Source organism: Notamacropus eugenii, chromosome 1, assembly GCF_028372415.1.
Source record: "Notamacropus eugenii isolate mMacEug1 chromosome 1, mMacEug1.pri_v2, whole genome shotgun sequence".
NCBI classification, from domain to species: domain Eukaryota; kingdom Metazoa; phylum Chordata; class Mammalia; order Diprotodontia; family Macropodidae; genus Notamacropus; species Notamacropus eugenii.
The window spans coordinates 507955831-508100009 of NC_092872.1; the positions used below are offsets into that span (position 1 = coordinate 507955831).

At 41.9% G+C, this 144179-nt stretch overlaps 1 protein-coding gene across 2 annotated transcripts; it reads left to right on the top strand.

Moving 5' to 3' along the window:
- The first annotated feature begins 30409 nt into the window (after positions 1–30409).
- On the top strand, positions 30410–119462 carry PMEPA1 (prostate transmembrane protein, androgen induced 1). Of its 2 annotated transcripts, none has more exons than XM_072633450.1 (4): positions 30410–31096; positions 107732–107886; positions 117680–117733; positions 117849–119462. In XM_072633450.1, the coding sequence occupies exons 1-4, from the start codon at positions 30994–30996 to the stop codon at positions 118395–118397; spliced, it is 861 nt and encodes a 286-aa protein (XP_072489551.1). In that variant the 5' UTR covers positions 30410–30993; the 3' UTR covers positions 118398–119462. The 2 variants fall into 2 exon arrangements, with proteins under 2 accessions (XP_072489551.1, XP_072489550.1); XM_072633449.1 differs by having other exon boundaries at positions 30481–31096; positions 117852–119462.
- Positions 119463–144179: the final 24717 nt, after the last annotated feature.

Genomic DNA, 144179 nt, shown 5'->3' on the forward strand with positions numbered 1-144179 from the left:
AGTTGAGAAGCTATTGCATCTGGCAGTATATGGAGCATCAGTTCCTTTACGGGTGCAATGAGGAACAAGGCTAGGTGGTACAGTGCACAATGGGTCAGACGTGGAGTCAAGAAAACCTTTGAGAATTCAAATCCTACCTCAGACGTTTACTAGTGATGCGACCTTGGGCAGATCACTTGGAGGCTCTTCGTCTCAGTGTCCTCATCTGTAAAATGGGTATAACTATATTATCTTCCTCTTGGAATTGTTGTGAGGAACAAATAAGTAAAACTTTCTGCAAACTTTACAATGCTATATAAATGTTAGCTAGTATTATTATTGCTATGATTATCAAAAGGTAGGCTAGGGCCAGATGGTGGCAGGCTTTGAATTCCAGGGAAGGGAGTTTGGGCTTTGCCCTTCATCTCCCAGAGGGGTTCCTAATATTATTTACGTTTGAGTTTACTAAGTCTCTGCTATTGCCCAAGAGACTTCTGCATGGAGAAGCCAGACAGGAAACGGATACATTTATGGAGGGGCCAATAAAATCATGCCTGAATGAGGAGCCGAGGCTGATTCAAATCATTTGTGTGTGCACTCACACACACACACAAACTCACTTAACAAATGGCAAGTAATTGAAAGTTCTCAAATTAATGCTGGTTGATTATAAAAACCTATACAATAACAACGTCCCATGGGACTGATCAGGATCAGAGGTCTAGAATCAAGGTCTTATAAGAAGAATTGATTTTTTTTAAATAAGTTTTTATTAATGTCTTTTTTTAATAATATGATGATTTTGCCCAGTTTTCTTCCTTTTGCCTCTCTCAGAAAGCTATCTTATAGAATAAGTAGTAGTTTTTAAAGACAAAAAAGAAAAAGATGAGCAAGAAACCAGTATAATCAATCAATACATTGAAAAAGTTGGAAAACATATAAAACGTACAATGCCTATAAACCTGTCACCTCTAGGAAAGAGTGGGTTGGAGCAGTCCTCTCATCGTCTTCATTCCAGCTATGTTTAATCAATTTTGCTCCATTTCCTTTTGATTCGTATGTGTGACTGTTCTTTCCCTTTCCATGGCTATAGTCATCAGAGCTATTGCTTTCTTGACAGTTATACAGTATTTTAAGGTCAACAGAAGGCTTTGCATAAATGATTGTGTTTGGTCCTCAAAACAACCCTACGAGCAAGATACTAGAGGTGTTATTACCTCCATTAGATGTGTCTGTGCATTTGGGTCCTTCAAGTTTCTCCATATTGTCCAGGAAGTGTCTGGCTAAAGGATAGCTTTGGAATAGCAGGAAAGTCACAGAAAAATAGAATGCAAGGGCTAGAAGGAATCTCAGAATACAGAACACTGAAACTATAAGGGGTATTTTGCTGAGAGTCAAAACCCAACAAAGCAGCAGGTGCAAAGTGGAGCGAGTTTCCACTATGGTACCTAGCCTTGTCCCTCTTCGTACACAGAAAGGAAGACTATCTGGGGCCTATATTTTCCTAAGGAAGAAAATAAGACCCAGAGCAGAGAAGTTATTTTTTTTCTAAGGTGACTTTGACAAGTTGCAGCATAAACAAGTTTGGAACCCAAGGGAGGGACAGAGGAAGGAAGGAAGGAAGGAAGGAAGGAAGGAAGGAAGGAAGGAAGGAAGGAAGGAAGGAAGGAAGGAGGGAGGGAGGGAGGGAGGGAGGGAGGGAGGGAGGGAAGGAAGGAAGGAAGGAAGGAAGGAAGGAAGGAAGGAAGGAAGAAAAGGAGGGAGGGAGGGAGGGAGGGAGGGAAGGAAGGAAGGAAGGAAGGAAGGAAGGAAGGAAGGAAGGAAGGAAGGAAGGAAGAAAAGGAGGGAGGGAGGGAGGGAGGGAGGAAGGAAGAAAGGGAAGGACGGGAAATATTTAAATATGGACAAACTGACAAATGTTTCTTGACTCTAAGGCTAATATTTTCACTACTCCATGTTGCCTCTTAGAGTCAGTGTTGCTAATCAACCAGTTAAAAAAGGCAGATGGCAAAAGTGATGGAGATTTGGATCTGAAGCATGAAAGGGTTTCTTTTCTTCTGATAACACTTGAAACTCTGCTTCCTGAACTCCAGCACCTGGTGTTTATATTTACCACCTCTCAAATGGTTCTTCATGTTGGACACTGAGGGAGAAGAAGATGGGAAAAGAAGAATGTTTGTTTGCCTTGTTTTCCTGTTTCTTCAACTAGACTTGGAGATTCTTGAAGGCAGGAACTTCACGATACTTCTCTGTAGACCCTATATTTAGGACAAATCCTTGCCCAGACCATAATAGGTGTTCAGCATTTGCTTACCATGATAATGATCATAGAATCATAGAGGTGGAACTGGAAAGAAACTTCAGACCATCTAGACCAAGAAATTGGCACATTATGACTTAAAGGCCAAAGCTGGTCAACTGCTAGCCCACTAGCTAAGAATGGTTTTTACTGTGTTAAATAAAACAAAACTATTTTAAAATGGAAAAAAAAAATCTTATCTTGTTAGCTTCACAAAAAGTTGTGGGAGGGGGAAGGAACCTATAGATTGCTGACTCATGACTCATTCAACCCTTTTACAGCTGAGGAAACTGAGGCCCAGAGACTTGTGAAGGGCCACATAGGTAATAATAACAACAAAAACTGAACTGAGGTCCTCTGAATCCAAATCCAGTGTTCACTGAGACTTTCACCTTCTCCCTGAAAACTGATAGCTATGTGTGTCTGCTCTACCAACCCCAAGATTTTCTCTTAAACTATTTATAGCACGTCCCAAATCATATTCTGACCTCTTGAGGACCATATCTCTCTTGACAAGTGCCATGAGGCATGTTTCTGCACTAGCACTGGGATCCCAGCCAATTTTGGACTCTGTTATTTAATTGTTTTCCTAAGTTTCCTGAGTAAGATCAGTTGTATATATTATCATTCTTCATTGACTTTCCTACAAATTCTGATCACAGTTCTATTAAAAAGCTTGTGAGTTCTTTTTCAGAGGAGAGTACATTTTTATGGAAAATAGACTTGAGTGTATATGTGTGTGCATGCACACATGCATCTGAGTGACAGTGGAATGGGGATGTTTAATCTGGAGAAGAGGAGACATAGGAAGACCTGACAAGGGTCTTCAAGCCCTTAAACCATTGTCATGTAGAAGAACAATTGGGCTTATTCTGCTTGGTCCCCAAAGACCAAACCAGGAACAGTAGGCTGAAATTGTAGAGACAAATTCCAATTCAACATAAGGGAAAATCAGAGCTATCCCAGAATAGAATAGGCTGTGTTTGGGACTCCCTTGAGTCCCTTGTTTCTGGAATTCTTCAATTCAATTCAATTCTTCAAGTCTGGATGACTTTTTGATTGAAAGGTAGAAGAAGGGAATATTTGTACAGGTACAAGCTAAACCAGATACTCTCTTAAGTCCCTTTCAACTCAGATTCCGAGATATTTTTACTGTTCCAAAAGACTCAGAAGGATGGGGTAAGGAGGCATATTCCCCCCAAAAAAGAACAATCCATCAGTTCCAAATTCCCAACGCAAAGCTTCAGACCTCATTAGAAGCAGAGATAGCAGTATTCCTGTGGCTGAAAGACAGTTGTGTTCTTTTGTGGAGATCTAGCATCCTCTAATTTGTCACCAATATGAATTATGACTGTCTCCCGCAAAAGGACGGAACACCTGCGTCCCATCTCATTGGCAGTGGTTTCACCATGAGATCCTTGGCTTCTGATCAAAACCGACTGGTTAGATTTGAGGGTTTAAAACAAACTCATGGAACATAAAAGCTAGAAAAGGTCTTGGCAATCCATTAGTCTGATTCCCTCATTTTACAAAAAAAAAGGAAATTAAAGCAGGAAGGGAAGGTTTTTACCCAAGGACACACAGCTAGGTGGGTTAGAGGTAGGACTAGAACTCAAGTTTCCTGACTCCTGAGACTATTATGCAATGAACATTGATAGTTACTGAGTTCTCTTTACCTCCTCTCTGCCTATCCTTGTTTTTTCTGAGTCGCAACCTCCTACAGTCTACGTTTTTCTCTTGTCCAAGTGCAAAAAGAAAGAAAATCACATAAGCAATTTTAACACTTTTTTTAAGCTTTTACCTAAAAAAAAAAATTAAGTTGCTCCAACTTCCAATAATTGTGACTGCAGGCAGATCATTTCTTCTCTCTGGGTCTCAGTTTCCTCATCTGTAAAATGGAGATAAAGACACTCTCACTATCCAAATTAATGGAGTTCATAAGACCACAAATTTAAAGCTGAAAGAGATTTTCAAGGACATCTAGTCTGACCTCCTCATTTTATAGGTAAGGAAACTGAGGCTAAGATTAAGTTACTAGCCTAAGGTTACACATGGAGTAGAATCTGAAAGTAGCTTTTTGGACTCGAAATTCATTGTCCTTTCCACTGTACCTAAGGGTGTGCTGATAAATGTTTAACAACCAATTCTATAGGAGGAGAAATTTTAATACATTTTCACATGTAATCTGCATTATTAACATTTTCCCTATAACTTTCTTAAGTCAAGAAATCAACAAAACAATAACTCAAGCCCTGATCTTTAACATTTGCTGATTTCCCATGTGGAATATCCACAATAAAATTTTACCAATCTGCTCTCTCTGGAGCTGGTATGAGCTAGTTCCAGCATATACCTTTCTGTACCACATGAATTCTATTGTTGTGAGGTAAGCCGTATATGTGTTGTAGAAATATTAATAGTATTTTAAGAAAGGGGTTTTTTTTCCTATTGCATTTGATATTAATAGAAAGCAATCTCTATTGCTAGAAAGATATTGTGGTGGAGTACAAAGAGCGCTAGTGAGTAGAATGGGTGATCCAAGCCCAACTCTGCGACTTGTTGGCCATGGGAGTCTTTGACTTCCTTCAGGGCTCAGCTCAGATGCCCCCTTTGTAGAAAGTCTTTACTGTGCTTATCCTCCTAAAATTATCTTCCCTTTCTTGACCTCTGTGCATGTTCTTTCCAAGAAGTAGAATACAAGCTCTTTGAGGGCAGGGATTTCATTTTTGTCCTTGTAGTTCTAGTACACAGCAGAGTGCCTTGCAAAAAGTAAGTGCTTAATAATTATTTGTTGGATCAGATTACATTGAGTGTGATTTTCAGTAAAACACTTAACCTCCTCCATGCTTCTATCCACATCAGAAAGATGCCTACAATAATATCTGTCTCACCTATCACACAGGTTAGTTGTAGGTAATCCAGCAAGAAGATGCATGCTAAGCTTTTTGTAACCATAAAAGGCTACACAATTTTCAGTTATTATAATGTTAGGAAGGGAACCGTAGGGATGCAAACATAGGGCAAAGCCAAAGAGTTGACAACAGGAGAGAACGTTCTTATTCAAGCATAAATACTTTCTATAATAGCAATGAGAATGCTGGGGACAACTAGGCAGGAAATTGCTTTGCCTATAAATGTTCTCACAATATGCATGTGCTCCAGAGCCTAGGTCTCTTTTAAAGGCACTTGTGGGCCCTACTAGGGATGTAGATGATTTTACAAAACAGTTATCCTAGTGAGGGTGTTTTTCATGATCCAAAAAATAAAACAAGAATAAATATGACACAATGTCAAGCACATACACACACATACATACACATATTCATTCACATACACACACATATGGACACATGTGCGAGTGAGTGTATATAGCTAGAGTTATTACGAATCTTACTTTCTGGTTTCTTTCTTATGCCCTTGATCACTTTATCTCCTAAACCTGAAAGCTAGTTTTGGGTTAGCTTTCCCTTTTGGACCTACACAACTTGATGTCATATGTGGAGAGAGCACCCATTTCAACTTGCAGGAGGACCACAGATTCCCGCATTTGTAGAATGTGAGAATAAGAAGAGACCTTAGAAAAACAGGATGTCAGATTTGGAAGGGACCAGAGAATGTCAGAATTGGATGGAACAAAGCAGGGTGGGGCACCCTGGAGAGGATCTGGTCCAATCCCATTATTTAACATTGGATTTGATTCAATTCAACAAGCATTTTTTAAGTACCTATTATGTGCTAGGTGCTAGGCAATCAGTAATCAAGAAGCAAGCATTTATAAATGCTGACTATATCTCAGGCATTGTGATAGGCTCTGAAGATGGAAAGAAAAAAAAACCCAGTCTCTCCTGTCAAGGAGCAAGTCAAGTCAAAAAGCATTTATTAAGTGCCTCCTTTGTGCCAGGTGCTCAGGAGAGATCTGTGGATACAAAGAAAGGCAGGAGACAGACCCTACTCCTAAGGAGTTTATAGTCTAACGGGGGAAACAACACTTCAGCAACTACGTACAAACAAAATACATACAAAATAAATTGAAAATAATCAACAGAGGGAAGGCATTCACATTGAAAGGAATTAGGAAAGGCTTCTTAGAGAAGGTGGGACTTGAAGGAAGCTGGGAAAGCCGGAGAAAATGCTCAGGATCAAGAGATGGAGAGTCTTGTCCCAGGAATAGCTAGGGGACCAATGTCACTGGATCCCAGAGCATTGGTGGGGAGGGGATGGAAATGGGAAAGGTGGCTGGGGAAGGACAAGGAGGGGGTGGGGAAGGAGTAAGGTGTAAGAAGGCTGGAAAGGTAGGAGGGGGCCAGGTTAAAACAGGCTTCGAATGCCAAGCAAAGAATTTTACATTTGACCCTGAAGAGGAGATAGGGAACCACTGGAACTTATTGAATAATAAACACGATGATGTGGGGTGACATGATCAAATCTTTACTTTAGAGAGATCAATTTGCCAGTTGAATGGAGAATGGACTATAACGAAGGCAGGGAGACCAACCAGCTGGCTATTGCAATAGTTGGATCTAAAGGCATAAGGATCTTGCACTAGGACGGTGGCAGTAGCAGAGGAGGGAACAGGGAGTAAAATGTTACAAAGGCAAACTTATGACATATTAGAAATGTAACAGCAACAAACCTTGTCAACAGATTGGCTATTGGGTTTGGGAGGTGAGAGAGAGTATGAGGAGTCTAGGATGATACCTAAGTTATAAGCCTAGGTGACTGAGAAGATGCTGGTGCCCTCAGGAATATGAAAGATAGAATGAGGGGAGGGCTCGTAGGGAAAGATAATGAACTCCATTTTAGATCATAGAATGAAATGAAGGTCAGAGAAGGAAATAGGTTTATCCACTTTCACAGCACAACATATATAGGCTTCTGTATCTCAGTATCAACAAGATGCCTAACATGGTATAGGGGAAAAACCGACGATGTTAAAAGTCAGGAGATGTGAATTCAGCCGATTCTCCTCTGAACTTCATCTTCCTCATTTGTAAAATGGGGCTAATACTTGCCCTAGTTATCTTGAAGAACCATTGTAAGAAAAGTGCTTTGTAAGCTTGCAAGGGCAACAGACATAGGAGCTAGAATATTTTCATTGTAAGCAGACTTAAGTGTCAGGCTCAGGAATTGTAACTTTCTCCAAATAAGGATAAAAGTCAGTAACTGGGAGTCATTGAAAGGATTTGAGATAAAAGAGTCTGATATTAAAAGCAGTGATTAGGTTAATACACAAAATGGACTAGAAGAGAGAGAGCCTGGAAACCAAGAGACAGGTTAAGAAGCAATTCCAAAAGTCCAGGCAAGAGGTGCAAAGCATGTTATTAAGCAGTAAGCCTGTTTTGAAGATACCCCTTTTCCTGAATCCCAGAAACTTAGCCTGGCTACCCTGCCTGGTTTTTTTCCTTTTTTTTTTTTTCACACCTAGCACTGAGTTTTGAGCTCATTACCAGCAGATGGCTAGAAGTCCTCAGGGACCCACCCATGGATGTAATTGATTTGTCATGTCCTCTGTGAACTGAATGACGCGTTTCTTACAGAGCTTTTAGAAATGCATTTTTATTATTGAGGAATGATGTGCTGGGGGATGGTGCCTGTTCCCCAAAGTATACAAAGCAGTACATGCCATATACACCCTGGGTGGGTATCCCAATCACAATTTAATTAAATGTTTAAAATGATACAAAGACCTTTAAAAAAAGTGAAGGGGCCCAAATTAGATTTCTAATTGTTTTAACATTAAGATGTGGTACAGCCTGCACCAGGCATGTTGGTTACCTAGGAAACATTGGCCATGTATTAGCGCCACAAAATCTAAAATAAAAGATTTGCAAAAGTGAAGCTGCAGGACTTAGCTGATGCTATAACTTGTCATTATGAAAATGAGAGGCTCTGGGGAGCAGAGAGCTTTCTCTTCTCCTTTTCCCTGTCTTACATTCTTTTTGCTAGCTTGCCAAATCTGATCATTTTACAAGTGGCCAATATCATGTCACTTAAAAGGAATTAAAAGAGGACAGAGAGAATAAGCAGAGTCCTGGAGAGACCCTGGTGAGCCTTGATATATTTGTACCCAAGTCTGCAACCTCAGTCACCCTCTCTCTCATCTCCTATAGCCAATTAGCTGCCAAGTCTTTTCTATTCTACCTCCACATCTCTCACTTCCATCCCCACCTCTCCACTCCCAAAGTGATCACCTTAATTCAGGCCTTCAGAATTTCTCACCTGGACCATGGCCACAGTTTCCTAATTGGTCTTCCCACCTCCAGTTTCTTTCCTCTCCCATCTACTCTCTGCATAGCTGCCAAATGGACATTCCTAAAGCATAGATCTGACGGCATCACTCCTTAGCTCAAGGAAGAAAATGACAGTGGCTCCCTACGGTGTCCAGGAGAAAATACAAAATCTTCTGTTTATCAGTAAAAGCCCTTCACAACCTGGCTCCAGTCTACCTTTGGAAGCTTAGTTACCTTATTCCCCTCCATTGCTGTCCTCATCACCACCAAACTGGCCTATTGACTATGTTCACTGTAGATTACATCTTTGCATAGACTGGCCTCCTTTCCCAGAATTCCCTCCCTCCTCACCTCTACCTCTTAGAATACCTAGCTTCCTGTACACTCAGCTCTAGCTGCGTGATTATCCTTATCCTGTTAGGGCCTTCCCTCTTCACCTGCACTAAATATCATTCTGTCTATAACTGTATTTACTTGGGTCTTTTTAGTTTAAAAAAAAAATAAAACTGGCTCTTCCTAATCTGAAAGAAGATAGGAGCTCAATCTCAATACTGATTGGCATGGGTATTTTGACCCGCTCTATATCCAACCTGTGCTGGTTTGCCCCTGTGTAGGCAACCTGGTACCCACTGCAGCTCAAAATTCCTGAACTCATGTGATCTACCAACTCAGCCTCCCCAAGATGACCCACATGCACCACCATACCCAACTTCTGTATTTATTGCTGTTCAACCATTTCTGTTGTGTCTGACTCTTTGTGAGCCCATTTGGGGTTTTCTTGGCAAAGATACTGGAATGGTTTGCCAATTTCTTCTCCAGCTCATTTTATAGATGAGGAAACTAAGGAAAATAGGGTTGAGTGACTTGCCCAGGGTCACACAACTGGTAAGTGTCTGAGGCTGGATTTGAATGCAGAAAGATGAGTCTTCCTTTCTTCAGGCTCAGCACTATATCTACTGAGCCACTTATTTACTTTGTAGGAATGCTGCACATACTTATCTGAGGATACTGCCCCTGTTATCAAATGGAAACTCCTTGAGTGGCTTTTTTTCCTTGGTATCCTAAGCACAGGGCATGGCACGTAGTAGGTACTTAATAAATACTTGCTGAATAAATGAATTCAGGCACCCAGTTCTCCAAAACAAGAAACATTTATTGGGGGATTTAAGACATGACAGAGAGGCATTGGGGTAAAATGTAAAGCTTACTGGACTTGGAGTCAGACTTTGGATACTCTCTCTGCCATTTATTAACTCTGTTATGTCTTTAAAATCACTTTCCCTCTCAGAGCCTCAGTTTCCTCAGGGGTGAAATGGGCAGGTTGATTTAGGTGATCTCTCTGCTCCTTTCCAGTTTTGACATTCTGTCATTATGTTAGCATTCAATGAGCAATATATTACAGTGAAAATGTACTGTTTTATCTAATTTCGTATCTCCTCCAACTTCCTATCTCCTCCAGAGCCCTATAATAATAATAATTCACATTTAGCTAGCATTTTAACGTCTACAAAGGACATTCCTCAGTGAGTACTTAGTAAATATCTATTTAATTAATTGACAGATGGGAGTTGAGGCCTCAAGTCTAATTCTGGTGATGTCACTAACTAGATATGTAACTTTGGGCAAGTTTGTTAGTTGGTGTAGGACTCAGTTTCCTCATCTGTCAGTTAAGAACACTAATAATTCCTTATATTTAGATAGCTTTTACAGTTTGAAAAATAACTTTAGGTATATTATTTACCATCCTGTGATCTAGGTGGGACAAAATCGGTGTCCCATCTTGATGATGAGGGAACTGAATCTCAGAGAGAGAAAATGACTTATCAACGGACACACTGAGCTAGAACACATTTCTTCTAACCCCTTCCCCACTGAGCTTCCTGGCCAACCAACAACCCCTTAGGATATGCAGGTTTTACCATCTTCAAAGCACTTTAGCAGACATTTCATTCAATCTCCACAAAACCCTGTTTAATATTAAATGATACCAGATAGTATAAGGCACCTGGGATGATAAATAATAAATGTCAATAATTAATATCAATATTATCTGTCCTGCCAACTTCACAGAGTTGTTGGGAAAATGAAATGATGTAATACATGTGACAGCACTTTGAAAAGCATGAAATGTTATCAAGTTAGGTGGGATTTGAGATGGCTGGACTTGGACTGAGGAAGACATGAGTTCAAATCCCCTTTGAGGTCCTTTCCAGTTGTGTGACTCTGAGCAAGTAACTTCCCCTCTCTGGTCCTCTGCTTCCTCATCCATAAAATAAGGGAATTGAATTGAATGGACCCTAAGGTCCCTTCTCCCTCTAAGTCTATGATCCTATGAAAAAAAACAGACTAGCACCACACACTCAATTTCACCCCATCAAGGTATTTTCATCTCCCAAGCTTCCTAGTATTTAGAGTTGAAACTTCCCATCAAGTCCAACACCCTTCCTTTGTAGATTAAGAAGCTGGGGTCCAGAGAAAGTTAATGAGTTGCCCAGGGTCACACAAATAGAAAGTACCAGAGCCAGACATTAAACCCATGTTTTCTGACTTCAAATCCAATGATCTTTCATCTAGCACAAGGATATGGAGATTATAAGATAGGGAAATGTAATGAAAATCTTCTAATGTGATGTCATTCTAAGATAGGGTTGTTTATTTGAATGAAGACTGAGAAGTCACTGGAGGAGAAAGGCCAGGCAAGGCAGGGGAGGAGCCCTACAGATGTGGTACGGCCATGAAGGAGGCAAAATTAATACAGTCAGAGTCTGAACCAGTGACCTTGACCTTCCTCAATGTACCATAACTACTCCCCCTCCCCTTCAACACTTCTAGAAAAGGGCACATTTCTTCTATGTCTAAACAAATTTCAAAGAACACCAAAAGCTACACAAGATAATATGTATAACCCAGGATGTAAGTCATGCTCCTTCAGAAGTCAAGGCTGTTCTCAGAGGACTAGCCTGACAAAGAGGCTGACTTTCTCGACCTCTCTGCCAAGGGAAGCAGCTTCAGCAAAAGCTGATGGATCCTGGCAGCTCCTGCCTGCTTTAAACCTGGAGAAGATGTCACCAAATGGGCAAGAGGGGAATGACTCTACAAACACAGAGTGTCACACCACAGGCCCAGATCTCATAATGCATTCCAGACAGGGTACTTGGGGAGGAAGCAGGGACACATGGCAATTAAAACCATTTCCCATATCCCAGATCTCCTTTGAAATGTAAAGAGATGAAGTAGCGGATTAGTGAAGGATGTGCTATCTTAGCTCCTGTTCACAGAATTCTCACTGTCCTTTTTCCAGTTGTCTGGATAGAGTAACAATAACTCAAATATACATGCATGTATATACATATATACAAACATATGTTTGTATACATATTTATATGTATGTATGTACTTATGTAGGTATATACACAGCTTAGAAGGTCAGCAGTAGAGGTCTATGACATTGGGGTGGGGGCCAGCCTGGAGGGTCAATACTAGCAGCAAGCCTTAGAGGAAGCTACAGCAGTAACAGCAGTAGCTTTAGGAGCTCTCAGCCCAGAGATAGTAAAGAGGCTGGGCAACTGGTCAGAAAGAGATTATGGGGGACCCTTTGATGGCACTGGGTGCAGGACCTTCTTGCATTGTCCATACTCAGCTCCAGGTCACAGTGTCAGGGCAAAGAGGAGCACTAGCTCTTGCAGTTACTGGGGAACAAGATTTCTGCTTGAGTAAAGACCTGACCACAGGATAAGAGAGCAGTGACCACACCTCTGCTTGAACCATACCACTTTGGAAGTACCAAAAACTTGCAAACCTCCAAGACTAGCTCTGAAAACAGCAGCACAAAAAAGCCTGAAGCTTGGGACAATGTCCCCTCCACCTCAAGAGGAGGTTCCAACTTTAACATTAAGTTAAAAGTAAAGAAATAGACTGGGAAAATGAGTAAACAACAACAAAAAAAAGAACTTGATCATAAAAATCTGCTTTGGTGACAAGGAAGATCAAGACACAAACTCAGAAGACATTGCTGTCAATTTCAAATACAAGTAAAGCCTCAGGCGAAAAATATGAATTAGTCATAAGTCCAACAAGAATCTCTAGAAGAGTTCAAAAAAAGATTTTAAAAATCAAATGGAGATAGGAGGAAGAAATGGAGAGAGCGAGAGCGAGAGAGAGAGAGAGAGAGAGAGAGAGAGAAACAGAGGGAGAGAGAGGGAGAGAGAGAGAATTGGGAAATGAAATGGGAATGATGCAATAATATTATGTAAAGAGAATTAACAGATTAACAGTTTGGTAAAAGAGCCACACATAAAAAAAAAAATACTGAAGAAAATAACACCTTAATAAACCAGAATTAGCTAAGTGGTAAAAGAAATACAAAAATTCACTGAAGAGAAGAACTCCTTAAAAAGAAGAACTGACCAAATTTTTAAAAAGAGATATAAAAGCTCACTAAAGAAAACAATTCCTTAAAAATTAGAATCAGTCAAGTGGAAGCTAATGATTCCGTAAGACACCAAGACACAATAAAACAAAGTCAAAAGAATTTTTAAAAAAAGAAAATTTGTAATATAGCTTCAGAAAAACTGCTGACCTGGAAAATAAATTAAGTAGAGATAATTTAAGAATTATTAGACTACCTTAAAGCCATGATTTAAAAAGGAGACTAGACAACATATTTTAAGAAAATATGAAAGAAAATTACCCTTATATCCTAGAACCAGAGGGTAAAATAGAATTTTAAAGAATCTGCCAAGGGGGCATAGCCAAGATGGCAGAGTAGAAAGATGTACATACTCTAGCTCTTCCCCCACAGCCCATAAAATACCTGTAAAGAATGACTACAAATTCTAGAGCAACAGAAGCCACAAAACGATGGAATGAAAGAGATTTCCAGCCCAAGATAGCCCAGAAGGTGGACAGAAATGGCATCGGACATGGAGCACAGAGTAGCCCAGCCTTGGCTGCACAGGCACCAGGAGGAGCAGGACTGGAGCAGGCCTTGGGGGTGGAATCCCTGGCAGCAGCAGCGGTTCTCAGATCACTCAACCTACAGGCACCAAAGGCAACTTCAAAGGTCAGTGAGAGGGCTTTTTCACCTTGGTGACAGGGGAGCTGGATCCTCCCCTAGCCCGGCCCTAGGCAACTGCGGTGGCAGTGGCTGAGGCAGGCAGCAGCCAGCTTCCATTGTTGGAGCCCTCAGCTTAAAGCCCCTGGAGGAATTGAGCAGCTGATCTGAATTTCAGCCCTGAGCAAGGTCCTGGAGTAAGGATGAGTGCTGGCGCAGCAGAGCTGGAGATCATTGAGGAGTAGACTCCTCCCCCTGATTGTGTCACCAGGAACAGAGATCTTACAGGTCCCCAGAGTAAACCATACTCTTGAAAAAGGACCCAAAAGTCAAGTAACTGGTTGTGAAAATGCCCAAAAAAGGGAAAAAAACAATAAGACTATAGAAGGTTACTTTCTTGGTGAACAAGTATTTTCTCCCATCTTTTTGGATGAGGAAGAACAATGTTTACCATCAGGGAAAGACATAAAAATCAAGGCTTCTGCATCTAAAACCTCCAAAATAAATACGCAATGGTCTCAGGCCATGGAAGAGTTCAAAAAGGATTTTGAAAATCAAGTAAGAGAGGTAGAGGAAAAATTGGGAAGAGAAATGATAGTGATGCAAGAAAATCATGAAAAGCGAGTCAACAGCTTGCTAAAGGAGACCCCAAAAAATGCTGAAGAAAATAACACCTTTAAAAATAGGCTAACTCAACTGGCAAAAGAGGTCCAAAAAACCAATAAGGAGAAGAATGCTTTAAAAAGCAGAATTAGCCAAATGGAAAAGGAGGTTCAAAAGCTCACTGAAGAAAATAGTTCTTTAAAAATTAGAATGCAACAGATGGAAGAATCTGCCAATAACTTCCTTAAAGAGATCCCAAAATAAAAACTCCCAGGAATATGACAGTGAAATTCCAAAGCTTCCAGTTCAAGGAGAAAATATCATGGAACCACATCATGAACCACAGTCAGAATCACACAAGAATTAACAGCTTCCATATTAAAGGAACTGAGGACTAAGAATATGATATTCCAGAAGGCAAAGAGCAAGGAATACAACCAAAAATAACATACCTAGAAAACCTGAGTATAATCCTATGGGGGAAAATAGATATTTAATGAAACTGAGGACTTTAAAGCATTCTTGATGAAAAGACCAGAGTTAAATAGAAAATTTGACATCCAAACCCAAGACTCAAGAAAAGTATAAAAAAGAAAAATAATAAGGGATTTAATATAGCTAAAATATCTACATTTCTATATAGGAAAATGATACTTGTAACTCCTAAGAATTTTATCATTATTAGGGCAGTTAGAAGGAGTATAAATAGACAGAGGGCATGAGGGAGTTATGAGATGATGTTTAAAAAATGAGTGAGAAAGAGGGATGCACTGGAAGAAGGGAGAAGGAAGAGAAAGAATGGGGGAAATTATCTCACATAGAAGAGACATGTAAGGAAGAGCTTTTACAGTGGAGGGGAAAATGGGAAGAGTGGCAGGCAATGCTTAAACTTTACTCTCATTGGAATTCATTCAAAGTGGTAATGACATACATTGTCAGTGGGTATAGAAATCTATCTTACCCAACTGGGAAGTAGGAGGGGAAGAGGATAAGAGGGATGATAGAAGGGAGGGTAGATTAAGGAAGGCAGTGCTCAGAATCAAAACACACTTTTGAGAAGGGATGAGATAGGAAGAAGAAGAAGAAGAAGAAGAAGAAGAAGAAGAAGAAGAAGAAGAAGAAGAAGAAGAAGGAGGAGGAGGAGGAGGAGGAGGAGGAGGAGGAGGAGAAATAGACAAGAAAAAGAAATTGAAAGAAGCAGAATAGGCAATGAGAAAACAAAACTATCACTCCTTGCAAATTATATGATGGTATACTTAGATAATCCTAGAGAATAAACTAACAATTAAAATTTATTAACAACTCTAGTAAAGTTATTTTTGTAAAATAAAGTCACATAAATCATCAGCATTTTTGTATATTACCAAGTCCAAGAGGAAGAGATAGAAAGAGAAATTCCATTTAAAATAACTGACTACAATACAAAACACATGGGGAATCTACCTGTCAAGACAAAGTCAGGAATGATATGAACACAACTGCAAAATTTTCACACAAATAAAGATAATTCTAAACGATTTCAGAAATATTAATTGCTTTATGGGTAGACTGAGCCAATATAATAAAAATGACAACTCTACCTAAATTCATTTAAATATTTGGTGCCATACCAATCAAACTACCAAAAATTATTTTATAAGGTCAGGAAAAAAATAATAACAAAATTCATCTGAAAAAAACAAAAAGTCAAGAATATCTAGGGAACCAACGAAGAAAAATGTAAAGGAAGGTAGCCTAACAGTACCAGATTTCAAACTGTATTACTAAGCCATAATCATCAAAACAACCTGGTACTGGCTAAGAAATACAGTGGTGGATCAGTGGAATAGATTAGGTACACAATATATGTACTAAAGGACCATAGTATTCTAGTGTTTGATAAACTCAAAGCTCCAAGCTTTCCTCAAGTTCCAAGTCATTCCCCAACTGAAAAATGGTTAAAGGATATAAACAGGCAGTTTTCAGAAGAAATCAAAGCTATCAATAAATCAAAAAAAGGTCTAAATTACCATTGATTAGAGAAATACAACTTAAAATAACTCCGAAGTTACACCTTATACCCCCCTAAATTAGTTAACATGACAGAAAAGGGAAATGACAAAAGTTGGGGGGGTAGAAAAAGTGGGGGACTAATGCACTGATTTTAGAATTATGAACTGATCCAAACATTCTGAAGAGTGATTTGCAACTATGCCTAAAGGGCTATAAAACTGTGCATACCCTTTGACCTAGCAATACCGCTGCTAGGTCTATATCCCAAAGAGATCAGAGAAAAAGGGAAAAGGACTTATTTGTACAAAATTATTTATAACAGCTCTTTTTGTGATGACAAAGATTTGGAAACTGAGGAGATGTGCATCAATTGAAGAACAGTTGAACAAGCTGTGGCATATGAGTGTGTGATAAAATACTGTTGTGATGTAAGAAATGATAAGTAGAATTATTTCAGAGAAGACTTATATGAACTGATGCAAAGTGAAATAAACAGAATCAGGAGAGTATTTTACACAGTAATAGCAACATTATACAATGATCAACTGTGAATGACTTAGCTCTTCTGGTCAATACAGTGATCCTAGACAATTCTGATGGACTTATGTTGAAAAATGTTATCCACCTCCCGAGAAAGAACTAATGGACAGAATGCAAAATGAAGCATTATTTTTTCACTTTATTTTTTGTTTTTAATTTTTTTTCACAAAATGGTTAAGATGAAAATATATTTTGCATGTTTCTCATCTTCTCCCTGGGTGGGGGAGGGCCCTGCAGGAGGGAGGGAGAAAATTCAGAACTCAAAAAAAATTTAAAAATATGTTTAAAATAAACAAATAATCTGAGGCAGGGGAAGAATATGATTGTCTCTGTGGGGCTAAATTTCTTCATATGTAAAACTAAGAGGCTGCTGGAGGAAGATGATCTCTGTAGCCTCATCCCTAAATCTTATGATCCTAAGTACAAGATGGCTTCTACTAAGCATCCACTTAGTTGAATGAAATGTAGAGGAAGAAGTGTAGTTTTTAATGAGGTAAAGAGGGTGTATTAATCCAACTCTTACCTATAAAGATTCTGATCTCCCCAAACTGTCCAGATGGCTCTGTGGATTTTTGAGACTGAATTTCAATGGACCCTGGCTTTCTCTTTGCAGCATGAAGAGTGGTCTTCTTTTGCCTAGATCAGCAGATTGGTGTCTTCCAACTTCTAGAATAGGTTTGGGGGTGGGGGAAGGAATTGTTTAGATTGTCAGATTTGTTTATTAGCCAGTTTCCTCACTATTGACATACTGTGGAAAAGACCTAACGTTTTAACTAGCTACGGGTTCAATAGATGCCCACAGTGAACTATGGCTCTTTAAGGGGAAAAAAAAGAGCTAAATGTAGTACATCTAACATCCCTTTCAGCTGTTTCAAAAACTCACATTCAACAGTGAAAAGTTGGGTCCCCAGAGGGTAGCTGTTCCATCCAGGTTATAAGGTACCCTGGGAATCTACACTCCTAACACTATAATTTATAAGCCTCCACAAGTGTGCTCCTCCTTTTTGGTTGACTTTACTGTTTTATTCAGAAGATGCAATTAGTTCAAAGCAAAAGTATTTATGAAATAACATATCAAGAAAAGTAGCTATAGAATTTCCTCCCATAAGTCATGCACACACTCTCCTACAAATACACATAATATCAGCATAGACACATATCAGGATCACATGTTAGTGATGACACATAAAAGAAATGCGTGCAGCCAGGACACACACATGGACGTATAGCCCACGCCTCCAATGGTGCCAGCCTGCTCATGTCTTCTGGTAATGTCATTGTGCTATTCTCACTAGGCCTGTGTCACCAGTAGGTACCACAGCACATTTCTGCTGCTACCCAGGACTTTCTCTTGCTCGCTCTGTTGCCTTCTTCTCACTGTTGCCACCTATTGATCCTCAGTTGTAGTCTTCAGCTAAGGAGCTATCTCTTTGTAAAGGGTGATTTGGCTCTTCCATCTCTGTTGTAATTTTATAGATCAGAAGCTAAGCTTTAATTCTTTATTGAGAAAGTCAGGCTTCCACACACAGTCACTGAACCAGGATAAAACTTAAGCTGTGAGAGGTCTGTCAGAAACTAAGCCATTTTGCAACACAGAGAGGTCAGCCGGTTAATTCAAGTGTGCCTTTTGAACTAAATCTTGCTAGCCTGATCCCAAGACCTTGTCTCAAGGCTCTATTTGACTCAGAATTAGAAAGTCCTCTTTTAACTTTAGGCAGTTCTGATTATCAATTTGTATTCTCTTTCTCATTTCTCAGGGGACTTTATTCCAAAACTCTTTAAATGGCTGGTTATATGGATCCAAGGGACTATAACCTCCTTCTACCCTTGAAATGTTCCAGAACAATTAGAACTAAAATGAGAACATAGGTATTCTGGTTTCAACTTCCTGAATTTCTCCATAATAGCTTTGGCCCTAATCAGGATTTCAAATCACTTCAGCCCTTGGCATAATACCTTACACTCAGCATGTTATCAATACATGATTGGGTATACACTGCTCAAAAATCTATGATTGATCCCCAATGTCTACCTAGCACTGAAGATCCCCCACGATAAAACTCCAAACTGGAAGTGATATGTTGTAATGAAAAAAGCATTGTATTTGCTGTCAGAAGACTTGGATTCGAATGCTGGCTCTGTTTCCTATTAGTCATGTCACATTGGGTAGTCATTGCCTTTTTTTTTTAAGATTTAAATTTATTTATTTAGTTTTAGTTTTCAACATTCATTTCCAAAAGATTTTGAATTTCAAATTTTCTCCCCTTCTTTCCCCTTCCCCCCACCCCAGATGGTATGCATTCTGAGTATCCCTTCCCCCACTCTGCCCTCCCTTTTATCATCCCCCCCCTTATCTCCTTCCCCTTTACTTTCTTGAAAGGCAAGATAAATTTCTATACCCTATTGCCTGTACATCTTATTTCCCAGTTGCATGTAAAAACAATTTTTTAACATTTGTTTTTAAAACTTTGAGTTCCAAATTCTCTCCCTTCTTCCCTCCCCACCCACTCCCATTGAGAAGGCAAGCAATTTAATATAGATTATACATGCATAGTTATGCAAAACACTTTCATAATAGTCATGTTGTGAAAGACTAACTATATTTCCTTCCATCCTATCCTGCCACCCAATTATTCTATTTTCTCCTTTGACCCTACCCTCTCCCCCAATCTGCCCTCCCTTCTATCATCCCTGTTCTCCTCTTATCCCTTTCCCCCTACTTTCCTATAGGGTAAGATACCCAGTTGAGTGAATCATTGCCTTTTGATGGTCAGCAGTTTCCTCCAAATACATAATGAGGGTATTGGACTAAAGGATCTCTAAGTTTTATGATTCTTGTAGCACATTACTCTTCTCTACTTATGCTGTGCTCCAACCAAATTAGACAGCTGATAAACCCTAGAAGATATGCTACATTTTATGCCATTTTGTGTGCTCTTACTCGTACTGTTCCCTAAATTTTCAATGGCATCTCTTTTCTAATCTCTGCCTGCTGACACCTTACCATTCTTTAAAGGCACAGTTCACAGTATCACATATTCTAAGAGTTGAATGGGACCTCAGAGGTTATCTCATCTAATCTGACACGGTGTAGGAATTCCCTCTACAGAATCTTTGATAAGGAGGGGGCTTTAAGACCTCTAAGAGGAACATGTCACCTGATAAGACAGTCCATTCCATTTTCAGGCAACTTCGTTTGTGAAAAAGTTTTTCCTTACATCAAGCTTCAATCGGCTTCTCCGTATAGCAGCCCTTTCAGTGTTACCCCAACCCACTTACACTTTCTGTTTGGGTCTCCAGATTCAAGGTACTCAGTAATTTCCCATTCCTAAAACAAAAGTTCATGAGTCCCTAGCAGTCAGACAGGAAACATTTATTAAGCACCTACTCTGTGTCGGGCACTGGGCTAAGCCCTGGGGACACAAAAAGAGGCAAAAACAGTCCTTGTCCTCAGGGAGCTCACAATCTAATGGGAGGAAGAGCAAACAAACCAATGTGTGCAAACAAGATATATACAGAATAAATAGGAAATTATTAAAAGAGGGAAGGCACTGGAGTTTAGAGGGAGTTGGGAAAGGTGTCCTGTAGATGAGATTTTAGTTGAGACTTGAGAAAGCTGGGAGAGAGAGATGAGGAAAGAGAATATTCCAGGCATAGGGGGGATAGGCAGAGAAAATGCCCTGAACAGACAGATGTGATATACATATTGGTAATGGAAGGCAGGAGGTCAGTGTTAAAGGACTGATGAGTATGTGTTGGGGAGTAAGGTGTGGTGTTAAATGGACTGGAAAAGTAGGAAGGGAGTAGGTTATGAAGGGCTTTGAATGCCAAACAGAGAATTTTGTATTTGAGCCTGGAGGTGATAGGAAGTCATTGGCATTTGCTCAGTAGAGGGATGACATATGGTCAGACTTTCCCTTTAGGAAAATTATTTTGGTAGGAGAATGGAGGATGGATTGGAGTGAGACACAACAGGCTTCTTCAGTAGTGTAGGTACAACCTGATGAGGGCCTGCACCAGAGTGGTAGCTGTATCAGAGGAGAAAAGAGGGTATATTTGAGAGATGTTGCAAAGCTGAAATCAACAAGCCTTGGTCATAGACTGGATATGAAGGTGGGGGGGTGGGGGTGGGGTGAGAGATAGTAAGAACTTGAGGATTAGAGCCTAAGGGACTGGGAGGATGTCATTGCCCTCTACAGTAATAGAAAAGTTAGGAGTAGGGGAGGGCTTAGGGAGAAAGGTGATGAGATCAGTTTTGGACATGCTTGTCTTCTTTTAATAGTTATGATTAACACAAAGTAAAGGGATTACTAAGATGGCATCTCAAGAGAAATCGTGACAAAACATTCCCCTCCCTCTATAAAAACATTCTTTCTACCTACTCACATGAGGGAGAAGGTAGGCTCACTGAATAAACCAATAGAACATAGGTGAACAGCAAGTCGTTCTTCCAGCATTACAGGGCTTCAATATCCCTTCCCTTCTCACATTATCCTCATGTTCTCCAGCATCTCTGCTGGGCAGATTACTCAGCTGGGCTCCCTGGGTCTGTTCCTCTCTGCAGCTCAATCCTGAGAGCCAGGTCTGTCTCTTCTGGACAGCTGGAGATCACACTCCTCAGAGCTGTTTCCTGACTCAACTCTCTGGGCCTGTTCCCTACTAAGGTTGTTGTCCTACTGAAGGAGTAGCTCCACCAAAAAAACACCTTGGGCAAGAGGGGTGGGAGGAGTGAAGAAATAACCCTTCCCCAGGCCACCCTCCCACCCCACAGCAGTGTGAAAATCTACTCTCTCTCTCTCAAGAGTTTGGTTCTTCCATATCTCCTCTCACCCGATGAAGACCAAGCTCTTTAAAAGTTTTCTCCTGCCTTGGCACATCTTATTTTTTAAAAGGACATTAAGGGCATGGCTGACTCTTAACCATCCAATGACTAGCTGCTTTCTGATTCTACCACAGAACTTTTTTCCACAACTAATCACCACCCTTTCATTGCCTCAGTTGCCTGCTCCTTATCTTCTGGGATTAAATCAACCTGATTAAAGAAGATGGGGTCAACTGATTGTGGGTGTCCAATCGATTTCTGGGTGTCCCGATCAACCTCCTACCTTCTAATTCCCTCCCAGCATTCCTATTCTATTCTCTAGAGCCAAGCAGAAGAAATTTAATCCCTTTCCACAGGACAACTACTTGAAAATAGTATCATGCTCTTTCACCCACAGGTTAAAAGTTTAGAAGAAAAGGAGACTTTAGAGAGTAATAATAGCTTACATTTACATAGCTTTAAGGTTTACAAACCACCTTACTGTACATGATCCTTTGATGTGATCCTAACAACCTTATGAGGTTTTTAGTAGTGTTATTATCTATCCCATTTACAGATGAGGAAACTGAGGCTCCCAGAGGTTAAGTGACTTGCCCATGGTCAGAGGCAAGATTTAAACCCAGGTCTCTCCGGTCTTTAGGGTCAGTTCTTTCTACAAAACTACAATGCCATTAGAGGTGGTTAGTTTAACCCCCTCATTCTACTAGGGGGGAAACTGAGGTCCAGGAAGTTGGAGTGACTTGTCCAAAGTCAAGCACAGGTCTTTTCACTCTTACATCCAGTGGCCTTTACACCTCATTAGACTACTTATTTTTACTTATCACATTGTAATTTTTTGCTATTTGTGTGCCTGTAATCTCCTCATCTAAACCGCAAGCTTCTTGAATGGGGATTGTATGTTATTTGGCTCCGTGCACAGTAGGTATTTTAATGAGTGTGTAGAAGGTTTGAGTGAATGAATAGCGGGAGTAAGGAGGGATGCGATCTCGAATGTGAACGGTTTCTTAGGAACAGCCTCGGAAGCAGACATGGGAGCCGGAGAGCTCTGCTGGGGCAGCATCTGGACGTAGCAGGCCAGGCGGGCGCTGGGACTCCCGGGTGGCGCTACTGGAGCGTCCCCAAGCCGGACTGCACGGTCCCTCGACATCCAAGCTGAACTTGTCCCCAGGAGGCTCGCTTCTCACCATCTGCGGGCCCGGAGCTCGAACTGACAGTGCCGCCGGCTCGCCCCCGCCGAGCATCCGAGGATGCTGCGCCCGACTCGCGCGCTCTCGCTGAGACGCTGGCCCCGCCGCTCTGGATACCGCGGCCCCCGGCCCAGCTCCCCCTGCCATCTGTCTCAGCCCAGCTGGAGACGGCAACAAGGAGGTCTCTGTGCCTTTAACGCGTCTGGCGGCAGGCGCAGGAGACGCTGTTTGTGCCTGGGTGATAGCCCCGGGTCAGGCCGAGGTGAACCCCCTTCCTCCGCGACCCTAATTGCCCGGGTAATGAATTGTCTGAGGCTCCAGACAACAACGCCCGCCAGCTCCGCCCCCCCCGCCACCACGTGGATTTAAAACCCACATGGAGCTCAGAGCTCCGTCCCCCTCTGCTGCCATTGGCTTCCCCGTCGGCCACTGAGGACCAATCGAACTTGCTTCTTCAGGAATCTTAACTTAGGATTGGTCGTTCTGACTTGTCACTTAAAGTGGTAGTCGCGGGGGAGAGGGGTGATGCCTATGACATAACAAGTGTCTGGCACGCCCCCCTTCCCGTAGGGGTTGGAGGCGGGGGTTAGTCTAGACACATTTAAAGGGGCCGGTTTGATTTATTGCCGAAGCTTAGCAATGATGAAGCAGCAGCTTCAAGGACGTGTTTTAAAATTCATTTCCTTAGACCTTTAGCTAGATGTGGCTTAATGCCGTCATCCAGCAGTCGCTACTGCTTAGGGAGGAAAGAAATGTCAGATTATGGCATATTCAAGTCTCAGGCACGCGGGTGCAAGATAAAGAATCTATACTGTCCTGGTCTTGAAGAGACAGGGTTTGCTGGGCCATTTCGGCGGGTGTAGGAAAGGGGGGGATTTACTGAGAGCCAGAGACTCCTAAGATGCTCTGCAATTCCACTTTTGTACAGTGAGGCGTCGTGACCGAAACAGACCGTAGCTGTGTGGCCATAGGTACGTCACTTCAACGCTGGACCTCGGTTCTCTCATTTCTAAGTTGGGGTCAGTAACACCTGCACAGGAAGCAACTGGACTTAGACAGCTAGCCAGCCTCCCAAACCGGAAGACCTGAGATCAAACCTGCCTTCAGTATATACTGGCTGTGTAACTCTAGGCGAGACCCTTAAAGCCTCTGTACCCCGGGCCATTCAGTTAGATGAATAGTAGGTGTGGACCTGCCCGAGCACTGGGAGCAGCTTCACTCCGAGTGCCCTAGCATCCATGAAATCCCTGATTTGATGTCTTCCTCTGTAACTCGCCCCCATCTCTCCAAAATATATAGATACAGACATATAATTTAGGAACTCCTTTTGAAAAATGCGTTTTGGAAGCCTTAAAAAATGTGAGCTATTTTTGAAATTATTAGTCCTTCCACCATCCCATTCCAATTTATAAAGACTTAATATGCATGTGGCATAGTGAATAGATTATAAGAAATACTAAGAAGTGACAGATCTCTGATAAACACCTTTATTTGGATGGTAGTTTCATCTAGTGCTACCAGTAGCTTACTGTGTGACACTATGAAAGTCACTTCCCTAATCAGGGTCTAGGTCTCCAATGTGTGAAATGGTGGGGTCCACCTGAATGATCTCTTGAGTTCCCTTGCAGCTCTAACATTCTCCATTCTGCATCCTCAGGTCCCTTTTCAGTCTAGCATTTTGTGATTTCTCACTCCAAGCAGGGATCCTTTCATTCTTTTGCACTTACATCCCCAATGCTTGGCACAGTGCCCGGCACTTGTTGTCCAGTAGTGTCTGATTCTTTGTGACCCCATGGATTGTCTGTGGGCTTTCCTTGGCAAGAATGCTGGAGTGGCTTGCCATTTCCTTCTCCAGTGTGCCCTCATTTTATAGATAAGGAACTGAGGGAAATAGGAGTTAAATGACCACCCAAAGTCACACAGCTAACAAGTGTCTGAGGCCAGATTTGAATTCCCCTTTTCTTGATCTATCTACTGCACCACCCATCTACTTGGTAGGTACTTATTCAATAATCTTTGATTGACTGATTTATCCTAATCAATTAGATAAAAAGACAAACAAGATAAAATTATATTAAGCTATATCCTCCTAGAGAAATAAATTCTGAAATCTACATGAAATAGCAGATATTTATAGTAAAAACCTTGAAGATTAGAAAGACTGTTGATACTGTCTAAACCAAAAGCCTCTGATTCTATGGATGAGAAAACTAAGGCCTCCAAAGAGGAAACAAATTTGATAGGGCACACAGTGAGTTATTGGCAGTTGGCTCTAAATTAGAATTTGTATGTCCTGACTCATTGCTCAGGGCTTTTGGGGTCACAACTAATTTTTGTTGTTGTTACTTATTTAACTAGAATCAGTATTTTCAAACATCATTATTTTCCCACAAGGGAGTAGATAAAAATGTGCAAACTTATAAGAGCTGGCTTCTGAAAATACAACTTTTTTTTCCTTCCACAAGGCTTTACAGTACTTTTTTTGGGAGGGAGAAAATAATGCCAGGTTATGTTGACTGCCATTAAAAAAAAAAAAAGTAGGTCTTCCCCTAGTATTTCAGACTACCACCATTCATCAAAGAATTCCATCCATATAGAGCCAGTCTTTCCCACAAGGCTCAGCACCCACTGGAAGGAATGATGATGCAGCCACTCAGCTGTAGCCAAAAGCCCCGTTGGCTTCCATCGTGTTCAAAACTGGCTGTCAAAACCATGCTTGGCAACACTGATCCAAATCAGTTGTGCAGTTGGTAGCACAGTTTCCCTGTCAGCTTGAACAGGGCCTTTTCTCTTTAAAATCACTTTGCTATAGATGATACCCACTGACAACACATACACAATTCGTGTTGAAGCTCAGTTTTCCACCGTCAGGTTCTGAGAACCACTTGCTAACCAAGTTGTTGAGCTGGGATAGAAATGAGTTTCACAATTGTGTCTGGCTGAAATCCTTTTGGGAAGCTATTCTCAAGTTCCATATCAAGACCTCAGTGAAAAAAAATCTATAGAATTTATCTTTGATCTGTGAATTATTCATCTACACTTTAGAACAGTATTTCTTAGGATTTGAAAATGGTAAGGAATCATTCCTAATTTAAAGATAAAGGAAAGAACATTTGAACTCTAATTCTGCAGGATCAGTGCTGGTAGAAATGTTTAAATAAAAGTCTTGAAACAAAGAGCATTTTAACTATTTCTTCTTGCTTTTCTAGTAACCCAAATCCTTTTGGGATGATACAAGTTATACAATTGTAAGATCACTTTATATTAAGTGCCTATTCTTTCTGAAGTTTTCCCATCCGTAAAATGATGACATCAAATCAGATGGCCTCTATGGTCCCTTCCATCTTTAATAATCTATTATTCTGCATTCCAAGATACCCTCCCTTGTGGCATTTTATGCTTTGTGTCCTAAGGCTCCTTCTTGCTCTTTCATCCTATGTTCTAGCTTCTAAGGAACCTTTCAGCTTTGGCACCCCATGCTCTAAGGTTTCTTCTAATTCCAAAATTCTGTGATTCTATACATTTGCTTTTCCCCAATACTTATATTAACAAGAAAATGATCAACTGTGAAGCTGAAAGTCTTCTTCAGTGTTTAAGGATAATGAAGTTTTCATGTAAGCTTTAGAATGCTGCAAAAACAAAAATGATATTTTTCCTCCTAAGTCAATTAGTTGTTTTGGCATCATGTAGACTAGGCCACAGTCCCCATCTCATTTTAGTCTGTTCCCCAAATAGCTCACTGTGGATCCCAAAGGAACTGGAATTACCACTGATAAAGTACTAGCATTCCTAGCTTACTCTGTGCTGGTTATATGGAAGTTAGAACTTGCTGGCCAAGCAAGCGGTTTCCATATTAGGCAGAGGAGGTCTCAACTTTGGTAGCAGCTCTGTATTCATGGTTGCATCTCCAAGAAACAAAGCCCTAATACAGACCTTTAATTCTTAGCAAAAAGAGGAGACAGCGATACCTTTTTAGGAGACAGGAAGAAGCAAAAGAAGGAAAAGAGAAAAAGAAAGAAGAGAGGGGAGGAAAGAAGGAAGGAAAGGAAGAAATTTTTCTTGTTTGGAACACTGAATTAAAAAAAATTAAAAAGTTTTGTCAGTTTATGGATTGTTGGCTTTTCAAAAAAGTGGCAATACTTCAAGGAGCAATTATTTCCTTAGTAAAGTTGCTCCCTCCACCAATGCAGAAGCCCACTCCTCTGTGTTCAACCTGGTATAATGGAAAGAGCTCCAGATTTAGCTCCAGAAAACTTGGGTTTGAATCCTGGTTTTGACACTAAGCACCTGTGTGACCTGGATAAGTCACTTTATCCCTGAGCCTCAGTTTCCTCATCTGTAAAATCTGCTGCTAACCTCTCAAGTTGCAAGAAAGCATACAAGCTGTAATTGTAGAAATGTAACATGTAGAAATGGTAACAGACCTTTTGGCAAATCCGTTGTATTGAATTTTTCTAAGTTTAACTTTGTTGGTCTTCAGTGAAAAAGACATATAAATAGAAGGGTATGCCAATAAATGTTTAACAACCAGCTCTCTAGGGAAAAAACAAACAAACATGTATGCAAGGCACCCTTTTCAGTGTAATTTTTATTAGGAATATTTTCTCCCATTACTTTCTTAAGTCTAATAAAATAATAAATCAAGCCTTGATTTGTAGTGATTGCCAGCTTCTGAGGTGCAAATCTTATACAATTAAACAATCAGTTCTGTAGGAGCAGGCTTCAGCAGGCCCCTGCATACAATCCATTTCTGAGTATTCCAAACCTTTCCCACTTGATATCACTTGTCAGAAATTGTTCTTTTCTAGTGCTGCTTATGTCACCTCTATGCCAAAAGGAGATTTCAAAGTAGGAATTTGGTGTATGTGTATTGAGATGTGTGTGTGGTATATAGATATGTGTGTTTAACAGGATTAGGAATGACAGTCTCCTAAATGTAAGAGGGTTACATAGAAAAGGGAAAGAGAATAATCACTTACATTGTGCCAGCTTTGTGCCAGGCACTGTGCTAAGTGTTTTTACAAATATTACCTTATTTGATCCTTACAATAATCCCAGGAACTAGGGTGTTATTGATATCTCCATTTTACAGTTGAGGAAACAAGGCAAAGGCTAATTGATTTGTCCCCAGGGTCACACAGCTAAGAAGTGTCTGAGACCGAATTTGAACTCAAGTCTTGACTGGAGGCCCAGAACTCTATTCACTGGGCCACCAGCTGCCTCCAACCTCATTTGTTTGTCATCCCACAATCTGCTACTTGTCTTATTTTCATAATTAATCTTAACATCTCAAGCTCTCGAATAATACAAGAGCATGTTTATATATTTACTGTTAATTAATAAAACTTTTACATATTTCTAAATTAATCAACTAAGCTCAGAGCCTCTACTGCAGTTCATCAAGTTAAAATTAATTTAATAAACTGGAAAAAAATCTTTCCCAAGAGTGGTTACTCAAACCCTATATTTATTAAAACCTAATCTCTTCAGACTAGATATTAAAGTTGCTGCATATTTAAGTTTAACAATAAAATCAATAATAAAATAGATACAGATAGTTCTTTACAGTATTTTAGCTGGGAGAAAGATCACAGCCAGTTATCACTTCAAACCCTCACTGTAACTGCAGAGGACTTCTCAACATTTGAGAACACACAGTTCTACACCATTTAGTTCGCTTAAGATAACAAATAAGGTCTCATTGTTTCTCCTTTCTGTCTTCTCCAACTTATCTCCAGCCATGACAGAAAAATAATCACATCTTCTCTCAAGTCCTCATTCTTAATAGTATCCCTCCAGAGTTACTCTTAATAAAATTTTCTTTATACTGTTTCTTCATAAAATAATAGTTGACAGTTCTAACAAGAAAGACGTGTCTCCTCACCTTCTTTCTGTTTTCCCCATAGTTTATCTCAGATCAAAGTTAAACTATCTCTCTCACACACACTCTCCCAGACTCCATAGGGAGAAGTATCTCATAGAATGACAGTTACAATTGTCATCCTCTTGGCTTCTCTCTGTCTTAAAGAGACAGTAGTAGTTTCTATACATAAACACAAGCAATTTGAATGTGCATAGTGTGCTGGCTATCTTTGAAATGATTTACTTCAAACTTCATATTTTTGGGGGTTCACTCATTTCATATCATGAGTCAATTTTAACCAGCTGCCAAATTTAAATCCTTCTTAAAACAATGACTTGGGGGAGGGGGGAGTTTATCTTTACTAAAATTAGGAGTGGTGTTATAATAAATTCAGAGTAATATACATTTACTTGATAAAAAAAGATCACCAAATTCACAGCCTTCTGATCTTTGCAGCATAAATTCCCACTTTTCTTCTTCTACATGTCTATTTCCTATCTCTTCACTATTCCTCTCCCAAATAATCAACTCTTTCTGTCCCCCAACACATCAGCCTACAGCCTTCATATCTATAGGGAGCCAACAAAACAATCTACTTCTGGAATCCATATTAGTTTCTGATTTTGCCTTGTCTCAGAATATTTTATCCTCTCTCTCTCTCTCTCTCTCTCTCTCTCTCGCTCTCTCTCTCTTCTCTCTCTCTCTCTCTCTCTCTCTCTCTCTCTCTCTCTCTCTCTCTCTCTCTCTCTCTCTCTCTCTCTCTCTCCCCCCCTCTCTCTCTCAACACAAGACTAAAGCTTTTGAATAAAACTTAAGTAGAAAGACCAAGGGGAGGTCCCGGTCATAGTCTCCAAAACATATTTACACGCCAATAGACTTCTACAGGGTTTCTGCACCTCATAAAATTGCTTAAACCCATAAATAAAAATGCCTTCCAAAATGTGGCTTCCTTGGGTTTCATTCCTTTTGTCCCTATAAAGAATAAGTGAAGGACAAAGTCCTTCTTTTACCTCACACTGACCTGGGGTCAGTCAGCCGGTGCCATAAGCCATCAGCTAAAATTTATTTGAGTCTCACTGTCTGTCGTTACATTTGAGGGAATGGCTAAAAAGCACCGGTTGACGGAGACAGGAGGTGCTTTCTCCGTTCCAAATTGGTGCTTGGAATGCTGTGTGGGTGGGTGGGCGGTATTCTGAGCTTTTCACCGTCTTTCCCTCCCTGAAGTCCTACCTAGGATCCGAGACATCTGCCCGCAGGGTAAGTGAGGAGCATTCCTTGTCCACTCCCCTTGCGCCCTCTAAGCTAGTCCGGTATTACGCAGGTTTCCCCCGCCACACACGTACAGACACACAGACACACTACCACCACCACCACTACCACCCTAGCTCGGATTCAAATATGATAAGCCTGTTTCCAAATATGATAAGCCTGAGGGTAATGAACCAGGAATTTCTGAGCTTCCCATTGACAAAACCAACTCTCCTTTCCCCATTCTCCACCATCTTCGCCACCCCTTTCAAAAAGACAGGGACAGGGACGCTTGGGAATTCCATAACTCAGAATGGCATTCATTAAGCAACTACTCCATAAGTTAATGAAGTCGCTGCCACCGCCACTGGATGTATTTTCCTCGTTCCGAGTCTGTGTGCACGTCTGTGTCTCTCGGTGTGTCTCAAGTCTGCGGGTGGCGTGTGGTGGTGGCGGCTTTGGTGCATTAGGGAATGCACTCGGTCCCTTTAAGAGTCAGTTTCACTCCCCCCCCATTCACTTCGCCCCCCCCCCCCCCTCCTCGCGCTGGGAGGGAGAGGGGAGGGAGTGCGGGGGAACCTCGGTAGGGATTGGTGCAGCCGCCAAGGCTAGAGGGGGGCTCCTCTCCTCCTTCCTAGACTCCCCTCCCCCGCCCCCCTCCGCCAGTGCGGTGGAAAAGGGCAGTTCCGTCTAGCGCTGACGTCAGGCCGTCTGCCTGCCTCAGTCCCGTATCTCCATATGAAACCCAATCTCCTTGGACTTGAAGGAGGAGGCGGAGGAGGCGGAGTGGCTGGGGAAGCCGCCGCCGGGAGTCCGTCGCTCGGTCCGGCCAGCGCAGAAACAGAGTAGTAGCGAGGCGCTCTCCGCCGGCGCTGGGGCAAGGGAAACTTACCGAGAGGCTGGAGAGAAGGGGAGCCGGGGGGGAGGGAAGAAAGAGCAGCGAGGTCCTCCCCCCTGTTTGACTGGGTTTTTTTTCCCCACTGTCTTTTGGGTTTTGTTTTATAACTTAATTTTTCCAGAATTGTTTTTTATTTTTTTAAGAGAGAAAAGCGCATTGCCTTCTCTTCCCTCCCCGGGCTGGAACAGCGGCAGCCGCAGGATCCTCCTTTATGTGGTGCCTCCCGGAGCCCCCCTCGCTCTTCTCCAAGTCCCCCGTTCTCCTCTCCCTCCTTTTTAAATGTATAACTTAATGGGTCTCAACAGCACCGCGGCCGCCGGGCAGCCCAATGTGTCCTGCACATGCAACTGCAAAAGGTCTTTGTTCCAGAGCATGGAGATCAGTGAGTATCCTATCTCCCTTGGCTTCTCGCTCGGGTTCCCCTCGGTCCTGGCCCCCCAGCAGCCTCCCCGGCCCCTTTGCTGGGGACCCCTTGTCTCGGAGCCTTTCTTCTGCTGCGCTCTCTCCGGTGTTCTCTCTTTTCCTCGTCTCTCCAATTTCCTCTCTCCTCTGTTTCTTTGCTCTCCTTTCTCCCCTCATCTCACTTTTCTCCTTGGCTCACTCACTTCTCACCTTTGCTCTCTCATCCTAACCTATCCTCTTCTCCCCTCCCGTTTCTTTTCCTCACCTCTCCTCTTCTCCCCCGAGCTCCCACACGACAGTCCTCTTTCCTCTCGCTTCAGATTCCCCTTTCCCGCTGGAGGTGCGGGATCTGTCTGCCTGCCTATCGGTCTGTCCGACTCGTACGTCTGTGTCTGGGATGTTTTCTGAGCCTGAAAGTGCTTTCCGTTCCGGCTTCCTCGCCTGGCAGCTCCGGGTAGGGGCTCAGGAGGCTGGGACTTTTGGGGAGGCGGAGGAACAGGGGCCCCGGGGCAGGTGGTGAAGGGCTACCTGCGGTCGAGTTGCTCTCCCCGGTGCTTCCTGTTTCCAGATCCACTTCGGAACTGGGGGCCCTGGACAGGGCTCATCCGCTGCCCCTTGAAGTCGCTCCCCATTCCTCCCAGTTCTTTCAGCCCCGGGGGCAGCGTCTACCGGGTCGGATCCAGCCGCTTCTCTCCCCCCAGCGCTCCCTAGATTGTCACTTGCAGCCGGGCCCGGGACTTGGGACTGCTAGGGGCTGGGGTGCCCAGGCTGTGAAGGCTCTGGCCCCCGGGGGCCGCCGTGGGGAGGTAGGGAGGCTCGGCGGGAAGGCGCGCGCCGCCGCCGCCGCAGGTCTCCAGCTGGCGCGATTCCCGGCTTTGTCCCCACGGTCCCTGGGCGAACTCAGCGGGGTGTGAGGAGAGGAGGGAGTGGGGCGGCGATGGCCAGGCCCTGGAGCCAGTTAAAGCCCCAGCCCCTAACGTGAGCAGTCGCCACGACCCCCTTCCCTAGCCCAAGAGCTCCCCGCTACAGGTATCGGACCCTGAGCCTAGGAGACTTTATGGATCAGCCTGGACGAGGGTTTGTTTCACTGGGGAAAGTGCCCCCTCTTTCCCAGCCCCCTGGGACTGTCTGGTTCGCTGCAGCTCCCCCCTGTCATCGCCCTCCGCCCCCTTACCCTGCCGCCTGGGCGAGGGGGTGCCTTCTTCTGCAGCTGTGAGTGCCCTGGGGAGCGCTGTGTGTGTCGGGGAGATGGGGGGAATCAATGAAGTTTCCATTTTACTTCCCTAAGGGGCAATAATGATGGAGCAATTAAACGGCCTCCTTATCAACTTAGCTGGTAAAAATGTCCTTCCAGACAGACGTTTGAGAGACTGTGTGAGTGTGAGTGTGTGTGTGTGTGTGTGTGTGTGTGTGAGAGAGAGAGAGAGAGAGAGAGAATGTGTGTGTGTGTGTGTGTGTGTGTGTGTGTGTGTGTGTGTGCCCTGCCGGTGCGCTTCTATAAATAGCCCAGGTCTGGGCAGATTGGCAATGTCTAGCCAGGACAATGGCTACATGAGCACAAGTTTAGGGCACCTTTTGTTGATGCTGGTAGTGCCCTTTGGGGGAGGGACAGCAGCCAAAGCTATTATGGCTGCTTCATCTTGCAATTGAAATGTCAGAAAAGGACTAAAGACAATTGGAAAAATCCATCATCCAGGGACTGAGACCCTTTCCCCTTTCATAGGAGCCCCTAGACATCCCAGCTGGTACTCTCTTTCCCCTTCTCAGGTACTTGTATTTTTATGGGTCTCCAAGTATTTGGGGTCTTTTATTTGTGCAAAATTCCTTCCTGAAACACTGAAAAACATATATCTATGTTTTCAGAGATATGTGCACACACATTTTTTCCCCTCATTTCCTGAATATTAGTCAGGGATGATTGCTTCACATAAACATTTTCATATTTGATTCTCACAACAATCGTAACTATCATTCTTATAACACTTTAAGGTCATAGATTTAGAGCTGGGAGGGACCTTAGTGATCATGTAATCTAACACCTTCATTTTACAGGTGAGGAAACTGAGGCATAGAGCATTTAAAAGGACTTGCTAAAGGTCACACAAGATAGTAAAGCTAAGATTTGAACCCAGATTTTCTGACGACACTTGTACCTCTTTTTGCCTCAGAACAACATTGTGAAGTAGATAGGGTTAGTGTTACTCCATTTTAAAAGGAGGTTGGGAGAGATTGTGACTCCCTGAGCCACACATTCCCAACAGACCTCCTGACTTCAGGTCCAATCCTTTCTTGCAATCACTCAGTCAGAATATCTTTCCAGTTCCCTCATTTGCCTATCATTGTACACTAATAGCAGGTGAAATTTTTGTTCTGGATGATGTGTTTTGGGTAAAGTTGGGGGAAAGAAGGTGGAAGTTTTATTTAGACTACGTGTCCCCACTTACTCAGGTCAGGGACCTGCTTTGGTATACAGATCCAAGCGGTTCTTGCCGGGTCATGGGAGTACCACATTCATTAGCCAGGGCAACATGGTGTTGCTACATATGAGACAGAATGCTTGGCCAAGATTGCAACCTCACTGTACAGTACTATGCAAAAGGTAAAAATAACAAGGGGCCCTGCCTTCCCAGACAGAAGAGAAAGTGGAGCTGCTGTCAAGAGATGTTGGTTTGCTTTGGTTACGAGAGTCCAGACATCCCACTCCATTCTCTCCAAATAATTAAAGTCCTTACTAAGGGCTCTGGGCAGAGTCCTTCCCTCCCTTGGCCTTTAGTATTTTTTCAATGTCAGGGCAGTTGAAGTGGCAAAATAGCCCACTTAGTTCTCCAAAGGGCCTTTGTAAACTCCTGAGACATAATTAAATGCCTGTGAATATTATTAAAATATGTTCACATGTGTTTGGAAACAAAATCTCACCAATTTTAAAGGGCTAGCTGCATTTGATTTCATTTTGCTGTAAAGCACTGTGCTGGAGGGCCACCAGGTTGCTGTTAGCATTAAATGATATGATTCTGTGCTGCAGAGCTGTATCATCTTCCTTTCCCTCTAATTCCTTTCAGGGTCTCACATCTTACTTTTTTTTTTTAATTCATCATTTTTATTTCTGTCCCTTCCTCTCAACTAATCAGCCATAATGATGTTTTGGCTGACACGGAGACAGTCTTGTTAATTTAGTTGTCTGCCCTAACTGTCTGCTCTTCCAAATAGACTTCACTTCTCACTTCTGATGAAGTGAGGCTCTGGGGAGGCTGACCTACAAGGTTAGCATGGCTCACACTTTTGCCTGCCTTTTAGGTGTTCTAATTAGTTTCTACATTCAATATATTTTTTAAATGCAGCCCTTAATTATTTGAGGAGAGAAAGCTGGAAAGGAGAGGACACATCTCGAAAATGTTTATCTGTTACAAATATGAATCAGATTTCCCTAAAAGGTTGTGTTGGCATGAGTGAAGTCCCACTGCCCTCTCTTCAGATCTGTCTTAATGCTAGGAGGAAGAAAATTTGGAGAGTCCTAACCAAAATCTATTTTATAGAAAAACTCATCTCGGATGTGTTTTCAAATAATAGTTTACAGCTGGATTTAAGAACAGGGCACTTGAAAATGGGTCAGGCTTGTAATTTTCATTTTTAGTTAACATTTACAAGTTGACAGAGGTACTGGACAAGCCATTTTATTTAGACTGTGTGGCTAGGTTCTGGTGCTTCCCCTGTCTGTGTTTAAATTTCCTCATCCATAAAATAAAGGAGTTGGGTCTGATGAACTCTTCAAATCAATCAACAATAATTTATTAAGCATCAACCAAATTTCCAGCGTGGTGCTTAAACCCTAGGTATACAAATGAAGAATAGTCCCTGTCCTCAAGGAACTTAAATTCTGTCCCTTAATAGCTTGTCTTTTAAAATCTCCTGCAGACTTGTCATTCTGTGCTTTCAGGTTCCTTCTCTCCTAGTGCTTTTATAGTTTACGTTGGAGGCTGCCCTCTTGGAATTAACACCATTAGCAGGAACTGACTCATTACACAGTAGGGTCAGACCTTACTCCTACTTTGGGGGTGAGCTCCTGGCTGCATGCTGTCCTAGGCTACTATTGGCATGCTTCCATTAGGATCATAGAATTACAGAATGTTAGAACTGGAAAGGACCTTAGAGATAATCGAATGCGGAAACTGAGTCCCAGAGAAATAAAATCACTTCCCCCAAAACAGAGAACCAAATCCACAAGCCCAATTCCCTAAGATTCATTCTGTAGTTCTTTGTACTGTGTTACCCTTCTATGACTTTAGAAAAATCGGGTTGACTCTTTATGGGGAATGCTAAAAAGCATATCACCCTAGATTTGAATATGTCCTTTGCAATCTGTGTAGATTTAGTCTGGCTACCATTCAGACAAAAACTAGACTGGAGTGGTCAGTTCATGTAACTCCAGGTGGCTTGGGTAAGCCATCAGACTTCTTTAACGTTTACTCACCAATAGGGGATGGTTTGAGAGTCAGAAAATGAAGAATTTCATTTAAATAGTTTGCTACCCTGAAAACAGATTGCAGTGGAACACATCTCTTTTTTAGGAAATGGGGGGTGGTCACCGGGATTGAGAGCTGCCAAGTACTAACAGACTTCAGATCAAAGGACAAATGTTTAAACTGCCTACTTTTGAGGAAAGAACTGTTATCCTGGCAAGTTTTTGTTTTGTTTTCTTTTGGATTTTGGGGGGGTGGGGGCAGGGGCTCTCTGATTGACTTCTCACTGCCTTTTAGAAAAAGAACCCATTGGCTTTCTATTAAAGTTTCTGATCAGACAGATGCCAAGAAAAATCTCGGGGCTGTAGATCCCAGGGACTATTTTGACTCATATATTCAGTTGTTATTCTACAAGTATTTCTGGAGCACCTACTATGTGAATTGGTCACCTAGTTAGTGTAGAACTCCTGTAAGCTGAGCTCTTACTTGAGTGTGGACTGGCTTTACAGCAGGGCAGCTGGGAGGCAGCTGGAGTGGAGTAGAGGAATCTCTAAATTTGTAATCAGAAGATGGGGAATATGAATCTGGGCTCTGTTACCTACTCAGCTATGTGACCTTATGCAGGTCACTTTACTTTGCATTTGAATTGCTATATAAATATCAGGTATATAAATCGGGTTCTTCAAAAAAAAAAAAATCCTCTGCTGGCCAGAATCCTGCCGTTTTGAATTCTCTTTCCAAAGCAGCACACAATGACTTTATTGTCAGTGATTCAACTGGATCATAGTTCCATAGAATTCTAGATTTGGAACTGGAAGGGACCTTAGAGGTCATCCCGTCCAAAACCAGAACCTTACAAGTGCAGAAATTGAGTCCTAGAAAGAGGTTGAATGACTTGTCCAAGGCTATATAGTTAATTAGTTAACAGAACCAGGATTCAAACTCATAACTTCTGACTACAAATTCAGTGACAAAGCTGGGATTTGAACCCAGTCCCCTGTCACCAATACCGATATTTCTACTGTACCCTACTTTTAACACTCTACTCCAAGGGTTGGCAAACTATGGCCTGTGGACCAAGTCCTTGTAGACAATTGTAATTTATTGAGCCCCACAAATGAAACATTTGTCTTCTTCTATTTTGCCATTAAAAATGTCTGGTTAGACTGTTTTTATGAAACCTTCGGATTAAGCCACATCCTCCTACCCCAGTGGATGCATTGCCAAGTATTTTTGGGGGGGGGGGTTCCTCTTGATTGGATAGGGGAGAGAGAGACCTATTAAATGATTTGTGTTTATATCTTTAAAAAAAAAAAGCTGGTAATTCAGGATTTGAAATTTTATTTGTTCAGTAATGGTGTTCATTAAAAGAGTACGTAGTATAATATCGTATTCACTACTGCAGGGCTGACCACAAGGGCTTTCTGCTGCTTCAAATTCACACACAAAAATCGACCCAGGCTTTGAAGGGTTTGCCATCTGCCTCGGTTGAGGAAACTCTGGCATTGATGGGAAAGGATCTGTGATTTTAAGTATTAAAGTCAAAAGAAAATAATGCCAGTGAATCTCTCCCCCAACACACATGCTGATGTATTCTAGTGGGGAGGTGGGGTTGGCCCAGATATTTTGAGGTCATCTTGATTTCAAATGGCTTTTCAGTTCTGGGGAAATAAGGCAACTGGTTTCTGTGAAGGAATTAGGCTTAAGGATACAAAAGCAAATGCTGAATTATTCCAGGCTCAAGTTTGGCTTTCCTCAATGACTCAAGAGATGAATCTTCCTGTAGCCATACCAGTCTCTCCAGCCCCCATTTTCCCCCACCCCCACTGTCCTGGTTAAGCCAGTTAAAGGGTTCAGGGTAACAGGTCAGGGGTGAGCTCAATGTTTGCTGAGTCTCTAAATAACTAATTATTCCTCTCAACAAACACAGTCATGCTACACCCTTCTCACTTTGGTGGCCGGCTTCCCAGTTCTCTGGAAATGGTTAAAACCTCTTTTTGATGAAGGGAAGAGAAGAAAAAAACCCCACAACAAATGGCTCCTGGGTGAGTTGTGTAAATTTATGCAATAGCCTTTCCAAAGGAAAAAGAGTCTTGCTAAGTTGTTCCTGGAGTAAGGCTTCTCTTGTGCCAAAGCTGCTTTTGTAGGGGGTAGGGGAGGAGGGGAAGGGGGAACTGCTCTCCTCTCCAAGGCTCTGATTGTGGAAACCACTAGAACCCAGATTCAGGGACAAGTCACCAAAGGAATACACAGTATTGGGTCTTTTTTTTCAGAACAGCACCTGAAACATTTAGAATGATCTATTATCCTGAATTCTTTAACTGATGGAAAACAAGATATCCTGTGTCCTTTTTGCAGCTGACGGAGGCTTTGGTTGTTGTTTTGTGTTGTTTTTGTAAAGGTTACTGATTTTTAAGCCCCAGAGAGCTAGCCCCTACTTGGGTGGTTTTTGACTAGAGAGGTTTTTCATTTCTGCCCATTTGCAGGTATAGCAGTATTTAATCTTTAAAAAAAAAAAAAAGAGGCTTACAGATGGCTCTGAGTCTAGGGTCATGCCAAAGAAAGAGAAGACATTCTTACAAATGGATTTCTCAATTCTAGGCCCTTGCTAGCTTTTGGCTTTCCCTGTGCTACACTCATGGGATGAATGAGCCTGAATTGACAAGCCATTTTTAGAGTTGTTGTCAAGTCAGTTGCTGTGCTCACAGGTATGAATGATGATGACACCTTCCACTGTCATCCATTAGGGTTGTTGGGGGCTTCCCCAGTAGTTGAGATGGGCAACAGTGACCAATCTATTCTCTCACCTATTCTCCCTTGGGACAAGCACATATGTGAGTCTAGTGCCCTACACATATCAGGTACTCAGTCACTGCAGCTGTTGGTGATGAGTGATTAGAAGTACAATCTTTGGCCAGAGAAGGAGGCATAGCTATCTTTTTCCTATGGGGGGGAGGGGGAGTTTGATCTTGGCTTTCTTAGCACCATGCTGTAACTATTCAGTTAACTGGCACAAATCAAAGTATCCACACTTGAGAATTTGCTTGGCAAATGTTTGACTAAGTCCTTCAAGAGGATGTCAATGTTGTTGTTTCTAGGATTTGTCACTTAATTTGACTGTAACATTGTTGGAAACAAAGGTAGAATCACACAGGGCTTAAGGATAGCCCCTGATCTTTGGTTCATTCCAAAGTGTCAGGGCCTCTCCTCCCATAGGGTCCCTCCCATAGATGACTGGAGATAATGATAGAAAAATGAGCAGGCATCCCATCTGACAGTCATCTATGGCTTAAAAAAAAGGAACACTTTCAAACCTCAAAGCTCAGGATTATAGGGAGCTGATAGTATAGTGACTGGTACTTTCTTTGACAGACACGTGGCATAGGAGAAAGACCTAAATTTAAATACTACCTCTGGTACTTTTACTAGATGCATGACTTTGTGCCAGGTCACTTAACCCTGGTTTTATATCAGTTTCCTGATCAGTAAAAGGTAGCTAATAATGTATTATTAGTAGCATCTCAAGTCTTGTAAGATTCCAGTGTAACAATGGACAAAGTGGTTTGTAAATCTTAATTTTCTATGTAGATGTTAACTATTCTTAGTAAGCTGCCCCCCTATATACATTGCTACTGTGTACTTACTGTATTATTTCTGAATCTTGAGGCATGGGCTAAAACATTCCCTTGACGTGTCAATGCCTGAAATGATTTTCAGTGCAAACCACTTGACGGCTTACAGCTAACTTTTCCCTTCAGTGAGGAGTTAAGGTGACATTAATAAGCAGATTTTTTGACACCTCATTTCTTGTCAGCCTGTAGCACAGAGGTGTTTGTTACCAACCAGAATATGTCATTTTGGAAAAGTTACCATGGGTTATTGTAAAGCCGCTGGAATTAGCTTGCCAACATGGGGTGATGCCTTGAAAGTTAACCCCCCCTGTACATTTAAATGAAAGGTTTTGAGGTGTCTCTAGACTCAGGTGGCTGTGTATACCCAGCTTTCCAGTCTCTCTGAAGGTATCCCTGGATGCTTCCTCATTTTCTGATCTTTTATCTTTTCTTTGCAAGAATCCTTAGAAAGTAATTTAAGTTCTACCCTAAAAGCCACTTGCCAGTTAGATCAAAGACTGCAGATTTAAAGCCTTCAGGGAACAAATAACAGAGATGATCTAGCCCAGGGGTGGCCCAAGGCTTCATTTTTATAGATGGGGAAACTGAGGCCCAGAAAGAGGTAGTATGTGGTGAAGCCATGACTAGGCCTAAGGCCTCTGACTCCAAATCCAGCATTTGGCTCATTCCAGTGCATGGTTTGGGAGGGAAGAGGAGAAAAAGTTCAACACTCAGTTACTTGTCCTAGACATTAAAAAAAAAATCATTTGAAGGATTTTCCACCCGTTGGCACTTGCCTGTTTATGTGTATGGGTCTTGTTTCCACAGCCAGGTTAAAATTTTCTTTGAGAAACTAGGGATTGATTTTGTAGGATTGATAGTAAATTCCTTGGGGAATTTGGGGACTTCTATACAGAAGGTGCTCACTGGATGCTTGACTGTTGACAGTCATATTTGAATTCGCCTTTCATCTTGTTTGTAGATTTAGGGCTACAAAGCATTTTAGAGATCCACTAGTTCAGAGGTGGGGAACTTGCCGCCTCAAGGCCCTGAAAGGGCCCCAAGTTCCTAAAGGAAGTTGTCCTGTGAAGTTTGAATTCAAAGGGCTGAACTTGAGAATCTAGAAGCCAGAGGTTCCCCACCTCTTCAGACTAGTCCAAACTCCCTCCTTTTAAAGATTAGGAAACTTGAACCCAGAGAAGTGAAATGACTTTGGCCAAGGTCACCCAGGTAACAAATAGGAGAAGCGCTATTGGAACTCAGGTCCTCTGACTCCTTCTCTTATACTCCTTCCACTGAGCCACATTGATTGTTCTGGTTCAGCCTGGATCTGAATCTGTAGGTTCCTATATTTCTGACTGTGTTGAGAGAGATGTAAAAATAAAACTAATAAAATTTTTCCTAAATTGAAGCCCATTAGACCCTGGTGCTTTGAGTGAGGTATGGGGGTGATGGAGATAATGGGGGACAGTGTCTGTGTAGGGGACTGGAATTTACATGGTCCTGGTCCCAGTTAAAATTTCCTTATGGAATTAAGCACATCTCCTTTCCCCAGGGGGTGTTATACTTTGCCAAAATAGGTAGGTTTAGGTATTTGGGAAAAGGTAGCATTTATTTATGGCAATCTGGGTAACAGAAATCAATAGAAAGTGGTCTTTCAGCAGGAAAACTGTTTCTTTTGACACTACTAGAGGCTTCAGGTCTCTACATGTGCAACCACCCACCAAACCATTACAGCTAATTTCTTGGCACTGGACTTGCAAACGATATTTATGGTGACAAGAAAACCTACCTCCCTGCAGGAAGCAACAGGATGTAGATTATATGACTCTAGGCTTTGACTTCACCGAATGAAAATTCTCCCGTGTGTGTACAGTGGTTCCTTTTAGAAATGACTTGGATACATTCCTATTAATCTTATCTCTTCTCTATCTAGGGTGTAACACATAGACTTGAAAAGGACACTTCAGCCTGTAGTACCCTGAGGCTTTCAAGGAGTTAACGTGTGACACACATATTTGAATGAATTTTAGCTTGTTTTCACAGTTACCAGACTAAAACCGACACATTTGAAGGGCCTGCGGACTTAAGAATATATCAGTCTGTTCCTCTTTTCAAAGAATTGCAGCTTTTTGTTGTTTTCAGGAGGGGGCAGGGAATGGTAAAGGCTGGGGGTGGAATGGGGGAGAAATAAATTGCCTTAGAATCCCACAAAGCGTCGAGTATTGGGTAATTCAAAGAGGAAGACTTTCTTTCCAGACATACTTCAGCAGCAACCATTTAATCATTCTTATATATCAGTGAGCTTGGGGAGCTACTTTTTACTAAGAAAAAAGGCTTTAATTATTGGTAACAAGCATAATTCCCAGACAACTTTGTGATCCGATTTTTTTTTTTTTGCATTTTCTCTGTAGCAGATTTTCGTGGTATTTTTTGTTCTTTTTTTAAAAATCCCCTCAAGCCAGCATTGTACCAATTCTCTTCTCCTTAAAGAACCTTTAGCCTTATCTAGATGAAACTCAGAAAAGTCTTTCCTTTGACCTACTACACTGGATCTACTTTGGATAAATTGTCAGGCGCCACAAAATCCAGAATGGCCACCTTGGACATAGTAATCAGAAGGTTGAACATTTTGTCCAAACAGGTTCCATTTCTACCAGCTTCAATTTCCTTTAGGTCTTTGACTAATTGTATTATGCAGTGTCTCTGCCTCACATCCTTCCTGGTTTCTCCTGCAGCCCCTTCTGGCTGGGATTGAAATTAGTCTCTCTACTTTATTGGCATATTCCTACAGTAGCAAAAGGTGATCTTAATGACAATCTCCTAAGATTGGGGGTGAAAATTTTTCTTCCCTCCCTTAATAATTTCCATAGCTTTTGTAAAAATGCCACTTGCCAGCATCTGAAGAGTTCTCTCAGACAATCATTTTTAGATCCCGTTTTTACCCATGACGTTTTTTTCCATGCCCTGACTATATCAGGGAAAAGATAAAAGGTTATCTTATAAACTAAATAATATAAGATCCATTCAAACCAGTTTTTTTGTTCCCTGATAGGGGTAACCAAGCCCCTGCAGAATTTTGCTTCATCTCTGAAGAGTAGAAGGAAAAAGATAACATATGTATATAAATGAAATGTATTTTTCATTAAAAAAAAAAAGCACCATGACCCTACAAGAGTTTTTTTTGGTTGTTGTTGCTAAAGTTAATCATCAAGGACATTCTTAGAAAGTTTTTATGTCTTTTGATTGATGAGATTTCTTTGCCCCTTGGCACAGAATTTTCAAGTAGATGTGTGTACAAGGAAAGAATAAATCTTTTACCAGCATAATCTCAACCCTTCCAAATGGATCTTCAAAACTTAAAGCCAATATAACCAGTGTCTGTGCAAAGCCACAAAACCACTACGAAAAGTGACAACTTCAGGCAAAGGGCTGGGTGTAGCCAGGGCCCTCCCTGCGTGTGCACACACTGCCTACTCTGACTGAAGCTTTCCAAAAGTTCAAACTAGTTCATGGAGGGACCTTTCTCACTCCTTGCTTGGAAGCTCCTTTGAGAAAAGACTGTCTATATCAATAAGTCGTGACGTGGCAGTTCAGACAGGTGTGCCTGCTTAGGAGTCAGGCTAAACCCATGAACCTTTTCCCGCCTTGGGATGCAACAGACTTCTTGAATTGGCTCTTCAAGGGGGAGTCTTTGCAGGGAAGGACAATTATGGTAGTGTTTTGTTTGGACTTTTTTTTCTTTATAGCTTATTTTGTCAAAGCAATCTGCCCTTTAGGCAGAAGGATTTTCAGCCCAAATGATCTAGAAGACTGCCTGCCCATGTTGATTAAATTCCCAGGTGTGTTGCATAATCCTCCCTCCCCATCACCTGGCCTGTGGAAACACAGCCCAAATCTTCGAGGTGAACCCTGGCTTTACACCCCACCTCCACTCCCAAGTGCTTTTAATGCAATAAGGGTTCAGCTGACAGACAACTGAAGTACAGGATCACGTACAACAGAAACTTTTCCTGACTTCAACTTTTTGAGGGCCATATGCCCTCCAAGGGCCCCACTTGAGCCAGGTGGCATGCATTCAAAATGGATTTACCTAGGCTGGAAGGGGGAACAAACCAGACTTACAGGCCAAATTTGGAGGCTACGTTTTTCTTTGGATTCTGTGCAGTCAGAGTTCATACCACTTTTGAGTTTGCATAAATTTTTATAGAATATAAAGCATTTGATCTCAAATATATCCACTAGAAGGAAGTTAAAAGGCTGTGTGAAACTTTTTGTTTGATATGCATCATAATCCCCTGAACAGAAGGAAGTCTTTCTTTGTTACTGTTCTGCCACAGAGCTGGTTATTTCTTTCTTGGTTTCAAGTTGTTGGTTTGGGAGTGTGGGGGGGTGGGCAGGAAATGTGTTGGGTGATTCAAAAAGAATTTGTTGCTGCTTAGACATTGGCTAAGACTGGGGGAATATTTATTCTCCGTTTTCAGAGAACACAGAAGTACACACCTCATTAACAATGTCTATCCTGTGTATTCGAGGCCTTGGAAAATAAAGCCTCAAAAACTGTATTTTCCAAAGATGGAGAAAATGAAATGATCCATCACTGGGAGGAATCTTGTACCTCTTTTTTTTGCTCTCATTTTCTTCTTGCCGGCTGATCTGTTGTAGCAGGTTCGTTACTCTATCGCCTAAAACAATTTAGTCAGTAATAATTCTGTAAACCGATGAATCAACTTTGCGCAAACACCCTGAGTAATTTCTTTGTTCTTTGCTTTTTTCACTTTGTAATTGGTGTCTGTAGAAGCCCGGAAGGTTTGGTCTTGTGGAAAGCATGATTCATTTATTGGTGTCTGTGCTGCCTAGTTATCATTCAGGAGTTCCAGAGTGCCTCGGCAAGCCAAGGGTGATTCATACATGGCTAAGCATATGAGCAAATGGGGTCACGGCCATCTGCAGAAACTTTTCTAATCTATTTATGGTATGGGAGAAAGAAGTGGGTGTATTAAGGATGATGGAATAGGTGTCAATTACATTGGTGCATAGAACCGATTAAGTAACCCTAACCATCACTTAAAAACCGCTTTCTGTCCACTGCTGGCGATTGTTCCAGTAGATCACAGCTAAATGCGCTCATATCTGTTTAGTGTATCAGCCCTGTGTGTTTGTGGATGGCGGTTTCATCAGCGGACAGACTGGGGAACTTGTTGTCCCCACAAGACCCAGAGGTGAGCATGAAGTTGCCTTTGCCAGTCAGACCTGCAGACTGATGAAAGCAAGAGCTTCAATTTGTTGGTATTGTTGTTTTGCTTTCTTAACATATCAAATATATCTCTGGAGAATACTTGAGGAAAACAATTGCAATAAGGTTTGCAAGACTTTCAGGCCCAGGCATTTGTCTCCAAGAAAGACTCCTCATTTTCCACCCATTTCACTAACAATGGCAGTTATTAGCTATTTGCATAATACTGCAAAGCAGTATAAACTCACATACTGGTGCTGATTTAATTTAGTTATAATAGGCAGATTCTGCTCTGGATGGAATGCCTGCTGACTTCCTTGGCTTTGGAGGGAGAAAAGTTGATTTCCTCTTTACCCGGAGATGGTGATGGATTCAAACCTTGGATGATAGATGATGAGGGATGGATGAACAAGATGATGAAGACTGATGATAATGATAGCTCACATTTCTCTGACACTTTAAAGTTTACAGAGCACTTTCCTAAAAACTATTCTGTAGAGTGGAAATTGCAAGCGTCCTTATGCTCATTGATCAGAAATGGACATTGAGAAGAAGTGGGATGATTTGTTCAGGATCACATACGCTAAGCGCATAAAGCGCTGGATCTGGAGTCAGGGAGGCTCATCTTCCTGAATTCAACTCTGGCCTCAGACTCTTATTAGCTGTATGGCCCTGGGCAAGTAAGTTACTTAGCCCTGTTTGCCTCAGTTTCCTCATCTGTAAAATGAGCTGGAAAAGGAAATGGCAAACTACTCTAGTATCATTGCCAAGAGAACCCCAAATGGTGTCTTGCAGAGTTGGACGTGACTGACAAAAAACTGAACAGCAGTAATATAAATACTTATAAAAGCAGAGTTTTTTTAACCCAAGTCTGCTCCAAGTCAGTTCTTTATGCTACCTACAAAATGCAATCAACTTTCAGATGACCACTTTAACATAGCACTTGGTACTGTTCTGGGTACATCGTAGGTACTTAATAAACACTTATTGACTTACTGATGGAGGTCATTTCTCTTTCATTACAGTGTAAGTTCTTCAAGGGTAGGGACTGTTTAATTTCTGATTGTATACCAGTGCCTGTCATAGAGTGGGGCATATAGTAAGTGCATAGTAATTGTTTTTTGAAATAGATTGAACCAAATTAGGAATACCATATATTGAATGATATTTTTGCTACACAGAGTTGCCTTACCTGTAGTTTCTCTTAATCTAATATTAAAATCCATTCCATTCTCTTAAGTACAGGGTGGGTGGGTGGTAGTGGAGAAGCTTATTGGGGATGGGTAATTTGAAGGATTCAGTGGTTTCTTACTCATTTCCCTATGTCATACAATAAAATTTCATAGAGAATAAGTAGCAGAGTCAAGGTTTGAATCCAGTCCTCCAATTCCAGATCTAATATTCTGTCCTCAATACTATATGACCCTTTGGTGCTTTGGGAGTTCAGTGTTTTACTGGTGAAACTGAAAGAGACAGACAGCTACCATCCATGCAGGTTCATTTTGTTAGTTTCCACAGAAAGGGTACACATGGCTGCAGCCTGTCATCCCATTATTTCTCCCCCCTACCCTTAGTGTAGACAGTGTGGATGGATCAGTATTAGGCCAACACACTATTAGAGTGCCTTCCCTGGAGGAGGCCAACTAGATTACCCCTTCAGGCACAAAGGACAACAGTTCCTTGCCTAAAATATGCCCCCATGAATGTTAGAAATTAAGAATATAGACTATAGACCTGGACGGGACTTCGCTCTGGTTCAGGGATTCTTAACCTGGGGTCTGTGAACTTACAAAACAATTAGTTTGATGTCTATATTTCAGTATAATTGATCTCCTTTCTAATCATATGTATTTTATTTTATTCATTTCAAAACATTATTCTGAAAAGAGATCCGTAGGCTTCACCATCCTGCCAAAAGGGGTCCGTGACACGAAATAAGGTTCTTTAGACTCCCTGATCTGGTTCACTTCCTTTGTTTTACAGATGGGGAAACCGAAGTCTAGAGAGATGAAGTGATTTGCCCAAGATCATACCACTAAAAAGTAGCAGGGGACATGGGATGTGAACCTGTGTTTTCTGTCTCCAGATTCCAGTGGTCTTTCCATTGCCCTACACTGTGGGGAGGACCCCTGTTGACAGGCTGGCAGGTTGTTGCCCCTGGCCTTCTCTCTGCTAAATCATCATCAATCCTACTTTATGTCAGATTTAGCAGAACCAAACTAGGTTCGGTTTAGAACCTGACAAGCTCTAATTCAATCTAGGAATTTTTAGTGTGAAAAGCATTACCTAGAACATTTGATAAAGCAAGACCCTCTGAAATAATCACATAGTAGTGCTGGCTTTCTTCCAGAGATTTCGAAAGCTCCTTGATAGAGTCCATCCTTTTTCTTATAGCATAGCAACTCTTTATTTTGCCTAGTTCTTTTATTCTATAATTTTCAGCCTTTTACAATGGAAAGGGAACTCCATCTGGAATGAGAGGACCTGAATTAAAATCTCCCTTCCTCTTATTACCCACCTGTGGGACCTTGGGCAAGTCATTTACCCTTCTAGGTCTCAGTTTACTCATCTGTAAAATGGGAAAATTGGAAAATTGGACTAGACCATCTGTAAGGTTCCTTCCCTGCCTTCCTTCCCTAAAATGACTTTCAGGACCAGGCCAGAAAGCCTGCTATCTCCTTTCCCCTCAAAATACCTGCAGGAACTCTTGGATGGTGCTTAACGTTTTTGCCATGATGGCCTCACCCCCTTAGCTTAAAAGAGTAAATATCCCCGGAAGGACTGACTCTTTGAGCTGTTATCAGTCCATAGTTCAAATGAGTTTGAAATTCTTTTCTGAAAGCAGGATCTGGTAGGGGGAGAGGACATTAGGGTACTGGATTTGGCAGAGAAACAGGAGAGAGTTGGAGGAAGCTGAATGTCAAAGCAAAGTCAAAGTCTGTCTCTCCCACTTTGGCCTTGGGCTGGCCCTGGGGCCCTTTCCATCCCCTTACTTTTTTGCCAAGTTTGGATGCCCCAACTCTAGACCCCAGAGTCCAAGCAACAGAATTCAGTCATTTGGTTAACTTTCTGGTTTCTGCTAATTCATCAGATGCTTTTGGCCTTTATAGAGGCAGTGTGGCCTAATGAAAAGAGTCCTGGAGTCAGAGTTGGAAGACCCAGTTTCACATTGTAGTTTTGTCACTCACTTGCCTTGTGACCTTAAACAAGTCACCTCGGAGCCACCTCAGTTTCCTCATCTGATGAGGAAGAGATGACAGTGCTTGTCATACCTGCCTCCTAGTGTCCCTAGAATTAGATGAGCTCATCGTTTAAGCCTCAAAGCACTTTGTAAACGTAATTAATTCAGCTTAAATCTAAAAGAAATTTCTGAACAAGGACCACCATCTTTCAATAGGCTGAGGGAAAAAAAACCCACCTTCTGCAGTAGTTACAACCCTTCTAGAAGGATTTCAGATGCAGTGATGGCCAAGTCACAGGGAAGGAGGGATTTTAGAATATCGTGGTATTCAAATATCAGTTATTATGAAAGAGAAAACTAGGTGGGCTGTCAAGCTCTGTGCATGAAGTAATCTTATTAAGAGGGCCAAGGGAGCAGAACTGTAAAGTGTTAGAGCAAGGTTCAGCTAGATAATCTATAAGGAAAACTGAACATAAAGTTAATGTTAGAACTGAGAGGAACCTTAAGAACATAAACATTGAATGTCAGAGCTGGGAAGGACCTCAGAAATCCTCTAGGCTTTTCTTTTCATTATCCATCTGTGAGAACATGAAGCCCAGAGAGTAGAAATGAATTGATTAAGGTTGCTCAGCTAATTAATGTTGCCAGAAATAAAAACCCAAGACTTTTGATTTCTTCATTCATGGTTCTTTCTCTATGAAAGATTTTTGGCTGTCTTCTAACAGACAGCTTAGGTGGAGCAGTTGGATGTGGAATTAGAGAGATTTGTGTTTGAATTCTATCCCAAGATATTGACTAGCTATGTGACCCTGGGCAAGTCCCTTACCCTCTCATTGCCTCAGTTTCCTCATTTGTAAAATGTGGATAACAGTAGAACCCAGGGATAATAGCACTCACCTGTAGGGGTTGTTGTGAGTATTAAATGAGATGATAATTGTAAAGGACAATTGTAAAGCACATAGTAGGTGCTTAAGAAATACTTATTCCCTCCCCCTTTCCCCCCCTTTCAGAGGGAATTTTGAGCCACAAGTCAAGAAATAAACCAGACAAGTTGATATAGCACTTGCATTCCTCCCTGGGCTCTACATCTGCCAGTTTTGCAGGTCAAAGGTCGACACTAAGGTCAGTCTTTGCTGCTTATTGACGCAATTAGTCTGCTAAGTCACACAATGCAGATTTCCTCCGTATCATAGGTGAAAGCTGTTTGGGGACAAACTGAAAGGGATCACTGCCTCTGTTCTTGACCTCACTTTGCGGGTATCAACAGGAGCTATGTTTTCAGTGTACCACCGCCACAGATTAATTAGGGTCAGTCAGTAAGTATTTGTTAAATGCCTACTATGTGCCAGTCATTGGGCTAAGGCAAAAGTTCCTTCCTGCCCTGGAGGAGCTCCCAGTCTAGTAGCCTCTGTCAGAGAAACACTATTGGCTGGGCTCTTCCACATACAGAAAGCATTTGTCCACTTGTAAAAGATTCTCTCTCCCATCTCCCTCTTCCTCCTCACTAGTGAGGAAACAATCTGAGAAAGATGGCGTGATTTATTTTGGGTCATGGAGCTACTCCATAGCAGAGCAAGGATTTGAACCTGGGTCTTCTAACTCCATGTCCAGCCCTGTGCTACCTTTGGTGTGGTCCAGGAGGCAGCTGTAAACCAACTTTAGGACACAGCCTCACATTACTACCCAGCCCCTTGGGTATTCTCTGTGCTAGAGACATCCAGCAACTCATAGCACAGCCCAAAGCATGAGACTTCTGCCAGGAACTGACAAGACACAGGGGAGCAGAGATACAGAGACACAGAGAAAGCCACCCAGGTAACCAGACTCCCCGGAGCTTCATGGCTATGTGGCTGACTTGCTCTCCCTCCCGTGAGGACTTGTAGCTCTCACAGTATGAGAGCCAGCTTGGGGAAGACCAATCCAGAAGCCTGTACTCTTCCAGCTTTTATCACCTACCTACAGGCAGCTTTAGAGAGGGTGCCCTTGCTGGGCGTAGGGACATTGTCAGAGGCTCTTGGCTTCTCTGCTAGCATAGCCGATGCACCTAGAAAAGAAATAATGATAAAATAAAAGGAATACTTAATTTCTCACACCCTGATTCTTAATTATTAAGTCATTAGGCATTTATTAAGCACCTACTATATGCCAGGCATTGCTGTGTTGCTAAGTCAGTGCTTAGCCATGTGCAAGTCTCTTGAAATGAATATACTTTCTGCCCAGTGACAGTATAAACTACAATAAAAACACTACCCTCTTGTGAGGCAGGCATATTCCTTTCACGTAGATTGGCCATCAACTTGTCCATTTCCCTTTTTATTTCATCTTGTAGCATGCAGGAAACTTTTTCTTCGAAGTTGTGTGTTTACTGAAATAACTTTGGTTTTTTAGACTATTTCAAGCCTGCACTGGGGGATCCGTGTCACAGACAAACATTCTCAATTGACTGTGTTCATTAAAAGTGTACCAGCATATTGATGCTGGTCTGCCAAGTCCAATGGGACAAAGCCTTTTTCAGATTGATGAGGGGCAAAGCTTCCTGGGTTTAGGAAGGTCAAACTGCTCTCTTCCCTCTGTTTGAGGCTCCCTCCCCTTTTGAGTTCAAGTTTTATGGAACGAATCCTCTTATTAAGGGGATTTGTTCTATGAAGTTTGGATTTGGTCAAAGGGCTGCACTTGAGGGCCTACAGGTTCACATGTGGCATGGAGGCCTCAGGTTCCCTACCCCTGGTATAGTTGATACCCCCTCTGCTGACCCAAAAGGCCAGACTTGCTCATAGACTAGAGGTGATACTTAGTCTAAATCCCTTAACTTTTCCTGAAGTCAAACACAGTTCCAAGGCTATGTCCTGCCTTCATGTGGGGGCTCAGAAGTGGCTATGAATCAGGGAAGCCACTGAACCTACTACAGTGCCAACACATGCCCATACTTACTTCCCCTTCTGGCTCTGAAGTCACACATTCCAGATCAGCCAGATCTCAACCTTCTGAGATATTTCAGAGCTCACCTAGGATTCTACTCGTGCTCCACCCTGTTGGGGTTCACTGTACATTTCACCCTGGTCCACATTCTTTCTTTCATAGGCGATGAAGATGTGGGTGATCCTAGACAGGTATGAATAATGTCTCAAGGAGTTAGTCATTCAGGCACAGTGAGCTCAATGGTGCACATTCCTTGTGATCAGGATCCCACGTGAAAATATTCACTTAATCTTAAAATATTCAAAACCCATTAGAGATCTGCAGCTAAGAGACTGTAGCTTTTGATACCTGGTAGACTATAGTTGTCCCATGTGTTGTCACACATGCACACTTACATATACATACTCTGTCACTTTGAGAGGCACATTGGTCCAAGCACAAAAGAAAAAAAATGCATAAATGACCTTGGTTCTAATATTGTCTCTGTTTCTAGGAGCTTTTGCTTCAGCTTCCTTCCTTCTTCCTTCCTTCCTTCCTTCCTTCCTTCCTTCCTTCCTTCCTTCCTTCCTTCCTTCCTTCCTTCCTTCCACAAACATTTGCTAGTTCTTTGTGCAGACCTCTGAATACTGGTCTAGGAGAGATACAGAATTGAGATGAAAAGCATCTTTACCCTCATATAACTCATGGTCTCATGTAAGGATAATATATAAGCATAGATAATTATAATTTGATTCAGTAGACATGTATTAAGCATCTATAGTGTGTAGTGAAAAATGTTTAACAACTAGCTCAAAAAAATGTACACAAGACACACTTTTAAGTTTAATCTGTATTATTAACATCTTCTCCATTATGTTTAGAGTCCCAAGGGTAGCTGCAACTTCAAGGCCACATGTGGCCCTCTGGGTCCTCAAGTGCAGCCCTTTGACTGAGTCCAGACTTCACCAAAAGATTCAGTCAGAGGGCCACATTTGAGGACCTAGAAGGCTGTCTGTGGCCTTGAGGCCGCAGGTTCCTCACCCCTGGTGTGGACTATCCACTATATAACCAATCAAGCCCTTATTTGTAGGTATTAATTTCTGACGTGCAAATGCTCACACTAGAAATTTAACAGCCAGCTCTCATGAGCTGGTTAGAACTGGCTCCAGCATGTCCCCCTTGCGTACTGGGCAGTGGAGACATGACATGAAATGATCCCCTGTCCTCAAGGAACTCACATTCTACTGAATATAACACCTACTATTACATGGTAAGTGCATCAAATGGTTGTGAAACCAAAGTTCTTTACCTAGAAAATGGGGAGGTTGGGTCAGATCAGAGGTTCTTTACCTTTTTTTCTGTTATGGAATCCTTTGGCCCTCTGGGAAAGTCTATGGACCCCCTCCTCAGAATACTGTTAGCAAATGCATAAAATAAAATGCATAAAATTACAAAAGAAGCCAATTATATTAAAATACAGGTATCAAATTTTGTTTAAATTCACAGGTCCCCCAGTTTCAGAATCCCTTGTGGCCTTAATAAATTGTCATTCTTGGATTCCTGTGTAACATGTTCATATCTATTTGGGAACATGGGCACGTTATCACTAAATCCTGATAAATTATTCTTGTGGTCACCACCTCCCATTTAATCTTTGATTTCTTTTAACTTGTTTATTTCTTTTTCTACCCGGATCCTAAATAGGCAGGGATGCAGTATCTTTTCTCTGCGTGTGTGCTTTAATAAATAATTACAGATCCCATTCCTCATGCCGAGTTCAAGAAAGTATTTAGCAGTTTGTGCCTCTAAGATCGCCCAGGCTTTTTAGGTCAGGGTGAACACTGTGCTAATGAGGTCGAGGTCTTGAGCTGGTGCCTCATCTGGGACACAGAAAAGAGAAAAAGGAAGCCTTTTTCCACAGATTCATACCCTGGGCTAATTGTCTAACATTCCCATTCTGCTTTTCACAGCTGGGACTAGCTGAGAGTATGGATGGTTTGGTGCGTTCTATCCCTACTCCCTGAAGAAAGCACAGGTCTTACTGTTGGGAGACCAGTAGCATCTTTACCTAAACTGAACCACCTTTTTTAAACTTCAAGATTTAAATGTTCAACTCCTACTTCAAACAGTTGGTTTGATAATAGTAATTACTCAGATTTCTATAAGCACTCTAAGGTTTACCAAATGATTTCTTCCCAAGAGCCCTGTTGAGTCAAATCAACAAGCATTTATTAAGCACCACTGTGTCCTAGGTACTGTGCTAAGCACTAGGAATTCTGTGAGGTAGGTATTGCAAGTATTATTATCCCTATTTTACTTTTGAAGAAACTGAGGCTTGTGAGGGTTAATTAAGATTTGTCCAAAGTCACATCACTAGTAAATGTCAGAGTGGAAATAAAGTCCCTGATTCTGAGTCCAGTGTTCTGTATTAAATGTGACTCTGAACAAATCACTTGGACATTTCTGAGTCTTCATATCACACATCTCCTTTCTTCCCCCATCCTTCTCCCCAATATTCTTGAAGAGAAAGTACTTCATAGCCTGCAATCACCATAGAGATGGGTACTCTTTTCCTCTGGTTGAGATGGATCTTTATGAAGCAGTAGCAACTTTCTAGCTCTATGAAGAAAAGAACAGTTAGGAAGCACAACCAACAAAAGTGTCTGTGCCTGGGGATCCCCAGATTTGGGGTGTCTGCCATTCTCCAGGCTTCCTCTGTGCCCCCTCATCCTAGTCAGGGTCTCACACTGGCCACTGCTCCCCGTTATTTGGTGATTGCTGGGAAAAGCAGAAAAGGAGGAGCCATTGGGGATACATTCCGCATGGCCAATTGGGCATGCTGGCTGGCGGGGCTTTGGGTAGAGCCACGTTTATTTCTGCTATTTTTAAACCAGTTCTGGTTGGAGATGGGGGAAAAAGAAGAAAAAGCTTTTTTTTTTCCTCTGAAGACTCTATCATTATGTCTGGGAATGAAAACTCTTTAAAGATGTTAAATTTCTGGCAAGTGGAGGAGAAAACGATGAGAAGAATGTGGGACAATGGGAAGAAGGGGTCACACTGAGAACAAGGCATATACTAAAGCACTCCAGGCCCACTGGCCTGTGCAGGCACTTTGGTCACAAGTGAACTGGGATCTGCTGGAGAGGGAAGCAACCTAACTGCCAGCCTCCTACTAGCCTTTTTGCTGATGAGGCAAGTAAGAGCAAAGCTGCTGTCTATTAAGTCTTGATGTCATTCAATGTCTCTGTCTTCTCACTTCTGTCTCTGACTCACATTCTCTTTGGAAGTCACTCCCACACTTCTATGTCTTCCTCTGATTCTGCCTGTGCACTGGACTCTCGGACTCTCTTGGTCTCCTGTGTCTCTCATTCTCTCTGTCTCTGAATCTCCATCTGTCTCTCTCTTTCAAATTCTTGCAAATTTATCTTGCTTTCAGACTCTCTCTTCTTTCCATCCTCCCTCCCTCCCCCTTCTCTCCCCCTTTTTGCTGCCTTTGTCTCTGTCTCTGAATCTCCCTTATTTCTCTCTCTCTTTCTTTTCCTTTCCAAATTTCTCTCTCTCTCTCTCTCTTTCTGTCTCTCTATGTCTCTGCCCCAGTTCTCTGTCTTTTTCCCTTTCTGTCTCTCTTTGTCTGTCTTTCTGTCTCTATGTCTGTGTTTCTGTTCCTGGTCTCTGTCTCTCTCCCCTTCCTGTTTGCCTCCATCTCTCTTTCCATCTCTTTCTCTCTGTCTTTCCATCTTTCTCTCCTCAGCCTATCTTTACCTAGTCTATCTCTATCTACCTATCTCTTCACCCCACCCCACCGCCACCCCATGAATGTGTCTCTTCCCTGACTAGCTGTCTAGGAATTTTTATGGCTAGCACACACTCCCTGCAAGACCGGTGAGAATGGGGAAGATTCTAAGTGTGGGAGTAGTGAGGTCCATCTTGGAAGACACCAATGATGGCCCACAGGCAGAAACACTGTGGAAGCACAGGTTGACTTCTCCCAGGTCCAGAGGAGGCAGATTTCAGTTCATCATACATAGGGAAGGACCTTTTAACAATTGGAGGTAACCAGCAACGGGAAAGGGCTGCCCCATCCTGAGGTAGAGAAGCCCTTGTCACTGGAAACGCCCACTTTTCGTGTGATAATATCATCTTGTCCATTAATTTCTCAAAATTTTATTGCATCTTCATTCCAAATATACCTGTCTTTCCTCCCCTACCAACTGAGCCATCCTTATAACAAAGAATAAAAGTGGAAAAGAAAAAAAAAGCAGTTTAGCAAAATCAACCAAGACAGTTGGTACCTGCAGTTCCTCCATCTCAGCGAAGAAAAGGGAAGGAGGTATATTTTCTCAACTCTGTTCTAGAGTCAAGCTTGGTCATCACTCTTACTCAGAATACTATTTCCTTTTTCTCTTCCAGTGTTTTCTATTCGCATTTTTCCCCTGATTCTGCTTGCTTCACTTTGCATCAGTTCACACCTGTCATCTCGTACTTTTTTATAGTCAACATTTCTCATAGGACAGTAAAGCATGGCTCATGCCACAGTTCCATTCCCCAGCTCATCGACATCCACCTGCTTTGTTTCTACTTCTTTGACACTGGTGAGTTTTATTTTAGTTTATTCCATTTCATTCCAATCAAGTAAAATGTTAATCAAGCACACCCTTCTCCCCACCTCATCTAGTAACAGGGAACTCACTAACAGTTACATGCCTGCCCGTTCTATTACTCTTGGGCAACTACACTTGTTAGAAGCCCTTCCCCATACGCAGTTGAAATTTTCCACCTCCAGGATGGTGCTGAAGCAAAGCCGATGGTTAAATTTTCAGTTTAAGCATTTGTCCCTCAGAAATGGACAAATACCGCAAATCAGGGTTTGCTTTAGTGCTTTGTTGATTATCTAGACTTAAGAAAGTGATGTAGAAAATGATGCCGATAAAATTTTTAAGTATGCTGTGATTCTACAGAACTGGTTGTTAAACATTTACTATCCTGCCCCTGCTTCCACTGATTGATCTACTTTTGTACTTTGGAAATCACACAGCATAAGTCATCATTCCCACTCTAACCATATCACTTTCTTGCTCCTAAAAACTTCAGCACCTCCCAGAGCTAGTAGGATAAAATATAAACCCTTTAGCCTGGCGCTCTTAAGTACTTCCTCAATCAGACTTCTACCTCCCTTTCCAGCCTTATTTCCCACTATTCTCCAGATTTACTGACCTCCACTTTCCATCCTGTGCCTCTGTATATTTGGACAAACTGTCCCTCATTCCTGGAACACACTCTCCTCATCTCTGTCTTGTAGAATTCTTGAATTTCTTCAAGGTCCAGCTTAAGGACCGTCTCTTTAGGGGAATCTTTTCTGATCCCCCTATTAGTTCATGCTTCTTTCTCAGTTTTCCTTATAATATACTTAATTGTATGCATGCCATATACACTCAGAAGAGTATTAAGTCCTTGAGGGCAGTGATCAGTGCTTAATATATATCCCCAACACAGCTCACAATGCCTTGCACATAGCAATATCTTAATAAACACTTGCTGAATTCAGTCTTCAACAGACAGTTGAAAAATCTGATAGTATCCTTAAAGTTTATTTTTTTGCTTAAAAAAAAAAGAACCCTAATTTTAGCAGCTAATTTAACATCCAAGGCTAGATGTTTTTTCTCAAGTGTCCAAGCAGAGCACATGTTTAGGAATTCTTTTACTAAGTGACTTATTTGGCTCTCAGACATTTATCTTGCTAAGATGGGACTTAAATGTAGATTCCTAGCCCCTTAAGGTCATGGACCCTTTTTTTTCTCTCTCCTTTGATACTCCCCCAGTCACAGCCTGGTGCAGAACCAACCTAAACCATCCCACAGTGTTTGAAAGAAAGAGTAAGTGAATGGATACAAGAAGGAAGGAAGAAATTTCTAGACAAATGCTGTTTCAGGAAAATTTAAAAGGGAACTGATCTGTAAAAGTGATGATAATTCATATCTCTATAGCTGTTTAAGGATTACAAGGCACTTTTCTCCCAACAACCCTATGACATGTGGATAGCATATTATTATTCTTTTTACATATGAGGAAAATAAGATTCATTGACGGTTACGTGATTTACTCAAGGTCATATTAGCAAAGACCAAGGGGGTGCACCATATTACTCCCTAATCTGTCTGAGAGGTGTACCATCTTACTCTCTGCGGTTCACTTTGATTTTTCCTAATCCAACTGGTAACTATAACTAAGCTTATTCCCTATTCCTAGTAGGAGTATGCTTTGCTACATTTCTGGATCCAGTCATGGATTATGTCCCCAATCTTTAACCCCTTTTCCTTAAGCTTGGCCTACAGAATGTGCAGTTTCTACTTATTTTCTATAAATAAGTTTCAGCTTTCAATGTGCCTACATTTGATACATGTTCCAGGATGATATCATTGTGACTTTCTCGATTGATGGGAAGAGCCCCCTAAATACTTTCCTTTGAGAAGAAAACACCCAAGACTTGAAGCCACTGCTAACAGCCCGAACAGAACTTCTCCACAGACAATAAAAAGTTCAGTTGTGAAGAAATTGTATATATTGTAGACCTCTCGTGGACCACAGGGCACTACACAAATGGTAGCTTTTTGTCTGAAGAGGAATATTTGGGACTCTTCATGACCCCATTTGGGATTACCTTGGTAAAGATACTGGAGTAGTTTGTCATTTCCTTCTCCAGCTCATTTTACAGATGGGGAAACTGAGACAAACTGAGGCTTCACAAGCTTGCCCAGGGTCACGCAGCTAGTGAGTATCTGAGATCAGATCTGCACTCAGGATTTTCCTGATTACAGGCTCAGTACTCTATATACTGAGTCACCTAGCTGCCCAAATTGAGGGAGAATAAAGGAAGGTAAGATTAGACATAGTACAGATCAAAATAGATTTCATTCCTAAAAGACTGCCCAGTGATGTGTGTGATGTGTATGTCTGTGTGTGTGAAGTTGATACTTGTCTGGATATTATATCTCTTCATGTAAAATCTGCATTTATTCTTGGTACAGTTTAATGTTAAGGGAGCACCTAATTTAGAGACAATCACCTTATGATGACTTTTAGGTGACATGATAGCTCCTTTGGTTTATCGAGTTCTCATAAGATCATAGTTGTAGAAGTGGAAAGGATTTCAAAGGTTCCTCCTTGACTCCAGATTGAAGGTTTTCCCCATACTATACCTTGCTGGCTTTGATGTACTCATTGGCCAGTTCCCTCTCCCTCCCCCAACTCCCACACTTGCCAACTTCTAGATAAGATATACATTTTAACTACAACCTTCAGATTGATCCAGGAAAGCCCCTAATGAGGTAGAAAATGAAGAAGGTACTAGGCCAAGGTATATATTTAGGAGCAGGCAGCCCTTCTCACAGCACCCTCCAAATCATGCCATAAAGGCAGTTCCACCTGTGTGCAGGGTTTGTGGGCAGCCTGCCATGCTCTGTTTGTGGGCCAATCTCTGCATCATCGGGAGTGCCAGGCATGTCTCACCACAAGCTCCTGAAGCACAGCTTGTCTGTTGTGACATGAGGGATGCTGGCTCCATATTGGAGCTCTGTAAATCAGGGGTATCTGTGAAACTGAGGTCAGTTTCAGGGCTCCCCCATTCACCCCCTTCCCGAATGGGCTGAGTGTTCAATTCTCTGGATGAAAGGCCCCCTCTAGATCTATGTATGTACTAATGTATGAATTTTACTAATGTATGAATTTTTAAATGATATGTGATCTCAGAAACATAAGTGAGCAGGAGACAGAGATTTGACTCTTTCTTCAACTCACTTCCCCCATAAAAAGGAAAAGGTACAATGATCATTGTAAACCTGCCTCCTTTTAAGTCAGCTTGGCATAGTGGAAAGCCTGCAAGACTGGAAGCCATGAAACCCAGGTTGTTTTCCTAGCCTAGTCCCTAACTTGATGTATGCCTTTGGGCAATCATTTATTCTTACTAAGCCTGTTTCCTCTTCTGTGGATGGGGAGGTTGAACTAGACCATTTCTAACATCACTTTCAGATCAGACATTTGAGGATTCTCCCTACTTCAAGATTTTTTTGGCATCATTGTTTCTGCAAAGCAGGGCATCTTAAAAGTAATCCTGGAGAGACTGGTCCTCGGTAGCAATGTGTTGGGATGACATCTTGAGTTTCTATAGTGCTTTGAGGTTTAGAAAGTGCTTTTCTTAATATTAACATTCCTTAACATTAACCCAGCAAAGATTTGTGTTCCTATTTCACAGATGAGGAAACTGATTGTTCACAGAGATGATGTAATTTCCATAGAGTCATGCATTTAGTAGTGACAAAGCCAAGGCTTCTTCCAAGCCCAAGGCTCTGCCCACTGTACCATACTTTTACCTCTGACCTCTCATCTTTATCTAGGAAGAAAAAGCTTCTGTCTCTGTCTTCTCCATGGTATCCTGAGAGCAGTTTTCTAAGCTGCACTTGGGAGCATGTTGCATGCATTGATAAAACCTCCAAAAGATCCACCCTGTTGGATGTTCTTACATACTTCTTACTCACCTGCCCTGAGAGGGTAAGTCTGCCCTTGATGGACCACACCCTTGGAGAGAAGTAGGATACATATTTGATCTCACCGTTCAGTGCTGTGCCTCACTGGGAAGCCGTTTGGAGAGCTGCCCTCGCACATTATGCACAAAGCGGTGTGGTCTCATTGATCTTCTTCTTAGCCATTTTTCTGTGAGGGCCTTAGAAGTCAGACGACCTGGGTTCAAGTGTTGACTCTAACCTTCATGAACAGTGTGACCCTGGAAAAATAACTTTTCTCAATCTTCATTTCCTCACTCTCTAACTCATTTAAGCACCTACTGTGTGCCAGGCATTGTGTTAAGTGATGGAGCTACAAAGAAAGGCAAAAGACAGTCTTTCCTCTTGAAGAGCTCCCAGTCTAGTGGAGGAGACAACAAGGAAACAAATACGTACAGATAAATTGTAAAGAGGACAAATAGGAAACAGTCAACAGAGGGAAGGTTCTGGACGTAAGAGGGGCTTGGGAAGACTTCTGTAAAAGGTAGGATTTTAGCTGGAACTTGAAGGAAGCCAGGGAAGCTAGGAGATAGAAAACAGGAGGAAGAACATTCCAGGCATGGGGGACAGCCACTGGAAATGGACATAGTTGAGAGATGGAATATTGTTGGAACAGCAAGGAGGCAGGGGTTGGTGGGGGTGTAGATGGGAGTGGTAATAAGGTGTAAGAAGACTTGGAAAGATGGGGGTAGGATGTGAAGGGCTTTACCAGACAAATGGGAGTTTTTGTATATAATCCTGTAGGTGAGAGGAAACCACTGGAGTTTATTGAGAATGCAAATGGCATGTAAATGTGGGCACCTGTCATCATCATCATCATCATCACCATCACCACCACCATCATTAGAGTGGTTTATTTTTTTGCCATAATAAAACTGAAGAGATTCCAGCACACTATGAGAAAGATCTTTCTATAACTTAGTTATCAAAAAAAAAAATGAGTTGCTTTGTGAGATGATGAGTTCTCTGTCCCTAAAAAATGTTCAAGCAGGGGCAGAATAACCATTTGTCAGGTATGCTGTAGATAAGATTCCTACACTGCATGAGATGTCAGACTAGAACTTTTTACACAGCCTCCCATCTCTTGTTAAGTCAATTTTTCAGTCATGTCTGACTCTGTGACCCCATTTGGGGTTTTCTTGCCAGAGGTACTGGAGTGGTTTGCCATTTCCTTTTCCAGCTTATTTTTACAGATGAGGAACTCAGGCAAACAGGGTTTAGTGACTTGCCCAGAAGTCACACAGCTAGGAAGTGGCAGAGGCTGGATTTGATCTCATAGAGTTGAGTCTTTCTGGTTTTAAAACCCTGTGCTCTAACCAATGTACCACTTAGGTGCCCTTTCCATCCCTAAGATGCTAAGTATTAAGAAACTATCATGCTTTGAAATTGTGGTGTGTAGTCAGAGACTCCTGGGATTGTTGAGTTGGAACAAATGCTCCTTTGGAGTGAGGAATATATCCTAAAAAAATCTCAGTGAACACTGTGGTACTTGTTTTTAATGTAGTTAAAAGACATATCTATGTTGGAGGGGGGAGAAAGAGTCTTCTGAATAACTTGGAGAGTGAAGTTGAAACCTGGGGAAGAACTTGGGATGTTGTCAACACAAAGCCATTCCACTGAGAGGGCAGACACATGTGGTTCTTTCATTTTGTAGCACTCATAATCATTATTTTCCTCCTGTGGTTTAGAAAATGCACTTCATCTCCTCCCTGGCTTCCTCCTTGGTCCACTCCCTTCCTCTTCCTAGGGGTATGTTTATAAGGCTTCCAGCTTTCCTGTTGGCAAAACTAGATGAAACTAGGGGCTCATGAAAATTTTCTCCTTTCTTTCATTAGCTCTTTGCTTCAGGGAGGACTTTGTGTTACCCCTTTCTTTCTTGAGGTAGAGTAAATGCTCAGATCATTAAAATGGTTTCTTTTTTGGAGTTCAGACTTGCAGGCAAAAGGCACCTCCTTGTTCAAATTTCCCCATGTATTTAAATAGGTTTTGTCTGATGTTGGAAAATGGGGGTGGAGGGTGCAGGAAGAGGCTGTATTTGACAGCAGAGAAAAAAGAAGAGACTTGACTTCTGGAAGATTTAAAGCTGCATCCTGCCAGACAGAAATCCCCTATCAGATGCTATCCCTGGGGCCTTTGTGCCCGGGCGCCTATCTGCCACAGCAGCTTGTGCCCGTGTATTACGGAAATTGTGGTTCCTGAGATTATTTTATCCTCTGGCTTCTGTTGGGTTGTTATTTCATTTCTGTCCCCTTTCCCCTTCTCTCCTCTGGGGATTAGCTTCAGGACAAGAATGCTGAGCTTCCTCAACCACTTGCAGAAGGACTTGGGGATCATCCCCTCTGTGGTTAGATTGGGTGGAGGAGTCAGGTGGTGACAGTCCAGTACCCACTTGTCAGACAATGAAGTTGGGTGGGGAAGGAGTTGGGGAGGCAGAAAGAAGTGGAGGAGAGGCAGAAACATGAACTATCCTTTATAGACTCAGACTCACCGGTGTGAATGCTTGCTCTTTGACCTTTTTTTTCCTTCCTATTAAGAGTGTCATGAGTTGACTAAAACCACTCGCACCTCCTGCATACCTTCCTTGGAATCATTGGTATATATCTGTCAGGGGTTAGAGGTATATAATCCATTTCCAGATAATGGAATTTTTTTTTTATACGTAATTGACCAACAGGAGGAAGCAAACTCTCTACTTTATCCTTAACTCTGCTTAACAAAGACCCCCAAAACATAGAACCATAGACTGTTAGATGCATTCTTAGACATCACCTTAGACTCTTATTTTAGAGTGGAAAACTGAAACCCAAAGCAGTCCCACTGACTTGCCCAAGGTCACCCAGCTCTATCTTAGCAGCAGATCTAGTAAGGGAATTCAGGTCCTGAGTTCCTTATACAGTATACTTTTTACTGTTCCATGATGATTGTCTTTGAAGGGTAGCCTTTAAATGTACCAGATTTAAGCAAGAGTCAGGAAAAAATCTTTGGAATCCAGTTAGTTCATATTTCAATATCTTCTTTTCCTTGTCTTAAGGCCACTCACCCTCCCACACATACTAGGGGTACCCTAACTTGCAATGTGCATCCAAGTCCTTCAGGCAGGACAGCAGGCTTTATAGAGTTAATCTTCACATCAGATACAGAGATGGGGCTTCCCAACTTTGGCACTGGCCCAGGTCCTACCCCTGACTGCTTGACTGAGTTCTGGCCTGCCTCTCTGATCTGGTTGCTGGCTCTGGCAGCACCTGCCCCAATCAGGAGGATGAACTTACCCAGTGACAGACAGCTTTTGTCATCCTCTGGAGATCTGCCCTCCCCCTCTGCCTCTTAGCAATGCTGGTGCAGACTGCAAAGAGGGGAGGGGAGGGGGAAGGGAACAAGGACAGAACAGATTGAGACCAACCCAGCAGCCTTTCTTACTTTGCCAAAATATTGGGCTTGCTGGGCGGCCCCTCCCAGCACGCACCCTGGCCTCTCCCCTTGTTGCCAGCCGACCCTCACATCTCAGCGACACAATGCATGTCTTCTCACGTTCAGACGGAAGGTCTAGACACTTTTTCTACCTTTTGTTCACCAGGGTCATAGGTTGGGAAGTGTTCCCAGACTGTGGGGTTTTTGCTTGAGCAAGGAAGGACTTTCCAGAAAGGCAGGAAGAGAGGGGGGTTGGGGTAGGGGGCAGTGCCTTTTCTTTGGAAAAGGAGAGGGGCACTCCCTGCATGGTGAGTAACTCCAGTATTTAAACATGCTTGGATTTAGCACTGCCGACTGAGGAAGCTCTCAAACAGTACTGAGCCTTTGAAACACACTCAAGTTGACTCCCACTCTGGTTCTTACATGCACAGATGCTCAGCTGACACCATCTAAATAAAACCCTGGCAACCCATGCCAATAAGTCTAGAGCCGACTGCCAAGAAGAAGCCAAGACCAAGCGACAAAACCAAACCCAGCCAGGTCTGAGCAAAGGCCTAGTGTGTATAAAGCTACCACTGACACACTTCCCCCTCTCAGGCTTTGCCTCCCTCCACACCAGGGACTCACAATATTTAGGAGAAAAGAAAAGGGCCCTAGCTGAGCGGAAATGTTCTTAACAGATGCAAAAGGAATAAATTCCCTACTCTCAAACAGAGTTTTAACTACAGATTTTTGTGACAAAGAGCAGTTTGTAGAATGCAACAGGAACAAAAGACACTGGCAGAGTTGACTGGAATATCTCCTCTCTTATCCTTTCTGCAGGCACTTAGCTCCAAACTCCAGTGCCAGACACTTTCAATGACTTTAAAACACTGTCGTTTAACATAGGCACTGAGTTTTGGTCTTTTAACAGGATCTCGAGAGTCATTACTTTCATAGGCTAAATTGGAAGTAAATTTATTGCTTTTTGACAAAAAAAAAAAAAACACACTATAAGTCTTTGGAATAAAACACCAAGCCAGTCAAACAAACAAAAAACAACCCAAACCCACCACCACACTTAATCTCAAACCATTCAAATATGCCAGGCTGAAGAGTGTACCCGGGAGGGAAAGAGGCAGTGCTAAAACTGCAACTGGACATTATAAATAGAAATACCAGTCTCAGGTATTTGTGCACATAGCTCAAGCAATCAGAGCACTAGCCTTTGCCAAGACTCGGGAAGGAAATCTAAGGAATCCTGTCTGTTAGTGGAAAGAGCACTAGACCAGAGAATCAGCAGACCTCGATTTCAAGTTTGGGTTATCTTATTCGCTGGGTTACCATGGGTGAACTGTCTCCACAATTAGGCTCTAGTTTCCTCGCTGAAAAAATGAGGGAGTTGGAGTAAAGGGTCTCTAAGATCTCTTCCAGCTCTCAGCTTCTCAGTCAGTCAATAAGTATTTATTAAGTGCCAGCTGTGGTCCAGGTCAGGTACCATGCTAAGGGCAAGGGGTACAAAGGAAGGTAAAAAACCATTCCTGCCCTCTCACAATCTCATGGGGGAGAAAGATGTAAACCATTATGTACAAACAAGTTATAAACAGGATAAATTGGAAATAATCAGCAGAGGGGAGGCACTAGAATTAAGAGGGACTGGGAAAGATTTCCTTTAGAAGGTAGAAGTTTCTCTGTGACTTGGTGAAAGTCAGTAAGCCAAATCAAGGAAGGAGAGCATTCTAGGCATGGAGAACAACTAGTTAACAAGTCCAGAGTCTATATTCTGTGTCTTTCCAGTGCTAACCACTAATGCTGTAAGGTCTCTTCCTGTTCTGATAATGTGTTGTAAGGGCCTTTCCAGCCCCAACATTCCGCCCCTTCCACCTCTAAAGTTCATTGATTCTATGGCCTCTGATGATGTGTCAGTTATTGGTAGAGCTATAGGTGGAAGCAGACCTGCTATTTAATAAAGAAGGGAAGTTGTTTTGACCCTACTGATCCATGATTGGTGAGTTACAATGGGTGGAGAGTGAAGGATCTGTCTGGAATCAGACTATAAGTCCCCTCCTCCACTTGTTGGTGGCACACAAAATGTTAGATTTGGCAAGTAAATGCCACAGTTATTCTTCATGGAGATGTCTCCAGAGCATGAAAGTTTCATTTCTGTGTCAAAGTGGCTACTTTAAAAATTTCCAGCCTAGACTGACAACTCTGGCCTCTGTGGCTTGATTTTAATATTATATATCTTCCCCCAATTTTTAAAAACATGAACTATCTCCATGTTCCAGTCACTTTGATGCTGGCATTCTTCTACCACCACATTTCAGCCACTGAAATCTTTAGACACAGGTCATCTCCTCCTCCTTGGGCCCAAAAGTCTAAAATTAATGTTGCAGAAAATAAGGCTGAAGTGACAGTGACTCTTGCTTTTTGACTACAGCAACATCGCTTTAGGTCTGGGGCATACATACATCCAGCTGGTTTCCTTTGTGGGAAGGGCTTGGCAAAAAGAGTAGGAGCTCATTGGCAGACTCCCACAGAAATGGTGATACTTTCCATGTTGAATCAAGCAGCTGTCTTTTTAAAAATGAAATCCAGGGCCTAAGCCCTGGCCACCTTACTAGGGCATCCCCTTACCATGACCATGCACATTAACTCCATTATAACCAACCTAGATACCTTGTAGGACATATAAAGATTTATCCTTGAACTGGAGATTCTCCCAAAGGTGTCTCTATCAGTATAGTATTTCAGGTTTTAGAATCTTAAGACTCTCCAGGGTTGGAAGGGACCATAGAAAACATCTAATCCAATCCCCTAACCTCTACAGAAAATCCCTCTAAAGTATCCCCAACATGTGATCCTCCAGCCTCTACCTAAGATGACAATGCACTCATTACCTAATCAAACATCTCTCCATTGTGGGACAGCTATGATTGGTAGTGAGTTTTTATATTATAATCCAATGATTATATTAGAATCCACCGTTGTCCTAATTCTACCCTGTGAGATCAAGCAGACCAAGGCATGTCATTCTTCCAAGTAACAGTTCTTAGACTATCTGAAGACAATGATCATATGTATCCCTTAAGTTTCTTTTCCAACCTAAACACCCCCCAGTCCTTCCACATATGGAAGAATCAGATATGGCTTAGACTTCCTGCCAACTTGATTCTTAAAATGTGACACCTAGAATTGAACAAAATAATGCAAATGTGGTCTGACTAGCACAGATTACAGTAGGACAATTACTTCCTCCATCCCAGGTATTCATGCTTCTATTAATGCATCCTAAAGCTAAAACAAACCATTGTTAGCAGTAGGGCTTTCTCTGAAGTATAGTACTTACTTAACTAATACTCATTGAATGAATGAACAAATGAATATCCATCCTGGCCCATTTCAAAGGCTTTCTGAGGGCCTTGGCCAGTTTACCTTTGGAGTATTGTAACAGTACTCTGGGTATCTCCTTTTATTAGGGACGTTGACAGACTGGAGCATGGCCAGAAGGGGTGACCTCAGGATGGAGTGGGGAGCAGGGGAAGACTTAGAAATCGTGTGTGTGTGTGTGTGTGTGTGTGTGTGTCCATCGTTGCTGAAAAAGACCATGCCATCAGAGGAATAATGACATGATTTGCACTTGACTCTGTTTTGAGGGAGGGAGGGCTGTGCAGGTCACCAGCCTCACTTCTCCTCCAGAGTCATCTGAATCCAGTGACCAAATATTCATCAGGATGACTGGATATGACCCAGGATTAGGCAGTTAGTGTCTGAGGTGAGGTTTGCATACCATATTAGGGTCAGTTGGAAATGATGTTTACTTAGGTAGATGTAGGACATAGTGCCTGGAGCATTTTAGAGGTTGTTAAGTAGAAGCAGATAGAAGGCAGACCTGGGACCAGTGGAGATAAGTCATGAAGAGGCAGATTTCTGTTTAGTGTAAGAAAAAAGATTCCAGCCAGAGAAAAATGAAATGGGTTACCTCAGTGGGTAGCAGACTCACCATCACTGGTCTTCAAATAAAATCTGAGAGATTATTTAATTGAGAACATCTAAATCAGCCTTTAGTCAGGGTTGATTAGATGACTTCTGAGGTACTTTTCATTTCTGGGATTCCTTGATTATGTGGGGTTTTTTTTCCTGTATGCTCTTACAATGCCAACCACTGCACTGTAGGCTGCTTGAGAAACGTTTGTTATGTTGTTGAATTAGTTCCTTCTGCAGGGCTGGGTGGGTGAGGAAAGGTGGAATGCTAAGAACCATAAGAGATAGGTCTCAGCTCTCAAAGAGTTTACTGTGTGATGTATGTAAACCTTATATGAAATTCTATATAAAATATATAAATTTATATATAAAATATAGTAATATAAATATATAAAATGTGACAAGCATATATAAGTAAAATAAAATATATTAAAGATGACATAAATGCCAGCCATTATCATTATAGTTCTCATTTGATGGATTTGGGATAAAAATGATCCTGGGATAGGCTGTTATTTCTCCCATTGTTCTTTTAGGATTAATATTCATTGGTCATGGAGGAATAAAATGGCTGCTTTTTATCGTTGTATAAAAATGTTGGGACTGTAGTTCATCTTCTATAGGTCTACAGGAAGCATTATCATTATTAGACATTTGGTGTAGATCTGTGGTTTCATCTTTCTGGGTGAAGTAGCAACTCCCCTGCCCCTGGTCTTATTGAGTTGCCTATGGCACTGCAAAGTTAAGGGAATTGTCAGGAGTCACATGGCCAGTATAATGTCTGACCCATGACTTGATTCCTAAATATGCACCTTATTCAAGATTTCAGACCCTTTTGTTATTAGACATGTACATATGACAAGGAAACCAACATCACAAAGTGACAAATACAGGCAACGTTAGTGTTCAGAGGAAGGAAACGTCATTTCTGACTGGAATAGTCAGTGGGGGCTCCCTGGAAGACATGGGACTGAAACAGGACCTTGAAGGAACAGGGCAATGTGATGTAGTAGATAGGGAGCTAGCCTCCAAGTTAGGAGGGACAGGGTTCAAATCCTTCCTCTTGAGACATACTGCCCTAGATGCTGCTCTAGGAAATTCTCCTCTGTATTCTCCAGTTGCAAAGTGGAGAGAATTTTCTTACCTAAGAGTTTCCTACACCAGTGAAATCAACCCAGCCCTGTTCTGTGAAGGATGGAAAGAAGAGGAGTTGGTTTCCTCAGGGCTGAGGACAATAGAATCATAAAATTATAAGCAGAGGGAAACTTAGAGATCATCTAGTCTAGTCCCCTAATTGTATCTGCAGAGGTGGTATCTGGTGGAGGTGGAGTGAGGGGTGATATGGGCATTGGCTAGTAGCCTGTGAGTGGCCTTGTCTAGATTTCCCTGTTGCTTCTCTGATATTTTGTGGCTGTTATTACATTTGGGTCATTTGCTCAATCATCCATTTACCCCAAAGAGTTCATCACTTCTTTTTCTGAAAAGGACTCAGGGACTTTGAATTAGGCTTGACAGAGGAAACAGGTATTGGCTCATTACAGCTTGACTGAGAAGTCTGTAGCCTGCTGCTCTTGCTGTCAGAGAATATATCCTAAATTAAAGTCTTTATCAAAGGAGAAAATCATCCAATTCTCCATTTTCTATTGCCCATTTTAGTAATTTCTTCCAAATAACCTATACATCTGTGTCACTGCAATTAAGACAGAAATTCTGTCTAATGAACAGTTGTAGCCCCTGGGTGATGGCATTATGAACAGTGAAGTTAGGAGTAGTATTATTAAAATAATCATGAAAAAATGAGGAAAGAAACAAAGTAAAAAGGTAGACTAGTGTAATCAGGAGTGTAGACAGTCCTAAGAATTGTAGATCAGTGGCCTTTTTTGACACTAGTAAATGAGCAATTTGAAACATCAGCTGAAATTTGATAGTATCTATGATGTATGTTTGGGGAGTTGATATTAAGGTCATTTCAACAAACAGTAACTCTTTCCTTATTCTGGGTTCTCACTACTTGCTTTGGGCATACAAAGGCAGAAAAAACAACTCAGTCCCTGTCTTCAAGAAGCTGACACTAATAAATATAAAAGCTTTCCTAGAGCCATAGTAAAAGCAGAACTAGAAGAGAACGTAGAAATAATGTAGTTCAACTTCTCTCAGCTTATATATGAGGGAACCTAAAGCCCCAGAGATTGGGGAAAGGAAGAGGAGCAAATTAGTGGTTGACCTAGCATTTCAGCTAGAACCTAGATCTTCTGCTTCCATTGTGATGGTACACTTTCCACAAAAGTCTGTGTTCAGTTGATGCCTTGAGTTTCTACTAAGGTTTAGAATGGGCAAGGGAGAGTGAATCCACAGCCCTTTAAATTATGTGACCTAAATTTCCTTCATTTGCATCAGAACCTCTGTTAAGTCCTCAAGTTCGAGGAGGCAAGATCCTATCGCGCACATCCACTTTATAAATATTTCAGTTCCTTTAAAACACTTGATCAGGCTATAAAGGGGAAAAATCTGTTTCTGGTATTAGTTGTGCTTTGCAAACACCTTGTGGATGTCCCAGGGAAACACCCTTTGTTATCCAGTCTGGTCTAGACGCTGGCTGATACACTTGCAACTTTCATTTCACCGCAGGATCGTTATTATCCAGGTCAAGCCTGATAAAAAAAAAGTTGGAGGGGAAAGTCAATTTCATTTAGCTTTATCCTTCAGGGACTGGTGAGAATGGGACGTGAAGCCCCCTTCCTTTTTGGCCTTTAGCCCTTTGAAGTGGGCTTTCCAAACAACCACGACAAAAATGGCCATGCTGGGACCTCCAAGCCAAGGTTCTGAAGCCTTGAGGATTCTTAGGCGGTTGTAAGAACCATGTGTGATGAGCTTTGCTGGACAGCGATCTGCATTCCGTTCCCCCCACCCCCTTTTTTTTCTTTTTTAAAGAGCAACCAGGAACGAAGGCCAATCAGAATGATTACCTATTTTATATTTCTCTCCAATGGCCCTCCCCTATGTCCCCCTCCCCCATAACTCCCTCTTCCTTGTGAATCAAGAACCAGACCGATAACTTATCATTTTCATTTAACTCCATCTGACAAATCGTTTTAGACTGAGAAAGCAATACTGCATCTTTAAATGGGCACTTTGTCAGTGCGTCTCTGGGCGCTGTAAAAGTCCTTTGTTATCTCTGTCTAGACAGGACGCTGGCGGAATATTTGGTATGTAGAAGGGAGAGATTTGACAAGGTTGAATTCATTTACCAGCTTTGTAAAAGGGGGGGGGGGGGGCATTTTCTCCTGAATTGTCTTCTGCTCTCTCCCTGGACCATCCCCCTAGTTCTTGGAGAGCTGGCTGGTACCGGGTTTTAAGCTGCTTATGTGGGGGAAAGGGGAGACAGGAGCTTATTGCGGCTCGAAGTTCTTTGCTCCTTTTACGACTGTCTAGACATCCTGCAGATGCATGTTTGCGGTGAAATGACTTTTCCCTCTGGTTATAGGAGAGTAAGTGGAATGGTTTCAGCCTCCCTTCACCCCCTTCGTTGGTCTTGACCGTGCACTCCGAATATCCCTGGATATTAAGAAAATAAAATGAAAATGAAAAACAGAGGTGTGCAGCTTGTTTGTTTTTGTCGTCTTTGTGTTTGTAACACGTTTGCCTGGCTGCCGATTTTATCTCGCACACATAAAGTTCCTCGTTGGGGGCGTTCTCTAACCTTCCTTTTTTGTTGGGGGGCGGGCGGGGGAGTGGGAAGCCACGGGGGAGCGTGATCCCTTCCCCACCCCCTCCAATTCATATTGTGATAAGAATAAACTAATACTGAACCTGAGGCTGGGTTTAAGAATGAAAATATCACCCCGATTTGAATGGGTCCGGGGGTTTTTAGTTATGCGAATTAGATGCATTAATTAACCCCGTTGCCATAGCTACTGGGTGATTGTTAAACAGAGTGAAAAGGGGACAAGCTGTGTTTGTGGATAATCTCCCCAGGCCCTCTCCCCACCCCACACACACATACCCCCTCTGCCACCCCCTTGGGAGGTGAACTGTGAAGTCAAATATTTCCCTGCCCGGCTCGCAAAGCCCTAAAAATGACCCTCTGCCGCAGGCTCAGCCTTCCAGGCTTTGGCTAGACTCTGCTGCAGTGTGACTGGGGAGCGGGGAGGAGGGGAGCGACCATTCAGTCCCTAAAACCACTGTGAACTTAGGAAAATGAGTTTGCAAATAAGCCGTGGTTGTAGGGGTGCTTCAAAGCTGGTGAGAAGCCAGGAGACGTGGTTCTCCTTAAGGGGAGGACAGGATCTAAACCTAGAGAGGGACCTGGTCTGGTCCTCCCCCTGTTCTCCCCCTCACCCACCACCGTCTCTACCCCTTACCCCCCACCCCTTTAAAACTATTGTCACCGCTGTTGACCTTACTGAAAAGCCATAAATTTTCCACCCCAGCACAGTCATCAATCTGCCTTCTGGTTTTTACATGCTGGGGGTGAGAGACCAGGGGAGGGATGGAGGCGGGAAGCACCCCCAGGCTGGGGGGAGAAAGGGGAAAGCAGGGGGCACACAGCAGATGTCTCTTGGGGTTTCTAAAATGCTTCCCATATCTTATTGTGCCAAGGAAGACGAGACTAAATATAAATCCACTTTCCTTTTTTTCCCCCTCTAAGTAATTTGAAATTTCCCCTACTGCAGGAGTATAGAAAAGGAAATGGATATAGCAGAAAGCTGCAGGTTTCCTGTGCAGATTCCTGAGCTGGGGGGCCCCCTTCCTTCCCCCCCCCCCCCCCCAGACAACTCTGCAAGCTAGAGTTGACCTGTTAAATTGCTACTCCCAATTGTAATGGAAATAAATTTTATTACTAGTGTTTTAAAAGCTATTCGGACAGTGTAGGTTACTGGGTTTGAAAGCAATTTGGGGATGTTTGGAATTGTGTAAGATTGCCTCCAGGTTTACAGACCTGTTTTCATTTTTTATGTCAAGATAATAATACTAGCTTTTCCTTTCTCTCGCACTTAGAGCTTACACCATGCTTTACTTAAAAGCAGTCTTGGTAGGTAGATAGTGCAAACGTGATCAGCTCCATTTTTTTTTTCAGTTGAGGAGACAGAGGTTCAAGGAACAGGTCATACAGAATTGGCAGAGATGATCTTTGAACCTGGGTCTTATGAGAAGTTATAATTTTCTGAATTTGTGGTGAGTGTGTGAAGGGGAAGAGGGTTAGGGTGATTTATTTTGTAATCTTGAAGGTCAGTTGATTTTTTTTTCTTTGAAATAACTGTGAGCTGTGCATTATAAGGAGAGATACCAAATAGTATAGGAGATGGAATAATCAGCAAGTGCTTATGGTTTTAGTATAGTTTTTGTGATGGGTAGAAGAGGATTAATGTGTCTAACAAAATGAGTAGTTATCAGCACACAACAAATGTCTTGTTCAAAGGACAGAAACTTTGCAAAGTTTCCAATGTGTGGTCCCCAGAAATATGTGTATCTCATCTGTAGCACTACATGGCAAGCTTAGGAAGCTGCGATATTCTGTAAGATGAATCCTTGATGGACTATTAAACATTGGATTTTCAAGCTGGCAGATATGTCTGCCTGGTAATTGGCTCTGAACTGAAGTAATTAAAGGAAAATAATTACATTAATACGGTCTCTAGACCAGTGTGCACAGAGGTGATATCAGTAGCTTCTTTGCCTTTTCCTCAGAAAATGGAAATTTTCAGCACATCAAGACATCATCTTCAGTCAGAGTTTTTGCATTGCTTGTAACTGATCAGACATTTTCTGTTATTATTTTTTTTATTTCTTAGTACCAGTAGGAGACTTTTTTGTGTGTGTGTTCCCTGTAATGTGAACAGTCTTCACTCACATAGGGGGATCTGAGCTTTCCAAATTCTACTTAAGGAGATTCACAGCACAAACACTTCTAGTCAGGCAGCTGAGAGATGAGGCTGAAAAGCAGTCTTAGGAAACTTCAGATCTTGGCTGCCTTGGGTCTTTTTTTCCGGAGAAGTTGGAGAAGCTGGAATTTGACGAAGTTTACTTTTCAGTGTTGCCTTATTTAGGAGGCAAAAAAAGCTGATCATTTGTCAGGCAAAGCAGATGTGGGCAGCAACAACATCTATTTTCATAATTCGAAACAAATTTGGTTAGTGCCTTCTTTTCAGCAGGGCCTGTTCATGCAGAAAGTAAACTCCAAAACAGCATTTAGCAAAAAATATTTATAGCTCCTCAGTTGAACATGTTTTCTTCTCTCATGAGTTGGTTTCTGCTGGTGGGAAAAGGCTCTGAATACAGACGCTTTGTTTATGGAGAGTTGTTGGAGGCTAGACTGGATGGTTTTAAAAATAGAAACGGAAAAAGTCTTTGTGGCCAAACAAAGCCTTTGCCCCATTATTGGGGCAGGAAAAGCAGATGTTTTTCACCTTCCTGGTCGCGGATTGTACGGAGTCCTTGGGGAACTCCCTCAAGAAATGATGTATTTATTAATTCCATTCAATTGAATGAACATTTATTAAGTGCCTATTGTAAGCAGAACACTGGGCCAGGTGCTGGGGTACACTATAAAAATGAATAAAACCCATCCTTGTTCTTAAGGACGTTGCAGTCTAGTGAGGGAGAATAAGACACACATTGCACGTGTCCTGTTAGTGCCAATATACAGGTTAGAAGATCAGACTCAGGATCTGAGGGAGGCATGAGGGGAGAAGGAAGGCACATCCATTCATTTCATCATTTATTCAGCATGCAGTCAAAAGTGTCCTTTTTTACTAAATGTACAAGAATGCGAATCAGACTGAAGAACACTGAACAGGCTGTGCTTTGCTGTTGCTGAATTCTTCATGACCCCATTTAGGGTTTTCTTGGCAAAGCTACTGGAGTAGTATGCCATTTCCTTCTCCAAACCATTTTACAGATTAAGGAAACTGAGGCAAACAAGGTTAAGTGACTTGCCCAGGGTCTCCCAGCTAATAAATATCTGAGATCAGATTTGAACTCAGGAAGATGAGTCCTCCTGACTCCAGGCCTGGAACTCTGCATTGTAGTTCCGCCTAGCTGCTCCTACCTGATCACAGAGCCTCTTGGGGAATCATAGGTTCACAGATCTAGACCCTGGAAGGGACCTTTATCTACCTAGTCCACCTTCCACCTTTTACAAATGGGGAAAGTGAGGCCAAGAGAGGTTAAATAACTTGCATAAGAGCTGAGATTTGACCTCGGGTCTTTGGATTCCAAATTCAGCTCTCTGTCCACCCTGAATATCTCATAGAATACTGAAAAGGACCTTGAAAAGAAACAAGACAAAACAAACCACACCTAGCCAAAAGAAACCTGGGAAGTCATCTAAGCTAGTCAAGCCCCTTCATGATGATTGAGAAATAGGAGATTCTTTTGATATTAAATACTCCAATTCTTTCTTTTATAGATGGATAAACTAAAACCCCAGCAACTGAGCAAGAATTCAAACCCAGGGCTACCTACTCCGGAGCCAGTGTTCTTTCTACCTTGCAGCCTCCTTAAGGTCTCACTACTTGGCATAGAGGACAGCCCACGGGCCTCTCACCAGGCTGAACTCAAGTGCCCTGACCTCCAATCCAACCTCACTTTAGAAACGAACAGTCGCATGAACTCATGGTTTCACCCAGAGTTACCCAGCCAACTCATTGTCAGGGTGAACAATCTGTCTCTTAATGGCTCTTCCTCCCAAGGTTCTCCAAAAGCAGATTTGGAGGCTAATAGACCTTACACTTTTCAGGCAGTGAAGGCTTTTGCTATTTCCTTCAACAACAATGATCTCAAACTCTTTAACAAATTCCCTTAACAGAGGGAAGGCTCTAGAATGAAGATGGACCTGAAAAAGGCATCCTGTAGAAGAGGGTATTTTATCAGGGATCTGAAGGAAGACCAAGAAGTAGAGATGCGGAGGGACAGCATGGAGGGGTGGAGACAGACAGTGAAAATGCCTAATGCCTAGAGAGAGTCAAGGAACTGTAAGGAGGCCAGAGCATTACTGTATGCCCAGTACAGCATAAGGAGATACTTAATGAATGATTGTGGAATGAATGTTTAAATGCTTCCCTGCTAGGAAATGGGGCTAGATGAGGCATTTTTCCTGAAAGTTATAGATAAATTATATTTTCCCCTTGGTCTCCATTATGACTTTAGAGTTTTTTGTTGACTCAGACAGTGTGGTCCAATGGGAGGGATACTTGTCAACTAGGGCTCAGGGCTTCCGTTTTCTCATATATAAAATAAGAGTTGAACCAGACAGACTAACTAGGATCTCTTCCAGTTCTAGACCTGTAGTGTTAAGGTTTTTCATTCCTCATTGATCTTTCATCGAAAATTACCTCTCCTAGAACTTTACATCTTTCTCCCCTTTCTCGAAGAACTGACATGTAAGCAGATGTTTAGAGACATGTAAGGTAATCTTTGCCTGGTCAGAGCTACCACAGCCCTTAGAGAACTTGACTAAGAGGACCCAGGTTCAAATTCTGACACTCCTACTTATGCCCTGTGTGACCTGGGGCAAATCGTTTAAGTCAGCCCCAGTTTCTTTAAATGTAAAATGAGGAAGTTGGATTAAATGAGCTCTCAAGTTCTTTCAGGCTCTAAGTATAGAATCCTATGAACTTTTCTAACCTATTGTTTTTACAAAAGAGGAAACTGAGGCCCAGGGAAGGAGATTGACTTGCCCAAGTTAGATAAGGATAGAGCTGAGACATGAACCCAGGTCTCCTGACCCCCAGTTCAAGATACTGAGGAATCTTTTTTAGGAAGAATTTCTTTATATGAATTATCGCTCCCTTTCATTTATTTGCTTGTACCTATCAGATTTTCTAGCTAGATTCTTACTTGTTAGTAATTCCTTGGGGGCAGGGAATACCTTTTGCCTCTTTGTTTATTTATCATTTAGCACCGTGCCAGTCACATAGTAGGTACTTAACAAATGTGGATTGATTGATTGATTGATTAGGGTATAGGAAAAGCAGTGGCCATGGAGATGGGAAATGTGGATTTGAAATATGTCTCAACTCAGACATTTAGTAGCTCTGTGCTATGAAAAATGTGAGATCCTTATCAAGTGTTGATTGACTGTGACCACGAGCAAATCATTTTATTTCTTAATCTGTAAAATGGGCTACTGATACTAATACCGCTTCCCTTATAGAACTGTTGTCAGAAAAAAAACACTTTGGAGACTTGAAAGTTCTGTGTGCCCACATCTGTCTCTGGATTTCAAACCCAACAGGAATGTCATCCAGACTGGCAGAGGGCTGGCACATTCTAAGTACTTAATAAGTGATCTTTTATTCCTGCCCTCACTTTGTGCACAAGGCTGAATGCCTGGCTCCCAAGGTTGGCGTTTAAACAAACAATTTTACTGTTTTCAGGTGATTTGGGGATCAATAATTGTTTTTCAGATCTCATTGCTATAATTCACTCTCTGCTATCAGGGATGCTGCAGCAGCCTTGCCTAGTTTAGGGGATTTGTTCTGTTAAGAAAATGGTGAGAGGTATTTTTTTTTAATTATTATTTCCTTTCTCTCCAATGACTTACCTCCTTTGGCCGGAGGACTCTGTCTGATGTGACAGGTTGATTGGTTGGTTGTCTGGACTGTTGACACCTGAGGGTTGGACTTGTCGTGTTTCATAGTAACCAACAGAGAAAAAGACCACTTGGCTGACAGACCTGTGACCCAGCCCAAATTGATGCATGAGAGAGATGTGGAAGAGGGTGGGGGTACACAGCACAAGGCTGCGTGCATGGACATTAGAGGCCAAATTTCATTTCAATTAGCATCCTCAGAATCATGTCTGGGCCAAAGCAGATATGTCCTAGGAGTCCAGCCTTAGGCTCGGCACTGTGAGGGATCCAGAGGAAGTCTTAGCAGAGTATTTTGTCTTTAATTCAAAAGGATCTTATAGTTCATCAAATCCCAGAATTCTTAACTTAGAATCTGTGAACTAGAGTTTTAAAAAATACTTTGATAATTGTATTTCAGTATAATTAGCTTCCTTTTAAAATCCTATATATTTTATTTTATGCATTTAAAAACCATAAGCTTCACCATGCTTCTACTGGGGTTTCTTTTTTTTTCCAGAATAATGTTTTTTTTCCATTTCTAAATCATTTTTATTTAATTTTTTGAGTTCCATAATCTATCTCTCCCTCCATTCCTCCCTTCCCCCCTTCCTGAGATGGTAAGCATTCAGTTATAGGTTATACAATTGCAATTATGTAAAACATTTCCATGTTAGTCATTTTGTACAAGAAGGCTTGAATAAGTGAAAAATAGCATGCTTCAGTCTGTATTCAAACTATCAGTTCTTTCTCTGGAGGTGGATAGTAGGCTTCATCATTAGTCCTTTGGGATTGTTTTAGATCGTTGTATTGGTCAGAATAGCAAAGTCATTCACATTTCTTCATCAAACAATATTGCTGTTACCATGTACAACGTTCTCCTGATTCTGTTCATTTCACTATGCATCAGTTTATGTAAGTCTTTTCAGGTTTTTCTGAAATCATCCCACTTGTCATTTCTTATAGTGCAGTAATATTCCATTATAATCAATTACCACAGCTTGTTTAACCATTCCCCAGTTGATGGGCATCCCTTTGATTTCTAATTCTTAGCCATCACATGAAGAGCTGCTATAAATATTTTTGTAGAGAAAGGTCATTTTTTTTTTATTTGGATATCTTTGGGATACAGACCTTACTGGATTGAAGGGTATGCATAGTTTTATAGCCCTTTGGGCATAGTTCCAATTTGCTCTCCAGAATGATTGGATCAGTTCACAACTCTACTAACAGTACATTAGTGTCCCAGTTTTTCCACATCCTCTCCAACATCCAACATTTTCCTTTTTTCTCATCTACAGGAGTTTCAATTTTGCCACTCACTTTCTGGATGACCTTAAGTAAATCACTTACTTTTTCTGCACCTTTATTTCCTCCTCTGTACAATGAGGGCTTGAACTAGATATGAGGTTCTGAACCTATTTTTTGGCATGGAGCCCTGATCTAATTCAACCTTCATCATTCTACAGGTGAACAAACCAAGGCCCAGAGAAGGAAAGTGATTACCCAAGGTCACCCAGAAAGTGAATGTGAAATCGAGACTACCTTAGAACCCAGGTCACCTGCCTCTTACGTCCAGTGCTCTTTCCACTACATCAAGAGATCTGGCACAGTCCATGCCATGGCCTCCAAGGACTCACAGTCCTTGCCTTACTAGCTAATTAAGACCAAGATATATGAGGTTGTTAGAGACTAGCACTACAGGTGCTCACCTGTAGTCTTGACTAGAAGTGTGATAGGAATTTAAAGAAAAGGGGGATAGCTGTGGGCTGACTAGGTTAAGGATCACTTCCTAGGGGAGGTAAGATGTGTTGAACCTTCCTATTTCACTCAGCTGTGACATACACACACACATTCTGCATTCATTCAACATTCCCTATACTACATGAGCTACTAAAGGTGAGCTGAGTAGGGGCAGTCTCAGAGACACTACTGCTTCATGTTGGTCTAGATGGTGTATTTCCCCCAGGTAGTCAATAAACAATAATTGTTTATTAAGTGCTTACTGTGTGCCAGTCGCTCACTGTGTTAAGCACTAGGGATAGAGAGTTTTCTCATCTCTGCTTGAGCTTTCCATTGGAGGAACTTAGCCATAATGAAAACAATTCCTTGTCAACAGCATCTTGTATTAGTCCTTATCTCTGGACCCAATCTACTATATTTTTCGGAAGGTTGTCTTACCTCCTAACTTGTTACTTGACTGATTATAAGGACAGAAAACCAGAGTTTGAGTGCTTATATTGTAATCCACTAAGTGTATGATTTGGGGCAATTCTCTCATCTCTACAATGAGGGGAATAGAGCTGGGGGGGAGGGTGCCTAAGGTCCTCTCCACCTCCAGCATGAAGACCTAGAAGGTAAGATTTCTTCTAACTCTACCATTCATGGGATCATAGATTTGGAGTGAGAAGGGACCTTAGAAATGTCCTATCTCATTCTTCTCATTTTGCAGATGAGGGAACTGAGAGGGGTGATAATTTTTCGTAAGTAACAGAATTGGGATTCAAAGCTAAGTTTTCTTACTCCAAATCCTGCAGTTTTTTCCCTGGACTACTCTGCCTATATCAGTTTTTGCAGGCTCAGAGATGTTGCTACTAAGCAGTTCAAGAACCAGCCATTGTTTATTCAATCAGTAAACATTTATTAAGCACTATGTGGTAGGTACTTTGCTCACATTAGTAATAAGAAAGGAAAGAAGGAAGAAATGGAGGAAAGAAAGATAAGGAAAAAGAAAGAAAAAGGAAAGGAAGGAAGGATGGGAAAGAAAAAAGAAAAGAGAAAAAGAAGGAAAGAGATGACAGTTTCTGATCTAATGTATAGACAACACAGAAAAGGAAGCTAAGAAGGTGGGTGAGGGTAGTTAAAGGTGCCCCGCCATGGAGCGTGATAACAGAGTCCTGAGGAATGCAATTGCATGGGAAATGAAGATAATTGTCCCTGAAAGAAGCTCAGTGTTTTTTCTTCATAATTTTCCCAAATCGAGTATATAAACACCTGTCTCAGTATCTCCACCTTGTGGAGGGGCAGAATTTGCCATCACCAAAGACCTGTTGGGAGTGTGAGACTAAGTCTAACTCATGTTTGATCCTCTGACTCTGACAGATGATATTTGACTTAAAGGAGTCTTAAGGCACTTCGAGGAGAGCTACATGCTGTTCAAAGATATCCCTGAAGTACTCCGGCTCTTTCTGTGACTTAGAATTGCCACTTCAAATGGAGATTGGAAGTTGTCTAACCAGGCTCTTTGAACACTCCTGTCTTGTACAGCTGTCCTCAGGAAGGTGTATGGTTTTCTTTGAGGGGGCTATAGGATGACGATAGGGAGGTGGGGGAGGGAATGTAGTGGAGTTCGTTTCAAATGCATTTGGTTATTATTGTTTTCAAAGGGGAAGTTTAGAATTTCATTGCCCAAACCCTAAGTTGTGCATGGAGTAAGCCGCTATGAATGATGACAACAGAGAGACTGACTAATATTTTTTGGCTAGAATTGATAGCCAGATGGTAGATGCAAAGAGAGTGAAGGAAAGAGAGAGAAGGGATATGACTTTTCCCTTCTCTTTCTTCTCCTTTTCCTTGTACCATGAAGCCATGCTAAGCAATCTTCCTTAGGACAAACATTTTGGATGAGCCCCAAGTAGGGTGGCATTTCTGGAAGCGGTGAGAGTTAGCTTAGTTACAAGAGGAGTAAACAGTGGCCTACCTCCTCAGGGTCCTTCCATATGCACTCTTCTTCCCTTTCCATATTGCTTCCTTTTTGCCTGTTTCCTCTTTATTTCTGCCTTAATCCATACCTCCCCCTCTCCCCCCCCCGCCCCGTACACACACTCAGTCTTTGTTTCTCTTTTTAAAAATTTCTGTCTCTTCCCTGCCCAGTTCTACCTTCACCTCCATCCCCAGGGTTATGAAAGGCAAACTTTACCCTGCACCAACTTAGAGGAATGGGTTTAGTGGAGAGGGTAGAAACACCACAGCAGAGTGGCTGTAACCTTGGACACAGCTGAAAGGGACTCCCTTCTAGCAAGTCAACTCCCCTAAGCATTATCCACATGTAAACAGAAGAGACCAGGATCAGCATTCAATGTCAGGGACTGCGACAAATGAACTGAGTCCTTTGGGAGCTGGAGAAACTATGAAGAAAGTGAGTTTGAAGACACTCTCAGTCCCTAACAGCAGTGTACACCAAGAAGTCATTCAATCTATCTATATCTATATCTGTATTTATATCTAATCACTTGTTTTGGGTTTAGAGCCAGAAGATGTGATTCTAATATTTGCCTTTTTGTGTGTTCTTGGGTAAGTCACTTTATTTCTACCAGACTCAGTTTTCTCATCTATAAAATGTGGACAACAGTGTTTTCCCTACTTACCTCATGGATCAGATGAGATAAAGAATGTGAAGTGTCTTGAAATGTATAGAGCCATTCTAAGGACAAAATGACTGAGACCATAAAGGTGTAGTGAAAGGAATGTGGGAATCAAAGTAGAGATGCAGGTCCAACTGCTATCTCTGATCCTTAGTACTTATATGACTATAGCCAGGTCCCAATTAGTACAAATAATGAATCCTGTAAAGTGGTTGCTTGCATATATGCATTCAAATACACATTATTTGAAGTTTTAATTATGTAAAATATAGTAATGAGTTCCAGCTCAATGGTACTAGGCAGTGCAAACTCTAATAATGCCACCTGTGAGAGGGGGAATTTGTATTTGTATTTGTTGTCTGCTCTTTGTTTTTGAAAAGGACCAATGACATCAGAAAGGTGTGTCTTGATTTGCAAGAAAATTGGATTTAAGTGAGGTAGAGCTGTGCAAAGTCTCAGTCTCCTCCAGAGCCATCTGGGTTCAGTGTCCAGATATAGATCAGGATAACTGGAGATGACCCTGGATACACTGAGAGACCTTTGCCTTTTTAAGCTTAGGTCTTTCCCAAGTCTCAGTTTGACTGAGGCAACACATATTCACTGGTTAAGGCTAGGTAAGAAATGAAGCAAAGAATGTCTTCTTTTACCTAGTCAAAAAAAAAAAAAATTCTGTCTGGGTGGGGAAGACCCTCAGGGTTTCTGGCGAATTTAATTGTATAGGCAAATCAGCTAACTTCTCTGAGCCTCAGTTTCTTACCTGCACTATAGAGATAATACATATAAGGCCCACTTCACATATTTTAAGGATCAAATGCAATAATGCGAAACACTATAAACTTCAAAGTGTCATGTAGATATTGGCTACTGTTTTATTGAAAGTTCTACTACTTGGGGGTGCTGGGAAATAGTTCTTTAGAACAGGAGAGGCCCTTTGGCTTAAGGGATCTTCTCATTTCCTGACGAAGAACTCTTTCCTCTCTTGGGGAAGTTAAACCAAGCATGAGTTCTGTAACCTTTGAGCCAAGGAGAACTGAGGAGTCACAAAGCTGTTTGCTCCGCAGATTTCTTACTACCATAACTATCTTGCTGGGGATCTCTTCCTGCCCTCTTCTTCTCAAGAGATGTAAGAGATGCAAGAACCTCTCTTAGCTTTAGTTTTATTTTGCGTTTCTCTGAGTCTCCGTGTAATGGTCAATTGCAGGATGTCCCAGCAAAGGCAAGCCCCTTCTTCAATTTAGCTGTTTTGCTGTTCATTTGTGTCAGATTCTTCATTGTGACTCCATTTGGATTTTTCTTGGCAGACATACTAGAGTGGTTTGCCATTTTCTTCTCCAGCTCATTGATGAGAAAACTGAGGCAAGCAGGGTTAAGTGACTTGCCCAGAGTCACACAGCTAGGAAGTGTCTGAGGCCAGATTTGAACAAAGGAAGAGGAGGCTTCCTGCCTCCAGGTCCTGTACTCTATCTGCTGCACCATCTAACTGCCCTCACTAGAGATCTATTTACTAAGAAAAGTAAAGTTAAAAGCAAGGGATGTGGTAGGAGTGAGACTCCAAATCTCTCTTTTTCATTAGGACTCAGAATTTAAACTTAAGACATTAGAACCTCTGCTGGTGTTCAGACTCTTCCTTCTTTTGGTTTCGTCCCCTGCACGCTTCACCCTCTATGTATAGTATTTTTGCATCTCTCTTTTCCTTCCATGTCCTAAGAAACAAGAGACAATGTAAGGTGTACTTACTTCACAACCTCAAGTGACAGGGAGCTCATACATCACTTCTTTTTCTTCTCTGGATTCCCCTCTGGCTCTTTCACTTTTATGGCTGTCCTTTCAATCATGGGATCATAGACTTAGGGCTGGCTTTAGAAGGCCATGGAGTCCAACCCCCCATTTCACAGATGAAGAAAGTCTGGGGGAGTACCCAAGGAATGGCCCTCCTCAGCGTGTATGGTCACACAGCTAATAAATATCCGAGGCAGGATTTAAATCCTGGTCTTCCTAACTCTAAGTTCAGTTTCTGATCCAGTACACCATGCTTCCTCTCAGGCCCCTTTGCTCCATCAGCTTCTCCATTTCCATAGCTGAGGTTTCCCATCTATTTCACCAAGTCGTCACACCTATAACCTACAAAATCCAAGGTAGGCTCTTGTCATATAAAAGCTAAAGTCGTACCAACAATTTTATGTGTGTAAGTATTTTTATACGCTGCCCAAGCAGAATTTGAGCTCTTTCTCAAGCTCTATCTGTTGTTATATCTCACATTTTGGGGGGTGGGGGTGGGCACATCTGCTTCTGCAAATCTGTGTGCTGGTTTTATTTTTCCCAGATGTGATCAGCCACATGTTTCCCAACCAAATCTTCTTTTTCATTTCCTATATAGATACTTAACTTATTGATCTTTTTTCTCATTGCATTTTCAGACTTTGCCCACCCACTCTTTGTCTCCCCCCAATCCCTCTAGTACTTTTTGCCATGCCATTTGGTATCATGAAAATTAAATTTGCCTTCTTAGTGTCTCCTATTCTGGATCATTAATACTGTGTGACCCAGGATCCATTTCCATAGTCCATGGCCTTCCCATTTTCTCTACCAATCCCTTCCCCTAACTCCACTCAAATGCAGCTTAATCTGCCAGTAAGGCAGACAACCCTGAGATGGGGGGTTGGGGTGGCCTATGTTTTCATCTAATAAATGGGTCATTTTGTAGCAATTGCTTAGGACTTATCAGGATTATATTTATGTGATTGTGAGCCCATCATACTCCACCTTTGAGAGGCAGTCTAGGCTCTCAGAATGGTGCCATCACCTCATATGGATGTTCTTCCTCTACCAGAGCCTTAGCTGCTAAGGGGATTGGTCTTTACTACTCTGTGTCTGAAATGGTTGGCACTCCCTGTGCTGCCCAGGAAGTGCCAATGAACACGAAGAGCAATGATCCAACCACCACCATTTCCATCTTTGTCTAACTAGCCAAACTACAGGCTCATCCCATCAGACCCTTGGCTTTCTCATCAGCCCTTTGCGGTTCCGTGCAGTTCAGTCTCTTCTTTGCCAAATGTGGGGGTTTTACCCCTTGATGTGCCTAAAGATGATGCTGTTTCAACAGACAAATAATATGAATGCTCCAAACCAGAGCTAGGGACAGACAAGGCACGCAGTTATTAGGGCACACCATTGGGGAGGGGGCAGGGTGTAATAAAGGACAGTTTGCAATCTAACTTTTTTTTATAAATGTGTGTAATTTAATTCTAAAAACATTCCTCCTTTAACAGCATGAATGTTGTTTATTTATTTACTTATTTTGTAAAAAATCAGTTAAGTTGTATGTGTCAAGGTGAAGGCTCTTAACCACCTGCCCACGGAACATCAGGGACAATGGCAACACAGAGAGAGTGATAGTTTTAAAACCTTGATTAGTGTATATATTTTTGTGTGTGAGTACATATAAATACACATATACACATACATGCATACGTATATGTGTGTATATACACATACATATATATTGCACTAAAGACTTAAAAAAAACCTCACTGATAGACTAGGAAGAATCCATGTTGGGAGGTAGCTAAACCTCTTGGAATCTGATAATTTCATCTGTACAGAGGTAGCATACTGTAGTAGACAGAGGACTAGACTTAGTCATGAGAACAGATTCAAACTCTTTGTCTGACATTTACTGGTTATATGAGCTCAGGTAAATCACTTAACCCATCCAAGCCTCAGTGTCCCTCTTCCTGTAAAAGGAGAGGATTGGACTCTGACTTCTAAGGACCTCTCCAGCTTTATGTAAATCTATGACCCTGTGATCATTTATTCAGAAACCTGTATTAAGCCCTTACTTTTGCTAGGCCCTGGAGGAGGCCTAAGGTTGTGATTAGGCACAATCTCTGCCTGAGTTTATATATCTACTGGGATAGTAAGATGCAAACAAAAAATTACAGTATCTCGTGTTCCCTAAGAGAAGTACAAAGTGCTGTGTGTATACATATATAAAATACATCTATATGTATACATGTATGTATACATGCACAGAGAGGGAAAATGTGAGATAAGACTGGAATTGTATGTAGTACCAAATTGTAGAGGTCCTCAAACAGCACTAAAAGGAGTGTGAATTTTACTTGGGAGAGAATAGGGAGTCCCTGAATTTGTTTGGGAGCCGAGCAGCATGAACAATCTGTGGGTCAAAGAGATTATCCTGGCAGTGGTGTGCAGGCGGACGGGAGCCAGCAACAGAGAAGTGGCTAAAAGTTCGCACTCATGACCAGCTTGGAGTCGAGAAGCTCTTCAGACAGCAGCAGTAATGATATCATCTTTAGGGGGCCACCTGAGACTCCCCTTTGCCATGACTAAAATCTCTTGCCTCTGAGCCTTTCAGTGGGGCCCAATTTTGGAGACAACTGCAAATGTGTTCCCTATTCTTCACTCAGAATTGTCCTTCTTCAGAGAGATTACAAAACAAACTCACAGCAAGAAACACCTAATATACATAACAATCCTGTTCTTCAGGATTTCGTCCAAAGTCCTATGTAAACCTGATTATCGCCTGTGCCTTGAACAAAACCACTTCTGCTTGACACAGATCTATTCAGATACACAGTTGCCAGATCCTGGATCTTAAACAAATCGAGTGCTCCTCAGGATTGGGAGAGCCACTCCTGTCTGACTTTCTTTCCTGTACAGCTGTTCCCTTTAGCGGGTCAGCTGTCCTGGCTAAGAGGCTTGACTGAGTCAGGGATTAGAGGAAGTAGAAAAAGAATGAGGAAGATCAGTATGGGATTAGAAATTAGAAATTATGATTGCAGATAGAGGCTCGGGGGTTAGTGGCTTGTTTGTTTCCTCTTGAGTCTAATTATGAGAATTATTAAGTATCCAGGTGTTAGAACAGGCATTCAGAAAGACTGTGCTGGCTGTTAGGACTGCAAACAGATGAAATCTATGTCGTAGCAACCTAGGAAATAGGATTAGACCTGTGTTTCCCTCGATAGAGGTGAGGAAACTCCCCCCACTAGTGCAGATCGACACCTTCTCTGCAACTGATGCATCTCAGAGTTGATAAGAAAACCCTGAGAGGTTAAGGGATTTGCCAAAGATCACACAAGCCAGTATATATCTGAGGCAGGATCTGAACCCAGTTCTTTCTGGTGTTTAAGTCAATTTTATCCTGTATGGCACAGTGCCTCTCCAGTTAGAGAATGCAGAGCACAAAATAAATAAACATACTATGTTGTAAAAAGGTATCTTGCAAAAAAAAATGCAAAAGCAAAAATAAATAAAAAGGTAGTTTGCCCAGGATTTTAAAATATCTGGAAACTAAGGGTTAGGTTTACAAACAAGCAGAAATATGTTTAAAAAAAAGACGTCAGAGTCCAACAGAAGGTTTACTAAATTTCTTCTTATTTATAGAATCTTGCAGTTAGAAGGAATTTCAGTGGATATGTAATTCCTCCTGTACCAGAACAGGAAATTTCCCTTACAACATTTATTCATTTAGCAAGAAGTGTGTATTAAGCACCTATAATATGCCAAGCACTGTGTTGGGCAACATTCTATTAGGAGAAAACAGCATGTACATAGAACATTCAGTATAAAACAAATCCTGGGGGAATTACTAGCTCCTGGAAAGATCAAGATAGGCTTTTTGTTGGAGATGCTACCTGAGTAGAGACTAGAAAGAAGCCAGTGATTCCATGCATATGAGGCAGCCCTGAAAAATAATTATCTAGTGTTTGTTACATGGGGAGCTCACTAGTGAGACCTACCATTCCACTGTTCAACAACTCTAATTCTTGATAGTTCCTTTTTCTTGTTTTGAGCCAAAATCTGTTCTTCTGCCACTTTCCCCCACTGATCTTAGTTCTAATCCCTTTTCCATGTGACAGCCTTTCAAATACTACCCCAAATCCTATGATTTTATGATATTATGGTCCTACTTGAAGACAACAGTCATGTATGGCCCATCTGAATTTTCTTGCCTTCAGAGTAAACATTCTTAGTCCCTTCCTCAGGCTTTGTATGGCATGTTATCTAGTTCTCTTTCCCATCCTGGTTGCCTTACTGATGTCTTTCCTAAAACGTGGCATCCAGAACCAAACACCATACAGTGGAACCCTCACCTCCCTCATTATTGATAGTCTTTATCCATGAGGTTAGCCCAACATCCTGGTAGCCTTTTGGGCTCCCTATGACAGTGATGCCTCTTAATTATGGAGCCTGCAGTCACCAGAGGTCTTTTTCACAGTCTTGGGGTTGTTGAATGAATGTCTGTTCCTTAATCGTCAGAACAACACCATTGACATTTTTAGAGGACTCAGAACTCTGTGTACACATCTTGCTTCACTTGCCTTCAAAGAGTGAACTTCCTGTTATTCATGAAATCCTAACATTCAAGCCCATTCTTCCTTGTATTGGTAATGTTAGTACTGTAGACAGAGCACTGAACTGGAAGTCAGGAGACCTGCCTCAATCACAAACCAGTGACATTGAGCGTGTCTCTTCAACAATAAATTTGCAAATACTATATATAACCATGGCCAAAGAAAGTGCTGCACAGATTTCTAGGGATATGAAGGTGAAAAATAACAACCCTCAAGGACAATTTAATCTATGGCTTTCCATTTCTGAACCTCAGTTTTTATTCATTCATTTTTTCAATAAATATTTATTAAGTTCTTACTATATGCCAGGCACTGTTAAGTACAAGGGGTATAAGAAGAGACAAAAGACAGTCCCTACCCTCAAGGAGCTTACAGTATAACGTGTCCTGATGTCCTAAGGTCCCTTCCAGCTCCAATAGTCTATGATACTAGAAGTATAATAAATAATAGAATGGAGTGCTCTTCACTAAAGTCTAATGATAAGCATAGTATATTTAACCTGTGAATATACTGCTGTGGTTTCATGGCAAGGATAGTTCCTCTTTAATTAATTTCTATTTCTTGTCTGTGTCTGTAAAGTAAAAATATATATATATAGAGAGAGAGAGAGAGAGAGAGAGAGAGAGAGAGAGAGAGAGAAGGTCCATCAGGGTTCATTCATATTTAAATCACATGTACAATGGCTCTGACAAAGAGTCATCTAGCCTTTGCCTGAAGACCTCTAGTGATGAGAAGCTCACTATCTAACCAAGCAGCTCATTCCACTGTTAGATAGCTCCAGTTGTTAGGAATTTGTTTCCTTTTACATTGAGCCATATTTGCCTTTTGGCAACTTCTATGCCAAGTTCCAAGTTCTATACCAAGTTCCTAGTTCTTTCTAGTGGGGATAAGCAAAGCAAGTTTGCTGTCCTCCATAGGACAGTCCTTCTGACATTTGAAGACAATTATAAGGTCCTTAAGCTTTCCCTTTTTCAGGTTAAAATATTTCCAGTTCCTCCAACTAGCCATCATATAGCATGATTTCCATTGGCATCCTGGCTGACCTTTTATAGATGCTATCCAACTTGCCAGTGTTCCTCCCAATATATGCTGACTCCTGTCCTCTAAGAGCTTATCTTCTTGCTAGAAAGCTAAGACACACTCAATGAAAAGTTAAATAATAATTTACATGTTAAATCAACAGGACAATAATGCAAGGGAGACTAAGGCAATTCCTACAGTTATGGGCCAAATTTCTGTGTAGACATTCACCCCAGTTTAAAAAAAATCAAAGAAGGGGAAAGATCACCATGAGCTGGGGTATTCTAGTAATAGCAATCATTTTTCTGGAAATAGTTTGTACTTTCACTCTTGGGACTTGTAGGTCTTTAAAAATGGATAAGATTTAGGGAGGAGAGGGAGAGAAGAGAGAGCAGAGAGAGCCCCTTCTACATGGGAAAAATGGTTCCAGCAAATTTACGGAGTGGGAAAGGAGCAGATTTTGTTCAAGACAGAACTTGACCAATCCATGAGTAGAATGTATAGGGGAGTGCAGTAGGAGCTAGAGCTAGAAAGTTGCATTTAGGGCCCTACTGGAGAAGACTTTTGGGATTCTAGAATCTCACAGTTGGAAGGGACGTTGTCCATTCTGTATCGAAGCAGGAGTTACTTACTCACGTTTATCCAGCCTCCGATTAATTCTGCTTAGTTATTGGACAAGCTTTCATAAATGCCTACTGTGTGCAGCTCTAGAGATTTCTCTTTAAAATCTCTAGGCTCAGCACTAAAGTTGGGTGATGCTGGACAGATCACTTCACTTATTGGAGACTCTCATGATCTGCCTTACAGAGGATCACATAGTTTTACAAAGTCCTAGGAAAATGTGAACTATTAAGATTGAATAAGATATAGTTAAATCATTGCTAAGTGAATGATTGAGATTGCCATGGAAAGAGATATTTGGAGATGAGTGGATTAGGTTCAAATCCTAGCTCTCCCACTTCTAGCTGTGTGTAGGCAAGTCATATTCCCTCGTTAGGCCTCAGTTTCCCTACTTTTAAAAAAAAGAGTTAAAGTGGATGATTTCTAAGGTCCCTCCTAACTCTAAATCCCATAGTCCTTTGAATGACAATACAGCTAATGAGTTTTTAGAAACTTTAAACGTGGTCCTAGGTAAGTAATAGGCATTTGATAAATACTGAATTGAATTGACAACTGTAGAGAAACACCTAAATGCTGCCTATGTTTTTATATGTATATGTATATACATACACATATATAATATACACATATATGTGTGTATATGTGTGTATGTATATGTATATATGTGTAATATATATATGTATATATTCCTTTTCACTTTCACAGATTTCTCAGTGTCTTAGAAATGTAACCTTGTACTGTTCCCCCAAGATAGATCGAATTCTGTTCTCTCTCAAGAAATATCACATCTTAAAAATTCTTTTACATAAAGTCATGTCATTCAGCTATTGGGGAAGAGAGTATAAAGCCACCTTCTATATGGACCAGAAAAGGAGAGCACATTAAAATTGACTTTTTAAAGTCAAAGTACTTACAGTACCATGTAAGTATGAAGCAGAATCAAAGCCCAACACTTTAGCTTGCCTATTACTTTCCTCAATTAACAGAATGCATTCTTTTCAATAATTTTCTGTGACTAGTCTAGCTGCCCATTGACCACAAGCTAGCTGATTTCATACAGAGAATTCACTTCATTCTGCCAATAGCTATTGAGTGGAGATTGATATTTTGCCGACAGTGTGTATTTAAAGATGTTCACTGCTGGTGACAGAAGGAAGAAAAAAATATGCCCAAAGACCATTAGTCCTCTCCATTTGGATAATAGTGGGGAAGATAAAAGCCCCTTCTTTGTCTTTCCTTATTGAAGGAACACTTAATCATTAAAGTCTAGCCCAATTATGTGGTCCCCAGGAGTTTGTCTATTTCAACAACCTTTTCCCTGCAAGAGCTATCCGACTGTATTTTTACTTGCTAATGGAAAACTAGGCTGCTTTGGAATCCTGTAAGTCCATCCTGGGGGTGGTTGTACCAGGAGAGCTTAAAATCCTAGACGTGTCGTGGAGATCTTGTTTTGTACATTCCAGGAATGGGATATTCCAAATGTAGAGAAACTCTACGTGATATGCTAGAGAACCCCATATGTTTCTGTATAGCTTTGTAATAAGTGCTTTCAAATCCATTATCTCATTGGTCAGTCGGTCAGTCATTTAGCATTTATCAAGCACTTACTATGTGCTAAGGGCTAAGGATGCAAAAAGAGACCAGACAAACCCTCAGAGAGCTCCTAATGTAATAGGGAAGACAGCAAGCAAACAAACATATACAAACAAGCTAATAATAGGAAATAGTTAAGGGAGGGAATAGCAGTATTATTTCCAGTTTATTAATAAGGAAATTGAGTCTCTGAGAGGCAGGTTGCCTAGTGGGAAAGAGCATTGAACTTGCTGGGTTCCTGACATCTGTTATTTTTTTTTTTAAACATTAACCGAGACACAAATAATATTTATGTTACGAACTTCACAAGCTCTTGACCTAATTGTCTCCACAGTATTACTAAGAATTAAAGGACCCTAACTTATTGTTGTTGGTCTAAAGTCCTATGCCTAATAGTTTAATTTTAGACTTAACCTCGGATGTTCCCCTACCAATAATCTATAATTGAGTAGATCTGGTATTAAGCTTACAAACCTGACGTCTGTTATTTAATAGTTATGTCACCTTGGGCAAGTCATTGCATTTACTTGGGCACACATTTTCTCAACTGTAAAATGAGATGGCGAGGTTCAGTGATCAGCAAAGCCCTTTCCAGCTCTAACATCCTGTGATGTTATATATCACACTTAACGAAGGTGGAAGTGAGATGGGTAAAAAAGGAACTGATCCCCGGTCTCCTTTCTCCTAACCCAGTGTTTTCCCTACTATACCACACTGCCTTACTTGAAAGCTTATGATAAAGGGTCTTCAAATATTGCAGAAACCACAGATTCAGGAGCATTATATTAGTCACGTTCATAAATAAAGTGTATATAAGTGACTTAATCTCATTAGAAGTGTGATTTCCCCCTCTCTCCCACCTCCGCAGGATATAGAGCCAGAAGGAATGATGGAAAATATCATCTGACCCAACCCCCTCATTTTTAGATGGAAAAACTGATGTCCAGAGAGGTTCAGGGACTTGTCCTAGGTATACAGGTGGTAAGAGACAGGGCTTAACTTCAGTTGCTTTGATTCTAAATTCAGCACTCTTTGCAGGACACCAATAGATTGGTATAGTGGTACACGCCAGTCAAAACCGTCTTGGTATTTCTAATCGGGACTAATGATGTCCTTATTCCTCTGAGGGATCTGCTTGCCACTGTCATTTTCTTCTCTTTTATCATTGTAATTTCATTCTTTGTCATGATTGAAGACAGTGGGTAGTGGAGAATAAAGAACAGCCTGGTCCCTGGGTTCCTGGATGCTACCAAAGGGAGAGAGAGAAAAGGAAAGTTGGGTGGGAGGGAGAGGTATGAAAAATACAGCCATGGCAATAAACAAACTCTGAGCTCTTTAGATGGTTTAAGCTCTCCTTGTAACCTGAAGGGTGATTTCATAAGCCTTACTTTGAAAGTTCTCCCTACAGCCCAGTACATGCTTCCCAATGAGGTAAAGGCAGAGAAAGGAGTAACTGTATTTCACACACCTTTCCAGGTATAACTCTCAGGGCAGTGGTGGTCTTGCTCTAACCAGTAGTTGTGCTTACTATTCCAGTATTCTCTGCACAATATAGGGGTCCAGAAGGTGTGAAGAACCCCTTAAAAACATATACTGTAGAAGTCATAGTATAGGGGCAGCGTTTTGCTAATTCATTAAGAAATAATCAGAGGGAGAGCTCTTAGATTCTGTGTTTATAGGATTAGATGATCTTTAGGGTGCTTTTCTATCACCAGCGTTCATTTCAGCTAAACTCTAATGAATAGCTACTTCTTTCCTTCCTTCCTTCCTTCCTTCCTTCCTTCCTTCCTTCCTTCCTTCCTTCCTTCCTTCCTTCCTTCCTGCCTGCCTGCCTGCCTTCCTGCCTGCCTTCCTTTCTGCCTTCCTACCTTCCTACCTTCCTTCCTTCCATCCCTAATCTTAGCGGTCCCCATGATTCCAGAGTCTTAGGTATGGTGCCTGGTCTGCATATATAAAGGGGTCAAGATGGTAGCTAAAGTCCCAAATGGGAACCCCCTTTATCTGATAACTACTAAAGAGTAAAGGTTGGGGAGCTGTCCTTTCAGCAGTTTTCCTCCAGCTCCTAGGTGTTCTAGCTGAATGATTTCTCAGGCTGAAAAGCTTGTAGCATCTGTTTGAAATGGGTAATGCCCTCAGAGGAAAACTGTCCAGGGTTTGCTTACAATCCTTCGCCCTCCCAACAATTCCCTTCCCCCCTCTCCCCCAAAAAAACAACCCAAACAACCAAGCCTGGAGGAACATACACAACAACTTCTTACCCAGGCAAGTTTTACAGAAGGAAATAAATGCTCCAAAGGCAAAACATTTGAAATTGCTATAGGAGCGATCAAGAAGTTATTCCTTTAACGTCTGGTTCAATTTGATTTAAAATTCTAAAGAGCCAGGTTCTCATTCAAATGAGGGGCCTAGTGAGCTCTGCTGCTTTCCCCAATCCAGATAAATGAAATGGCAAGCAAGTTGAAAGTCACTCACAAGGGGCCTGGCTAGTTGGAATGACAATGAGTCTTTCCCCTGCCTTGTCACATCCCAACAGCAGCTAACAAGATTAGATTTTCATAAATTTCAGACAGTTCCAATTCCTAATACCTTAGTGGGCAGCCAGAGGTCCAGACAAGGCTAAATTGTGTGCGTGTTGCTTGTTAACCAGAAAGGACTTGCTTTGCTCCTCTCTGGCTCCTTCCAATTTCCACGAAGGGAGACCAGTTTTGCAGTTGGGGTGAAGGAGACACAAAAGGACTTGGTAGGGAAATCCTGGGACCCTTGGGCCTTGATCAGTTTACAAGAGCCAGGTGGCAGTGGCCAACCTAGCTGCATATTTGGCATGGCTTGAAAAATAAAATTACATGTGAGAAAAAATAGCCCATTGGTAACTCTTTGGTTCTTGCCCAGGTTGGTAACCAGGAATTGCCTTCAATTCATTTATTATCACAGGCCATTCTCAGTCATCTGTTTTCATTGCATTAAAGGATTTAGAGCTAGTTGTTTAGTTGTGTCAGTTGTGCCTGACTCTCCGTGAACCCATTTGGGGGTTTTCTTGGCAAAGATACTGGAGTAGTTTGCCATTTCCTTCTCCAGTTCTTTCTACAGATGAAGAAATTGAGGCAAACAGGGTTAAATGACTTGCCCAGGGTCACACAGCTAAGAAGTGTCTGATACCAGATTTGAACTCAGGAAGATGAATCTTCCTGATTCCAAGTCCAGTGTTCTATCCACTGGAAAGAACATTAAAGAATATTTAAGCCACTGTACCCCTTGCCCAAACCCCCTGCGCACCTTGTTTTACAGATGAGAAAACTGTAAGTAGAGAAGAGATTCACTCTGCATTTGCAGGGTGAACATGTATTCTGGGCAAAAGCAAGTGACCTGTCAGAAGGCCTGGAGCATCTCTGATCGAACCTAACTCTCATTTTGGTTCAGCATTAAACCCTTCTTTGATCCACAAAAAGTTCAAAATTAGTCCAGTCACTGAAAGGGCACTGAAGGTAGTTTTGAGTCATAAGATTCAGTGCTAGGAGGAATCATAGAGATCATCTCGTACAACCTCCTCATTTTACGGATAAGGAAATGGAGGCCTGAAGAGGTTAAGATGACTTGCCCAAGGTTACACATGTAGTAAGGGGTAGAACTAAGGATTAGAAGTAGGTGAAGCTAAATAGAACTTAGACCCTCCCTCCAAATCCAGCCCTCTTTCCATAGCACCAATTCATCATATGACAAGTGCAACAGGCAGTCTTTGGTGAATCTGTTCAAAATGCATCCTGGGAATGAACAGTGAGATTAATACACATCTGGAACTAACTATTTATTTCAGGAAAAAAAATAAAGGTAGGGGTGGGAGAAGGCGACATTAGACTACCCAATGTGACATATGAACCTGTTAATTTGAAATTATTCATGAGTAAAAATGATGCTAAATTAAATTAGTGCGACCTTACTTTGTATTTGGAAGAAGGAGCTTGGTCACCTCATAAAAGCCAAATTCCATAGGGGGAAATTGAATGAGGATTTTTTTTTCCCCTCCTGCCCACCACTTACTACCCAATTTGAAAGTGACAAGTATCTGAAGCCAGATACCCAAATGTGAAAATGAAATTTCATTTTCCAAAAGACTCCTGTTTGCACAGATGGGCCTGGGGACCAAGAGCTCCAGAGTTTGCACTGCTGGCTGGTTGATGCTGTTCTGATGTGGACACACTTGCCTGGCCAAGATTGTAGGGAAGCGTATTTCCAGGAGAGCATTTGTTATTCTTAATTTAATAGCTTAGTTCAGCTGCAGTATTTCCCATGCACATTAGTCTAGGTTCACTCTACAGAGAATTCATGGAAAGACATGGATAAGAATCACACAGAATATGAAGACGAGATGAGTGGTGATCTGGAGTAGCAGAGGGATTATCCACATGGCTGAGATCACAAATTACTGAATCAGAGAATAGTAATAGCTGACTTTTATTTAGCACTTTTGAGTTTTACAAAGTGCTTTACCTACATGATTTCATATGATACTTGGGGAGTTCTACAGGAATTATTACTCCTGCCTTAAAGACTCAAAAATGGAATGAAGGGACTTCCCAATGTCACACAGTTATTAAGTGTTCAGGCCAGAATTTGAACCCATCACACTGTCTCCTAAATATTGGTCTGGAGGGGATGTGGGTACCTGTGCTCAAGAATGGCTATCTCTGAAAGAGGAAATTTAATTAATTTGTCCAAATCCTCCAGTATGCCTCTCCAATCATCTTGAGGCCAGTAAAATTGGCTTTGGAATTCTTGGATGGTTATTTTTTCCCCTTCATCATTTTCCCCTGCTTCTCTCACAAGCAGTGTTAAAAGTTCTTGGATAGAGAAGTGTCACATTAGAACCAATGATACAGTAGGTGCAGAAGTAGTAGAGCCGTGTCCCTTCCTTTCTTCACCGCTGTCGAAGCTTTCTTGCAGGGTTGTTTCCATACCCACCTGTCCCTCTGGCCTTGTACATAGTCTAGTCTTTGATCCTAAACTGTCATGTATTCTGTATTTCACTCAAGATTGTTTTTCCTCCCTCAACTAAAGACTAAGCAAATTGAGGAATTGGGACTATCGTATCTTGTATTTCTCCCACTGTACCTGGCACAGATCAGGTAATACATAGGTGCCCCTAAATACTTCAAATGACCCTAAATTGTTAGAGCTACAAGGATCCTTAGAGATCATCTGACCAAACTGAGGAAAGCAGGGTCCAGTACTTTCTTGGGTACTGTCCTTCACTATGTGGCTAGTTCATTACCTCAGAGGAGCAACCTTTTACAAAACCTAATATGTTGCTTTATGACTTCTTGAGGATGAGACAAAAGTCAGGGTTTGGAGGTGCCATGCACACAGTAGGTATTTAATAAACGCTTACTTAACGGACTTGGCCTGGGATTATGAGGGCATGTGTTTTAGAAAAGACATTATTCTAAGAACCAGAAATCCCTGCGCCATGTTTTAAAGAGCTGTTCACTGCATCTGCCAAAATGGAATCATTGAGTGATTTGGGCATCTTGACAAGGGCAGAGTAATTAGAACTGGAATGTACTTCATCAGTGCACTAGTCAGCCCGTGCCAAGTGTGACTTACAGAATAAACACTTAACTGTTTATGCTCAATAGCATTGGGGGAGGGGGAGGGGGAGACCAGGGGGGACTGTAGGGAAAGTTCAATGCAACCTTGGAAAGTAAATCCAGACTGCATTGTAAAATACGGGTTGGGGTCTCACCCTGCCTCCGGCAGAGAAAGCTTTGCTGTGGCTAAGCCTCCAGTGCTGTAATTCCCTCCTGGGCTGATGCCATCAAACCCAGAGAAGTAGGACAACCTTTAACATTACCCACGCGTGCTGCAAATGCCACAGTAGCATCCGGGGATCCTGCGTGACCTCACAATGTCAGGCCATGGAAGGGGGCTTCTTCTAGATTACAAACACTGAGGGGTGATGGAATTAGACAAAAAGATTTTTGAGGGGACAACTATGTCGGAGATCACATGGAGGTTGAAGGACTCAGAGAGTCCTAGATTGTTGGAACAAAGAGGACATTCAAACCTAAAGCAGAGATTGCTAGAGCTAGCAAGGACCTTAAAGGAGCATGTAGTCTCACCCTCTAATTTTACAGAGGAGGAAACTGAGGTCAAGAGAGGGAAAGGGATTTGCCCAAGGTCACCGAACTAGGTAAGCAGAGCTAAGACCTAGAACCCAGGTCTCCTGGCTCCTAGCACAGTGTTCTTTCAACCACACTATGCTGTGTGTTGGGAGAGCCTGGCAAAAGACTTCCAACAGCTTTCAGGAAAGAATTGGGACTAATTTACTTAGTAAATTACTTACTAACTTGCTCTTCCTTCTCTCCTCTTGCCTGCCTCCCCTAATCTGAATTTCTCAGGGTGTTTTCTTAATGGGGTCAGTTTCCCAGCAAATAAGATATATGATAATATCCTTTATCATAATGATAGCTCACATTTATGTAACACTCTATGAAGCATACACTTATTTCTCTTTTACCATCATCCAGCTCCCATTCTTATTCCAGTTTTGCTATTTGCTAACTATGTAACTTTGGGCAAGTCACTTAACCTCTTTGAGATGCCCTTTCCTCATCTGGAAAATGAGGGGGATGAACTAATTGACCTCAAAGGGCCTTGGCAGCTTCAGGTCTTGTGGTTCATGAGAGACCAATGCCTCTGTCTGTCCATCTCCCCTCCCTTAGCTTCAGACACACACACACACACACACAGACACACACACACACACAGAAATCCAGTCATCCTTACCTACTAAAAGAGGATAGAGGACCATTGCCTCCCAGTGCTCACAGCTAGCTAGAAATTCAACTAGCAAAATCCATCCCTTCCTGCATTCTTGGCTCTCCTCCCTAGCCTCCATTCCTGCCCTCATCCCTCATTCCCCACACCCTAGTCCAAGGTTGAGGCTTGTGGTGTCCGTGAGGGGACTGCCAAATGCCCAGTCTGCCCAAACTCCTCCCCATAACCTCAGCTGCCTAGCTGGTAGCCTGGCCCAAACAAGCCGTCAAGGGAAGCAGCCAAGTGTGGTCCAGCTCCTGCTACCTTTAACCTTCCCAGCCTGGAGAAAAGGAGAAAAACAGACCCACCCACCCACCTCACTCCCAGGCCTTAGTACTGAGTTCAAAGCTCGGCCTTTTGGTCACCGCAGCAAAAACTTTCCACAAAGAGCCTTGAGTACTAAAATGGAATGGACACACACACACACACACACACATCCATTTAAGTAAGGGCCAAGGCCTGTGAATGTCTGAGGGCCTCTGTCCCTCCTCATTGAGGTGAAAAGTGCATTCTCGCCCACTATTCCCTCCCATTCCTCCTCCCTTTTTTTCCAAGTCAGTTTAAAAGCCCCTGTTTAGGGAGGGCACCCCCTCCCCAATCCTCCCCTGAGACAGTGTGAGACACAGGCTGTGGGTGTTAGGAACAATATACATACTGTATGACACCCACTGAATGGAGTGTATTATCTGAGATGTTGAAAGAACCATCCAGGGCCAGAAATGGGCCCCCCACCTTGCTGTTGCTGGGCAAATTGAGTATGCCTGATTTTCTTTCTATGGAAAGGTTCTAGCTTTAGAAATTTAACTTACTCTTCCTCATCCCAATTCTTGTACCCTCAGTTCTGGGACCCCATGCGCCCCTTTTAAATAAGTACAAGTAGCAAGGACTGGTGGTATCTTGTCTGTGACTTGGATCTCAGGCCCTTGCAGGAGCAAACTCTTGATATCCCTGGCATCTGCTTTTGCCAGAACTGTTTCCCAGGTAATTTCAAAAGAAAATAAATAATGTTTTACAGTGGGGTGGAGTTGTTCCCTTGGAGGCTTTTTACAGAGTCCTCCCTGAATAATCATAACAGGAACATTAATGCAATTAATCATTTCGAAGACCTTCCATCCCTGACTAAACTACCCACTCCCAAGGGGGAAGGATTTGTTGGATAGGGAGAAAACTTGGGATTTAGTTTGAAGCTTGAGGTCCTAAGGATCAATGATAAGGAAAGGAGGTAGGAAGGACCCAGACCCTACTTTCTCCCTTTCAGTTCTATAAATCATTCTGAGCACCTGCTGCTGGGCACGATGTGGTAAAAAGAACTTTAGACTTACAGTTAGGAGAAGCCTAACTAGAGGTCCTCTCTAGTTTTTACAAGTGGTATCACCCTGGGAAAGTCACTTGAACTTTTAAAGCCTCAATTTTCTCATCTATAAAATGGAGAAAAAAACCTGTATGTAGTTCATGCCTCATAGTTTGTAAGGGTCAGATGAAATAAGGTGTGGAAAGCATTGTATGAACCTTAAAGCACAGTATGTTGGCTATCATAATTATCATTACTAATAATAGTTGGTTTAGTGGGGAGATTGTCAGATTGGGAGTCAAAAGATGTAGCTTCTAGTCCTGGCTCTCCCATTAACTCCCAGTATGATTTGTAATCTGGGATCATGGGATTTAGAGCTAGAAAGAACCTTAGGGATCATCTAGGGTCACTCTGCATCTTACAGAGGAAGAAGTAGCTTGTTCAAAGTCACACAGATAATATTTTCTCCACTATGACATGTGGCAGTTAAATAAAATTCTAAAATAAAATTTCTAAAGCCCTGGCCAACTTGAATACTCTGCAACTAAGAGATTCAGGGCATACAGTAGAAATGTTAAATATGATTCCTGACTTCAAAGAACTGACATTGTCTTTTTGGGAGACGTGACTGTTATCTGTAGACCAGTGAAAGTCTGAAATGGAATATGTTTAAGTGTCAAATACTCAACTGTTGCCATATGGGTTGTTGGGATGGACTTCCCCTGGTGGAATCAGGGAAGGACCCCAAGAAGAGAGCAGTAACTAAATATTTCTATGCCTAGGGGAAATGACATGAAATGTTCCCTCTCTTCAGTGAAGGTCAGTGAATTAATTTTTCTTAGTGGAGAAGTAGCAAGACATAGGGACAGAGCGGACCTGAGAGCCACAGTGAACTGGGTCTAGTCTTGCCTCTACTTCATACTGCCATGTGATCCCACACAAGACATGACCTCTCTGGGCAATAGTTAGCAATTTAAGGTTAGAATTTGCAGAGAAGGTGCCAACCTGATTCATAGAAGGAACTGCCTTACCTATGAAATCACAAGTATAGTTCCTAACCGTACTCTCTGGATTTTAAGATCAGTTGTTTCCATGGTACTGAAGAAATATGTGTCATCAATGTCCCAAGTGTTGGCACATTGAGTTACCTTGCCACAGTATGGCTGTACCCAAGTATATTCTAGATCCAAATTAGCAACAGCAAAATACTGCTGTCAAGTGGAGTAGTGGATAGAGCACTGAACTTGGAGTCAGGAAGACCTGAATTCAAATCCTCAGACACTAGATGTGTGACCCTAGGTAAGTGACTTAAACCTCTGTTCTCCTCAGTTTCCTCATCTGTAAAATAAGAATGAAAATAGCACCTACCTTATAGGGTTGTTGTGAGGATCAAATGAGATCATACTAAGTGTAAAGGGCTTCACATGATGCCTGACATATAGTAAGCACTCTACATTTCAGCAAATTTTCCCCCTACATACAAGGAAATGAATGATTGACCACTTGGCATGCTACTTCAGAAAGGTTGCCAATCCCCTGTCTAGAGAACAGTTAGTGGGGGTTCCTGAGTCTTGGACCTCATTTCAACCCTGAGGAAAGTCTTTTCATCTGTAAAATAAGAAAAATGCTGTCTGCCTCACAGGATGACTGTTTGGGGTGGTTGGTGGGGAGAAAATATACCAAGCTACCTTCAGAGATACTTACACATGTATGGGATTATTCACATTGTTGTAGTGAACCAGCACTTTGTTTCTATTTTTAAAAAATTAGACCAAGAGTTTCATTGCAGCAAGAGGGATTCAGGTGAGACACTCTGAGGAACTTCCTAAATAATTAGGTTCTAATACTGTAGAACATATTACTTTAGGAAGGATAGAGTTTTTAGAGGTTTGAATAGTTAGAAATGGAAAGGGGCCTCCCACGCATATATATCATCTCTTTTATCCTCTTTATTTTACAGATAAGGAAACAGAGGTCTAAGAAAGGGAAAGCGCTTGCCCAAACGTTGTTTTGTTTTAATAAAAACCTGGCCAACTGTGTCTTGGACATAGAATGAGCTCTGCCTTGCTTAGAAATCATATCTCAGGGTCCTTTTCCGTTTTTGATGGTCCTATTTTTCTTGTATCTGATGCATGACAAGTTCCCACCTGAAAACTTCCTATTATTCTTCATTGGGCTTATCGATCTTGGGAGGGTGAGGATCTGGGTCAACAGTGACCTTGGGAAGTCCCAGAGCCCCATGCGTCCCAGCTCCTTTAAACAACATCTAAGCAGGAGAGCCTGACCAGACATTGTCCTTCCTTTCTTGGCGAGGTTGGGAGCTAGAACAAGGTGGGCTCATTTTTCTGCCAGATCTGTTAGACAGCTTTTCCTTCTTTTTTAATATATTGGCTCTGAAGAATGGGGCTTTAGGAACCTTGACATTTCCCCTTTGGGTCTTTGTAGGGTGGTGGCTGTTTAGCAGAATTAACTCCAAGGTAACTGGCAGGAACTGCCATCCGGAACCATCTTATGCATTTACTGGCACTTAACAACTACCAGCTGTCAGGAGATCTCGCAGTTGAAAACCCGCCTTAGTCAGCAAAAACTGTCCCATCTCATGCAGGATCAAAATAACATTCTTCCTTTTTTTCCCTCCTGGATATTTTTTTTAATGGAAATTGCAACATCTGCGTTATTTGAGAAGCCAGCCTCTCTGAGCGTGGTTTCTGTGGCCTCCTCATTGGAAAGCAGGTTACTTATAAATCACCAACCTGCCGTGAGTGAGTGAGTGAGTGTGTGTGAGTGTGTGTGTATGTGTGTGTGTACTTCCCCTTTTTTTTCTCTTGGAAGGCTCCCAATTCATAAGAGTTCTTTTTGACTGAACGGAGATACCACAAACACCACCAGATCTCCCCAGTCGTCAGCCCTTCCCCCTTTCCTTCCACCGATATCTCCTCTCACACACAAAGGAATTGTTTCCTTTCTCTCTGCTCCCCCTCCTTCCTCAGTGCTACCCAGACAGGTGAGAGAGCCTTCTGCCTCTTCTCCCAGACAAATTACACAGCAGTTTCTTGGCCAGCTGACAGGAAGCTTGAAGCATAAGGGGTGGGTGGCTTCCAGCCTCTTCCTGAATGCTGAAGACATCCTTGGGCCTGGAGAACACGTGGAAATATTTATCAAACTATGATGTGCCATCTCCAGTGTGAAATTCCATTCATCTCATGCCAGCTGTGGTCAGCGTTGGGCAAGAGGAAAAGGAATACGCTTCCTTAGAGTTTAGTTCACATTTCTCACAAACCTTCACATAATTTGCCTTTTGGTGCCTAAAGTTAGCTGAGTTGATCCCCCCCCTCCTTTTTTCAATCCTCTGATATTTTTTGCCCTTGTTAGGAAGTATATGTGGTTCCAGAAGCCTGGTCGGTTTATTAAATGATCCTGTGTGAACTTTAGGTATCTGAGACTGATCCTAGGATTTCCTAAAGAAAGTTTTTTCAATTTATTGAGGGCTTACCAAGTGCCAGGCTGTGCCAGGCTCTGGGGTAGATGAAAGAATCATAGTTCTGGAGCTAGAAAACAACTAAGGTCACCAGAGAAGATCACAGTTGAACAGTGTCTGGATAGGATGTAAAACATGGCCTGGTCCAAGTCTAGTTAGATATGGTAAGCTATATGAATTTATCCTTATTCACCAATCAAGATAGCTTAGCCCTTAAGGCTAGCCTTTGCCTCTCCCTTCCCCTTGTCCTGACCATGTTACAGGTTAGTAAGTGAGCACAAATTCATGTAGCCCACTATACCTCCTCAGTCTCAGACCAGGCCATACTTTACATCCCACACAACCATCAACTTCTGCCATCTTTTTGGCATCTCCTCTACTGAAACATATGCCTCTCCCTCCTTCTTCTGGCTTTGATCGTAGTAATCAATTCAACACTACCATTGCTTCTGGACAGGGCACCCTATGACTTCCAGGCCAAAACTCCCTTCCATCACGTATTCTTCCCTCTATTAGAAAATAAAGCCCTTGAAGATAGAGACTATCATGTTTTTCCATTTGTACGCTCAGCATATAGCATATCGCATTGAATATTGGTTAATAAATGCTTTTCAGTCATCTGGTCCAACCCCCTAATTTTACAGATGAGGAAATCAAGACTTAAAAGAGACAATATAACTTGCCCAAGGCCACGGAGGTAATAAGTGGTAGAGCTATGTTTGAGTCCAGGTCTTCTGACTCCAGATCCAGCAGTCTTTCTATTTTCTACTACTACTACTACCCAGCTGACTCACCCACTGGTCCTAGTTCTAAACTCTAGAGTTATGCAGAACAAATCTAATCCCTCTTGCACATGACATAGCCCTTCAGATGTTTGGAGACACCTAACCTCATTTCCTTGATTCATTTCCTTCTGTTAACAGGATTCCTAGACTGGTAGGTCAGAGGTATGCTTGAGCCACAGTATAACTAAATTTCAACAAAGTCTTCGACTTAAGTATCTCAAGATATTCACTAAGGCAAGATAGAGAATTGTATGAGTGTAGTGTATGCTAGTAAATGTTTAACAACCAACTGTTTGGAAGGAAAAAAATCTGTGTACTACCCACTTTTCTGGAAATAATCTTTTCAGTTCTGTCTTTTTTTCCAAAAATGTTTCAAAAGTTTCTTTATTATTAAATGTCCCTCTTTTTTTCATTTATGATTAAGCTCATATTTGCAGGATTGGTCACCCCGGGCTGCATCCTGTGCTCCATTGCTCTTTGGAACACTTTATTCTATTTTTTTCTTGCAATTTTTAGTTCAGGTTTTTCTAGTTCCGGTTTTGTGTGTTGGGCTCGGGGGGGGGGGGGGGGGGGGGGGGGGGAAGGGCGGGGTTAGCCTTCTTTTGGATTCTGAGGATACTAGACCATGAAGACAACTAAAGTTGCTTTATCTTTGGTACATAATATCCGTTTAGAAGAGATTTTCAAGGTCACAGAGATTAGAGAAAAAGTCTAGTTGTGCATATTATTGCTTATATGACCCAGAAGTCTGCATGACCCACTTTTAATTTTAATCTGCATTATGAACATTTTTGCCATCACTTTCTGAAATCTAACCAATCAACAGAACAATAAATTGAGACTTGATTTGTAGCGTTTGACCATTTCTAAGGTATAAATGCTCACACTGAAATTTTGAAAATTTAACAATCAGTCTTACGAATCAGTTAGAGCTGGCTCCAGCACTTCCTTGTATGGGCTATATAATTAGGTGGATTCAAGTTAGGTGAATTCAAAACTACCTGAACAACTAATTCCAAAGAGTGCTAATTAATGGATCAGTATTGGCCTTGGTGGGGGCAGCTAGGTGGTACAGTGGATAGAGTACTGGGTCTGGAGTCAGGAGGACCTGAATTCAAATATGACCTTAGACACTTATTAGCCATGTTACTCTGGGCAAGTCAGTTAACCCTGTTTGCCTCAGTTTCCTCATCTGTAAAATGAACTGGAGAAGGAAATGGTTAATCACTCCAGTATCTTTGCCAAGAAAACTCCAAATGGCATCATAATGAGTTTGACATGACTTGAAATGATTGAACAGCAGTTGACCCCTATAGGAGATCTCCAATGGAGTGCCCCAGGAATCCCTGCATGTTTCTATTCCATTTGACATTTTTATCAGTTACTTAGACAAAAGGGATGCGTGTCAGATTTGCAGATCTGAGTGAGGTAGGCACATTCATTGAGTGGCAGAATAGAAGATATTGAAACAAACTTCTACGGGCTAGAATGATGGTCACATTAAAAATTAAATTTAATAGGAATAAATGGCAAACTGGGGAAGGGGTGGCTAAATAGCAATTTCTGTGACCTTGAGGTGTCAGTAGAGTACAAGGTCAAGGTCAATATGAATTTTTAAAAATATGGCATGACACTCAAACATGGTGATGAAATTGTGGGTTGAATTAACAGAGGCGTAGTATCCAGAATGAAGGAGGTAATCATCTCACTGTGGTGTTTTCTACAGACCATATATGTAGCATCATATCTGCATCACATTTTAGAAAGGACCTTGACCAACTAAAGAGCTGCCCTGTAGAGAAAGGCAGCTATAATGGTGAAGGGACTTCAAGTATTGCCATAGGAAGACTAGTGTTAAGGGACTGGGGGTGTTTAGCCTGGAGAAGACTTAATAAAGACATCCATTTGAATGGCTGTCATCTGGAAGAGGGATTTGATTTGTTTTTCTTGGCCTCAGAGGACACAAGTAGGAACAATGGGGGGAAGTTTCAGAGAGGCAGATTTGGCTTAACATAAGGAAAAACAAATTCCTAACAATTAGAACTGTCCAAATGTGAAATGGGCTGCCTTGAGAAGTGGTATGATTTTCATCTGGAAGGTTGGGGGTGGGGAGGATGGGTCAAGTCGAGGCTAGATGACTGCTTGTTGGGTATTCTACAGAGGTACAGGTACAGGTCAGACCAAATGACCTTTGAGGTCCCTAAGATTCTAAGTCCGAGGCTCCAGAGAGGAACTGCTCTGCCCATGTTTCCCAACAAATATTTCTTGATCACTCCCTGAATGAGCAGAAACACAGTGTAGCATAACGAAAAGGCCACTATGAGCTTCAGGAGATCTAGGGATAGATAGGTTGTCTAGTGGCTAAAAGGGCTAGACCTAGAGTCGGGTAGACCTCAGTTCAAATCCCACCTCAAACACTTACTAGTCATGTGGCCCTGGGTAAATCATTTAACTTCTCTCAAGATTCTAACTTCTCTTATCCATAAAATGGAAATAATAAAAGTACCTACTTGTCAGGGTTATTGTGAGGATCGAATGATTTAAAATATACACAGCACTTTGCAAACTTTAAAGTGCTGTATGAGTGCTGGTTGATAGCGATGATGTCTCCCTGAGCCTTCTTTCCACCGGACTAAACCAAACTATTTCCTTCCTCTGACTCTCTTATGGCATTTAATGACATGTGAGGAGTCTTCTCACCAACCTTATTGCCTTCCTCTGCATATACTCATTCTTGTCAGTTTCCCTCCTAACATGTGACACTCAGTAATGGGCACCATACTCCAGATGTGGCTGGACTAGTGCATTATGATTCCTGCCCTCAGGTTGTTTCCATTCCTACTGGAGAGAGGATAGAAGAGATGTGGAAAATGAGGGATCCCCATGGGCAGGGTAAAAGCCTCATAGAAAGGGTGCCACTTGGGGTGTGATTTGAAGGACAGTTTTATCTCAATAAGCATTTGTTGAATTAAATTAATTAAGGGAGTTTGTACAGAGAAAAGTGGCCCCATCACATGCCTATGAGTCAGTGGACTCATTATTTCTCTAGTTAGACAATATCTAAACTGTCTCATTTCGTCTCCCCTTCCAGACCCCATCATTTCAGGCCGAGGGTATGAGGCTCATTCCCTCTCTGACTCTTCTGATTAAGGCAAGTTTGCCTGGGTAGCAGTCAGGAAATAGTCTTCTCCCGTTTGAATCACTGCCTGTTCCCTAGTAACTCTTCACCCCACCCACCCAGCTGGTCCATTTAAAATGGTGCTGACTCATCCCTCTTTCAAGTTTCTTTTTTCAAAGGTCCTGGGTCTTAGAAAAATAACATCACAAAAATATAAATATGAACATACATATACACAGCAGACTCCATCTTTTACCACCCTAACTGCAGAAATTAAACATGCCCCCTCTACCCTGATGTTAGTCAAGAAAAAATAAAATTCCTGAAGAAGAAGTGAGATGAGTCCATGCCTCCATCTCCAGACACCGGAACCATCCCAAACAGATTCATTTACTCATTTCATCCAACAAATGTTTTCTGAGCAATTGTTCTGTGGCTAAATATTGGGCGTGGTGGTGGTGGTGGTAGAACATACGAAGAAAAGCTCAAGACAAAGTATCAGCCTTCAAAGAGCCATTATCTCCTTGGAGAGAAGATAGTCTACCACAATGTAGCCTGGTGTTCTGGGAGTCACTTGGACCCAAGTTCAAGTTCTAGTAATGCCACTTTCTGGCCATTTGACACCTTGAACAAGTTCCTTAACCAGAGCCAGGACAAATTATTTGTGTACCCCAGCCCAACTTCGAAAATTGTACCACTGTATCCATCCCTGAAGTTGTAAACTGTTCCCCTGTGTGTTGTGTCCAACAGTGTCATGGGTACACATAGTAGACTTGAAGCAGCATGGGACAGAAGGAAGAGCACCAAAATTTAGGAATCATAGGATCTGGGTTCAAATCCCTCCTCAACCACTTACCACCTGAGAACCTTGGACAAATCACTTTACTTCTGTGATTTTCAGTTTCCCCATCTGCAAAAATGAGATTGAATTCGATGTTTCAATGTCCCTTCCAACTCCAAATATATGTATTCCAATGTGTCACAAGGCAAATGTTTATGTGCAACGGAGAGTAGAACTTCCTGACATTAAAAAAAAAATGTCCTTTTTTTAAAGAAAAAAAATCATTAAATTGTCCATTGTGTCACAAATGCACAAACCCTCAGAGCTGGGAGGGATCCAGAGGGTATCTAATCCAACTGATACCTGATAAGAATGAGAATACCCTTGGCAGAATGTCTGACAGGCAGTCATCAAAGCATTTGAAGCAGATCCCACTCCTTTCTGAGGCAGCCCTTTTTGCTTTTGGATAACTGTCATTATTAGGAAGTGTTTCCTTGTATCAAGGTGAAATCTACCTCTGAAGTTTCCACTCCTTGATCCTAGTTCTGCCCAGTAAAGCTGAGCAGAATAATTCTAATCCATATTGCCTGTGAGAGTCAATCAATAAACTGCCTACTATGTGCCAGACACTAGACTGAGCCCTTCGAATACTTGAAGGTAGCTATCATTTGTCATCCACATCTGTCCAGTTCTTTTTCTTCTTCAGACAAAGCAGATCCTTTAATCTGGCCTTTCACCACTCTGGCTGGCCTCATGGATACTCTTCATCTCAGTAATGATATTCCTTAAAGGTAGCACTCAACACGGTTCTCTGTATGTGGTCTGAGCCCAGGTTGACGATCCCTTCCATAGTCAGAGGAATCACAGACTTGGAGCTGGAAGAGACCCCAGAGGCCTTTGTATTTAACCCCTTCTTTTTTACATATGAAGAAACTGAGGTTGAGAGAGGTTAGATGACTTATCCAACATAACACAGAAAGAATTTATGGCAGGATTTGAACACTAGTCTTTCTGACTGACACAGGACACAGGGATGGAGAGCCTACTGCCTCAAGGCCACCTCTGGACCTCTAGATCCTCAAGTGTGGCCCTTTGACTGAATCCTCTGACTCAAAAGTCAGCTCTCTTTCAACTTTGCTTTGTGTTATTATTGTTGTTTTCACTGGGTTAATAGCATTAGTCTGCTGGATAGTTCTCTCATTCTTTAGTGAAACCAGAATGGCAAAAAACATTTTATTGAGTACCTGTGTTGTCAGAGGTTATAAAGAAAGGCAAAGACCCAGTACCAGTGTCCTCTCCCTCCCCTAGGAATTAGAGGGGTGCCTTTTCAGTCATTTAGGTCAAATTTCTTCATTTTACAGACTGAACACAAGGGAGTAAAGTGGCAATCCCAGAATTCAATCCCAGGCCGTCTCATTCCCACTGCAATGTTTTCCACTCTGTTGCGAGCTATCTTTTGTATCCTGAGGTCTCAACCCCTCTTTGTTTCTGTCTTGACAGCGGAATTGGAGTTCGTGCAGATAATCATCATCGTGGTGGTTATGATGGTGATGGTGGTGGTGATTACGTGCCTGCTGAATCACTATAAGCTCTCTGCCCGCTCCTTCATCCACCGGCACAGCCAAGGGCGGAGAAGAGAAGAGAACCTCTCTTCGGTAAGCACTTCTCTTTGTCTATCTCTCCCCCTACCCTTAGCTCTTGGGACTTTGGAAACAAATCACTTTCTCTCTCTGGGCCTCATGTGAAATGGGACAATCTACCCATCCCACAAGGTGGACCCAACGAGAACAGAAAGCATATTGAAAGTAATGAAGGGATGTCCAGATGTAAGGGATTCTTACCGAGTATTTTCATGCCTTCTTTGCACTTTCTCAAACTGCCTCCAAGACTAATGTGTACTCAAGCAGGGCAGGATGGATCAGTTTATACCTAGTCCTAGAAATCTACCCTCTGTCAGGTAGGGTGGGATGCCCTCAGCTTCTGCAGAAAGTACTGTCTTCAGAGCAGAATAGGATATCTTTAGTTTCTACAGAAAGCACTGCCCCCAGGGCAGGATGGAGTGTCCTTAGCTTCTTTGAAAAGCAAACACAATTATTCCAATGCCCTTTATCCTTTGCCCCACCTACCTGTTTGGCACTTAGTGGGGAGCAGGGAGTCTGGAAAGAAAAGAGGGTGTGACCAGACTAATTCCTAGACCTTTTCCCTCTTAAGTCTCTGTGATCTATAATTTAATAATTTAAGGCAGGAAGTGCCGCCGTAAAATATAATGTGTCTAATTGAAATTATAGAGCAGAATTGAGAAGGGATGTAGGTCCTCAGGGCAGGAGCCATGTCCACCTTGGGGAAGCACACACTGCTAGGTGTTCAGCACCTAATCATACAGGAGCCCAGCTGGAATTAAGGAAATTGACACCAGGCCATTTAATCTGTCAGTCAGTCAGTCAAAGACTGGTTGAGTGGCATAATAGAAGGAACATGGGTCTTGGAATTAGGAAAGAATCTCCACTCTGACGTTTACTCCTTGGGTGACCTTAGGCAAAGTACTCAATCTCTCTCAACCTCAGTTTCTTTATCTGTAAAATGGAGATAATAATGCTTATATTAGTCTCTTCTCAAGGTGGTGTGAGGAAAGCATTTTGTGAACCTTAAGGCATCATATAATTATGAGTTGTTATTATTATTCAGCAAACTGAGCACTTGCTGTGTGCAAAGCACTGTACTAGGGACAAGGGGAGGTACAAAATTTAGATCCCTTGCTTCATGTTGCTGAGACCCCCAATACACACACACACACACACACACACACACACACACACACACACACACATAGCATTCAAGAGTCGTGGAGGAAAGAGCTTTCTGTAAAGCACCTTTAGGTTGAGTGAACTCACAAATTTCTAAATTGATTTCTTCGAGGAAGGCCCCTTCCCAGAGAAGTCCACATAAGCTGGGGCCCCAGGCAGGAAAGGACTTGGTGGCAACGGGTATAAGGTTCATCTGGCAAAGGGCACTGGGCAAACAGGCTTTCTCCTGGCAGGTTGGGGCACCTCCAGCCACACAGACCCTGGAGGCTACTACGTCAGCACTGAGGGGCCAGGGATAGGCTGGAAGGGAGGAAGGTGCCCTCATTGAAAATGGGAGTAGCTAGCATCTAGTCAGAAGAGTAGAAGACACTTTGAAATCTCTGGCCCTGTCATTCTACTGGAATTCAGAATCAGCTTTTGTGCTGCTAAGGAAAAAGCCACACTCTGCTTTGAAGTCCCGAGCTTTGGGTAGTTATTTCTTTGTCTTTACTTCCCACAAAGTGGTGATTCTTCCAGAAGGTGTGACTGGCGTACTTTGTTATGTAACCTGCGTCTGCCTGACCAAAATGAAGAAATTTTCTTTTGTTATGCCTTATCTCATTCTGGTGGGAGGGAGGAAAAGGGAAGTCCACTGGAGAGAGCAGTAGCCCTGTCTAGTTTCATAACATCCTTCCCACTTAATGGATGGAAAAAAATGAGGCATGGAGAGAGCACAAGATCTGGCCAGGGTTTACCACATGTGGAAAGAAGGCTTGCAGAAACTCAGCCTGGCTTCTGTCTGCCACCAGGAGAGAAATCCCAAGTGTCTCCTCCTCAGAACTTGGCAAAGTTCAGAAGTGGGAAGATAAGGGAACAAGCTGGGAAGTAGGTTGGTGGGGTGTGCAGAGCACTAGCAGGTAGTGAGAGAGATACAAAGCAAGGAAGAGAAAAGCATAAATAAAACATTTTCAAAATATGCACAGAAGGAAACAGAAAGTTCTGAAAGAGACTCAACCAGGGCAATTTTGGTAACTACCTTGTTAAATTTAATATGCACTTTTAAAAACAAACTGTTTAAATAGTTTGCAATTTCACTTGCAGGCTTCCTACTTGTTTCGCTCTGTGAATTTAAATGTTATATTAATGATTTTCAGCTTATCATTTGAACAAAAGAAGCAAGGAACACAATAGATCAGGAGTCAGAGGACCTGGGTCTAATTCTGGCTTAGTATGACTGTAACTCACTCTTCCTCGGGGCCTCAGTTTCCTCATGTGTAAAATGTATGTTATAATTTCTGAGGTTCCCCTTCTAGCCCCCTTTATGATCCTATGACTAGGCCACGAGGGGTATCCTTCTCCTGTGGCTTCTACTTTCCCTCCTTCGTTATCATTATCATTATAATAAGTCAGTTTAGAAGTCCCTTGACCAAGATTCCTGCCAAAGCTAAGCCAGCCCCTGGTCCCTGGGGAAGGCTACCATTGTGTAAACACGAAGCCTCATTAAATCAGGCATCTCTGGAGGAGGGCTGGGAATGAAGGAGGATGGGGGTATATCTTCCCAAGAGGGAGCAGCCACCAGAAAATACACCAGATGAGCAGACTTAGGCCGTCACACACCTCAATGACCTCCCAGAGTGGTAGCAAAGGACATTCCATAAATAGGGCTGCCTTGTCTGGTCATGGGGGAACTACCCCATTACTATCCTATCTTCTAATGAATTCCAGTGACCAAATCCCTGTCTCCAGTTCTGCCATCCCTCCCAGACTATAGTCCTATACCTCCTCCTGCCTAGTGGACATCTCCACTTGGATATCTTGCCTTATCCTCAAACTGCAGGATTCACCAAATTGATCATCTTCCTATAGTTCATGGTCATCTTGGAGGCCTTCAAATCCAGCCTCCTCATTTTGTAGATGAGAAATCTGAAGCCCACCAAGGTTAAAGGACCTGGGGTGTGCAGGTGGTGAGTGTCAGGTGGCAGTGAACCAGGATTCTCTGAGTCTGGAGCCATTTGTATCATATCGCCTCTCCCTCACCTTCCCAGCTTCAAGCCAGCCTCACAACCGTGGAATTATCTTTTATTCCCCCCATCCAGTCAGTCACCAGGTCCTCCTGTCCACCAGTCTGCTTCCTGGTCTTTGTTCTCAGTTACCTCCTGTGCTAGCACCTCCCGATCCTCATCACCTCACCTCATTCCTTGGAGTACTGTGCTGCTCTTACCCCGGGCACCCAGAGCCCAGACCCCAAAGGCATTTTGTCAAGTCATCAGGTTCTGTCTGTTCTCCTCCAAAATACCTGTCATTTTCTTCTCCTCTAACTGCCTTAATCTTCTGCAGTAGCTTTCTGCCTCTTCTCTCTGCTTCCAGTCAGCCCTTCTCCAAGCAGTCTTGTGCACCCTGCCATGATTATCTTCTACTGCTTTCCCTCTGTTGGTTATTTCCAGTCTTTCCTGTAGGTAGTTTATTTGTATGTCTATGTTTGCTCGTTATCTGCCCCATTAGAGTGCGTGCTCTCTGAGAGCAGGGACGGTCTTTGTCTCTTTTTGTATCCCCAGAGCTTAGCACGGTGCCTGGCACATCACAAACAGTTCATAGAAATATAATGAGCGAATGATTCAAACAGCTCACCTCCTAGCCTATGCATAATCTCAGTCACATAATGGAACTCCTAATTATACATTGTTTTATCTGGTGCATTATTGCTTCCTGTGTGTATATCTTATTTTGTCAGTTAGACCATGAGCTTCTTAAATGCTCTTTATACTTACTTTGTCATCCTTCACAATATTGACCATAGGGTTGGGGACATAGAATCATGAATAGAAAGTTAGAAGGGTCCTAGGAGGCCATTGAGTCCAATTTCTTCATTTTACAGATAAGGCAACTGAGGTATGGTGAGATTATGTCATAGTCACATAGCTAGTAAGTTTTTGAGGTGGAATTTAAACCCTGGTCTTCATGATTTAGAGCCCACACCTCTAACCACTGCCCTTACACTGCCTTAACATGACAAATACTAAATAAAAACTTGTTGCTTGATTTTTAAGCCAGGGACTGGGTCTTCAAGTAGGGAGACAAAATACAGCCTACAAAGGATCGTAGGATTTTAAAGTTAAGTTGGACCTTAGAGACCATCTAGTCTAATGCCCCATTTTACAGAGTGAGAGACTAAGAACCCAGAGAGTTTTAAATGATGTGCCCAAGGTCACGCAGCTAGTGAGTGAATGACAGAACCAGCATTCAGACCCACCCTTTCTGACACCAGGTTCAGCAGGAAACAGTCCATGAATATCAGAAAGAAACAGAAGATTAAATGGAAAATAAACACTGTAGGTGGGTGATTGGTGTAGGAGTAGGGGGAGGCTTCATGAAGGAGATGAGACTTGGGATGGGTCTTCAAGGGTGACAAAGATTCAGAGGAGCTGAGGAGGAGAGAGGGGTGCCCATTGCCATGGGCTTGAGCAAAGGTCCAGGTTGGGATGTGACAAGGCTCAGGTAGGGGATGGAGAGAGGGCCAGTCACACTGGCTCAGCTTGGAGATATTCTGCCAGGGAAGTCCCCTGTTTGTTTCAGTGTTATTGCTGGGGCTCTGAGCTTTACTTTCATGAAATAATTTAGCCAAATCATTCCTATTTTTAATTTCCTCTCCTTATGCAACCTTTAATTATTTTTCCAAATGTTTATGCATCTTGAATGATGATAGCCACTTGATCAGTGGTTCCCTCGGAATATTCTCCATTTTTGATGAGATCTGTGCAGTAGGGCTAAAGCTGCCTTCTATCTCCGAGCATCTCACTCCTGCCTGTCAGTTGATATTGGGAATCTGGGACCTAGAGGTAAGATCTAGCCTCTGCCATAGCAGGCTTTTAGTCAGCAGCCAGAATCAGAGAGCGCAGTCTTAAGCCAACTTAAGCCAAGACGGCTGTCACTAATGTTGTCTGTTTCTGTAATCACTTAAAACTGTCCCAAGGAAGAAAGCAAGGCTAATTATTTTTCCCACTTTCCAGATAGGAAGTCTGAGACTGTGAGGAGTGAAGTGTTCTCCCCACGTCCCTCCCGAAACAGGCAGGAAAGTCAAGACAGAGAAGCATAATATCCACCAAGGAAAAGCCAGTTAAATTCAATTCAACAAACATTTATATTAAGTACTTTACTTACTCTGTGCCAGGGACTGTGCTTGGCACTGGAGGTGGATACAAAGACAAAAATGAAATTGTCCCTGTCCTCAAGGAGGTGACCATTCTTCTGAATGGTACCACTAAGGCAGAGTCTGAAAGAACTCAGATCACCCCAATTAACTTCCTCTCTTGAAAAAGTGAGAAAAATTCTTGACCACTCATGGTCCCTTACTGAATGCTAGGCTACATGACATGGAAAGAACTACAGAGACCATCTAGTCCAAACTGCACCACCCCCACTTTAGAGATGTGCAAACTGAGGTCTAATGGCTTTCCTAAGCTAACTAGAAGAAGCAGGATTCAAACCCAGGGTCTCTAGCTCCACATGTAAACCTTTTTTCTATTATATACTATCCATCATCACAATCCTGCAGAAGCAGACTGAGAAGGTATAATTAGTTCCATCTCAAAGATGAGGAAGAGAGGACTGGCAAAGTTGAGTGACATATGCTTAACTTAGGTTATTTAACAAATCACTGATAGCTGTCTCCTGACTCTCTGTTCAATACTTTCCAATATAACATGCTCAAGACTTTGCCCAGTGTTAAGAGAAATCTCTGGGGCAACTAGGTGGCACAGTAGATAGAGCACTGGACTTGAAATCAGGAAGATTTATCTTCATGAGTTCAAATCCAGATTCAGACACCTACTAGCTATGTAACTCTGGGTGAGTCACTCAACCCTGCTTGCCTCATTTCCTCCTTTGTAAAAGGAGCTAGAGAAGGACATAGCAAACCACCCCAGTGTCTTTGCCAAGAAAACCCCAAATGTTCACATAGAGTTGGACATGACTAAAAAACTTTCTAAACCTTAACAAAAGGAGCCCCTACTCCAAGTTAGCTTGAGATCATGAAATCTAGATCTGGAAAAGACCTTAGAGATCAGTAGGGCCAACTCTTTAATTATTCAGGAAAGACTGAAGCCCACAGAGTTAAGCAACTGGCCTAAAGTCACACAGACAAAAGAGCTAGAATTTGAACCCAGAGCTTCTGATTCCAAATCCCTGTGCTTTTATCACAAACTGCATTCCCAGTACTGACCACTGGGAGGTGAGGAATGAATGGACTCTTCTCTGTATTCCAAAGGGTCCTCAGAAAACTGAATTCCCAGCAATCCCTCAGGATCATCTACTCAGAAATCACACAGGATGCTGTCGAAAGGAAGAACATCCCCTTCCCCCCCTCCCCCCCTTTAGCTGGGAGCATGTTGAGGTCAGGAACTACTGACTTCCTGCTTTCCTTCCACCTCAGTGTCTGTGAGCCCTGTTGCCAGGGGCTGTAGCAGATAGCACGTAGTCCCGGTCAAAAGGCTACTGGTTGCTGGCCTGTGTCATAGATAAGCTGTCTGTATCCCTTGGAAAAGCAGCAGTGAATGGTCCAGCTTTCTGCAGCAGAGCCTGCGTTTAGTTCAAAGCCTGGGCCTGCCCCAAGTCAGTTCATGAGACTTAAAATTAAAAGTCCCCTCTAGTGGGTCAGAAGGAAATGACAGCCATTGGACATCTAAACTGTCTTTGAACAGTTTCCTGGGCATCTAAGCCCTCTCCTTTCTGGTCTGTTGGCCTTCACAAGACCCTCTGGGGAGCTTGGGTGACTAAGGTCTGTTTTTCTGTATTTTATATCCCTCAAGCAACAAGTTAACCCTTGATTCTGGGCAAGTCACTCAACCTCTAGTTTTTGCTGTTGTTTCGATCAATGTTATTAAATGTAGAGAGAGCGAAACATGTATTTTATGTAGACTTTAGAAAGGGCAAGCCACATTGTTCTCATGGTCAAATATGTCAGGTTTAGCATACGTGATAGAGGTGAATGAAGTATCAGGAGAGTAGTATGGTTTCTGAAAAGCTCCTACAGTTTGGAAGAAGGTCTTATCATTTGAAAAGCAGAACTGAACTTGCATGTTCACTGGAGGTACCATATTTTAATTTTAAATAAGAATGATTTCCTTTGGAAATCCTCACCCCCCCCACCGGGTGCATTTGCATCTTTTTTTTTTTCAATTATGTTTACCAAAGTAAAAATTCATATGATTCTTTGAAATAGCATTGTTTATTTCTAATTTAGTGATTTGTAAAGAGGAGCTGATAACATATGTTCTTACTTTCCTTATAGAGCTGATGTAGACCAAAAGAAATAGTTCATGGAAAGCAGTTTGTCACTTATTAAGCACTGTGCAAATGTGAATTGTAAAGGGTTGTTCATTCGTTTCAGTTGTGTGTGACTCCTCATGATCCCATTGGGGTTTTCTTGGCAAAGATACTGGAATAGTTTGCTATTTCCTTCTCTAACTCACCATGAGGCAAATAGGGTTAAGTGACTTACCCAGGGTCACTATTTTTGCACTAACATTCTCCATACTTCTCACCCCTCTATGAAAATCTGTTTTTAGGAAGGATTCTGAGACCCATCATTTATATCCTTATGAATATCATCACTAGGTTCCAAGTTTCATCTCTCAAGGCTTTGTCACTGGGTGATTTAGTTATAGGTATTAAGGAGCAGATTGGGGGAGCTGTTTTTCAGGCAAGAAGCTCTCTAGCCCTCACTTACAAGTTATAATCCAATTGATATTCTGTGTCTCTAGGCCTCAGTTATCCTGTCTCTAAAATGGAAAGCATGTTCACTTTCTTGGCCATTTTGAAGGTGGGTTCATGTGAGGAAAAAAAATGAGTTCACAAATTTGGAAATGCTTTGAGAAGTCTAAAGGAATCATCACCCCCGCACCAGAGACTTTTCCTGTTCCTCCAAAAGTCAGTGAGACCCTGAGAGATCATCTAGTCCCATTTCATAGTTGTGGAGACTGAGGCTCAGAGCATTTCAATGACTTCCTGAAGGTCATCCAGGGAGTAAGTAGCAGAGTTAGGATGTGAATCTACATCTCCTAATTCTAAAAGCAGTAATTTTTCCAATGCACGACACTGCTCCTCTATAGGGACTCTATGGGGACAAAATAAGCTTTCTTTTCTGGCATCTATACCCATATCAGGGAGTAGTTTGTGGCACAGTGGATAGAGTTCTGGTCCTGGAGTCAAGAAGACCTGAGTTCAAATTTGGGTTCAGATACTCACTAACTGTGTGACCATGGGCAAGTCATTTAACCTCTCTTTGCCTTAGTTTCCTCATCTATAAAATGATCTGGACAAGGAAATGGCAAACCACTACAATATCTTTGCCAAGAAAACCCCATAGGCTCCACAGAGTCATCAAGAGCTGGACCTAACTCAACAACACATCTATATTTTTTCCCAGGCTGAGGATGCCTGCAGCCAGTTAGAGTGGTTCAATTATACACATTGCGAATTCTTAATTTTAAGCCCTGGCTCTTGGGGATGGGAAAAGGAAGGGGCACAGGGAGAAATCTAAGTGATATAAAAACAAAACACATTAATAAAATCAATTTAAAATTATATGTATTACAGGGGAGTAAGGGAGGAAGGAAGGAGAGGGAAAGAGCGGCACAAATCCTACCTCCTTCAAAATCCATTTCTCTTTGGCTTAGGATGCCTTGTATTATTGGATTTGGGGGAAGGAAGTATAATGGAGTTGAACTGATAGTAAAATGAATTTATATTCTTTGCAGAAAGACCAGCTGATGACTAGGGATGGGCATTTGTTTGGAGCAAAAGAGGGTTTAAAATTTGCTTTCATTAATCTAGAGTAGAAGAAAAAGACCATACAGCTAATAGAGAACTGGCTAAGATTTTGCTCCTTATTAGTTAATAGAAGGGGGGGCCAATCCCCCCAGGGAACTGGTGGAAATATGAGGTCTCAGCAGGAAAGAACACTTCCCTCTTAGGCCAGAGAGGCCTGGCTGGGTGGGCCTGCTTCTGGAGTCATGGGGCCCTAATGAAATCTGGTTTGGAATGCCTCAACCTTGCTTGGCTATGATGAGTGAGAGTGGTTTATGTGGTTTGGACAGTCCACAGAGTATGCTGCGGCCATCTCCTCTGTAAACCAGGCAGCTGCTCTCCTTACTCTACCCCTCAAAGCCTCACCATACTATATTTGGTGGCTAATAGAGAGGGCAGTATGGCGACTACTTGCCTAGCCCTTGGACTTTGGGGGATGGTGTAGGGAACTACTCCATAAGATATCCTGGAGATCCCCATATACCCTAACCCTAGTTATTTTATTAATTGTTCAATAGACAGATTGTAAGAATTGGGAAGATCTTTAAAACATATTATAGACCATCAGAGCTGGACAGAACCTTGATCAGAATCTCATCTCTAAGTCCTCAGAACCTATGAATGAACTTCTTTTAGGGCTGTCAGGGGGATCTTAGAGTTTATTCACATCAACCCTCTCATTTTCCAGATGAGGAAACTGAGGCCCAGAGAAGGAAAATGATTTCTTAAAGGTCGTACAGCTAGCCAAGGGGACCCAGCAAAACTCCTGATTCTTTGTCATTCCAGACTCATAAGGAACAGCAGAAATAAACCACCAACCCCTGTTAGTGATTTATCCCTGTCTTTGTTTCCCTCTGTTTAGGAAGGAAGTCTGTGGCCTTCTGAAAGCACAGTGTCAGGCAATGGCCTGACAGAGGTAAGAATACAGCCTGCATACTGAGCCCCCTATCCCATACCCCTTTCCTTCTCTCAGTCCCCAACAAGTTCAACCTTCCTCTGTCAACCCCAATAACTGCCTCTTTTCCCTTCAGCAGCAGATCTACGCCCCACCACGTTCAGCAGATCGCCTGACGGTGCCATCCTTCCTCCAGAGGGACCGATTCAACCGCTTTCAGCCCACCTACCCTTATTTACAGCATGAGATAGACCTCCCACCCACCATCTCCCTCTCTGATGGAGAGGAGCCACCCCCCTACCAGGGCCCATGCACACTTCAGCTCCGGGACCCAGAGCAGCAAATGGAACTCAACCGTGAGTCTGTCCGAGCCCCACCTAACAGAACCATCTTTGATAGTGACTTAATAGACAATTCCATGTATGGGGGGCCCTGCCCTCCGAGCAGTAACTCTGGCATCAGTGCCACCTGTTACGGGAGCAACGGGAGGATGGAAGGACCCCCACCAACATACAATGAAGTGATTGGGCACTATCCTGGGTCAGCGTTTTACCAACACCAGCAGAACAATGGCACGCCCTCCATCCTGGAGAACAACAGACTTCACCAGTCACAGATCAGTAGCCTCGAGAGCACAATTGCATGGAACAAAGATAAAGAAAAGCAAAAAGGACACCCCTTTTAAAATCCAAGAGAAGGAAACACACACACACAAAAATGAATAAATTAAATACTCTGCACTTCTTAAAAGAAAAAGCAAGAGATGGACAGGGGGTGGGGTTGGGGTAGGGATGAGGTTGGAAGTGGATGGGGGCAGTGAGAGCAAAATCAACCCGTCTCCACCTCTCTGTGTATAAATATTTACTTGTTATGTCTGGTCTGAATGCTCAAGCCAAGAAAGCTTGCAAAAACGTTTCTTTGTTAGCTGTGTCTTGAAGTCAAAAGAAAAAAAAATTGACAGTAGTCTTTGTTTTTGTTTCTAGTTGAGCTGTGTGCGTGAATGCTTTTTTTTTGTTCATGATGATTTCACTTAACTTTAAAGACATATTTGCACAAAAACATTTGTTTAAAGATCTGCAATATATATATAAATATATATAAAATATGAGAAACTGTATGTGCGGCGGCAGGAGTATTTTTGTATTAGAAGAGGCCTATTAAAAAAAAGTTTTGTTGTTTTCTGACTAGAAGAAAAAATGGCAATTTTTTTGAGTGCCAACTCAAAAAAGCGTGTATTAATTACATTGTAAAAAAAACCTACAAAGCAGGGGTTTAGAGTTATTTATATAAATGTTGAAATTTTGCACTATTTTTTAATATAAATATGTCAGTGCTTATGTTTATGGCAGCCTCTGTCACATCTACCACAGACCGTAGGGGATAAATGTTCAATGGAATCTTAACTAGCTGAAGGGGTAGAATATCCAGACGTTGAAAAACACCACCCCTCTATAATAGCACAGTCAAAGAAGAGACTGCATTCCAGGTAAAACAGTCCTTTCCAAGGTCCCCAAGCATGGGCCTGGGATGTCCCAACCTAGCAAGGCATACTTTAGAGATAGACAATTACTGTTCTTTACATTCCGTACTGAGCACGGAAATTCTCCTCTGGGCCAGTTATGATCCTTGGAGTAAACAAAATTCAAATGCTTCTGAATTACCAAGAAAATCCAGAAAGTTATCAGAAGTCCAAATTACCTGTTGTGAGCTATACCTTTTTCCATAATAACAATAAACTTCTGTTACTGAAGGAATCTAGTTTTTTTTTCCCCCCTTTTTTCTTCTTAAATTAGATTGATGAAAATCCCCATTGGGAAGGTTTCAGAAAATCCACGGGAGTCAATTGCAATGTAGCTAGTCTGCCTTTGAGAGTTTCAGTGTTTCTCTGAGGACTCAAATGACGGTCTTTGTCATCGTGCAAAATGTCTTTGGAGTGATTCAGTGAATTCCAAAACTTTCACAAAGGGTTAGTGCAAGTCAAAATGTTTGGGAGCTCAATGCATCCCTGTGAATGGATTCTAACTTAAGTGACAAACAAACAAAAAGACCACAGATGAAAAAAAATAGAACCTAGGTTGGCTCCTGTGATATGTATAAGGCTTAAAAAAATAAAAAGTCATGCTTGATGCTTAAGAAGCAAAACTCTTTACCTCTTCTGAGATGTTTTCACTAGGCAGCATCATCCCCCACTCCCCTGACCCTCCACCCCAATAATCGCTTTGATGTGTTTATTTATCTGTGTTACATACGCATTTTTGTCTTACTAGGTTATTGTTTACATTTTTATACTGTGTTGATTATTTCAGATAGATGTGATACCCTTGCGGTGTACACTTGTATGTCAGAGAGAGAGCGAGTGGGAGCCAGAGGGAAAGAGAATGTGAGAGGAAGAGAGCCCAGGAAGTGGGAAGGGAGGAGTCCAGCTCCTTGCTGTCTGATGGGCAGGTTTAACTAACCTTGCCACCCTTCCCTGACTGCTGAGGACTGGACTTCCCCGAACTGGGAGGTAGTGTTAGCTGGGTGAACCCCAAGGCTGAAGAGTTCTATTCCCATGGAGGTGTGTTTCATTTTCTGCTAACTAGTAGAATAACATAAATGAAAGATATAAAAGGCAATAACTATTGTTTTTAAGCAACTTTTTTCTATTACTTGAAAAACTTGAGAACAGTTTTGAGGTTCTGACCATTTGAACAATATTTATATACATACACACACACATACATATATATTTTAAGAAGATGACGAATAGACAAACTTGAAGTTTCACCACTCGGCTCGTTTGCCTGGCAATACTTTACCTTTACAATATTTGAATCTGCTCCTCTATGGTGTCTTCAAATCCCCAGAACTTTAGTCCCATCACCTAAATTTTTCTTCCTTCCCAGCCTCTTTCTCTCTCTTTCTCTCAAAAAAAAAAAAATCGCGTAGAGAAACCAATCCAGTTTGTTCTGAAAGGTACACAGACGCATTTGTAGAAGTTTTAAAAATGTATCTTTCCTTTTATGTGACATGTCTATCTAGTGCCTTATTAAAGAAACAGTAACCCTCTCTTGCAAAGGGGGGAAAGGAAGTAAAACTCCTGTTACAAGCACCAAAGGGAACTGGCGTTTGTTCTCCTCAATGACAAGGGCTACTGCTTCTTTAAAACCATCCCCTTCACCCACTAGCCAGCCCCTGTGCGATGTGCCTGGCCCTATAAGGTGCACCCTCCTGACATCCATGATCTCAGGCTGTTGGTCAGGTGCTGTGCTGCTGAAAAGCCACAGTGGATATTGCCTACATGACACCAACCAAAAAGACTGACGTAGATTCAGTGCCCTCTTGAGCTGGCATGCTTGACTAATGGGGTTTCATTCTGCAGTCGAAGTGGTTTCTTTGCCACGAGATAAAAAGAAAGAAAAATGATTGCTTTTGCAGGTTGGTGGCAGAAGTAGGTGTCGCTTATTCTGAACTGAAGCATCCACTTGGGCCTGGCCTGGTTGGAGGGGGCCACTCCTACGAGCAAAGAGTGGGGGGAAAATGTGAACAGGAAAGCAAGCTGATCTATAGGGAGGACACTGACCAAAAGCCAGCACCTGTCTTTAAAATCACCCCAGGAAGCTGGCTTCAAGGCCATTCTCCATCTGCCTACCCAGTGCCCTTTTGACAAAGCTCTGGTCAGGAAGCAGGGCTTGTGAAATGCAGATGAAAAGTTTCTATCTTTTTTTTCTGTTGAACTGAAGACAGATGCCATCCAAATGCTGTTGGTACTTACTCTTGGCCTTGGTAAACAGCAGGGCAGTCATGCATGGGGCACTTGAAATCAAAACGCTAGTAGCCAACATCACAATATCCCCAGGATAGTGCTTTGCCCACAAATCACAGTGTGTCATAGCTCTTGTTTCCTTTAGCATGTCTCCATAGAGCACTTCCCCTTCCCACCCCACCCTCCCCACCCCCAACAGAGGACAGGGAACATCCCTGCCTTGGATCTTGGGCCCCCTTTCTTTGGAGGCAGATATTCTCAGACAGTTCTCAGCAGGCTCTCCCCCTCATCCAACAGGTGGCTGGAGAAAGATACACTAACTTTAAGTGAAAATGGGGAGGGGTCTTGTCTCTTAGACCAAATAGGGATGATGGTGTCACCCAAGCCTAGTGGTGCTGGAGGTGAATGTGACTGATGAAGGAGGACAGTCTGGGTCATTCCCTTGGGTATAGAGACTGGTGAAAACCAGCTGTTCCTTGTTGAGTTCAAGAACAGGTAGACACTTTCCTAATCTAGTGAACTGCTTCCTTCCAAGTCCATCGTTGTATTTAAGTGGAAGGAAGGGTAACGAGTGGGTTTCCTCAGCAACCTCCTTTTGTATGTTGGATGGACATAATGAAATTGCACTAATCACCATTTTTTTTTAAATGCCCACCATTTCCACAAAGGGTTGAAATTGACAGAATCCAGATGTGTAGCATAAACAGTGTGCTAGGCAAAAACCGAATTCATTTCTACTCCCTGTGAATTGTACATTTCGGAGATTTTTATACGTGCAGCTCAGATACAAAAATTTTAAAAAACCAAACCAAACCATGTTTTCCAGAAACTGCGCTTCAAACTTTGCTGTACTATAGAGCTCAGAAGGACGACATAACAGTCCTCATTTGCCTGCCTTATAATCACATTTCACTGTATTAATATTTTCTGAAACTTCCAATTATGTTGCTTCAGCTATAGGCAGACCTGTATCCTGAGTTCTGTTCAAGGTAAACTTCTGTAAACTATTGGCAGCACATTCAATGCAGTACCTAATCTATATTTTGCTGTTTTAGTATAAATATGTACTCTGATGCCAATTTACAAAAATCTGTTGTAAACGCTTATTGTGTAACAGTAACCAATAGCAGCAGTGGTGACATTCAAAAACACTGCACTACTTATACAATAAATTTTACAATTCTTTGGAGTGATGCTCTTCTTTTGGCTCAGTTACTCAAGGCTCATCGATGTAAAATTAATTCAGGTGGGGGATAAGAGATTAGGTTCACGAGGATGCCTTGTTGACTCAGTGTGACCCTGGGCCAGGTGCCCAACCTCTCTATGCTTCTTGTAGCACTTAATTAGGGCCCAGCAGCGACCAGAAGACCAGGTAAAAAACATTTTGAGTGACTGAGCTGGCTAGAGAATATGGAGGTGAAGATAACTGAGATTTTTAAGGGTGAGGAAGGGAAATTGCTGATTGCAAGTAGATAATTAGACTGGTCATAAAACTTGCCTTTAGGTTAGGGATTCTTAACCTTTTGTGTGTCATGGACCGCTGTGGCAGTCTGATGAAATCTTTAGACCTCTTATCAGAATAATGTCTTTAAATGCATAAAATAAGATGCATATAATCACCAAAGGAACCAATTATATTAAAGTATAGTAATGTTTCAAGTTCCAAGTTTATGAATCCCTGGAACCTATGCAGAAACTCCTTGAGGGTCTTGGGCCACCAGGTTAAGAAGAGTTACCCTATACTAGGTAAGCTGGTTTGTTTGGAGAGTGAGTAATCAAGCCCGGGAAGGGAAGAGCTAGCCACCCTGGACAATCTCTCTTTGCAGCCCAAGCAACCGCAGGAGGAAGTGTTATATCTGTAATTCTCATTCCTGGACATCTTATGCACCATAGCAATTTTGGCGACTGTAGCCAGGGGTAGGTGTTTAGTTTTCCAGTATAGCATGAGAGACTGCCCTGGCTGTATTTCTTATATGCTGACTTTTTCCCCCGAGACTCCACCCTGTTACTCAAAGAGCATGTCTGAGAGACTCCGATATTATAATCTCTGCTTTACATAGCTTACTCATCTACGCAAATGGGACAAATGATAGCTACCTTTGTGAACGAAGTTCTGAGTAAGGCCTGTGAGTTGAGCTCTGCAGTGCTCAGGATCAGAACCCCACATTGTTTGTTTCAAACAGCTTTCTTGAATTTGCCAAAGGAATCCTTTTTCTCAGCTGTGACTTATTATTTCCATTTCCTGCCCTTCTCAGATGGGACAGCATGACAAGCCAAAATATACAACCATAGGGGAGGTGGTTTCAGAAGAAAATGGACCAAATTCCACTCCAGGCATTTTACCATGCTGTCTGGTACTATTGGGAAGGGTGGCATTTTAATTTGTTTTAGAAGGAAGCATTGCCTTGATTGATAATGGGTCCCTCTCCCCAGCCCTATAGAGTCAGTAGCTCTTGGCTGAAAATATACCACCACTGGTAAAGAAGCACTGCTTAGCTGCCTCGCTTACGCACATAGGCCTCAGACCAAAAGAATCTCACAGACATGGTCGGGGCTTCTGACTCTGACCCAATTTCTGGTATTTTAAAACTCCTTACTTTGCAATTTGACTTAATTTTAGTCTTTCTTGAGTTTCAAAAATGACTTAATTGTGTGGGGTGACTCAGATTCTGAACATCCTAGGCAGAGAGGCCTATTTGTTCTGAGATCCCTTGGCATTCAAGGCCTTTCAAAATTTGGCCCCAGCTGATCTAGTTTAACCTTATTTCTCACTGCTTCCATGGAAACATGTTCCTTTTGGGGCAAGTTATCTCTTCAAGACCCTGACTCTCAAATGCCATTCTTTTTATGTCTTCCTTTCTCTTTTCTTCCTATGTTCTCTGTCTCTCTCTGTCTCTCTCTGTCTCTCTCTGTCTCTCTCTGTCTCTCTGTCTCTCTGTCTCTGTCTCTCTGTCTCTCTGTCTCTCTGTCTCTCTCTCTCTCTCTCTCCCCCCCTCCCCCCCTTCTTCTTTTCCACTCTTCCCTGGCACAAGAATGGTCTCCCTTGGAGTATTGCTTTCTGTCTAGATCCCTCAGCTGTGCAACCTGCAGGTCACAATCCTTTGCATAATCCCTTCAAAGAAATTGGTTCACCTGACTTCTATTCTGGGGGCCTTCAAAAACCAACACAGTTAACTAACTCTTTTACTAATTTGTTGGTCCTTAAGCTCTTCTAGTTTCCATAGGTAAGGTTAGTTGAGTTAATTGGGGGATTCTTTGACAATTGTCCAAAAGCCTCTCGTTTTTGAAGATGGGGAAATGGAGCAACGGAAGGGAGAGATGAGGTCAGCTATCACATACTACTACTTCTCATCAGTCATCTTTTCTCTACACATGAAGTAAGTTCAGCTAGGACACTCAGGGGTCAACTCCTCATCAATGGAGGTCTTCTATTTGAGGCTAACTAACCATTTGCAGGGGATATTGTAGAGGTCTTTTCTACTCAGTAACAGCATAACCTTTATGGTCTCTGAGGTCTGTTCAAGACCTGAAGCTCTGTAATTCTATGGCTGGCTCCAGAATGTACAGTTTCTTCAATGCTCCCTCCACCTATTCCAGTGTGTATTGGGTCTGGGCTCTGCGTCAGAAGAGGTCACAACCAACATGGATACTCGCAAATGCCCCATAGGCCCTATAACTAAGGCACAAGGGAATCAAATCCCTGGAGTACCAACATTTTGGGTGCCATCACTCATTGAATCTGTCTCTCAGGCTACATTCTCTCCTCACAGTCTCAGGATCCTCCAGTTTTAACATGCCACTCCAGCAAATCCCCTTATTGAAATTGTCCCCTTTACACGGAGCAATTCATCCCCATGGAGCTCCTCCTCTGCTGTACCAGCTTCAGGAGAGTCCTCAACACAATGTCCCTTTGAATGCAAGATGACCAAAGAGAGATCTGCCCAGGAATGTGAGCTTCCACCTCAGATTTCCAGCAGAGGCCAGGCAACTACTTGCTGCGTATACCTTAAAGGGAATTATAAATTAAAATAAATTAAAGTCTAGTTTGGACCAGAAGGCAAATTAAACAGCAACAAATTGCTAATTTTCACAGATTGAAAACATAGTTCTACGGTAATTTCCTCCCCCTCCCCCACCCACCCCCACCCCGTATATACTGGCTCCCCATCTCAGGCATTAACAGAGGACACTTGCCAGAGAAGACTTCCTGGAGTCCCAAGCTCTGGGGATACACCAAAGTGGGGTTTTGGTTTATAAGCATCTTAGAAGGAGTCTCAGGTCCCTCCCAACCCTATTGGCTTTTTCTAGCTCTTGATATCTGTCAGGGACAATGGAAAGGCTACAATGAACCCAAAGGAGGTCCTTGGCCTGGAACAATGATGAACTCATTTTCCTGAACACGTTGTTTATTGCATTCTACTTTGTAGTGTATTTATATCTGTACATATCTGACCCTCCCCTAAAAGGCTGGTAGGTCTTGGAGGGTAGGGACCTGATACCTCCCCTACATCAGGGACTCCTTTTGCAGAAGGCTCTAAACAAGTGTTTATTAGGGATAAGGGCTAAATCTGAGATTTTATTGATACAGAGAGATCCAGGAAGATGAAACTTCCCTCTACCAATGCAAGTTGACACCCCTGCAACTCAGAGTCTTAACTGCTTAGGACACCGAGTGGTTGCCTAGGGTTATGCAGTCAGTATGTGTCAGTGACCGGATTTAAACCAAGGTCTTTCTGACCCTGAAAGTTAGGTGGGGCTGTAGACAGATGGGCCTGGAGCCAGGAAGATTTAGCTTTGTGAGTTCAAATCTGGCCTCAGACACTTACTTGCTGTGTGACCCTGGCAAGTCACTTAACCCTGTTTGCCTCAGTTTCCTCATATGTAAAATGAGCTGGAGAAAGAAATGCAAACTACTCCAGTATCTTTGCCCAAATGAGGTCATGAAGAGTTGGACAGGACTGAAAAACAACTGTACTTCCTGACTCTAAAGCCAGCTCCCCAGCCATCGAAATATACTTCCAAAATGTTTATTGAATGAATTAAAAACACTAATGATTCTGGGTTGGTTATTTCATCCTAGATGTTATGACTGTGAGTAAAGTAACCTGTCACTGGATATACAAATGTCCTTCAGTTTGGACCTTATCATACAAATAGTACTACTGCCTTACAAAAGGTAGTGATCAACTGAATCAGAAATCATCGCTGCTTATCCAGTTAATTATTCATTCTCTCTATCAAGGGAGACAACATTGTGTTGCAGAAAGCTGGTCTAGAAGACCTTGGTTCAGATCTTGCCTCTGACTCACCTTGGATCCATTCAACTCAATAAACATTTATTAAGCGCCTACTATGTGCCAGACCCTGCACTAAGTGGCTGGGACACAAAAGAGGCATAGACAGTCCCTTCCCTCAGAGGAGGACTATCTAATGGGGGAGGGGAGGAAAGGGAACAACACAGCAAGTAAAAGCTCTATAGAGGAGGACTAGGAAATCATTAAAAGAGGGAAAATCCTGTGCTAAGTGTTGGAGATATGAATAAAGGCAAAAGATAGTCCCTGTCCTCCGGGAGATTACAGTCTGATAAGGGAAACAATACAAGAAAATATATATCAAGCAAGCTGTATACAGGACAAGGGAAATGGAAGAGGGAAAGCACTAGAATTAAGAGGAGTTGGGGACTGCTTCCTGTAGAAGGGGAGTTTGTTGTCCTTCAGTCGTTGTAATCGTATCTGACTCTGTGACCCCATTTGGGGTTTTCTTGGCAAAGATACTGGAGTGGTTTGTCATTTCCTCCTCCAGTTCATTTTACAGATGGGGAAACTGAGGCAAACAGGGTTAAGTGACTTACCCAGAGTCACACAGCTAGTAAGTGTCTGAGGTCAGATTTGAACTCAAGAAGATGAGTCTTTCCTGTCTTCAAGACCAGCACTCTAAGCACTATAGCGCCACCTAGCTGCTCTGGGGAGATTTTTAGTTGGAACCTAAAAGGAGTCAGGGAGGTCAGTAGTTGGAGAGGAGGGAGAATATTCCAGGAACAGTCAGGAGACCAGTGTCATTGAATTGAAGAGTACATGCTGGGGAGTAAAGTGTAAGAAGACTGGAAATGTAGAAGGCAGCTAGGTTATGAAGGGCTTTGAAAGCTGAACAGAGCATTTTACAGTTGATCCTGTAGGCCATAGGGAACCACTGAACTTATTGACCCTGGACAAGTAATTTAACCTGTTAGGGGTCTGGACACATCTCTAAGGCTAGAAGGTACAGAGGAAGGGCCAGCCTTCATTGGTAGAGGGGCTCTTCTCACCTGGGAGTTTTCTATACCAGTGCCATTACAGGTCCAGTCGTTATTACCTCTCTCTGTCTACAACAGTATGAATAAACACTAACAATCATGAACTGCTATAGGTTTGAAAACAGAACTATATAATAATTTCCTCACATCCCCACGAGTTGGCTCCCCATCCCAGTCTTTAAGGGAAGACACCTCCCCGAGATGATTTCCCCATGCCCAGGCAGACACTGGGAGTTGCCAACAAATGGGCTCTGTTCTATAAGCATCTTGGAAGGAAATCCACCTTGCCAGGGAAGTGATACATTGCTTGAAATTACCAGGAAGAAGACAAATTACTCTGAATCTCTAAATTGGGGAAGTAGGTCATCCCAGCAGGCTCTACTAACCTAAGAGAAATGAGGCTAAAACAGTCAGAGTTCTGCTGAAGAGAAGGACTGAGTCTACAGGCCATCATCACCAGGAGAACACACCACACCAGGCACAGCTTTCCTCACTCCCTTCCCCCTATCCCCAATCTATTATATTTGGTCATAGGCTCTAAAGCCGAAGAGTCTTCTAGAGCCACAGAGATCATCCAGTCCAACTCCTCATTTTCAAATGAGAAAACTGAGGCTGCAGGAGATTGTGATTGGTCCATGGTCACATAGGTAGTAAGTGTCAGAGGCTAAATTTGAACCCAGATCCTCTGCCTCCAGAGACAGTGTTCTTACTGTATCACTGGATTTCTGCTAGGACCCCTGAGCTGGCAATCAAGGGTAGGGGAGGAGAAAAGGAAGGGAACTGGTGACAAGAACCAGAGCTATTCATCACTCACATTTTAATAGCACTTGGGGTTTTTAAAGCACCTTCCTCATCACAACCTGGAGAGTTATGGATGGTATTGTTAACAGGATTGTTAGGTGGTACAGTGGGTAGAGTATTGAGTTTGGAGTAAGAAAAAGCAGAGTTCAAATACTGTTTCAGGCACTTACTGGTAGTGTGACCCTGGGCAAATCACTCAACCAGCCTCACTTGCCTCATCTGTAAAATGGGAATGACGACAGCCCCTACTTCCAAAGGTTGTTGTGGGGGTAAAATCAGTGAAGTATGTAAAGTGCCTTGGAAAATTTGAAAGCACTATATAAATGCCAGCTATTCTTGTTATTTTACAGATGAAGAAACTGAGGTGAGAGATTAAAGTGGTTTGCCCATCTTCCCAAAGCAAGTCAAAAGAGCCAGGCTTTAAATTCAGATTTCCTAACACCAAGTCTAAAGTTGTTGCCATTTGATTCACAATATTGCCAGAAATCCATGATGAAAGTGTCTCGGTATGTTGTTTTGTTTTTAAGGTTCAAAATGCCAAAGTCATATACAAGGAAACACAGAACACACACAATAAAGCAAATGAGCTTTATTGAAGGAGTATACTTATCATAAGGGCCATCAGAAAGGATGGAAACAGATAAGGTTTGCTGGAACCCCTTGTGGAATAGGCTACTCCAAACCAAGTAAGTCTGGTGGGTTTTTATAAGGTTCTTATCTGGGTCTTGAGCAGGACCTGGCATTGGGAAAAAGGAGCTCTGACCCAGGGGCTGGTATTGATCCATGGAAGAACTGAGTGATTGGGGCAAGAAAAACTCCCAGACAATTGGCTACCAGTTGTTACTCAAAATCCCAGGAGGGAAATGGGCTTTTGGCCTTTAGTGCTGGTCTTGATTTGAACAGGTTGCTCAAGGAGTGAGAGTTTCCTCCCCCACCCTCACCCCCAACTACTTGGGGATGCTACTACAGTCTTTACAGTTACCAAACTTACCTTGGAACAGATCTCACAGCTCAGGATAACTGGACAGTAGCAGTGTCCCATGGCCTCCACCATTAGAGCTGAAATAAAGAGAAATGAAATCAGCCCACAAATTCCTTTCACCCAGCTAATCTTGCCCTTTACTTCGAGTTGTCCTTTGAGGGTTTCCCTCGTATCCTGCTACTCCATGTAGGCTGTCTTCAGTGTCCATTGTGACCTGGTCTTGGGATCATAGGATGAGCAGACCTCAGAGACTATCCTCTAGGGGTGGGGAACCTGTAGCCTTGAGGCCACATGTGGCCTTCTAAGTCCTTGGGTGCAGCCTTTTGACTGAGTTCAAATGGTGCATAACAAATCCTTTTATTAAGGGGATTTGTTCCATGAAGTTTAGATTTAGTCAAAGGGTTACACTTGAGGACCTAGAGGACCGCATGTAGCCTTGAAGCTGCAGATTTTCTAGCCCTATATAGTCCAATCCCCTTTTCTCCATTTTACTGATGAGGAAATCAAGGCCCATTGTTAAATCACTTACCCGAAGTCAGACGTATAATATGTGGCAGAACCGACTTTTGAGCCCCAAATTTAGAGTCTTTCCCACTACACCAGGCTTCCAACCTCTTTTGAACAGAAAAATGGGCCTTGATTCCCAGCTCTGTCACTTAGTAACAGCGTAGTCTTTTGCAAATCACTTAACCACAACAGTACTCCTGGCAATTATCTAAGACTATAAATTTTGGAACAATAACTCATCTGCCTTAGTACAAAGCTTAAACCTACTGGGCCTCAGTTTTCTCAAACTCCCAGCCCATTGCTCATTTGATCTACACCATTACAGTCTCTAGACATTGATGTTTTGGCTCCAGTTTTAAAAGACTCCAGTCAGCATGGAACAGTAGGTGATGTACCTTGGTAGGTGCAGCAGTGGATAGGTATAACATTAATGTAAAGTTAACGGTGGGTGGGGGGAAGCATTAAAGATCTTCTCCACCCATTAATAGGCCTCAATGCCTTTTGTTAATTTCTATTGAGGCACACAGTCAGAGGGTTGTGCCCTCTGGTTCTAAAAAGTGTATATATACTCTGGGGTGAGGTTTTACTTTGGGACTTAACTCATTGGAAGTGTTTTTTTGGCCAGATGAGACTCTGGATAGAAGTAAGGAGTCCCCCCGGCTTTGAAACCCCAGATGTTGGTGCTTCTCTCTCTGGTAACCATGTATATATATAATGGTCAGATAGTTGTATCTATCTGTTGATCTGTGATGTCTGTATTGCTTATGGTCAGACTGTTGGAAGCCTTGTCTGCTGGTCTTTATTTCTTTGTTTGTGTTTTCTCTGAAGTTCAGGGCGCTGACTTTTTCCTTTGAAATGATATATGTGCTTGATTAAAGTAGATTGTTGTCCCCCAAAAAATTTACTTTCCTTTTAGAAAAGCAGATCTAAGACTTATATAGCAGGCCCTCCTGTGTATGCTGGGGTCCTTGCTAATACAATAGGTCAGGGAGTTAGGAAGACCTGAGTTCAAATGCTACCTCAGACACTCACTAGCTATGTGACCCTGGGTGAGTCACTTATCCTTTCTGGGTCTCATTTTCCTTGGCTGTGAAAGCAGAGGGTTGGACTTCAAGGCTTCTAAAGGGCCCTTGAAGATCTAAATCTAAAATCTTATGACTTAGGTTGTAGGACCAGTTCTGTCATTTACTAGCTGTGTAACCTTGGGCAATCATTTTTCTCTTTTAGAGCCTTATCTGTAAAATGGGGATAATGAAGTCTTTATTCCCTGGCTCACCATTTTGTACCCAAAGGACTTTGAAAAACTTAAAGCACCTGAATATGGGAGCTACTTTTATTACTTGCTGCTTCTTAATAAAAAAAACCATAGCTCTCGAGCCAGACCTCTTTCCTGGGTTTCTTAGGCACCAAGTACAACGCTGGCAAAATTTATTTATTTAGCAAAAGTGGTAGAAATAACTTCCTCCCATGCTGAGTTCTGTCTACCAAGTTTCCACCTGCAGTGAATATTCACAACATACAGCTAGAAAGTTCGAAATGGGATTTGTAATTGAGTTGTTCTCCTTCATCTTTGTAGAGGAAGGACCCTACTGGGCAGGCTCCAGTTAATGACTTACCATGACGAAAGAATGATTTGCAAATATTGGTATAGATTTCCATTTTTTAAAGGGAAGAGAAAAGATAGAAACATTTTCTGTTTCTGGAGAAGAGTCAAAGTTATGAGAGACCCCATGCATAAGAAGACTTGCTGGGCAAGCTTTCTTTCCAGCCATCCTAGCTGACCACCTCCACATCCCTTTCTATTGAAAGTCTCTAGATTGGAAGTTCTGTGGCCCACATCTTCTTCCTTGCAGACAAGGACTGTTTTACTTGGTCATTAGATCTCTGGCACTTATCACAGTATCTGGCGTACAGTAGGCACTTTTAATAAACATTTGTTTATTGATTGATTGACTCTTCATATTCCACAACACTTAGAGGAGAGCCTTGTACATAGGACCAAATATTTCTTAAGGTCCAAGGAAAAGGAATGACACTAAAAGTCACTAAAGTGATTTTCCTTAAGCAGGTCTGAGCATGTCTCCTCCCTACTCAGTAAACTCAGTGGCTCTCTATGGCTTCTAAATATCAAGTCTTTCATGTGACTTTTAAAGACCTTTGTAGTCTAGCACCAACCTACCCTTCTAGCCTCATTATACATCACTCCCTTTCACTCACTTTATGGTCCAGTTGATTTGACCTTCTTGCTGTTTTTCAAGTATGACTCTCCAACTCCCATCTCTATGCCTTTGAACTGACTGTCACTCATGCCTGGAATATACTCTCTCCACTCCTCAACCTCAAAAAATCCCTTGCTTCCTTCACAATTCAGCTCAGGATCTACCTTCTACACAAAGTTTTCCCTGCTCATCCCAGTTGTTAATACCCTCCCCCAACTAGTGGATTCTACAGGGCTACTTCCCCAAATTGTACTTGCAGTTATTCTTTGGGGTCTCCAGAGGGGGCCTGCTACTGTTGATCAAGGTTCTAGTAACCCTGAGAGATTGGGTGTCTAGTATGATTTCTCATGAGCTCCCACTGGTATGCTTCCCATTAACAATCAACCAATTGATTTAATTAGCTTTTAGCAAAAGTATTTACTAAGATGGGATAGCAAAAATACTTGGTACAAAACATTTCCCCTCCAAAGCCTAGGATATTCTATCCTATAACTCTACAGAAGCCTATGAGAATAAACTCAAACTTAGATAAGAATGGTACTGAAGCATACATGTAAGATAAAGGTGTGGCACATGAGATAACTTAGTATTCCCAGTCCTTTATGTCCATAGCCAGGATTCTTTTCCAGTAAGTGTGGTCATGTTCTTTGAAGCTTTCTCCTACTTTGGGGAACTATTTTTCCAAAACAATTTTTCCCCAGTGGGTTACTGTGCTTCTGGCAAGATGTGTTCCCTCCTATGAGTCCAATCTCTCTGACACCATCTGGCATCTGCTATTGGTCCAGCTTCTCTAGTGACATGGTCAATAAGAGATGAGAGGTTGGGGAGAGAGGGGGGGGGGAGGGAGGGAGAGAGAGACACAAAGAGAGAGAGGGGGGAGGGAAGGAGAGAAGAGAGAGAGAGAGGGAGGGAGAGAGACAGAGAAAGAGAGGGAGAGAGAGAGAGAGAGGGAGAGAGACACAAAGAGAGAGGGGGGGAGAGAAGGAGAGAAGAGAGAGAGAGAGGGAGGGAGAGAGGGAGGGAGAGAAGAGAGACAGACAGAGGGAGAGAGAGACAGAGAAAGAGAGGGAGAGAGAGAAAGAGAGGGAGAGAGAGAGAGAGGGAGAGAGGGAGGGAGGGAGGGAGGGAGGGAAGGAGACTCTTTTCTCTAAAAGGTCATTGATAACTTTGGAGAGGACTTAACTGAGTCATCACTGGATTGACTGTTATTTTTATACAAAGGCCCAGGGGGGTGTCTGATTCTTTCAACAAAACACCAAATCTTTCCAGTGTGGCATCATCAGCCTTCATTTGAAGGTCAAAGTGCTATGATCCTTTCAAACTGATTAAAAGTTTATTCCTACATTGGGTTGAGGCTGTAGGAAAATTCCTTAATGCCTAGTTTAAGCTGTCAATTGATTCAGTTGAAATGTCTGGGCCTTCTGTGATTATATTAGTTGAGAAGGGGCATTTATTCTGTATGTATTCTATTCTTATATGTATACTTGTTGTACACTGCTACCACCACCCCACCAAGATAAAAGCTCCTTGAGGGCAAGAAATTTTCCATTTTGTTTTTCCGTATTCCCAGAACCCAGCACAGATCTTGCTACATGGTAAGTGCTCAGCAAATACTTGTTGACTGGTTGGTTGGTTGAATAAAATCCAGATAATAATTGCTCCCTGCCTGTATCTATTCCACAGGGTTTTTGTGAGGCTGAAACCATATGGGAAAGTACTTTGCCTCCTACAAGCATAAGGAGTCGTTGCTGCCCTGATAGTTATTATTAGACCGATGACTGGAAGTGATCCACATGCCTGTTTGAACCTTTATCTCACTTCGAATTGTAAAGGCCTTTGCTAAGGATGCTTCAAAGGTATAACCTGTCCTCTCCTATCTTCAAGGAAGTCTGGAAACTTTCTTCTGCAAAAGATTGCAGGAAAAAACTAAGCAAGGAAAGCAAGCCAGGTTTTTTTTTTTTTTGTCCTCACTTTCCAGATGAGGAAACTGAGACCAAAAAAGGATACAAATTTGCTTAAGGTTCCATAGTTAGTAGGTCTCACGTCTCATCATCCAGTGTTCTTTCCATTGAACTGCATCATCTCTCTAAGTAATCCAGAATGGAATAAAGTTTCTTGACTGTGAGGAAGTTGCAGAAAGACTTTCTAAGACTGAAGGACTGTAGGTTGTCCAGGCAAGTTTTGTATTATTTTGTATACTTCTAATGGAGTAGAGGAGAGAAGTAAGGGAGAAGACCAGCAAGGGAAGCATCCTGGATAAGAAGAATCTAATCATTGGCCAATAAGCAAGAACCAGCAACAACGCCCCAGCACGTGCTAGCAAATCAGACCTTCTAAGGTTGAGAATAAATCTCTGGGTGAGTTATTGTAATGTCCTCCCCCAGGGTCAGCAGCCCACAGTCCTTAGACCTCAAAGTGGTAAAATCTATAGTGGCATCTGTTAGTCTCACGATAATTATGCTGCAAAAGACAGTCAGAGACTGTGCCCAAGCTTTGTTTGGCATTTGAATGACTATAAAAAGAATGAGAGACAATGAGATAGAAAAATGGATAGAGGACTAACCTTGGAGTCATGAAGACCTGAGTTTGAATCCTGCTTCACATACTTCCTGTGTGACCCTGAGTGCATCTTCTGAACCTCAGTTTCTTTATTTATAAAAGGAGGGACTTGGACTCAGTAACCTATAAGGTGTCTTCTGGCTCTAAATATATGATTATATGAACAATGTGTAGTTTGGAAGTGGGTTGATCAATTCCGTCTTAAAGATAGCATGTGCTTCATTTTAGAATTAAATCCAGGAAACAATTTATAACCATTCCTCCAAAGTTAGTCAAATATCCATGGCCTTTGACCCAGCAATACCATTACTAGGTCTCTAACCCAAAAAGATAAAAAATAAAGGAAAAGGAGCCATATGTATGAAAATATTTATTTTAGCTTTTTGGTAGTAGCCAAAAATTGGGCATTCAGGGGATGCCCAACTTTTGGGGAATGGCTAAATAAAACATTGTCTATGATGTAATGGAATATTATTATGCCATAAAATTATGGATGGTTTCAGAGGAAATTGGCAAGACCTCTATGAATTGATGTCAAACAAAATGAGAACTCGAACAATTAATACAATGACAACATTATAAAGGAAAACATCTTTGAAATAATCTAGACCTATGATCAATGCTATGGTAAAACGTAGTTCTAGATTATGGAACATGAAGACCATTAGTGAACTCCTGCCAGAGAAGTGATGAACTTGAAGTGAAGAATGAGACATACATTTTTGGAAGTGGCCAATATGGGAATTTGTTTCCCTGAAATATGTATATTTGTTACTACAGTTTTGTCTTTTTTAATTTTTATTGTTCAAGTGGCAGAGAGAAGAAATAAGAGGGAGAGATGATAAATGCTTGTAAAATAAAAAGCTGTGGGCAGCAGCTAGGTGGCAGAGCGGATAGAGCACTGGGCCTGGAGTCCGGGAGACTTAACTTTGTGAGTTCAAATCTGACCTGAGATACTCACTAGCTGTGTGACCCTGGCAAGTCACTTAATTCAATTTCCTTATCTGTAAAATTAGCTGAAGAAGGAAATGACAAATTATTCTAGTATTTTTGCAAAAAAACCCAAAACTCAAAAAACCAATGAAAAATGACTGATCCATAAGAAATAGAAAGATAGCACAGAACAGAATAGAATATAATCTGGGAACCTTGAGCACTTTTGGTATAAAAGCAAATATACAGAGCTAAGACCCAATTTATAATTCCATTTCTGCTGCTAACTTGATGTGTGACCCTGGGCATTAAACACCACATCCCATAGAAGGCCTTTCCTGATCCCTACAGCTGCTAGTGTCTCACCCCCAAAATTACCTTGTATTTTTTTTATAGATTTCATATATTTACATTTGCATATAAGCACATATATGTATGTGTGTAGATGTGCATATTGTTTGTACATATATATATACACATATGTGTGTGTGTGTCTGTGTGTGTGTGTTTAGCACATTTTTTGAGGTATTTATTCTAATTTCTACTTAGGTCCCCAGAGCTTTGCTTCCAGTGTACCCTTTGTACTCTAGAGAAGTGGTACCAAACTCAAATAGAAACAGATCCCTGCAAGTCACATATTGACTCAGAAAATTACAAATTAACATCATCTATGTTGTAGTGTATTTTTATTTATTTTATTAAACATTATATTTTAATCTGATTGGGCCACACCTGGGAGTTTTAAGGGTCAGGTATTTGACACCTCTGTTCTAGGGTTACCCTTGAGAAGTTGGAGGAGGGGTCTTTTCTAGTGCCATAGTCCATGAGCCCCCATTAATGTGTTTCTCCTCCAGATTATAAGTTGAGAATCAATTTAGTTAGATAACCATAAGTGACTTTTACAAAGAGGTATTTACGAAGGTGGTCTATTAAAGATAGATGGTACAAAACATCCCCTACTTCCCCCCAAAAAAGCTTGTGACATTCTCCCCAAAGAACATGCAAAGCTCAGGGAAGGGGAAAGTGGGCGCAAGCACATCAAGGACATTTGTCAAGGGTATAACTAGTAGTTTCTGATTGCTGGAAGTCCTTTTCTCCCTTTGTGGGTGGTCCAGAAGTTCCCTAAGCATGGTATAGTTTCTTTGTTAGGTTTATCGTGCCACTCTGAAACTACTTCCCATCCGACTTTGGTTCCTGATGCACACATTGCTGTCTCCAATCTGGGAACACTGGGAGTGTACCAATAGGAAGACGGGAGGTCCACTGTCTTCCGCAGCTCAAATCTTCTGCAATCTTCTTCGCTGTTCATGAGGTCCTCCTCCACCAAAAAGTGGGTGAGGGAAGGAGATCTCAACCAAGACCACAGCTAAGGCCTCTCCTTCCTCCCACCCCTAACAGGTTCTCCTCACTGATTTTAGAGGGACATGTCATTTGCTCCAAACTCCCAGTAATCTCAGCTCTAGTTTAATATTCTATAGATGACCCCTAGGGTAAGACCAAATTCTCCCAGACAATCTGAAAACTATTCTTGTGCAAAATCACTCCAGTTCCACAGACTCTTTTGTACCTATGATTATTTGAAACTAAATTATATGATTGAGATTGATTGAGTCTTACTCTCAACCTCATTAAGTGTCAGGGCATCTTATCTCTGACATTATGGGGATTACTTCCTTGATTTATTCAATCATTACCCTGTCCTTATAGGTATATGTGAGCTCCTTAAGGTCATGGTCTATTTTATTTTTATCTTTATACCTCTAGTACCTAGCTCAGTGCTTGATACATCAATCAAACATGCAATCAGTCAACAGACTTTATTACCTATTACTCTATGCAAGATACTTTGCTAAGCTCTGGGAATACAAAGAAAAACCAAAAATAATTCTTGCCCTCAAGGAGATTACCATCTAACAGGGGAGACTATATATATATATACATATATATATATATATATATATATCAGTACAGACAAGATAAATACAGAGTAGATGGAAGATAACTTTAGATCTGCATATCATCTGCATAGAGATGATAATGAAATCCATATGAGGAAGCCCATAGCAGGCCCTTGATAAATGCTTATTTATTAATTGATCAAAGTCAATAAACACTCTAGGCTTCTATTTTATCCTATGAGAAATGCTGAGGTTGGACTAGATTGTCTCTATGGTTCCTTCTAGCTCTGAAGTCCATGAAACTACGGAAAGTTTGTGCTCATAATGTGCAATGAAGGTCTTCATTCATTCACATGTAGCCCCTAGGTGTCGCTATGGGGCTGCCTATACGTTCAACAAACAATAAATATTATTATATATAAGGCTTTGCTGGGTTCTGTGTGGGACAGAAAGATGAGCAGCACATAGTCCCTTTCCTCAATAATTTTACAATTTAATAGGGATACTAGGATATAGTCAGAAATAAATAAAACAAATTAAATTGTGCTAAGTGCAGGAGAATGAAGTCCCTCCCACCTCTGAAATTCTATAATTCTTCAAGGAGTACAAAGAGCTATGAGATCAGATAAGGGATAGATGGCTTCTATCTGAGGGAATTAGGAAAACCATCATGGATGAAGTGGTAACATTTGGATTGAATCTTGTAGGATGCATAGAACACCAACAGCTGGAGATGGAGAGAAGTAATGAAGAGTGCAAAGAAAGACCCTGAGACCATAGCATTTAGCATATATTCAGGAGATGGCTTATGAAAAGAACGAATGAAGGAGATTCAGCTTATGAAATGTGCCATGTACCAGTTAGCCCCAACTCTGTACCACCACCAAAGTATATACATCTATCTTTAAAAAGAGTTTAAATGGCTCGGTATGGCTCCAGTTCCACTCTTAAGGGCACAGCTCACAGTCATCTCTTGACTAATAAGGGTTCAGGAATGTCATCTTTGCCCATGAAGGCTAGCACATAATTATTAATCACGTTGAGCTATAAACTTTCCATCTCTGAAACTCAAGAACAGCCAGACATCCCCTAAATACACATTCTTGTGGAGTATCTGAAAAAAGATGGCAGCTTGCCAAGTGCCTTTGGGTTCACCACCACAATCTGGAATCAAAATATCTTTCTTTTTTAAAAAAAATTTTAAGATGCTCAATCAGTAACATGTAATTATCATCTGGTTTGGGTGGAGAGTTCTAATAGCTTCCAGAAAAACATGAACCATAAAGAAGATGATTATTTCCAAGACAAGAAGCAATTTAAGCTTCAACATAGAGAGCCATCTTAGTACCCTTCTAGTCTATAACATTTCAATTCAATTTGATAAACATTTATCAGACCTACTATGATTGAAGTCCTGTGCTTGGTCTTGGATAGGACTTTGATATTTACATTACATTAATCGACAGAAAGTTACATAGAAAGATTAAAAATTATATAATCCCTGCTCTCAAACCCTTGTGGTCAAAGGGGGCAGAGGAAATGAGATATGTTTGATAAGTATGGTACAAGCTGTGATAGAGAGGCAATTAGGGTTTAGTGGATAGAAATCCAAACTCAGAGCACCGACAGGGTGAGTTCAAATCCCATTTCTGACACACATAACCCTGGGTAAGTTATTTAAACTGTCAGTGCCTCAGCCAGTTCTCTAAGTCTATAAATTGTAGAGCAGTTACTGATCTGCCTTGGTAAGGGGAGTCTCTTTACATTAATTAAAGAGAGCAGAGAAGGAAATGATATGACAAAGGAAGAGGGGAGCCAAGAAAAGTGGTATGAGAAATTTGAGGAGCAAGAGATCATGTTCAGCTTTTGGCAGGGAGGTGGAACATGGCCATGTCACTACCGCCAAAGTTACTTACCAAGTATAGTCATGGTCAATGGGTAGGAAACAGCAGTTCAAGGGCCAGAGGAGAGGCAAGGAATTCTACTGTGCTGTGACCTCAAGCTCATCAAAGAGAGACTCAAATCAAGAAATACAGAAACTGAAAGTTGGCAAAGACCCTAGAGAGCATCTAGTCCAACCTATCCCTTACAAAAATTCTTCATGTAGCATCCCTGGAAAATGAGCATCCAACCCTTTCTCAAAGACTTCAGATAAGGGGGGACCCACTCCCCTTTCCCAAGGCAATCCATCTCACTTGGGGATAATTCTATTCAGCTAAAATTGACCTCTCTGAAGGAAAACTGCAGTATAGATTCATATCCACCACAAATACTATACTTTCATGAACTTTTTATAATGAAGTTGAGGGGAGGAAAGATAATTAACCTAAATTAAAATCCATGATGTAGGAGACATGGTTAATCTGAACACTTTCAATATCATGGATTAAAATCTGCCTTTATATGATGCCTAAATATGGTAGCACACCCTCCCCCTGTTCCCCTTTCCTTATTTCTCTTCCTCTTGAAAGCAAAGGGCTAATGACCTGGCTGGAGAGAACCCCAAATCACCACTGGATTATTTGGGGAAAAGAAATGCAAGAGGTCAAAAAATAAAGGAGTATTGTTAGATTACCTCAAATCTAATCTGCAGAGCTCACCAGGTTTTTCAAATCCATCCTATCACCAGAGTAATAACAAATGCCAGATTCCACAGAGCATCAAAGTGAGCATTAATTTGATTCAATTAATGAATTTGATTCAATTCATCTATTATGTGTCAGAAGTCATAGTGGGAAAATGCAACATGAGGATACTATATAGTCCCTGTTCTCAAAGAAATTACACTTTTATAGTGGAACCAGTCCATAGATGCACAGGGAGATAGTATGTATAGTGGCAAGAGTCTTAGGAGACCTGGGTTCCAGTAAGGAGTGTAATAGAGTCACCTGAAAGAACAATTATTAAATTTTCCATATTAACATTTATACCTCAGAAGAAGGAAAATGATACAAGTAGGGACTTGATTTATTGCGTTAAATATGTAGATTTAAGAAAATGTTAACGAAAATGTGTCAAGAATTTTTGGTGAGCCAGGTGTTAATCATTTACCAGCATGCCCCTGGTTCCAGTCCATACTCCTACAGTCTTACTGTGGTACCACTCAATAAACCTTTCTGAGGTTTCCTCATATGAAAAATAAGTGATTGGCATTCCCCAATTGATAAATGATCAAAGGATATGGACAGGAAGATTTTTTTAATCAAATTATTTTATTTGTTTTCAGTGTTCGACAATCACTTCCATATATCTTAGATTTTTTTCCACTCCCTCCCTCTTATTCCCCCCTCCCTCCCCATTCCCTCCCTGAGATGGCATACAATCTTATATAGGTTCTACACATACATTCCTATTAAATGTATGAAGAAGAAAAGAATTAAAATGAATGGGGGAAACCCTAAAAAGAAAACAAAACATAACATAATACAAAAGAAATGGTCTGTTTCTGTCTGCAATCCAATTCCATAGTTCTTTCTCTGGATGTGGAAGGTGTTTTGCCTCGAGTCCATTGGAAATTTTTTAAGTCCATGGATTTCATTGAAGTACTAAGTCTACCAGAAAAAATTCCTCGCACACTGTGGTTGTTGCTGTGTACAAAGTTCTCCTGGTTCTGCTCCTTTCACTCAGCGTAAGTTCATATAAGTCTTTCCAGGCTTCTCTGAAGTCTTCCTGTTCATCACTTCTCATAGCACAATAGTATTCCATTACATTCATATACCACAACTTGTTCAGCCATTCCACAGTCAATTTCCAGTTTGGGGCCACCACAAAGAATGCTGCTATAAATATTTTTGTACATGTGAGACTCTTTCCCATTTCTATGATCTCTTTGGAATAGAGTCCCAGAAACAATAATGCTAGGTCATAGGGTATGCACATTTTTGTAGCCCTTTGGGCATAGTTCCAAATTGCTCTCCAGAATGGTTGGATCCACTCACAGCTCTACCAACAATAAATTAATTGAACAGGCAGTTTTCCAAAGAAGAAATTTAAGCTATCTATAGTCACATGAAATAATGCTTTAAATTACTGTTGATGAGAGATAAATAAATCAAAACAACTCTGGATAGGCTAACATGATAAATCAGGAAGATGATAAATGTTAGAGAAGATGTGGAAGAGTTGGAACACTAATTCATTGTTGGTGGAGCTGTGAGCTAATTCAACCATTCTGGAGAGTAATTTGGAACTATGCCCAAAGGGCTACAAAAATGAGCATACCCTTTGACCCAGCAATATTGCTTCCAGGGCTGTATCCCAAAGACATCATAGAAAAGGTTAAAGGTCCCACATATACAAAAATATGTATAGCAGCTCTTTTTGTGGTGGCCAAGAACTGGAAATCGAGGGAATGCCCATCAATTAGGGAATGACTGAACAAGTTGTGGTATATGAATGTAATGGAATACTATTGTGCTGTAAGAAATATCAAACAGTCAGACTTCAGAAAAACCTGGAAAGACTTGTATGAACTGATGCTGAGTGAAATGATCAGAACCAGGAGAACGTTATACACGGTATCAGCAATAGTGTACTAGGACTAGTTCTAGTAGACTTAGTCCTTCACAGCAATGCAAGGACCTAAAACATTCCCAAAGGACTCTTGAGGCAAAATGCCATCCACATGCAGAGAAAGAACTATGGAATCAGAACACAGAATGTAACAGACTATTTTCCCTTGTATTATATTTTGTTTTGGTTTTTTTCATGGTTTCTTCCATTTGTTTTAATTCTTCTATGCAACATGACTAATGTGAAAATGTATTTAATAGGAATGTATGTGTAGAACCCATATAAGATTGCATGCCGTCTCAGGGAGGGTGAGAGTAGGGAGGAGCAGAAAATTGTGGAAGTGATTGTTGAAAACTGAAAACAAATAAACTAATTAAATTTTTAGAAAAAGTAAAGAAGAGGATTGCTTAAGAATCACCTTCCAATTCACTTGGAGAGGGTGACTAATGTCTTGATCTTTAGGAGTGATATGAAACCAAGTTGGAAAGCATAGGCAACGTAACAGATAACAGGATCCCCAAAGTTCTTGACAGGCTAGCACAGTGTTCTGAATCTGATATAATGAGGTGAAGATGAATAAATATTGATATAAATATAAATGGATTATTTTAAGTCTTATGTTGGATTCAAAAAATCAACTACACACATATAGAATAAGGGAGACGTGGCTAGACAACAGTTTCTGTGAAAACATTTGAGACTTCTAGGGTACTGGGTTCTGGACTCTAGGGGACATTGACATTATAGACCACAGAAAACCAGTTGTACATATCTTGTATCTATTTATTTTTGTACTTGCCATTGGTAGAATGGACATTCTTTGAGGGGAGACGCCGTTTCATTTTTGTCTTTGTGTTTCCAGAGCCTAGCACTGTACCTAGCACCAGAGGAACTTGGTGGACCAGTGGGTAGAGCATCAGGTCCGGAGTCAGGAAGACCTGGGATTAAATGTGGCCTCAGACACATGCTAACATTGTGACCCTGTACAAATTACTTAGCCTCTGTTTGCCTCAGTTTCCTCATTATTCCCACAAAATGGTTTATAAAGTGCTTTGCAAATATCTTTGCAAATTTGTCCTCACAACAACTCTGGGAGGTGGGTGCTATCATTATTGTCACCCCCATTTTATAGATGAGGAAACGAGTCAGGCGGAGGTTAAATTTTATACTTTCCAACTTAATTTAAGAGGTTAAGCTTCCCAGGGTCAAACAGGGTCTAATTTGATTGGTTTCCATTTTGAAGGTTTCTTTTAGAGGATGTTGTGATCTTCTGGTGTTTGGTACTCACCTTGGAAGACCCATTACCCCATGTGGCCTTGTCACCCTGGAGCACTCATGTCCTATGGCACCCTTTACCTATTGCCAAGATCCTCCCTTAACCTCCATTTTGAGAATGGTCTCAGGCCTACCATGCCCTTAGTAGGTACCTCCCAGCTCCCAGCCCTGCCCCCTTTCTACTCCCTTTTATGTATTGTGTTCCCCTTTTAGAAGGACAAGGACTATATTTTTGTTTCTATTTGTATCTTTGGCCCTTAGCTCCTGCTCTCCTTATTTATTTAGTTGTTTCAGTGTGTCTGACTCTTTGTGACCCTTTTTGGGGGTTTCCTTGGCAAGAATACTGGAGTAATTTGCCATTTCCTTTTCTAGCTCATTTTACAGATGAGGAAACTGAGGCAAACAGGGTTAAGTGACTTGCGCAGGGTCACACAGCTAAGAATCTAAGTCCCAATTTGTACTCAAATCATCCTCAGTTCCGGCCTGGCACTCTACTGTTCCACCTACCTGCCCTGCTTAATAATAATCAGAGATGCTTAATAAATACTTGTTGACTTGAATTATTGACTTATTGGGGGTTCTTTATTACAGTAATTTGTAGAGAGGTTTCTTCTGAGGGTTACACCCTTTAAACACACCTATCACCCATATGATTTTAGAGCTGGGCATGGAATCAGAAAATCCTGAGTTCAAATCTCACTTCTGACCTTTACCAGCTGTATACTCTGGGACAAGTCATTTAAC

Excerpts from the sequence above, each read along its gene's own strand:
- PMEPA1 (XM_072633450.1), top strand. The coding sequence starts at position 30,994 with ATGTATAACTTAATGGGTCTCAACAGCACCGCGGCCGCCGGGCAGCCC. Across the intron at positions 31,097-107,731 it reads GTTCCAGAGCATGGAGATCA|CGGAATTGGAGTTCGTGCAG; the intron begins GTGAGTATCCTA and ends CTGTCTTGACAG. Across the intron at positions 107,887-117,679 it reads GAGAAGAGAACCTCTCTTCG|GAAGGAAGTCTGTGGCCTTC; the intron begins GTAAGCACTTCT and ends CCCTCTGTTTAG.